The 143,887-nt window shown below is 36.8% G+C and overlaps 11 protein-coding genes and 2 long non-coding RNA genes across 23 annotated transcripts; 5 read left to right on the top strand and 8 right to left on the bottom strand.

Annotated features, from left to right (window-relative positions):
- Positions 1–20,264: 20,264 nt before the first annotated feature.
- LOC116169870 lies at positions 20,265–20,625 on the bottom strand. The gene is made up of 3 exons (XR_004145100.1): positions 20,599–20,625; positions 20,392–20,540; positions 20,265–20,327 (listed from the first exon to the last, which is right to left on the bottom strand). It is a non-coding gene; the product is annotated as an uncharacterized LOC116169870 (long non-coding RNA).
- Positions 20,626–20,628: 3 nt separating this feature from the next.
- On the bottom strand, positions 20,629–21,230 carry LOC116169869. The gene is made up of 3 exons (XR_004145099.1): positions 20,912–21,230; positions 20,754–20,852; positions 20,629–20,693 (listed from the first exon to the last, which is right to left on the bottom strand). It is a non-coding gene; the product is annotated as an uncharacterized LOC116169869 (long non-coding RNA).
- An 8,150-nt stretch (positions 21,231–29,380) lies between these two features.
- On the top strand, positions 29,381–41,929 carry LOC116167557 (troponin I 2-like). Of its 9 annotated transcripts, none has more exons than XM_031482944.1 (14): positions 29,382–29,523; positions 29,848–29,882; positions 30,340–30,357; positions 30,466–30,594; positions 30,645–30,768; positions 32,415–32,515; positions 34,430–34,473; positions 34,528–34,669; positions 35,510–35,548; positions 41,040–41,067; positions 41,120–41,473; positions 41,524–41,556; positions 41,607–41,867; positions 41,916–41,929. In XM_031482944.1, exons 2-14 carry the CDS (start codon positions 29,868–29,870, stop codon positions 41,924–41,926), a joined length of 1,299 nt encoding a protein of 432 aa, XP_031338804.1. In that variant the 5' UTR covers positions 29,382–29,523; positions 29,848–29,867; the 3' UTR covers positions 41,927–41,929. The 9 variants fall into 9 exon arrangements, with proteins under 9 accessions (XP_031338810.1, XP_031338804.1, XP_031338809.1 ...); XM_031482942.1 differs by lacking the exon at positions 32,415–32,515 and adding an exon at positions 32,839–32,939 and having other exon boundaries at positions 29,383–29,523; XM_031482943.1 differs by lacking the exon at positions 32,415–32,515 and adding an exon at positions 31,008–31,108 and having other exon boundaries at positions 29,383–29,523.
- Positions 41,930–41,950: 21 nt separating this feature from the next.
- LOC116169048 (cilia- and flagella-associated protein 44-like) lies at positions 41,951–57,799 on the bottom strand. The gene is made up of 24 exons (XM_031485077.1): positions 57,639–57,799; positions 57,424–57,586; positions 57,231–57,376; positions 56,570–57,185; positions 56,279–56,521; positions 56,121–56,231; positions 52,560–52,757; positions 52,239–52,509; positions 51,965–52,190; positions 51,159–51,920; positions 50,926–51,112; positions 46,192–46,380; positions 45,886–46,140; positions 45,473–45,663; positions 45,002–45,423; positions 44,787–44,952; positions 44,606–44,744; positions 44,352–44,548; positions 44,022–44,304; positions 43,733–43,969; positions 43,472–43,683; positions 43,167–43,419; positions 42,911–43,120; positions 41,951–42,711 (listed from the first exon to the last, which is right to left on the bottom strand). The coding sequence occupies exons 1-24, from the start codon at positions 57,797–57,799 to the stop codon at positions 42,682–42,684; spliced, it is 5,868 nt and encodes a 1,955-aa protein (XP_031340937.1). The 3' UTR covers positions 41,951–42,681.
- Positions 57,800–76,601: 18,802 nt separating this feature from the next.
- On the top strand, positions 76,602–79,481 carry LOC116169812 (4-coumarate--CoA ligase 1-like). 2 transcript variants are annotated; one of them, XM_031485990.1, is made up of 8 exons: positions 76,602–76,821; positions 76,879–77,485; positions 77,540–77,750; positions 77,803–77,933; positions 77,980–78,202; positions 78,252–78,434; positions 78,487–78,950; positions 78,995–79,481. In XM_031485990.1, the coding sequence occupies exons 2-8, from the start codon at positions 77,306–77,308 to the stop codon at positions 79,307–79,309; spliced, it is 1,707 nt and encodes a 568-aa protein (XP_031341850.1). In that variant the 5' UTR covers positions 76,602–76,821; positions 76,879–77,305; the 3' UTR covers positions 79,310–79,481. The 2 variants fall into 2 exon arrangements, with proteins under 2 accessions (XP_031341850.1, XP_031341849.1); XM_031485989.1 differs by having other exon boundaries at positions 76,602–76,841; positions 76,892–77,485.
- A 3,916-nt stretch (positions 79,482–83,397) lies between these two features.
- LOC116168191 (uncharacterized protein K02A2.6-like) lies at positions 83,398–87,843 on the bottom strand. The gene is made up of 2 exons (XM_031483873.1): positions 87,426–87,843; positions 83,398–87,311 (listed from the first exon to the last, which is right to left on the bottom strand). The coding sequence occupies exons 1-2, from the start codon at positions 87,619–87,621 to the stop codon at positions 83,551–83,553; spliced, it is 3,957 nt and encodes a 1,318-aa protein (XP_031339733.1). The 5' UTR covers positions 87,622–87,843; the 3' UTR covers positions 83,398–83,550.
- A 1,171-nt stretch (positions 87,844–89,014) lies between these two features.
- LOC116168367 (breast cancer metastasis-suppressor 1-like protein) lies at positions 89,015–89,869 on the top strand. The gene has a single exon (XM_031484161.1). The coding sequence runs from the start codon at positions 89,107–89,109 to the stop codon at positions 89,812–89,814; it is 708 nt and encodes a 235-aa protein (XP_031340021.1). The 5' UTR covers positions 89,015–89,106; the 3' UTR covers positions 89,815–89,869.
- On the bottom strand, positions 89,861–94,419 carry LOC116168366 (signal recognition particle receptor subunit alpha homolog). The gene is made up of 7 exons (XM_031484160.1): positions 94,213–94,419; positions 93,769–94,165; positions 93,586–93,721; positions 93,392–93,536; positions 91,577–92,317; positions 90,220–90,429; positions 89,861–90,174 (listed from the first exon to the last, which is right to left on the bottom strand). The coding sequence occupies exons 1-7, from the start codon at positions 94,327–94,329 to the stop codon at positions 90,049–90,051; spliced, it is 1,872 nt and encodes a 623-aa protein (XP_031340020.1). The 5' UTR covers positions 94,330–94,419; the 3' UTR covers positions 89,861–90,048.
- Positions 94,420–96,391: 1,972 nt separating this feature from the next.
- LOC116169230 lies at positions 96,392–99,897 on the top strand. The gene is made up of 13 exons (XM_031485262.1): positions 96,392–96,618; positions 96,667–97,080; positions 97,125–97,246; positions 97,295–97,362; positions 97,507–97,745; positions 97,796–97,938; positions 98,445–98,625; positions 98,678–98,763; positions 98,814–99,010; positions 99,082–99,223; positions 99,272–99,357; positions 99,408–99,575; positions 99,624–99,897. The coding sequence occupies exons 1-13, from the start codon at positions 96,469–96,471 to the stop codon at positions 99,719–99,721; spliced, it is 2,094 nt and encodes a 697-aa protein (XP_031341122.1). The 5' UTR covers positions 96,392–96,468; the 3' UTR covers positions 99,722–99,897.
- A 5,323-nt stretch (positions 99,898–105,220) lies between these two features.
- LOC116168458 (acyl-CoA:lysophosphatidylglycerol acyltransferase 1-like) lies at positions 105,221–109,343 on the bottom strand. 2 transcript variants are annotated; one of them, XM_031484305.1, is made up of 6 exons: positions 108,994–109,343; positions 108,814–108,884; positions 108,235–108,443; positions 107,971–108,185; positions 106,299–106,563; positions 105,221–106,251 (listed from the first exon to the last, which is right to left on the bottom strand). In XM_031484305.1, the coding sequence occupies exons 2-6, from the start codon at positions 108,837–108,839 to the stop codon at positions 105,842–105,844; spliced, it is 1,125 nt and encodes a 374-aa protein (XP_031340165.1). In that variant the 5' UTR covers positions 108,840–108,884; positions 108,994–109,343; the 3' UTR covers positions 105,221–105,841. The 2 variants fall into 2 exon arrangements, with proteins under 2 accessions (XP_031340165.1, XP_031340166.1); XM_031484306.1 differs by lacking the exons at positions 108,814–108,884; positions 108,994–109,343 and adding an exon at positions 108,630–108,673.
- A 3,723-nt stretch (positions 109,344–113,066) lies between these two features.
- On the top strand, positions 113,067–114,701 carry LOC116169047. Its single transcript, XM_031485076.1, has one exon. It carries the CDS (start codon positions 113,067–113,069, stop codon positions 114,639–114,641), a length of 1,575 nt encoding a protein of 524 aa, XP_031340936.1. The 3' UTR covers positions 114,642–114,701.
- LOC116169538 lies at positions 114,627–122,282 on the bottom strand. Its single transcript, XM_031485643.1, has 2 exons — positions 122,129–122,282; positions 114,627–116,492 (listed from the first exon to the last, which is right to left on the bottom strand). Exons 1-2 carry the CDS (start codon positions 122,155–122,157, stop codon positions 114,809–114,811), a joined length of 1,713 nt encoding a protein of 570 aa, XP_031341503.1. The 5' UTR covers positions 122,158–122,282; the 3' UTR covers positions 114,627–114,808.
- A 1,123-nt stretch (positions 122,283–123,405) lies between these two features.
- LOC116169046 lies at positions 123,406–125,617 on the bottom strand. The gene has a single exon (XM_031485075.1). It carries the CDS (start codon positions 125,615–125,617, stop codon positions 124,274–124,276), a length of 1,344 nt encoding a protein of 447 aa, XP_031340935.1. The 3' UTR covers positions 123,406–124,273.
- Positions 125,618–143,887: the final 18,270 nt, after the last annotated feature.

Genomic DNA, 143,887 nt, shown 5'->3' with positions numbered 1-143,887 from the left:
CATAACGTGCTAGTTCAGTACGGTTTTTTGGGAATGTAGACACGCAAAGGGTTTGGTAGTAAAAAAAGTTTAGTTTTTATCAAATTCTATACTCTGGAGCATCAATTTTGACAATTACCAATTACTAGCCATCGTATGTTAATTCGTACTATGGCTTCAAATGCAACGCCCCCACACTGGACTAAAATGAATTAAAAAAAATAATAATGTTTCACCTACCTATTTATGTTTTTCAGCCTTCGCCTTTTTGTGGTCATTTTAGCTTCTGGTTGTCATATTGCATTCGATTGTTTAAAATTGCAGGAAAACTTCACACAATGGCTCATTACAATTTTCTAATTTTCTCTACATGAGACACAAATGAATCTCCTTGTTGCGAATTCGTGCACAACCCTCCAACTACTGCGTAGATATTTGGAAATGGAATCCTCCATCCCTTCCCCAATGGTGTAAACTAACACCACCATGTTTTTCTGAGATTATATAGCAAAATTGTATACGTAAAAATGTATCACCTAACTTAATCAATTAAGAAAATTTAGGTTTCCCACCTTAGATGGTTTTTAGTTATAAGCAAACGTTGCAGTTATGTGCCGCTTTTAGGCCTACGCACTTATTTGAAAATTTTCTATACTTAGACGTTATCGTTTCTTTGCATGAAATATCGAAATAAGTTAAATATCATCAACATTTATTTAGAAATTTATTTCTACGTTTACAACAAATAAACGAATGTGCTTTGGGCCTTTCGGGTTTTTGTTTATTTCATGCGGTTTCCCACACAATTTAATCCGGTCGAATTGTATTTTTGCCAAAAAGATTGTGGGATAGTGTTGATGGCTTATGTTGTATATGTTTTTAGAAAGCTGAACACCGAAATTTTCTAATGTAACGTTAAAAAAGGGAAACTCCTCCCAAAAGTCTCATACTGTCACTGTTAGTAACTTGAAAATATATACATACAATTTCCTGAAAATTTCAATATTTTGGTTTTTCTCTGGTGAACGTTCACAGTCAAGCGCTTTCACATTTCAAAATTCATTTCATTCAGTGAGTTGCCTCCAGTTTTAAGTTCAATATCCGTATAGACTCTGCAGTGCCTCATTAGACAAACAAAGGGATTATGTAGGTAGGTATATAGGCTTTAGTATGGGAATATACAAGGAATCGAATCAGTATGCCCAAGTAAAGGTCCTCGTCGATTTCAAAGCAGTGGTAGTACTTTAGGAAACGAACCTCCCTCCTCTTAAATAAATATCTTACAATCTATCGCATAGCATCCCCTTATTGTTGATTTCTCACCACCTCTTTTCGCAAAAAAACAAGCCTCCATACTGACGAAAAACATCCAAAATCTATAAGATATCATTATTCATTAATGATGTAGATGCTGATGTGGAAAGGTGGATTTTTGTGTTTTCAAGACAATGGAAATACACCGTTCGAATCTCAACGATATCAACAAAGAAAACTTTCCTTTTTTTAAGTTTTATATACCGATAATTTTAAGTGAAGGGAGTTTATCAAAGACCACTTCACCAACCCCAATATACATTTCAAAGATCAAAGAAAAGCCCACCAGTCCAACCAAAGGATTGCAATTGAGGATTAGGGTAAAACTAAAAAGCGTACGTAAAATTCAAGTAATTGCGTTAGTGCCATTTTTATGTGGCATAATTGTTGAGATAAACATAAAAGAAAGAATAAAAGTTTGGAATCATTTGGAAACGTTCAAACGTCTCTCAAACGTTTTCTTTTTACTTGAAAAAAATTTAGGGTCCACCCTGTGCTACATAACGCCAATTTTTTTAACATTTATGTGTTACACGCTGTATGCTATGTGTGTATATGTGCGGTATTGCAAATGATCATATAAATATAGCAGATTATGTTATAAAGATCTACACCGTGTCCGAGATAGGGAGGGTCACTATGGGCAGTCTAGAAAGGGCAAGAAATACAAATTTGGTTAAATGGAATTTTTTTTGAAAAATTAAAAAAAATCGGATTTTTGGATTTTACGAACTAATCTTTTCTGGCGCTAATATTTGACCTAGAGCAAAACCAATGACACTTCTGCATAGTAACTTTTAAGACTCTTTAAAGTAGCGCTGTTAATGTTTTAATCCGAAGTTTCGACCATCATTCAATTCATTTTTCGTTAATACGGCCCTGATATTTTCATTTATTCTCGTCTTTCTAATATCTTCTCTATCCATCTCTCTCTTCTCCGCTGCCCTCACTCAATATTTCTCACGTTGCTTCTTCCTGTTGTGTCTACTTCTTTGCTACCTATTATCAGATGATCAATCTCTTCGTCTTTCTTTCCAAATAATTTGCTTCCTGCCTCTTCTCTCCGCTTCCTCTCTCTTCGTTTCTACATTTGAACATTGCATGTATTTTATCGTTTTTCTTTCCCTCTGTTAGATACTTCGGCACCCCCTCCGTTATCAGTTTCCTGTACCTTTCGTTTCCTCTCGAATTCTCATCGCAGCTGAACTCGTATATCTTTGTCTCTTTTTGTAAGTTCCCCTTCCATCCTTTACCCTATTTCTCTCTCTTTTTCGACCTCTGCCCCTCCGTGTCCGTTTCTTTCATAATAGTTTTTCCTTCGTTCCCACCAAATCCTTTTTGTGTTAATCTTCGCCAATTTACTTTCCCTTTCTCTTCTTTCCTCGTATCTTAGTACCCATTTCTAGTACTTACTTCGTATTCATTCTAATTCATCTCGGTACTTCCATTCCCATACCTCTGTTCCGTACATCAGCCCCCCTCCCGCCATTGCTCCAACAAGCTGTTTTATTAATCTGAATACATTTTTGAAATTCCTCATCACCACTTTGCCTTTATATTTATGGGTTTGCCCCTATTACGTTGCATTTGGTATCCCTAAGTAAATAAATTCTTTTACCTCCTCTATCCACTTCCATTCAATTACCCTTTTTCTATCTTCTCTTTCCCCCAATCTCATTATCTTAGGTTTTTCGACATTTAATTCCATTTCTTTTTTTCCCATCGATTCCTTCATCTGTTTTCCTCTGTTACCAATAATACTGCATCGTCTGCGTACGCCAGGAACCATATCTTCGTTCTTCCCATCATGATTCCTCCACTTTGACCCTGTATTAAAATGTTCTCCATATCCCTTATGCAGAAATGAATTAATAAACTGCACCAATATAGACAACGAGCGACTCCTTCCCTCCTATCCTTACCTTCCATATAACTCCTTGATTAGGTTCTTTAAATTGTTGTCTACTTTTCCATACTCCATTCCCATACTGTTTCCATTTGTACTCCGTCAAACACTGCCCTAGAACCATGAAAAACGCTATCCCATTGCCGCCCTTTGTTTCCAATTCCGTTTCGACCACTCTGTGTAATACATATACTCGTATACATCGATCCCCCCTTTTTACAACCCATTTAGGTTTCCTCCAACATCTTCTTCTCTTTCTGATCTTGACCATTGCGTAAATTCGATACGCCATCGTCATTCTCATTTATCTTGATTCCCCTATAATTTCCTTCCTTCCATTCTTCCGGTAGTCCTCCTCCTTTCCATATCTTGTTTATTAGTTTTATCAGCTTCTCCTACTCTTATACATTTTTATTGCGGTTCTCTCCGCCGCCTTCCCTTTCTTCAATCTCTTAATTGTTGGTCCATCTCTTCTCTTGATATCTCGTCTCCTTCCACCTCGTCTCATCTTCCTCTTCCCTACACTCTTTCTCTTGCTTTCCTTGCCATCTCTTGGATCTGATTTTATCTGTTTTTATTTCCCTGATTTGTTCTTCATATTCTTTCTGGTTCTCCTTTTTCTTTTGTCCTTTTTTTGTTCTCTTACGTCTTTCTCCTATATCTCTCCATTTCTTTCTCTCTCCACCATTGTTAACTGTTAACTGTTTCTCTCTTCTGTACACTCTGTCCCACAATTCCTCTCCATTATCCCTCCCTTCCTCTTGCTTTACCACGTCCACGTTTGCTTATTTAATACTCTTCTTCATATTTCTCCACTCCTCCTCTGTACTCTCTCCTGCTTCATATTCTTGCTCGTCTAGTCTTCTTCTACGATCCATCACCGTGTCTATTGTCCATAACTGTATCTCCATTCGTGTTTAAACGTTTCCATTTCCTGTCTTTTTTCTTTCCTTTTAGCTTTATTTCCATATTATTAGCTGTTATACAGTAATCCTAATAATTGTCCAAAAGTAACACCCCAATATCACCAAGGAAAAGGTATGCGTTGGAAAACAAATGAATTTGCTAATGGCGTATTTGAACTGACAGTAGGTAAGGCTGCGTTCAGACGGTGCGATAATCGCGCGATTCTCACGTGGGTCACTAGCGGTTGTGCTTGAATGATATGGAACATTTTCATTAAATAAGTTCCTTGTGAGAATCGCGCGACTATCGCTGTGTCTGAATGTAGCCTAACGTTGATTTTTCCACATATTGGTTTGGTGTTTAATTTATTGTAAAATAATTAGTGTTGTTTTCTATTATTTATGTTTTCTAACGTAGAAAAGTTTGACACGATGGCATGTTTTATTTTAGCCAATCAAATTGTTCTGTTGCGAAACATGTATTTTAAAAAGCCTGTGGTTTCTCGAAGTATGTCTAGCAATAACTAAACCGAGGTGTGAACGTTACAAAATGTTTTGTTGACCGTCACTGAGGGTTGGTTCGTCAGTCCGACGGATTGCACAAAACGTTGATATACCAAAAACACAACACCGTGTGGCGTAGTTCAGTTAAAGCTGGACTGTGGTGCTAAGGGTCCCAGGTTCGAATCCGGGTTCGGGCATGGATAATTGTAAATGTATTGTGGGTTAGGTTGGTAGAGCAGCGTTGGCTGAAACCCCGCCCACTCAAGAATAAAGACAATAAAACAATATTTTTAAAAACAAAAATTACATCCGTGCAAATACCGAATTTGTCAAAAACTTAGGTCAGCTGATTTAGAAAAACGTCGCCCATTTTACTAATGGTACATAAGAAAATGTCAAAAGAAGATAAATTGATGATGAATGGATTCCACAAACACGAAACGTTTGATTTAAAAACTAACCGCCACCTTAAAGAGCATTAAAAGTTGTAGAGCAATTGTGAAAATTTGTATCCAAATTACATTCACGATTTTTCTATCGGCAAAATTTTCTGATTTCCGGGAAATTGTTTTGGTAGGTATTTTTCTACGATTAGAGCGTTGTGTGCGGGTGCACCATCCTGTTCAAACCAACAGTTTCCAATTTTTCTTTTGTGTCCCGTACATCGTTGTATTCGTAATAGAAAGTGCTACTCAATACAGTAAGTATGTACTCTTTTTACGAGCCATATAAAAAAATAAAGTTGATGATGATTAATCCGAAACGAATCGTTGTATTGATAATTTCTTAACGGTGTCTTATTTTTATTTTTTATCTTGGACACAGAGTAAATCAATAGATATGAAAAGGTTTCATCGACGCCAAGGCGCCAATATATTTAGAGCACCTCCGTATAGACCAGAAGTTCCCAAGCGACGTCTTTTGGCCTTGTGAAGATGCCAATCAGCGCCGAGCTCGGGCTACTTTGTATGGCAATTGGCAATTGATACAGCAGTGCCTGTTACGGACATTACAATGAAGATTTCTTAAATAGATGTCCTGTACAATACAGCTGGACAGCATGGGGATTATCCAAAACTTCTGTGACTTATTAAAAAGGCTTTCGGCGAAAAGTCGGCCTAATAATCAATTATTGCGAATGACTACATTTCATTAAATACAAAAAGTTTAAATTTATGACGTCAATTAAAGTACAAGAATACCCGGGAAATATAATTTTCACTTTGTTTGGATGCAGTGACATTTACAAAATGTATCAAAGAAGGGAAACATTTCTGTAACTGCTTACTTATTCTCTGAAGGGCTTTATTATTGTTCCTATATCCTGATATTTCACCCACGTGCGAAAACACGACGTCAAACGTCACAATTAAAACATCTGCGGTTTGAACACCGATCCACTTAACGTCAAGAATTCACAAATTGGGACGTTTTGTTTGATTATCCAAAATAGATATAGTCGAGCTCGTTTTGTGCTCCGCAAACCTGGGATGTTTGTTTTATCTCAACCTGAACAATATAATGCTCAGTGTTAATGAGGGTGACGCACGTATAGCTTCAATTGTCTATTTTTGCACAATGGAAGGCGCGTACATGGTTTCGTAATTCGTACACATTTGAATAACGAGAGAAACTATGACGCACGTCGAAGACCTTAATGGCCGACTGAAACACAAGCCACAATTTCATGACTTAACAAAATTGATTAATCAGAACAGTGCTGGAGAGCCATTATCTGAAAATGCGTACTATACCCTAACATTGCAAACAGGAAAACTTAGGGTATTTTTTATAGACCAGTTTCTATGAATAAATGCGAAAATGATTGTCATTACCACACGTATAAGTTTGTGTCATCTAAATATTGACGTCGATCGTGCCATACTTTGTAATTTTGCAGGGTATTTTAGTTAAGTATATCTTCAGTTTGCTGTACCAGCACCAGTATATACATACCCGTACCTGGATTTAATCTAAGCTTTCATAGTCATAATTGAGCATAGCGAAACGAAAGACATTACGCCTATCATGTTAATGTTTGGTGTCGACGTATAAGAGGTATAATTTGTAAGGTCTAAATACCATAAACTTCTGAATTTGATACACTTTTTGTCTTTAGATTATATTAGCCGATCCGGTTCAGTCCATCGACCGCATTACGATTACCATGGAGCGATGTAAATAAATGACACTACGTTCAGTCTTGGCTATTTAGAGACTTCTCAGGCTGCGCTGTTTGAATGAGCCTGCTTACTAAGCACCTAGGTATACAGGATCTAGTATCGAAGACCCCTCAAATCATAATTCCTTTACCGTAAAAGATATCGAAAAAATCTTGGATGCACAATTGCAGTCGCCGTGTTTCTAAAATACTTCTGATCACCAGTGGCGTACTGTATCCCTGTATATTCGAGGGAACAACGAGACATCTCTAATATAAGGCCGAGATGATTATCTTGATTTTCAAAATGTTTATATGCATCTTTAAAGGAACATTATGATTCCCAAAAGGATTCTCTCTGAAATTTATGTGAATGATTATTCTCGAAGAAAACGTGAAAAATTACACTGCACTTGTTTTACTGAATAAAGGGAAATTTTTTACAAATTTTTTTACAAAAAAAATTTGCGTATTGTCCGTTCTTCTGTCTCCGCGGACCCACTTCTGCAGTTTTAAACTACGTTTAAGGAAATTGCTCTAGAGTCGTGGAATTTTTTGCAATAGGACCTGGAAGTCGGTCAGATGGCTCTCAAATTACGTTGCCTTCATCCGTTCTCCCCCTTACCCCCTGAATTATTTCCCAAGATGCTGTTTCTGTAAGTAAAACGTACCTATTTATGGCGACTTATTTGTCTTAGATTCTGCATATGCGTCACCAGTCGCATCAAGTAAAACTGTTGAATATGGGGAGGGGGCGAGGTGGAAATTTTTACCACCCTTCACTCTTATCTCTTATCCCAATCTGGAGATTTATTTTATTTTATTTTGCCTTTATTTTTGAGTGGGCGGGGTTTCAGTTAAGGCTACTGTACCAACCCAACCCACTATACATTTACAAATATCCATGCCCGAACCCGGATTCGAACCAGGGACCCTTAGCACCACAGTTCAGCTTTAACTGAACTGCGCCACACACACGGGGCGGGGGGGGGGATGGTTTTATACTTTATGGTCGCTTAATAAGAGGTCTGAAGGAATTAATTTCTACCAACCACAGTCCTTCTCTTCCACCTTTTATCATAATCGGTTATAATTACTCATATCTTAAGAACGGAGTTTCGGAGGAGGGTACTCGCAAAGGGCGATTGAAGCAATATATCCATTGGTGTTGTCAAAACTTTCAAATTTCTTCAACAATCAAGATGGCGGGTCCAAAATAGCATCCAAGCAAAGACGATAAGGTTGAAATATTAATTTTATGGTATCAGGGTGGTAACAGCTTAAGAACTGTAAAAACAGCGCCAGTTTGTCGCGTGTTACCTACAGTCTTCAATTCCACGCCGTGATACTAAGTATCTGGTACAGGATCATTAGCTCTTCTAAAGGAAGATATGGGTAATTTTATCAAGAAGCACGTAGGGATAGAGGTAAAAATAAAAGAAGCAAAGAAGCCCGTACATGAGGCACAGAAACATGTCTTAATAGAACTGGATGAACAAGAAGAAACAAGGAAGGTAATGCAAAATAAGGCCACACTGAAGCAACGAAGATTTTCATAAATAACGACACAACAAAAATAGAGAGGTCCAAAGAAATATAAGAAAAACCGCACAAGAAGAGAAAAATAAAGGAAATGTCAAAGTGGGACCAAGGAAAGTTTGGATAAAAAATATGGAATCTTACAGTAATAACAGAGTAAAAAAACTAACGAGAGCAAGAAGATTACGAAGGAACAGGAAATAAAAAAGGACACGAGTTATAACAAGAACACACGAGACGAAAACTATGGAAAAATAAAAAAGGAGTAAGAAAGGGATACCAGAAGGAGCAATTAAAGATAGGAACGTGGAACGTGAGAGCCACATACGGGGAAGGAAAACTGAAATTTCTAATTAGAGAAATAAGTTCCAGTATGACATAATAACCTTGCAAGAAATGAAACAAGAAGGGCAACAAGTATCTACAAGAAAGTGAAAACTTCCTGTTTTAATAGCGGAGGGAAGAATTTTGTATGTTGGGTACAGGATCTATAGTGAAAAAAGATTTCAAAGCAGCAGTTGTAACATTGTAGCCTTAGAATAAAAGGAAAATTTCAAAAATTACGTTCATAAAATATATCCATGCCCCGTCGGAAGAAAAAGATACTGAAATAAAGGAAGCCTTCCACAGTAAACTCAATGGGACAGTCGGTAATGTTCCTAGATACGAAATGAAACTCATAGGCGATGTAAACGCAAAAATAGGGAAAACAGAAACGAGAATGCACAATTTTGGATAGACTTTGTCAAATAAAGAAATATGATGATAAGGAGTACCTACTGTGAAAGGAAAGAAAAACAGAAAGGAACATGGAGAGCACCCGACGGACCAAATGCGGGCTCGGATCTATTTATGGCAGAAATCAAAATGGCACAATTAATCCCAGCAAAAAACAGAAAAGAATAGGAAACACAGAGGCGAACGAAATAATAAGATTAATATCAGAAGAGGAACAAGAAAGATATAAAGAAACAGTTGAATAATTACACCCAGAAGGACAAATAGAAGAAGACCGGGGAAAAAATTAAACAAAGTAGCAAAGGAATGTAACAAGAAAAACATTAAGAACAAGATAGAGGAAATACATGAATTATTAACTCAAAGATATACAATAGAAGTAGCAAAACAAAGAAGTAAGAAACCTTTACAGAAGAATACGAAACGAAAGAAGGGGATACCAGCAAAAGACAATTTTTGTTCGAGAAAAGATGGGAACACCATCAGCGGAGATAAAGAAATTCCATCAAGATGGAAAGAGTACTTCGACGAACTACTCAATAATACAACTACGATAAACCGGATGAATCTAAACGAGGTAAAAACCAGAAAGAAAGCCCAAGATAAAGCAATAGATATACAACCCAGAAGACAAGAAATAGAAGAGATAATAAAAAATCTAAAAAGAAGCAAGAGCGCAGGAAATTACAATATAGCAGGCGAAATGATCAAGTTTGGAGGAAGAGCGTACTAGAAGAACAAATATACCAATTATTAAAAGACATATAGATAACAGAACAACTTCGACCAAATATTCACACTAAGAGAAGTACAACCGGAAAGTTAAGAACACAACATACCAATTGACTTTAAACAGGCTCACGATGGAATTAAAAGGAAAGTTCCTACTCACGGAGTTAGGAGAAAAAGTTAAGGAATATGATATAGAAAACACAGTGAACAGAGTCACAATAAAGCATGAGAGATCCGAAACATTTACAGTAAATGAGGGCATAAGATAGGGTGGCCCACTGTAATCTATGTTGAAAAACGGCAAAGAAAATAGGACTACATAAATGATATGAAAACAAAATAATGGAATGGACAGACGATAATCTCCAAGAAGGAGAAAAATTCAGAGTAGAAGTAGATAGAAGCAAAGTGTACTTATTTCAAAAAGGTGGAGACACTTACTTATAGGAACACGGAATGAGGAAATCCTATGAAGTATAATGGCGAGAAATAGAAGCACATAAGAGACTAATATCAGGAAAAGGAAAAATATACACGATATTAATACAACCATATAGCAGCGAAACATAGACAATGAGTGGCAAGGAACAAAATCGATTGATGATATGAGGAAGAAAAATCTTAAGAAATGTATTTAGAGGAACAACAAACGGCGTTTGGTCAAGAAGGAATGAAGCAGCTAAGCATAGGAGCAATACAGACAAAAAGACTAGGTAAAACACGTGGGAAAAATGCCGAACTCAAGAACTAAAAAAAGAATACTAATACTACAATGAAAGTAAAAATAAGAAAACCCAAGAAGTAGATAGAAGCAAGCAGTTGAACAAGACCATGTGAAACTAATAGTGGATAAGAAGATGGAAAGAAGAAGTGACCAACAAGATCCAATGGAATACACTAATATTCTCTTACCATATTAAGGGAGCCAACCGCAGATCTCGTGAGATTTTTAGCGAATTGTTTAAGAATTAAAAAAAATGTGCTATTGTTTGCGTTTTTTCCGTCCGTCCGTCCGGACCCACTTCTACCGTTTTGAAGTATTTCTAGGGGAATGGTCCTAGAGTCCTAGAATTTTTTGCAGTAGGTAGGTGTGAAAGGAACCGTTTTCTACCAACTACTGCCCTTCTTTCTGTCCTCTTATCAAAGTACGGGGTGGAGGGTTAGGAGGGGGAAGTGGAACTAGTTTTATCCTTCATGATACTTTAATGAAAGGTCTCAACGAAAGGAATTAATTTCTACCAACCATAGCCCTCCTCCTCGACCTCTTATCGTGATCGGGTATATTCCCTTATACCTCAAGAACGGATTGGAGGAAGAGAGTACTCACAAAGGGCGATATAGACGTCTGCAAGAAGTATATACATTGGTGATGTCAAAACAAAAGCTATTTCGGTTTAAAAAAAGAGTTGTACACAATTTATACTTGTTTTTAATAGCTTCTGGAAATTGTTGTGTCGGATCGCATTTTACATCTTCTAAAATATAAACAAATTAAAGGGAGAAAACCGACCTAGATAATTTTGTCGAAGGAAGCATTGCTGTTTGGGCACCATCCCCTACAATACTTCTCCCACGTTCTCATTCAATGCTAGATATGGTAAAGTAGGTTGAAGGGGTGCTATTTGTTGATGTCGATACTGGTAGCATATCGAGTACTTTTCCTCTTTTCTGAAATTCGAAAAACTTCGAGAGCAAATTGATTATTTAAGCAAAATCCATGAAATGTTTCAGTCGGTATCTACGTCTAGTAAACTGCAACTGGCAATACTAGAACTGTTGTGGCCGTTGAAGCAACAATAAAACAAAAATATCACGTTCTTGGTGTTCTTGTTTCTGTTCCACAACTTTGAATTTTTTCCTGTTAGGGACCCAAAATATTCCTTATTCTCTACAAAAAAATCTAAGTGATCAGAAATAGAGGATTGTTTTAATGCACATAATTCGGGAACAGTTGAAAACGTTTTTGTGGGAAAAACATTTTGTCAGTTTTGAAAGGGAAGAGTAAAGGAAAGTACTATATTTGAAAGTTGAGCAAAAAGGACCCAACCTTTTGCGTTTTGACAGTAGTTTGAGAGTCATGGGCACTTTTACTTAATGAAACAAAAACATCTGTATTCACTTGATTGTACCTAAAGGATTACATGGAATATACGTCCAGTAAACTGCCAACAGACGGGTTTCTTTTTCTATTTATGACTGTGGTACAACCACTGGGTTCTTTAAATTTAAATATAAAATATGCATTATTCTGTAGTTCTTAGCTAGCCAATGAAATTTATTAGCGCACAAAATCTCCTTTTAAGTCCAATAATACAAATCTCAAACAGGAAAGGTTTGGAACCTTTGTGCAATTGAATGACTTTTAATACCTTTTAGGCAGATAGAAGCATACTGACCATAACAACTTACTAGAACTAGACTAATTCATGAGCTGCCCAAACTGTTTAACTTGATGCTAGCAACAACATATGCAAGCAGTTAATGTAAGACCATGATGGTATTCAAAAGCCCTTCAGGCAGTACCCTCTTTCAGTCCAGTACAGTGTACGATACAAAGGGTGCTACTGGAGCAAGTGGATGGATAGGTCATCGTAATTTGGGAAGAATGCAATGAAACATCCCCGTTATATTAGACAAACCTTTTTTAGCATACAATGATAGGTTTCTCTCGAATTTTCTTGCGAGCTTTTTTTTACAAAAATCACAATGTTCTTATAGGTGATTTATGGTCACCGCTTCCATAATGGTCCTGTGAAAAAAAAATAGCGCACAATCATGTTCTTTCTACAGGAAATTTGAGGAGAAACTCAACATCCACCTCTTGCAAACTTCCTCAAATTAGCTGTTGATGGGTAAGTGCACTGATAGACCTCATAAGTTCCTACGATATATTTGGTAGTGTATTTAAATCAGATAATTGTAAGACATGCACGAAGCTTGAATGAAAAGTGGATTTGCCCAGAGATTTGCATTTACATCTTGGCAGATCTTTAATGTACATTTCGACATGGATGTGATGCTTAGTAGCAAAAGCCTCATGCCAAAAAGGAACAATTAATAAGAAGCGTGTTAAAAACTTACAAAACTCGATGAAAGTGGTAAACAATTGCGATCACTAAATTTACAATTTAAAAATGAACGCGTGCTGAGAGAACTTCGGTCTAAATTATCCGCGACTGAACCTAGTGGAGAAAACCGCGATACTGAAGTTCAACCCTCCAAGATGAATCTGTATCAGCACCGCGGTTCGTGTGTGTGAATGGATGCTGTTTCTCATTGGTAGTTTTCTCTCTGACGTCATTACATTGATTGTCAAGTCTCACGTGCCACACAGCCTGCAGGATCATAACCTTATCAGAAATATAAGAGCTTTTTCTGTTCAATGTAACATACTTAACATGATCTGAAGGATTTATCTCATTAAATTAATAATTATCCTCCTGCTTAAATTATACTTAAATTTCTAGAAAATATAAGAATTTAAATGTGTGGATTTGTCGACAAGGGTAGTTTAGTCGGCCAATTCGGGGTTACCTACTAGAAATAGGTGAAAAGCGGAATCGTGCCGAATTATACGCCGCTAAAGTTTCCACGGCAATGTAGGCGAAAGGAATGAAACAAAATTTACCATTAAGTACGCGATCCCTCCTTTACCTACTGCTGTGCGAGTACAGCGGTTTTGATTGAAGACGCTGGGGATGTTATAGATTCAATTGATAATTTTTGCAAAGTTGCAACATTAATAGATGCAATAGACGTATATTGAACTAAGGGTCATAGACCTACTGCGTTCACCCCTTGGATGACCCACTTGCCTCCCTCTTTGACACACTTTGCAACAAGTATTGACGCCACCCTACTCCCGTTCATAGTCCGATGACGTCATTAGAGCCCGTGACTAGGGTAAATGCAACCTATATTCAAAAGATAATTTATTTTATTAACAATTTATTCATTAACGCCTCAGATACCATCCGACATTTTCCATTATTCCTCGACAAACATCGCATGTAGCAGCATCCAGGTAGATACTCCATCGGATGTTTACATTTATTAGAAAGAAAGGAAAAAAGAATGGAAAAGCTTAAAGTGGAAAAGAGTCCTAGTAGCCTGAAAACAGAATCAACCCGTGCAGCGTCCTCGAACCTGCTTGCTATCCGGGGCATCGCACCCAGTTTGACCCAGTTCCCCCCTCTAATTTTCACGTATGACATCATGCTGACGTCATTGCAAATGTAGGACAATTTCATTCTAAAATATCAGGATAGCTGGATCTGCAATTAATTTGTTTTATAGCTCTTGTTTTATGCGGATCCATTGTCTACATACCAATCAATACGCAATTAATTTCCAAAAATGTATGCGCGCCGTATGAACCTTTTAAACTAAACTACAATCACTTGATACCTTCCCAAGTCACTTCATTTACAAATCACTTTATCTTACTAAAGCGCCTTTGGGGGCTCTGAACGATCACTTTTGTAAGTACTTTTTATTTATCTTGAACTTATTTCAATCGATTTGTTATTTATGAATGTACATATTTTCTTTACTTGTTTAATCAGTGACGACTTATACACTATCGCCAAATTAATCAAATTTGGTTCTCTTTACTTTCATCCTGAATTTAGGTCTACAGTGATTCCGTGAAGTGGGCGCATAAAAGAAACAAAGGATTTAAAATTATTTGCTGCGGTTGTGCCATTTCGTTCCGCATAATATGTGTAGGAAAACCACTTGTGCAGAAATGTTGACAGAAACCATGCTTTTTCGATTGTGCCGAGTTTGTGGTATTCGACATTTGTTAAAGGAGTACCCAAAATTCTATTGAATTGAACCAACGACAGGACGAGCTGAGTGAATTATCATACACCGTGTGTCCAAGACGAGGTCCAAGATAAGGATGTCTTTCACGGGGATCTCGGAAACCATAGAAGATACAAAGATATTCAAATTAGGGAAAAGTTGCTGAATTAAAGAGTAATTATCATGTAAAGAAAACCAGAAAGTTCCGATTACTTCCGAAGATATATCGGAAAAATCGAAATTTGTACGATGTACTTACGGCACAAAAGAAAACTGTTGGGATTCAACAGGATGGTGAACCCGAGCACAACGCCCTAATCGTGCGAGAATACCTGGCGGAACAATTTCCTGGAAAATGGAAAATATGCCCGATTAGAGCATTGTGCGCGGATGAACATCCTGTTAAAATCAACAGTTCAGTTCTGGTTCCCCATGAGAAACATCCTTACTTTGGAGACAGTGTATAGGTACTAGAAGATCCTGCGAACTTTGTACCGCTAATCGGGAAATGTCCCGATCTCAAATCTCGCACAATTTCACTAAAGGGGGGGTGGGGGTTAAAAATTAATTTTATCTCTCATTGTATTCTAATTAAAGGTCATAACGAAAGGAACCGTTTTCTACCAACTACTGCTTTTCTGTCCTTTTATCAAAGTACGGGATGCAGGGGGGGGAACTAGTTTTATCCTTCATGATACTCTAATGAAAGGTCTCAACGAAAGGAATTCATTTCCACAAACCATAGCCCTCCTCCTCGACCTCTTATCGTGATCGGGTGTATTCCCTTATACTCGTACCTCAAGAACGGATTGTCGGAAGATGGTACTCACAAAGGGCAAGAAATATATCTATTGGTGATGTCAAAACAAAAGCTACTTCGGTTTAAAAAATGCGCTTTATCTGCACAAGAGTTGTGCACAATTTATACTTGTTTTTCTTTGTATTGTGAATCATGAAAGTAATTTTGGGTTTGTTATTGCATTTGAATGAGGGTATGATATTCAAGGAACGTAAAAATAAAGAAAGATTTATTTTAAAACGACGTAATAGAGAAGTCTTATATGGACAAATGCGTTGTGTAAAAACTGTTATCGGACAAATTAATTGACCAATCTCGATAAAACAAAATCAGCATTGATAATCGACACAGATAGGCTACAATTTGTCGACGTAGTTGCTTGTTAGTTTTTCGTCGGTCATTAACGAGGTAAGAAAATTAGAATGGATGTGTCAATCAGTTAAATAAGCGGTGCAAATTAACGACGCGGCTGTTCGGGTAAATTTTGAATGTGTGCGTAACACATCTCAGGAAAAAATGTCTTACGCATATCATCTCAAGAGGAACTACTGGATTTGGTCAGCTTGTCAAGTATTGGCAAGTGATCCTCTATGCGCACCTTCCACATATGGAATTTTTGGATATGTTCAACTTTTTTTTTATTTCTATTTAACCTAGATTGACTGGGCTACGTTACAAGGTTCGATTTTGTAGGTTTATGAAACGGTCATTGCCTCAACCATCGCCCTTAACAATGCATACCCTTCAAAAAGTTTTATTGTTAAATAAAGCTCCGAAGTTTCTAGATTTTTCTTAAACTGTCGTTTGTTTACCTGATGTTTTAATGCTATTTTCACTATTTTCCTTTGCTTGAAAGAATATCGATTTGAATCAAATTTTTCGAAGCTAGTGTAACTAAATCGTGCTAAATCGCTACACGCGAACAGACGTTATTAAGAAATCTACGTAGTTTACTGGTTCAAAGTTCAAAAATCTGACCAATTTGGTAACTCTATGTCCGAAAGATAAATTAATGGTTTTCTTGAAGCGCATTAGGTAAACAAACGAAATTAGGGTTTTTGGTTGGTAGTAGATGTGAAACTATACGAATGACATAAAACTAGAAATACCATTGCGCGACCTCGGTCGGCGAAGCAAATAACTATAGCAATAAGAAATCTATAATAACGAAAAGAAAGATCCAAGGTAATGAGACATCTACTATATATCGTTACGTTCAACTTTGAAGATATTTTTATCAATCAAAGGCATCTTCTCTCCCCTCCTAGCAATCGCACGTTGGGGAGTCTATATTACCAAATTTGAAATAATAGGTAAATTGAAAAGTCCCTGATAGCGTCCCTACTTGACATCTAAATCTTCTATTTCAGGCTCTCTTTAGTATTCGTAATGTGGTTAAATTACTCTCCATTTATTGGAATTTTACACATTCTTCCTATCTATTTTTATAAATTCGGCTAATAGCATTTTACATTATTAGCCAGATAAGTGAGTTTTTACTGGCGATAGGAGAAGTTGACTGGCGAGCCGTCAGGCGAGCCTGTCATCTCCTAGAGCCAGTAAAAACTACTACCTGGCGTATAATGTACAATATTTTATTTGTTACTCATTTGTAAACAATAGTAAACGTAAATAATTAGTTCTTAAATTGATCTTAAAGAAATGTCTAAAATATCATGTTATCCATGTAACAGAGACTTCGCATTAATTCTGGCCAATGAAATTACTAGATTACTAACTTGTAAAATTTTTACAGGTCTGCTGTCAGTTTTACAGGTCTGCTGTCAGTTTTACAAGTCAGTAGCGTTTAAACATGACGTTTACCCGTTTGCGTTTTGTCTTGTTAATCAACGTTTACAACTGAGTAACAAATAAAAGTATTAAATTTATCATTCGTTCTATTAACTTTGAAGACTTCCGCCGTGTTTTCTTTTTTGGGCATATTCATTTTCGGGTATTGTCTCGTTTCTCCAACATTAAACTTTTGCCGTTTTTGACGTGCTAATTCTGTAAATTGTGTACTAATTAAATTTTTCTATTGTAGTTTCGTTAATTTTGTTCCCCAAACTCCAGATACATGAAAAATGGTCGGTTACATTGCCCCTTTGAATATGGTTAGTTTAGTTTTTGTATTAATCCTCTTTCCAATTTGCCTTGTTTAGCCAACTAAATGGATACGAATTCGAACCACCCTGTACAGCATGCAGAAAACAACATCGCAACCGCCACTTTCAGAACATGCTATAACCTGTTACATACTACCATTGTATTTATAAATACTTCTTCGATTAAAAAATTGGTGGTAAGTTTTGATGTGTCGATATCAAAAAATGCAAATATTATGCAGGTTTAAAACTATGTCAAAAGAAGATTGGATGATGTAGAAGACCAAACCTTAAATGAACCAGAGGTCCAAAATCTACAAAAAGCTCTGGGGTGCAGGTTTTGAAGATCGATTTGACATAGGCTTTACTTGATACGAATTAATAACACAAAAGTTAGAAGAAACCGTCCAGGAAAGGAAACTTTACAAACACTAAGACAACAAACATTACAGATTACTCGTACACTAATCATCCTCTCTCCGTTGGTATAAAAACAAAGTATTAAATATTTATATCAGCTTGGTAATTTTAAATTTAGGAACTAAGGTATGTGACCCAAATAACGCCATACTAAGGTTCAACCTACCACAGCTTTGTAAATATTTTCCAAAATATTCTGTATCTTGGTAATTAATACTTGCCAACATATTAGAACAAAATTAATTGTGCAGAATTATTTTTTGAGTTTTTAAACTAAAAAAATTTTATTTTATTCAGCAAGCTGCAGTTGGCGTTATTAAGAACACCAACTGCGATATTTCTTAAAAGAGGACAAAATATATAGGGTAAACATTTATTGAAATTTAACTAACGTTCAAAATCAATACAAACATATGAAAACCCCCCCAAGGGAAGCACCTTGTCGTGGTGGGGGGGCTCAGTAGCCACTGTTGCCAGCAGTGGTGAAGCGAAGCTGTCCCAGGTCGTTTGTATTGTTTTTTTGGTGGTTCTGGTCCCTCTGTCTTTTGTTTCATGTAAAAATCCCAGTAGCGTCTGTTCCATAGTGGGCGGCTGCTGGGTCGGCGTCTGTTCTCCATGTTAGGAGCGGCCGAATTAGTTGCTGGCAGTAGCATAAAAATGCAATCCTTTTTTTGTAAAATGGAAAGACTTTTAAGCCCTTCGGGGCGACCACATTTTACTGCTCAGGGGTTCGGATTGTCCCCAGAGCCGGCAGGGAGCGAGGCGGAGCGGGCAGGCCTCACCCGGTCGATATTAAGCGGCTGCTCGGCGTCGTTGGCAGGCGACCAGGCCTCGACGCATGTAAATGCTCCTGGAAGAGAATACATGGCCAATGAGAAGGTGGATGAAGTGCCCCGGTTCTTGGTCATTAAAAGGAAGGAAGGCGATTTTACATCTGTAAGTCCCTTCCTGATAAGTAAGGTTTTGTATGGCATTGTTGGTCAAGTAAAAGACGTTAAGAAGATGAAAGGAGATCTTTTGGTTGAAACTGTATCACAGAAGCAGTCGAGATTACTTTGTAACTGTACGCGATTTAGCGATTTTGAAGTTGAGGTAGTACCCCATGGGATGCTTAACTCGTCAAAGGGAGTGGTTTTCTGTCGCGATCTTTTGAATTGCTCTATTGAGGAAATAAAAGATAATCTAAGTAGTCAAGGTGTAGTGGACGTTAGGAGGATTAGGACAAGGAGGGATGGAGTGTTTATAGACACTGCAAACCATATACTTACCTTCAATACCCCGAGATTACCACGGACAATCCAAGCGGCGTTTTACCCCTTGCAGGTGCGTCCGTATATACCAAATCCACTTAGATGTTTTAATTGCCAAAGATTCGGACATTCTGCTGTAAATTGTAAGCATGATAAGAGATGCGTATGCGGAAAACCTGTACACGAAGGAACTACCTGCGGAGAACCCATCGAATGTCCAAACTGCAAAGGGCCGCATAAAGCGGTCACTAAAACATGTCCAGTGTTCAAGATGGAAATGAAAATACAGGAGGTGAAGGTGATACAAAAGCTGTCGTACTCGGAAGCAAAAAAGAAAGTTGGGACAGTGAATCCCAGCACATCTTTTGCACAGGCTGCTTCAGTACCAACGTCAGTTCCCGTACAACCTGTCGGTCCTGAAATTAGAAAAATAATTAAGGAAGAAATGGAGGCATTAATGAGAATACTCACCACAAACAGATTAATTGTACAACCTCCCCCAACTGTTGTAGAAGTTCCCATATCAATTCCCGGGAACAGCGTTAATCTTTTCTCGGACCCTACTACGGCGTCAGAGGTAGAGGGTATGGACCCAGAGACGCGGGGGTCTAAACGTAAGACGTCTCCCGCTTTGTCTCGATCTAGGGAATCGAGTGTCACATCCGTAGATGATGATAAAGTTAATGAGGCAAAGCAACAGAGGAAGAGGAAAGGGTGGCCGAAAGGCAAACCCAGGAAACCCCGCAATTCGGGGTCAAGAGGGTCTTGTACCAATTAATTTGTGATACAATCTGTGATATTCTAGTTATCTGTTCGTTTTATTTGTAATTGTTTCAATGCAGGATCAGGCACATTTGACTCCATCGATGTATCAGTATCTTCACCAGGTATACATACTAGCCTGAAATGGGAGGTGGAAGATGATTTACATCATAGTGACCATTTTCCCATTATTATCACAGTCAGGGGTCACAATCTTCCAATAAAAACGATAGCTAAATATAAAATCCAATTAGCAAATTGGGAACTCTTCACACAAGTCCTCGTCCCTCCTAATCAAGACAATCTAAATGTTAAAACCATTACCTCTTCCATCATAAACGCCGCTGACGCCAGCATATCTAAATCTAAACCTGGCAATAGGCGAAAGATGGTCCCGTGGTGGTCACCTGAAATCAAAGAAAAAATAGCATTAAAGAAAAAAGCTCTAAATAAATTTCGTCGAAATCCTACGTTGGAGAATCTTGTAGAGTTCAAAAAACGAAGATCTCAGTGTCGTAGGGGAATACTAGAAGCCCAAAGAATTTCATGGCAACATTATGTAACAACCATGACACCAGAGACTACCAGTAATGATGTCTGGAAGAAAGTCGGAGCTATATCTGGAAAAAACAGCTGCAGTTATCCGGTGTTTTTGCGCAATTCCGATGGAATAATTACCAATAAACTGCAAGACATAACTAACATAGTTGCAGATCAGTTCTATAAAGTCAGTAGCTCGTCAAACTATTCCAACACCTTTCTAGATACCAAACCTGAAAAAGAAGCAGTATTAATTGACTTTAACACAGATGATATACAGAACTGCAACGTACCTTTTACTGTAGAAGAATTGGAGGCAGCAATCCGTAACACCAAGTCATGTTCACCGGGAGAAGACGCTATCCATAACCAGATGCTTCGCCACTGTAGTTCTGAAATGAAAAATACCATCTTAAGATTCTTCAACAACTGCTGGAATGATTCTACTTACCCCTCAGAATGGAAGCAAGCCATCGTAATTCCTATACCGAAACCAGGAAAAGATCCGTTGCAGGCACAAAGTTATCGCCCAATTAGTTTGACATCTTGCTTGGGAAAACTGCTAGAAAAAATGGTTAATGTGCGGCTACAAACATTTCTCGAAAGCAATAACGTATACGTGCCTTACCAAACTGGTTTTCGGAAAGGACGGTCAACGGTAGACCATCTGGTCAAACTGACAGACAGAATTCTGAGGGCATTTGACAGTGGTGAACATCTGGTTGCGGTCTTCTTCGATATAAAAGGTGCTTATGACATGACTTGGAGATATGGAATAATGCAAAATATGTATAAATACAATCTTCGAGGGAATTTACCTAAATTTATAAAATCCTTTTTAGAGGATAGGAAGTTCTGTGTAAGAATCGGCGATATCAACTCCAAAGAGTATGTTTTAGAAAATGGTGTGCCGCAGGGGTCAACACTCAGTTGTTCCCTGTTCGGCATCGCCATAAATGAAATAGCCAAAGGTGTTGAGGAGTCAATTGATAAATGCTTATACGTAGACGATTTAATGGTTTGTTGTTCTGGTAAGACGGTTGGCATAATAACTCGAAACCTACAAACGGCAATTAACATCATTTGTCATAACGCCAATGCTGTCGGGTACGTGCTGTCGGAGGAGAAGACAAAGGTTGTTCACTTTTGTCGACTCCGTAAGCCCCACTATGACCCCGTTTTGTTTATGAACAATCGTATAATCAGTGTTGTCCAAGAAGTCAAGTTCCTCGGACTTACCTTTGATAGGGGATTACGATGGTCAAAGCATTTGGAGAATGTTGCGGCTACATGTAGAAAATCGCTGAACATTATGAGAGTTCTAGCTCATCATAGGTGGGGAGCTCACCCTAAGACCCTCCTAGATATTTATAAGGCCCTCATCCTGTCAAGGATGGATTATAGATGTGCAGCGTACTCTACATGTGGCAGTAATACTTGGCTTGAGAAACTTGACAAGATTCAGAACCTGGCCATTCGCTACTCTTTGGGAGCATATCCAACAAGTCCGGTAACATCGCTCCACGTCGAGGCAAATATTCCCCCTCTAGCTCTACGCCGGATTGTTGCAAACTATTATATAAAAGTAAGGATAGATGATAAACATCCAAATTTTATATCACTTACTGATGCAACTACAATTGCTCGGCTAAATAGATGTAGATCGTTAGGTGTTAGAGCTAGAGAGGTATTAAACTATCTCCAACTGGATAACGTTGACTTTACGAATATGTCATCTATTGCACGACGTGAACTTGTGAAGACGAAAATTTATGAGCGGTGGAGTGAACAGTGGTCGGAGACTGATACGGCTTTGAAGAGGATCAAACAGAGCCTGGATCCGCTATTTTATATCGACGTTGGGCGTTTGAACTTGATCAGGCTGTACAGACTCCGGCTGGGGCATACTGCCCTCACTCATGGATATTTGTTGGCGGGCGAAGAACGGCCACTATGCGAGCAATGTGGTGTTATTTTAACACCACATCATATTATTTCTGTCTGTCCGCAGTACACAGATGTACGTGTGCTCTTTAATATCGACCCTGCATGGGAAAATAACTTTAAAAACAAAGAGCAATGTAAAAATACTCTTGCCTTCATCCAAAGAATTGGTATAGCAAATGATCTGTGATAGTTTGGTTTTGTATGTTAATAAATGTAACTAGATCCGTTTCTGTCCCATTGTACTTATATAGTCATCTTTTTCTGTGTAAAAGTATGTATAAAGGCGAATGGCCCTAGAAGCCGAAGCCTCAGGTGGGGTTTTAGTGGGTGAGAGTCCCACACTACTCCGGACTTTTCCATCCGGAGTGTGCATAATGCATTTCCCCACCTGACAAAAAAAAAAAAAAAAAAAAAAACATGAAAATTTGTCTTTTTTGGGTAATCCTACACATTCCTCGTGTACTTAACGGTTCCAAAAGACACAAAGGCGCATATCGCAGATCCGTTCTTTTTGGCAAACAAAACAATACCAAACTCTCCTTAGCTGCAGGTTTTCTCTTTTTCTTCCGATTTACTTGGTTGGAAGACCAAGAACACACTTTAATTGCAGATTGGCTCCTAATCACGCCAGTAGAAGATTGTTGGTGTTATTAGGCGCACTTAACCTAAAATCTGCATTACTGATTTTACAAAAATGTTTTTGTTTTAATTGGAACTATTAACTAGATATAACATAAACTTACTAAACACCACGCGGGTATAAACAAATCTAATTATCAGAGGGTTTGAACATCAAATATCTTGCATCAAAGATGCAATGACGAATGGTGGTTATTGCCGTCAAAATCATGCATCTCATGTGGTGACACTTGTTTCATCTATAAAGAAGATTTTAATGGCTGACAGTCTTCTTGGGTATGAACCTACAATGCCACACTGGCAATTTTTTGTATTGCTTACGTGGTTTTCCAAAAGAGGACGTCTGGCGTTATTAGGAACATGGCGTTATTTGGCTAACATACCTTATATCGAATTGCAATTTACATTCAGTAAATATCCAGAGGCGGGAGAGAGCACCCTTATTGACTATATATTCCTGGGGAATTTTCTGGGAGGAGGTGCTTCGAAGGAGAATTTTGCAAGATGAACCTTCCGGAAGAAGGAAGGAGTGTGATGGTAACATATGGTACGCCTTGATAGATCCAGTGGTTATATCTACTTTTTTCAGAAAAAAACTTTTTGATTATTTATATTAAACATCAGCAAAGTCTCGTAATTTTGCACTGCGTATTATCTTTTTCCGCAGTGTTTGTACGATAATTACGTGTACGTACGTATTTCGTATGTTAGAAACTTAGTAGCAGTATTTATAAAATTTACTACGTGGTGTAAGCGAACCTTTTCCAAGCCTAGCATATACCTATGCTCTCGTTTCCAAATGATACATATATAGGTAATCAAATGGAGCACAAACATCATATTATGTATTAATATAGTAAGCCAAAGTAAAATAGCGATTATTAAATATCTACTCTCGTAACCAAACACCTAAAACGTTCATATCTGGAAATAGTGTTTTTCGTTTAATTATTTCTTTTCATTCAATTTGAGACTACAGCCATTTGTATACGATGTCTAAAATTAAACTTTCTATAAATCAGTCGAGGCGGTATTGAAAGGCAGCTATTAACATAACTTAACGTGAAGCCTTTCAGTCAGACTCCTTTAAATTATGTACCGATCTCCCACATAACCGAAAATTGCAGCTTTTGTGGGCCTTTCGCGAAAGTTTAAAAACGTTTACGTTGACGTCATATCGTAAGCTTTTTAGCTGAAGCGATTGTAGTTTGCAAAGTCTTTATTCCAGTTGAATGAAGTTGTTAAAACATTATTTGCAGCACCTTTGTCTTTGGTGAAGGTACTGTACGAGGCAAAGATGTCAATTCAAACACACTACCCTTAAAACCTGTTGGCATGACAACGGTAATGACGTCATAGCCTAGTCACGGGCCTCGGGATATATAGGTCAGCTATTTGTGGATATCTGCACTCCTAAATATGCCTGAAAATCTTCAATGGATCTAATTTAGCCCGATTATTTATAAACCCTAAACATTTGCAATTTTATGATCATTTGAAGGATTTGCGCTGACGAATCCTTAAAAAATTACTACCGCTCAAGAAAAAGCTCATCATGCTAAAAGTGATAGTACTATAATTAACGTGTTACAAACTTAATTGATATGTAAATAGCTAAATATTTAATTTAAAACTGGAGTCGAATTACTGCTATTCAAAATTCGTGTTACATGCTCATATTCCGACTGCATAATTTATATTACTAACAAAATATCGTATTTTGACTTTCTCATTTCAATTTTAAATTTGGCTTTATTCAATATTATATCCGATTGCAGCGAAATCTGGTGTGGCTTCTTCTAAAGTGATTTCTGCGATTACTACAATCAATTCACGAAAATTTTTGTTCATAACATGAACAGCGGCATCTTCCGCATCTATACGAAATACTTTTGCGTTCAAGTCCGACAAACGCAAGGTAAATTTCTGTTTCCAAATCTAGCGAATATATAGAAAAGTGCGCCCATTGCTTTTTTTGGAAGCATTACAGTGCGATATCGAACACAAAAATTCAGTAACGGGCGATCAAAAATGAGATGCTGTCAAGTCGCCTTTGGAAGTTCAAGTTAAAGTTAAACACGATTTCCCATGTAAACAAAAATTCCAAGGGTGACTCGACAGCAACTCATTTTTGATCGCATTGTATTTGTTATAGTTGCAGTTAGGGAAGGTGGGACAAAATAATCCCCATAAGACAAAAAAACAAATGTGTGCTATTAGATACAATTACCCGTACAAATGAAATTGCCATTACATTGCTTTAAAATGCTACAACATTAGCATAGTAATGAAAAGGATGTATAATTATCATTTTGCCCCATGAGGTCGTACAAAATGATACGTTGATACCTAATGTGAGGGTAAGCGAGGTAAAATGTTCACAGAAAAGCAGTTGAAATATATAGGTGGTGCTGTTTTGATACACAAGTGGTATAGTATATGCATTTATATGTAAAATTAGGTAATAGCATTGAATATAATTCAATGGCAATAGTTATTTACCCAAAATCTTCATGAAACCTTCGTTTGCATGCCTACTTTTTATGTCATTTGAGCCTTTTTTTGGACGAGGTGATGCCGCAGTGTGCTATTGGGAACATTGACGTTTTGGTATCCAGTCAAATGCAGTCAATCAACAAGAACAAGACACAAGAAGCACCATAAAAGCATTATGCGGGTCACTCTGTAATTAGGCGTAAGCCTGTTGAGGGTCTAGAACAAGAGGGACAATAAATAAATAAATAAATAGATGTGTAAATGATTCATTTTTTTGTTATTAGTACATGCGTTGCCATTGAACTTGTACACCACTAGATGGCCCGTCAATTTAATTACGTGATTTATTTATATACAATTAATTTATAACAATGAATTTATAACAGCTAAATTATCTATTACTTACATATACACAATTTATAACAACGCCAACTATTTATTACTTCGGCATTGAAAATGGAATTCCTGAATCATATCATATATTTGTAAGAGAAATTGCAATAACAATTATTTACACGTTAATAATAAAAAAAGATATAGATATAACACACACAAGTAATTACAAAGAAGACGAATGTATAGCAATAGCAAATCGCAATTCGATTTGCTTATATAGCAAACTCGAGTGTTCTCGAGAGGCCGATTTATAAACTTTTCGCCCGCGTTCGCGCTGGCAGTTCGTAGTTCACCGAAGATATTGACCAATGGAAGAAGAGTACCTATTTGGCGCGCAAATTAGTGTCAAAGTCAAACTGTCAAAGTTGCTCGTTTTGGCGTGTCAAGTGTATTAATATCCTTTATGAGTCTTTTATATATTATGCTCATTCATCACCTTTATCGTGCACAACAGACAGACAGACAGCAATATAAAATAACAAACTATCTCGAGGATTGTTAATAATTTAGCAAACAGCATTCTATCTCGATATTCCCTCTCAACATGCGCGATGGCCCAGACGACTTTTTAACAATATAATTTGTTTTCAAAATGTTTGTGAATACAAATTAATTCTTAATTTATACATTGCACTTCTTTTTGGTAATTTAAGAATTGAGAATTTTTAGTTGATAATTGTTTAAATAATTAATAAATTGTTTAAACAATAAAAATCTTACTTGGGTTAGAAATTAGTCTTTAATTAGTCCTAAATTATTCGGGCAAAGTGGAGATGCCAACATTACCGACCCCTATATCGAAGGCGTGGCATAAGCGCAATCGACGTTACGTAGCAGCAGATTTTTTTTATGTAGAAAAATTAAAGTGAAATTTTGCGCCGTAATAAATGCATGTAAATTTATTGGAAAAATTGGATAGTGCCCTACAACTTCGCGTAACTGTGTATAATTCCATTTTAAACAAATTTGTTTGTTTAGCATTATGTGTTGTTTATGAAATAATTATATGCGGTCCAATAAACCGCATAATTAGCGCATAATTTTTGAATAAGGAAAAATTAATTTATAAAAAACTATGCGGGTACAAATTCTAGTATCGTGGGTACAAATCATTGAATTACTCGTAAATTAAAGACATACATTTATTTGATTTGGGTAAAGTTGGGGTGCCAACTACTGTTTTTAACCTTCGAAATACCCCATTGTTTATTACTAGTACTATTTTATCTGTGGTATTGGGTATTTTATCTGTGGTAGTACTTAATTTCTGCATAAAAAGAAATTCACTTCTGAAACAGTCCCGGCTAATGGTACTTGAAATAGTCTGTTTTCTATTACAGCGCAAACTGCTTTTCTAGTGAATTCATAATTAGCCCTTAATTTTTGCATAAGAAAAAAATTTTTTATAAAAAAACAGCGTCTACGAGAAGTTGGCCGACGTTAATGGGTTTTCAAATGTGTAATTTTGTGTTACTTTGCAAAATTTTATATTAACGGCGCAAAAGACGCATTATTAGCGCATAATTTTCCTATAAAGAAAAAGTTCATATTTGAACAATTCTGCGGATACCCAAAGTTGACCTGGATAAGCGTTTTGGGAATAAGTTTCATTCCAGCGGTGCAACAGGGCACATACATAACCAGTGGCAGCGTAAGGGGGGAGGGCTGCAACGGCGGCCCGCAATTTAAGTTAATAAAAACGTATGTGCGCTCATAGCAGCTTAAACAGTCTTAGAATGTTAGTCACAGAAAAAGATCAATTATGTGATGTAGTAGACCAAATTTAGTGAAATAATGGACGTCGTCGTGTGTATAGGGTGCTCCAAATTGCGTGTTTTTGATGTGTTTGACGGATATTTAGAACAAGCTTTGGTGCTGTATCTTAAAAACCAAGCAGGTTATGGAAAACATAAAAAATACCCCTTTGCTAAGAGACTATTTTTACATAACGTTTATTTTTGATACCTATTTGGCATTCCTGAAAATAACTGAGTGAATTACTTCAGTCAATCACTTAAGTAAAAACTGTTTATTGCATTTTTGAACATTTGCGCTTTGAAATGTAACTACGAGAAGTGCAAACCGCATCACTCTCTCTCTCTTTTACCGCTCAAAATATCGCCGAAATAAATCTAAACAAGCAATTTAGAACACCCTGTACATATCTGTTTTCACTGTACCCACCTAGCTGGTTAATTTGGAGACGAATGGGTGGGGGGGGGGGATGATTGAGAGCGCAATTTGACCGGCCCGGGTACTGGCGGTAGCTACTCCGCCACTATAAATATAAATATAAAGAAGTCCGAGGCTACGTGAAGTTGGCCGCGCAGCCTAATTATATATTAAAATGACTTATTTTTTGTAAGGGCGTTATGTGCCATAACTAGTTGGGCAATTATAAGTTTCCTAAATGGTTTTCACGTCATGTAAAAGAACTTCTTGTGCAGAAAAAGGTTGCTCATAAAAAATATAAACAAACGCGCCTGTCTGGTGATTATTTAATATTTAGTGGTTTACGAACTAAATGCAATAAACTCATAAACGAGTGCTACAGTGACTATATTAATGTTACCGAAAATAATATTCACACAGACCCTAAATATTTCTGGACATTTGTACATGACTCTAAACGAAGCCATTCCTTACCTAACAGTATGTGTTACAATGGTAGTGTTACAGATGATCCGTGCGAAATTGCAAATTTCTTTGCCAATTTCTTTGCTTCGGTGTATCCAAATGTGCGTGATACTTGTGTACCTGATTTTCAATATGTTAAGACTGTACATTTAAATACTTTAACTGTCTCTGCAAATGATGTTTTCACAAAACTTGAACAATTGAATACTAAAAAAGGTGTCGGCCCAGATGGAGTACCACCACTAATCTTAAAGGAGTGCCGTTTTACTTTGGCAAAACCATTGCTGTTCCTTTATTCGCTATCACTTAAATCTGGATACTTTCCTATACAATGGAAAGAAAGTTTTTTAATACCATTACACAAAGCGGGAGATAGGGATTTAGTGCAAAATTACAGGCCAATATCAAGAATTTCACAAATACCAAAGATTTTTGAAAAAATCGTTTCTGATAAAGTTACACCCATTTTNTACATAAAATTGTAGACAAGGAATTTGGCATGATCCGTTGGCATTGAGCAATTTAATTTCTTACCGCTATGTTTTTATAGGTATACATCGTTGTAATTCAATTTAACACAAAACATTATTTCTCGTATTACCACCTCGATATTAGGCTTGCTTGAAAATCTCAAAAGGCTCGTGCAGATTTAAAAATTTACCAGGCGTTTTAATCAGCGCAATTTCTTTTTCTAAATATTGAAAATTGATCTATTTATATGAAATATGGAGAACATTTAAAATGGGTATAGGATCTAGCCAATTTCTATTTTAGAAACGAGGTGTCTCTATGCCTATATGGCTGGTCGAAAGACGTAAGGGACGCTTCCTGAAGTAGAGGGAGAACGAGAAGTAGAAAATTTTAGAACTCACTTTCAGTTTTCAGTTTCTTCACAGTCAGCAGTAACAACTTTTGTTGACTGGCCATATTATTATATTAGTGTTACAGGTAATAACTGATATTTGCGCAATTACCTACCTCAGTTTTCAATCAAACCCATTTTACTAATTTCATTAGGCTCAATCTTTTATAGTGAATTGTGGATAATTTCATTTTTCAACTTGGTGAAAGTGCGGCGCGATAAATTCAACGGGTTTCAATTTTCACGCGTTTATTTTCACTAAATTTGGAAACGCCGAATCAACGTAATTCGAGAATGTATTGTGAGTCCCCCCAAATTAGGATACGACACACTTATTTTGGAACTGTGCCAAGTTCTAAAAATAAATTTAAGGCAACTCTTACAATTGATTAACGTTCTTAATTTTCCAGAAAAACACCTAAGGAACAAGATGGCGGACGATGAGGTTAGGTACGTATCCATATTTTATACAATTTTGGACCATCCTAATTTGAGGTATTTTGTTTCATGTTCTTTCCTTCACCCGACTACCCCAATCGGAACGCATCCATTATAGTATTACGAATCTTCTTGCTCTAAAATGCAAAGGTAAATGTCTTGCATGTCGCTACATTATACGCTTCAATAGAATTGACTTTCATCCCTGAGACAGATGGGAAAGAACCAATAAAATAGTTGCGATGTTATAGTAAACAGACTCTTCCTTACCAAATGCGTCAAAAAAGACGATGCTATGCTTTAATAGTGTTATAGATGTTGTTGAAGTAGAAAATGAAACGGATTCTACTGTAAGTGTTTTCGCTTCTTTTAGACTTTCGCCATACCTAACCATCTATAGTGTGGCTTTACTAGCACCTTTCCTCAACTTTTAGATCGAAACTAATGTTCTTGTCCATTTTCAGAGGAAGCGTCTCGAGGAGGCACGTAAATCCAAAACTTGATTTAGAAAAGTTTCTCGCTGAGGAATTTTTCTGGATCAAGTTTCACGTAAGTATAATTTATCTAAAAAAAATCGCCACCGATAACAGGAAAAGAAGAAGAAGCAGGCGGAAATTGAGAGGAAGAGGGCCGAAGTTAGGGCCCGTATGGAAGAGGCCTCCAAGGCTAAAAAGGCCAAGAAAGGTTTCATGACCCCTGAGAGAAAGAAGAAACTCCGGGTATGCTAATGTTTTTCAAATGCCAGTAACTAATCGTTGCGTTTTTGTAGCTATTGTTAAGAAAGAAAGCTGCTGAGGAATTGAAAAAGGAACAAGAACGTAAATCGGCGGAACGTAGACGTATCATTGAAGAACGCTGTGGAAAGCCCAAACCCGTAGACGATGCAAATGAAGGTAAGGTGTCGATTTGCTAGTAAGGGATGAATATGTTTAGAAAACGCATCCTTTCCTAATTACTGTTGACGGTGTAATTAGAAAGGGATGTGTATGTTATGATAACGCGGGGTACTTACGCAAGAAGAATGCCTCCCGGTTTTTGAATTTTTTTTAAATCCAAGAAGAAGATCATCGTTTTCCTTTACATGCCATATCCTGTATTAGATGCACACTTAAACATTTGTCATTTACCACAGACAATATTAGGAAGCTTCTCTTGTCATACCACCAAAATATCGTCAGATTGGAAACGCAGAAGTACGACGTGGAGCAAGTAGTAAAAATCAAAGAGTTAGAGGTTAGAATAACAGCGACTCATTGCACGATGCAATTTTTGTATCGTCCAAAGCTTTTTTATATATCCATGTGTAACATCTATGCGAAGCAGCTTCAAACGAATCTATTTTCGAATTTCCTGTAACTTTCTTCAAAGTGATTAACACTTCCTTATTTTTCTTGCCACGTACCCGTAACAATTAGTTCTTAAATCTTTGTAACTACTTTGTCGTTTACCACAGAACTCATTAAAACTATGCTAAGGAATTACAATGATAAAATCGCCAAGTTGGAAGAGCATAAGTATGATCTGGAACAACAAGTTACCTTGAAAGATTATGAGGTTAGATAACGTCGTAACGACCGTTGCACGACAAAAGCGCTTTTGTTTATTTTTGGTACGGTGCACGTTATGCCTAAATTAACAAAAAACTTCCTTAATGCGAGGTTTTCACAATTTGGAAAAATGTGCGGATTTTTGAATGGATGCTCAGAGCTCCAAATGGAGATGTGAAAGTTTGGTTTGATGAACTTTTACAACGAAACTTGGGTTCCAAAGCATCAATCCCGCTTTTTAGGTGTATCGTTTTTTTTTTGCTATGAAATTGGCTTTTTATAGGTGAACTAATACAGTGCATGTGAAATATACTTGCATTGCTATTTCGTACGCGCGTTTACATCATAAAATTGAGTGCAAAGGCGTGGAATTCTCATAGGAGCAAATTTAGACGATCTATTTTGGTACCCAAGTAAATTTAGCCATGCACGTATTGGGTTTCACGAGTACTGCGAATATTTAAATATAAAAAAAGCGCTCGTCAATTTATTGGAGGACACTCGTTAGGGATATAAAAAAAATTGCACTCGCTAATTAAAAAACTCAAGTACCTATGAATTTTTACACTCTTTTAGCCAGCGTAAAATCGCTCTGCGAATCGTATCACAAACGCATTAGTGACCTGGAACATAAGAAATACGATATTGAGAAGGAGGTCGAATTCAGAGATCTTCAGGTAGAATTAATTGATGATCATCACAGTCGCATGCAAGTTCTACGCACGCCATTGATTTCCACACCAGCGCATCGCGAGCTTTAGCACTAGCCTTTGCCCACTGATAGCCAAGAAAAGATGTAGATTTATCACAAGACTATTCCGTTTCATTCACAAACAACTACATTTCACCTACTATTTTCAGCTTTTAGCTTGTGCTTGTCTCTCCTTACTCCCTTATCACGCCCCTCGTCGGTTCTACGTTTTGCAGTTGTATCTGTACCGTAAAAAATTCCCACCTTCCTTTTTTTGTGTTAACTGTCTTATTTCTTCTAGCCGAGCTGCAAACGGTATGTCAAACGTATTGGCAAAGAATACATCAACTCGAAGGAGATAAATTTGATCTCGAATGGGCTGAAAAGCTAAAAGCTTATGAGGTATACGAAACGACGATACCCAATCCAAGTAGATATTTAGCCAACATCTTTCGGATTTTTTCTGGATGTTTTAAAAATTCGACGGTTTTTTTTTGCCCTTGCGATATTTTTTTGAATCTCCATTTGAGACTTTGGAGAAGTGTTGACGGTACCCCTAATTAGATCTGAACTAAGAGATGTATTTTTCAGTTGTAAATATGCGTTAAGATACTTCTTTTGGCGAACATTCTACACGATGCCGAAAGACGTATTTTACAGTACAGGTTATTTTATCTATTGCTGTGTGTCATTTTGTTGACTGGTGGTTCCATTTCCGATTATAGCTACATTAAAGAGGATTCTTAAGGATTATTACGATCGCATGTATATTTGTGAGGAACAGAAGTGGGATTTGGAACGTGAGGTCCGAAAGCGAGATTGGGAGGTACAACAGCTGAGTGACACACTGTTTTTTGTGCTTACCATGGGTGTTATAAATACCGAGATTAATCTCTAGCGCTTGCGAGATTGTAGCCGATCTCGGTATTTATAAATTTCAAGTTCAGTCCTGAGGTTCGTCAAAATACCTCTGTTTTGTAACCGTTGTAATACGAACAAAACAAACATGAAGTGTTACACCAAACCATCCACCCGTACCCTGCATTTTAACAACCTCCAGTATTTTATTTTAAAAACCCAGGGCTGCAAACATTTGTAAATATCACCATTTTAACTGTTAAGTTTATTATTTTTTTATACTAGGAATGTATTTACTAAATACGTCCAAAATTGATTCTGATTATTCCTTTGTATTAAACCCACCCGCATGTTTTTATTTATGTTTTATTTCGAGGACATTCATTTAAGTTGCTCTGATTCGCTTTACCCACAGCTTCAATTATCAAATGCTTTCTCCACACACGCTTTTCTTTTCTTAACAGCTGTCCCTAGCTGAAGTGTCCCCATCCTTTTGGTATGGCACTTCATGCTTACATATACATTAGACAAATCGTTCCAAATCACCATGTCGTATGCCCAATTTTAGCAAGTCGTCAATGGATTCGGAACCGAACAGTTAGAAGTGCCATACCGCTGCCGTCCTTTTTTTTTGTCTACTGAAACTTATGTCTCCCATTTTTCAGGATCGATTTTGTACAAACATGCTGTAGTTGCATTGTAGTTTGTCTGGCATAGAACTGGTGCGCAAATCTTTTTGCACAATTTTCAGTTAGAGACAAATTCGGTTCCTTGCCAGACGAGATTTTTGAGCTTTCAGAAATGATGTAAAGCTGTTCAAAACCAGCGACCTGTAGTAGTGTAGTCGTCATCTCCGCCCAATGTGCCTCGACGAAATTTTGTCGTCACCAATATTTTTACCATATTTTTGTTATAGTATATAGAGCAACTTTTTATGATGTTACATTTTTCTTCCTCGGCGTGTTTTGTGAGAAATACGAAGGATTTTTGAATTTCTCCACGAAAGTGCATTGTTTAATATTTGTAAAATATGTATTTTTGTGTTTCGTTGGTGTTTGAAAACTTGTACCAATATCCCTCTAATTACTTCTTTCTTTGAATATCTGTATCTAAAGCCTTTCTCCTATCTTTAAAGCTATTGCATATAACCACGCTAAATTTCGATTACTTACTAAACTGGTTTCTGCTACTAGACGTTTTTCGAAACGCTACGTATGTGCCAGTGTTACGTGTGTGTTTTGGCTTAAAGTTTGTGTACGTTAATTTTAAGTACCATGACAGATAATAGTTTGTCCATTTACGTGTACTTCTATTATGTGAGTAACCATATGTTGTGTATTGCGTCTCCGTCAAAAGTATTATCTGTCACAAAAGAACTTTATTGACAGTTTGGTGCTCAAAAAAGTTCTATTTAACTCACTACAACCTTCTAAAACCAAACCGTCTCTTTTTATTTAGATCAATGACTTGAACAGCCAAGTGAACGACCTTAGGGGCAAATTGTAAGTTGACAATCACCGCCATCGCCGTTTCCCAAATTCCTAATTTTCTTTCAGTATCAAACCCACTTTAAAGAAGGTCTCCAAATACGAAAACAAGTTCGCCAAACTTCAAAAGAAGGCGGCGGAATTCAACTTCCGTAACCAACTTAAAGTTGTCAAAAAGAAAGAATTCACCCTCGAAGAAGAAGACAAAGAGGTAATTTGAAAAAATTGTCACATCATTATTTGCACTGCTTTGAACAAACAAAGTGTATACCCTGTACTTCGAAATAGGTTTCGGTTCAGTAACTTAAATCAGATACACTTTGTACTGGCCAAAGTACTGCATTCATTTCAATACATTGAGGTATTAGAACGTTGCGTTTGTTTTCCACAGACAAAACAACAGGAAAAGGCCGAGTGGCAGAAGAAATAATTAACATCAAAGTCCGTGTTCTTTTTATGTTACCAATATACTATAATGGCCTTACCACGCAATTTATAATACATTACTTATTATTCAAAAAATAAATTTTTAACAGTACACAAAACACATCATTTGTGTCTTTTTCGACTTTTTCGTATATGCTAACAATTTTTGTAAGCTTTTTGTATGTGTCTACCTTTTTTTTTATGTGGCACACATACACCTCGTTTAGAGACCAAGGTGAGCCTATTGCGTAATCAGTTGTACTGCAAGCACTTTCTTTGCTGTGTCGGTGTTATTGCTTCTCAATTCGCTGGCTGTTGTGTGCCCCTGTGTTACCCTTAATTGTTGTACAATTCCCCAACCTTAGTAGTACCGTTTCTAAAAACCACGTCCGCTTCTCCAGCTTGCTAATAAAGACACACGCATAAAACCACGCACCTATCATTAGATGTACCGAACAGTACAGTACATTCATATTAAATTAGCACCCCGTTTACTACACCCTTATGGAATATACCTACATTTTCTGATTAATCTCACATATCAAGCAAATTTAATTGGCCGACGGCATTAAATTTGCGATAGTTTCGAATTGTGTACTAATTGATTTTTGTTTCAAATTTGCAGAAGAAACCAGACTGGTCGAAAAAGGGCGACGAGAAAAAGGTACACGAAGTGGAAGCATAAACGTCTGAGGATTTTAACCTTTTCCGTTTTTTTAATTAAATACCTAATGTATAATGATATGCCGTTCTAAGTAACTAATTTTAATGACCCTCACTTGAGTGTCTTATCATCTTGTTTAAACAATAAGAAGTTATGAGATATTAATCTTTGTTTTGTCTTGTCCACACCTCTACCCTAAGCATGTTCTTTGTTTACAGGTGAACAATGTCTGTTATTGTTATTAGATTAATGATGTCGGAATATTGGCATGCGTTATTGTAATTTTGTTTGTAAAATTTTTTTCTTCTATTTGTGAATGGGTAAGTATCTCGACATATTAATCAACATAAATGCACACAATTCAAAAAGACTATTCAAATTTACACCGTATTGGTAAATATACTTTAGGTCATCCACATTTCTTTTTGTAATATGATGTTCGGCAGCAATGAAGTGTCAAACCCTCGCATTGAAAGCCTGAAGGTTGACATTGATCCCAAAATGAGCTATACCTGCCTAAGTTAAAATTCGACATTTTTACCTGCCAGATTCAAGAGGAGAAAGTTCATGTGCTTTCCCCAGGACGGTGCACTTATAACCATCATTATCAAAATTGCTCAAAACCTTTATTCTGAAAGCCTTAGGTACCCCAAAAAAACTGAAATGAGTTGGAAATAGATCCGTTTTTGAGACATTTTGATCTGTGGGTACTTTAAGACAAAACTGATTTTTCCTGTATTTTTTTTAAAATATATCGCCCACTAGAAGAAAAAAAGAGCTTCCCACTGATAACCCTGAAATACCGCATAGGAGATATATGGTAACTCTCAATATTTTTAGAATCGGTGTGATAAATAGCAGTATGTTTCGAAATGGTAAAATTCAAATGTGATTACTATCAAAACCCACCCCCAACATTTCTGTGTTTATTAACTCTACTATCAACTATTAAATTTTATATTTTGGTGTTTATCTACGAACATCACATACTAATGTACATAAACATAATTACAAAACATTGATAAACATTTCAAAAATATATTCTCTGTATCTAGTTGGGTCAGTCTTATTTACCATACTCTAAAGAATATTGGCTGGTTCGTTCACGGTTAATTTTTTGATTTTGATTTTTTAAACGTGATTTGAGTCCATACACCCATTTTAAAAATTGTGTTTATAAATACTAATAAATTCACTTTCGACGATCACATTATTAAATTCATTGTCACAAACCATTCAGCTGAGTAAGAATTTCTCTGTCAAGCATCTTTTATTTTTTCCTCGCTCTCGTGAAGGCGTTAGCGAGAAGTTTAGCGGTTCGAAAAATAGCTATTTACGTAACAAGTTGCAAATTGACTGTTTTTGACGCACTATAGACGTGTATTATAGACTGACGACCTTCCAAACGTTCAGGTGAATCTGAAATATTGACGATGATGCGTTAGCACTTTTCGATTTAGTAGTAATTCTTTGGGTAAAAAGAAACCCAATAGGAAACGTATGGTATGGTGTAAAGATTGGTTGAAAAAAATGCACGTTTTTTCCCATGTGATTTTGCTGAATGAATTGAAGTTACCTCCAAGAGATTAGCCTAAGTATCTACGCATGCATGAAGATACTTATGTACAACTTTTGTCATTGGGAGCGACTTTGATAGAAAGAAAAGAGAAGCCCATCTCATGACAGGCTGACGATGATAAATCGCGAAAAACTGTAGTAAACTGTCTGAACTGATAGCGCGACGACGAGGCAGACGACCGTGCCATACACACGTTCCAACTTACCTTTGATTACGTCAGGCCGGCCGAATGAACGAACATACTTTTAATTATTTTCCGACCGCCTGAACAGTCTTAACTGACAGATCGACCGGGGTTGTTATAACTCGTGTATTTTTACCACCCGCACGTTACTAAGAGAGATATCGCGTTAGAGTAAAAAGTGACCCCACACTTTTTTTTACGGAAATATACGTTTTGAAGGACCAGAATCCGAATCAAGCAAGATCTCGATTATGTCGATCGGTATGTCGGTCTGTACTCTCATTTCCGGCTAAACGGCTTGGAACAAAATTTTAGACATGATAGGGCAGAGTCGCACATGCGCAGGTGTGCGGGTGGTATCGGTACTAGCCACAGCCAACTTTTTATTTGACGGTGTTTACTGTATATTAATTTGACTTCTCTATTCTATTCTATTCGGCAAAATGACCGTTTCCCTGAATAATAATTCTTTTATTTTCCTTCATACAATTCCCCCCCCCCCCCGCCTTAACCTCACTTGCCTAATTTTCCTCGAAAAAATGTACACGCTCTCCATCTTTTTCATTAAAATTTAAACCTTCCTTTACTTTTCAAAATGTTCTTTTTTATTTTAGCCCAATTCTTTAATTTAATGTTTTTATCTCCCTTGGTATTTTAAACTACTTTTCAGTTTCTGGTTTCATTTCCTATTTACTTTATTAATTATTAACGAGTTAGACGCCCCTATTTAATTTAAAAATACGTGTACCAGTTTTCAAAGCGATCGTACGTCGTGCACATGATACGTACGCCTTTCTGAAATTAATCCTAGCGATTTTGGAACAGATCCATTTTTGCCCATCCGTTTGTCCGTGTGCATGATAGTTTGTTTAGAAACGTGCGATCGCTTTGAAAATTGGTACACATGGTCTTAAGGATATAAGAAAGGTCCCTATTGTTTTTAAGTTACGTAGACTATCGAATCAAAAAGTTTCACTCCAGGATCGTTCGGTATTCAGTTGTATCGGATTTTTATATTTGATTTTGTGACAATGGAAACTTTCCCTAAACATTTCTAAATTGTTCTCAAATATCAAATCAAATAAATTTTGGTGTAGTCGATATTTGGTAAAAAAAGGAAGGTTTTACACTGCCTTTTTTTGAGGCCCGAAAAAAAATTGTCTCAGATCGACCCGGAAAAAAATTTTCTTATAGAATGGGGGCTGTAGAATCCATAATTTCAAACAGTTCCAAGATTGGGCTACTAGTTCAAAAGTTACAGCCCTTTGAATTTTCTTTCGAAATTGGTTTCTAGTCTATAACTTTTGATTGGGAAGTCTGATCGAAAAAGTACGAATTGTTTTGGATTCTACGCACCAAAATTAATAAGAAAAAGTGTTTTCCCGAGAAATTTTGGTGCAGTCGGTTTTTGGTAAAAAAGGAAGGTATAACACTGCCTTTTTTTGAGGCCCGAAAAAAAAATTGTCTCAGATCGACCCGGAAAAAAAAATTTCTTATAGAATGGGGCCTGTAGAATCCATAATTTCAAACAGTTCCAAGATTGGGCTACTAGTTCAAAAGTTACAGCCCTTTGAATTTTCTTTCGAAATTGGTTTCTAGTCCCATAACTTTTGATTGAGAAGTCTGATCGAAAAAGTACGAATTGTTTTGGATTCTACGCACCAAAATTAATAAGAAAAAGTGTTTTCCCCAGAAATTTTGGTGCAGTCGATTTTTGGTAAAAAAGGAAGGTTGTACACTGCCTTTTTTTGAGCCCCGAAAAAAAAATTGTCTCAGATCGACCCGGAAAAACAATTTTCTTATAGAATGTGGCCTGTAGAATCCATAATTTCAAACAGTTCCAAGATTGGGCTACTAGTTCAAAAGTTACAGCCCTTTGAATTTTCTTTCGAAATTGGTTTCTTTTCTAGTCTATAACTTTTGATTGAGAAGTCTCATCGAAAAAGTACGAATTGTTTTGGATTCTACGCACCAAAATTAATAAGAAAAAGTGTTTTCCCGAGAAATTTTGGAGTAGTCGATTTTTGGTAAAAAAAAAAGGAAGGTTAAGTATTCAAATACTATGCGAAGTATTCGAATACTAAATATTTGTGAAAGTATTTGAGTTACAAATACAAATACTGCTTCCATAAAAGTATTTAATTACAAAGTATTTGAATACTTTAAAGGATTTGAATACTAAAATGTATTTACAAATAATAAAAACTCAATATTTTACTAAATGGTTAAGTGTATTGAAAAAAAAAAATCAACTGAGACTTCCTTTGTTAGTTGATCTACATACAGGGTGTTAATACTAAGTCGATACACTCGAAAACGTCAGTTAGAATTTATTAAAACAAATAACCTTTCTTAGTTCCAATTTTTGATTTGGTGCCCCGGTTCGAAGTTTTAAAAAAATTAAAAATAATTATAAATACAAATGTTTTAGAGAACTGAAAGATAGTTTTAAAAATTTTTGTTTTCAATAGTCCTTAAAATAAGGGAGTTATGACGATTTTTCGAAAAACGCCTACAACTTCGAAGTCGAACCGGGGAACCAAGTCAAAAATTGGATCTAAGCGAAAAGTTGATTGTTTTAATGAGTTGTAACTGTCGTTTTCGGGTGTAACGACTTAGTATTAACACCCTATATACCAAGGTATAGGTAGCGTAGTAAAAAGAGAAGATAATATGTTCCTCAGTGGTCACTTATACACCTAAATTGATCTTGTTTTCATAATAATCTTGACCTAATTATGTTGAAATGTGAATAATCTGCCTTCTCTAATTGCGTGAATACATTGGGAATAAGCTGAAACGCTAATATGACGATAATAAATAATTAAATTAACTCAAAAACTAAAGAACTTTCACCAGTTACATTTTGTTGAAATACACCTAAAAAATTAGGAAACTTAATCCTCTACTTTAAATTGTGTACATATTGCCATAATAACTTACAGTTTTTTTATTGTCCATATTATTGGAAATGTGGTTGGGGTCCAGAGATAGGTAGTAAAAAATTCCCCTAGGGTAAGGTGAGGGTTTTTTTGGTATGTGCAGTTTCTTTACGGGAAATGGAAAAACTGTTACCGCAGTGCCATGCAAAATGGAAACCATCGCACTGATGATTGGTTAAAGCGTATTTTTCAGACGTATTGACCGAACCTCTGATAAACATGTTTAATTGCTTTTATCAGAAGGACATAATATCAATATTGCATGAAAATCACTCCATAAATAATAGTTAGTTTAACAAATACGGAAATCAATGTCATGTCTACTATATTCACTATTATTAGGGTCTGTGGTCAAAAGTTGAATACCACGGTTGGGATGCGCTTGCCTAAAAACGGAAACTTACTCAAGATGTCATTTTCTGTTCGCCCAACATAATACATTCAAAAACCAAGTCCAAGTGCTGAGATCTCAAACCCTCAGAAGGGCGGACGGATGGACGGCATTTTTCATGGAAAATATTGTAAACGTATTGTAAACGCAAACGACGCCTATATATCTTTGCAAGCACGGCGACTAACGACGCTCTCAATTTGCAAATATCGTAAGACTACTAAAAGGCAGATCCCCTACACATATTTTTGGAACCAGCGTAATGCAATAGAAACCTCTTCCAAAATTTTTGTCGTGGTTGTACTTTGAGTATAAGACATTCCTCATTTACATTCACTCTGTGTCTATACGTAATACATGATATCTCTTATATATAACATCGTTTTTCTTTGTAGGAAGAGCCAGAAGCACCGAAACCTCCAGGTACTTGCGTATTTTTAAACAGAATTAATTATACGGACGTATCTAATTATAGAGCCCTCTGCGGAAGAAGCAACACCTGCTACACCTTCCGAAGCACCACCGCCCGCTGAAACGGCACCACCCACTGACAGTGTACCGCAAGTGATTGAAACGCCTCCAACAGAAGGTGCACCACCTGCAGTCGAAGGTGCGGAAGGAGCACCACCAGCGGAGGGCGCAACACCTGCTGACAGTGCTCAAGCGCCTGGAGAGGGCGCAGCACCACCTGCCGAAGGAGCGCCGCCTGTTGAAGGAGCGCCACTCGTTGAAGGCGCACCACCAGTTGAAGGCACACCAGCTGTTGAAGGTACACCAGCAGAAGGAACCACGGCAGCTCCACCAGTTGAAGGTGCCGTATCTGCAGAAGGTAAGCACCTTATCCTTACTTAGCATACGCCTAACTATAATTCCGTTTAGGTACCCCTGCGGAAGGTGCAGCGCCCACTGAAGGTAAAATCAATTAGACATACGCATCATTAGCTGTATACGATGTGTTGCAGCTCCACCTGGAGAAGGTGCACCTGCAACTGCAACAGAAGGTGTCGAAACGGCCCCCGCTGCAGCTCCAGATGCCACACCAGTAGCTGCAACCGAAGCGGCACCCGCACCAGCAGCCGAAGGTGAGGTACCACCCGCTGCGACTGCGTCTACAGAACCAGCCGCTGACCCAGCACCAGTTACTGAAGCGCCCGCGGAACCGGTCGCGACAGAGGTTCCTCAAGCCGAATCGCCAGCTATTGTAACAGCAGCAGTAGTTGAAGGTAAATTGCTAGTAAACCCTTCAAGCATTTACAAATTAATTCTTCCAGCCGCTGCGTAATGCTGAAACAAATCCAACGATGACGTATTTTTTTTTAATTTCATGATAATTAATGAAAATTAATAGACAAAGGTGTCTAATTTTTTATAGCGGTTATGCCAATCAATTTTTAATGTATTTATACACTTCGTGTACAATTAATAATTAATAAATTTTTTGTTGGGGAGGTTTAGAACTTCTTCTTTTAATGGGTAATGCTGCTGCTGAATCACCACGCTCTGTTTATAAATATTTTAAGTACAGAGTGGAACAATTAAGTAGGTAGGTCAGAAAGTATGTAGATGATAGGACAAGTATTTTTTTTAAATAAACTGAAGTTTCAAAAATCTCCAACCTTAGGCCCAGTACAATGGTTTTATCACACATTCCTTTCTGAACGCAACGCGTACCCGTTTTAATGAATAGTAAACCTGCATTTTTGTCACGTGTACGGCAATACACAGAACGGAATGAAAGTTTTAATCCAAAGAGATCGTGGCTACCGCGCTCGCTTTCTGTAATACGTTTCGAGTTATCGCTTTTATTTCTAGGCATACTTTCGTTCACGTTCGCTATGAAGCGGTACATGTGGAAATTGCCCTATGTTGCCTAAAACCCAAAACAAAAATTTTTGAAAACTGCACACACAATTTTTTGACATGCTTAATTGTTACCCCGTATGTTTTGTTCCTTCAGTCTTGCTTAATCATGATGAATATATCTTTTTTTGCAACAGCGCACCCGATGAATGTAGTTTCTAGTTTGCCCTTATTTTTTCAATCCTGCAGTTCAGCTTCGCTCACTTCCTATCAAAATAATTGTTGAATTCTACTTTCTTTCATCTTATAAAGCATGCTGTTACAAATATACAATAAATATGTATGATTAGTGATCGATAAAATAAATATAATCAATTCCAGTTTGAAGTTCCGCTTCCAGGATTTTATCCACTAGCAACTGCACTTCCGCAGTTTTATCGCTTTTTACCTTAGAAATTTCTCTTACCAGTTCCTCTTTCTCCAATGCCTTCTCTCCGGCCATTGTTTTTACTTTTGAAGTAATGATATGTATACTGGTCGATCGAGTGAGAAAACTAATTGGTAAACGGTTCACCAATTCAAAAATGGCTTTAACCAAAATTTGTGTGTAACTTCCGCCAGATTCAATTGCCAAATCTAGCATTTCGTGCAAAATGGCACTCTCAGATTTTGATACCTGAAGATACGAATAAGAAGAATAATCAAACTTAGTAGCTACCTGCCTCGGGTTGTTGTAATACAAGAATTTGTTCAGCAACAGTTTCGATAATACCATGATCTTCACCTGTGGGCTCTTCTGGTAATAATGCGGTTAGATTTTCCACGAGTTCCTCACGATCGGGACGTTCCAGGAGATCGATCACAGTTTCCTCGACGAGTATCTCCGTTGCTGATTTAGATAACGCGGCTGTGCTTTTAACCTGTCCAAGCATGTCAACGATCAATGATTTTATTCTCTGCGAAATTGTCGAAAATCTAAAAATATTGGGCAAATGAGTCAATTAATATAAAATTGATGTTTCCGCACAAAGAGCTCTGGGTCTTTATGGACATATCTCGAACATTTGATGGTATCTTTCGTTTTTCTCTGGTGGTTTCCATTGCCAAGTAGTACATGAAACTGTCATCGTCATTAATATCGTCCTCTTCTACCTGCAGTGGTTCCTTTGGAGTCCGATCAGTTTTTTGACTTACCACACCATCTTTTGATCTCAACCGACTAATTTCCAAGGTTATCAGCTAAAAGAATCTTTTTCAACAAACGATGGAAGATTGTGAGTAAATCAACCCTAATATCTAATGCTTGTTGATGCACAACTTTCATTAACTTGTTAATATCGTCTTGGCACCTTCCTATAAACTCAGCATCGGCCTCTAATTTCTTACTGTCACGTTGTACAGCTTCCTTATGAACCTCTAAAGCAAGCTGGGCCTTTTCCTTGTTGAGCAGCGCTATCAGATCCAACTTAGAGGTATGCTGCCTAATTTTCTCGATTAAATCCAGCTGTTTCCTTTCGTAAGCGTTCTAAAACGACAAACACATGAAAGTATTTTTACAAAAAGCTAAAAATTCGCACGTTCCACAACGCCATTTCGTCTTGGAACAATTTTTGCACGTCCTCGTGGGACAAACGATAGTCGAAAACCATTTTCTTCATGGTGCACTCCTCCAATTCATCCAAAGATAGATTTTTCCCAAACGACACGGTCTTCACGTTTGATTCGATGACTTCGTTCAAATCTATTTCCCCTCCAAATTTTTTAATCATCAATTCCTTAATTTGCGCCTTTAATTCGGACATTTTCCTTCTCATAAACTTAGAGTCAGTTTGCATCCTGGTCATGTGGGTAATATTTCCCCTAAAGGCACAGTTCAAGTGATCTAGGGTAGCGATACAAATTCGTACTTGTGTTTCGATTTTTGGGCAACGGTTTCGTTGTGCAACTCACCAACTCTCCTATACAGTTGTGAAACCGCATACTTCGATAGTATTAAAGCGTCGCCTACTTTGCTGGCGTTGTTAATTGAGACCAAATGCTGCAGCTGATTCAGCTTGAGAACTACGGTTGTTAAAACCAAATTTAGCTTCTTCTGCTTCTCTCGCTGAAATAGAGGGGGGAGGGTACATATTTTGAGCTTTTGGATCATCTTCAAACGCACCTGGTAAGCCTCCAGTTCCTTTTGGCATTCTTTTACGAAATTATCTATTATCTTCATCTTCTTATTTTTTGCTACCAGGTCCTTGGATAGCGTGTCTATGTTGGCCTTTTGGTCCCTTATGGCCAACTCCACAGAATGCCTAGAAAGTGGGTCAATATAGGCATCCCACTACGAAGTGTACCTTTTCGCACGCATCTCAAATGTTCTCTCGTACAGTGCTGCATCACATCCTTTAGGACAAACATTTTCATCGAGTTTGACTATAGCAAAATCTCGAGAATCTTCGCTACCAGCATCGCCCGTCTCCGATTCGGAACTTGACGAACTTGACGATGACGAGGAAGACTCTACAAGATTCCGATTAAAAGCAAAGAAGTTGCAATAACAGGGACGTACCATCTGGATTGTACACTTTTGGTGGCTTATACCTTCTCTTAAAAATTCTTCGTAAGAAATCGTAAAACTTGTTGTCCACAGCTGCCAAATAGAATTGTTGTTGAATAGACTTCTCTTCTTCTTGCAAACGTTCTATTTCCATCTTGTAGTTTAAAATAGTATTATTTATAACTGTTATAGTATCCTCCATGTCCAACTTTTCCAGAATTCGCTCATTTAACCTCTCTTGCAGTTGATCTTCGACGGACTCGAACGCGCTGAGTATCGTCAACTCCTGGTTTAATGTAACAATGTACAGATCTATCAGGTATGCATCACGGGTAAGCTTTATTTTGCTCTGTGCCACTCTTTCCAGCTCTGCGTCAAATTTTTCTATCGCTACTTTCATTTTGGATATTATCCGATCTTGCTCAAATATATAACTACGCAGATGAAAAAATTGAATTACGGACAGGTGCGCCTTTTACTTACCGGGAATATCGATAACTACGAACTTCTGCCTCCCATGGTGTATCTTCGTCGTTGCAGAGGGCGGCGATTTCTGGATCAACTGCTCGAACCTTCGTTGGTTTTCCCTTTTCTGGAGGTGGAGGTGGGTATAAGGTAGTTGTAGGTTTATTGGTGAGCAACACTTCTTTTTCCAGTGCGTCCCCTTTACGACACTATAATTTTCGATAAGAAAGAAATTATCTCCTACAACATTGCACTGCTTATACAAATAATAATAAACGAAAACGTCCACTAATGCTACCTTCCCAGTGTAAATCAATTCAATTTTAACAAAACTGAGCAAGAATTTTACTCACCCAATTCTAGGAAATACAGCAATAAGTTGGGACTATCTATGGCAACCTGAAATAATATTTTCGGTGGGAAATATCTACCTGGACAGTTGGTATCGTTATTAGTCTCCCAGTTTGCGACTGCGACATTTTCACAACAACATCTACGTTTTGTTCGGGAAAATCGTCGAGTTCAACCTTCGGAATTTCGGGAAATTGTCTCTGCTGGCTCGGACAAATTTCTTCCTGTATTTCTAGCAATCGCCCCTTTAGCTTGTTCAGGTAGTCAATGAGGGAGCACTTTTGATTTCGTAATCTTAGAACCGCCAAGTTAAAGTCGTGCCTTATATAATATTGCTGAAAGGGTTTTAAATGATATCTGCAGGGATAACACCGCGTGCAACTCACCCTGTGTCTTGCAAGGAGCAGCTGTTTGTATTTCTTTACTGTTGATTCCCGCAAGTGCATAGGCACTTTGTAATCTAGAGCAGTTTTTAATTTCAAATCGCCGATGGTTTCTTTTGCCTTTTCCAAGAGATTTTCCTCCTCTGGGTCGTTAACACCTTCTTGGGGCTTTTTTGAATTAAAAACAATCCACTGAAAAACAATTACGAAACTAGGTCCTGATTCTTGATTTTTAAAGATAAAGCAACACTCATCCGCACCGCAGAAGAATTATAACATAGATTTAATAATCGCTTCAATTGCCAAATTGTGATGTCTTTACCAAGTGGGAAGTGTTTGTTAACTGGGAACAAGGTACAGCAGGTAAATTCAATTTAGACTTGCTGAAGTTCTTAAAATGTAAAGTCGCGTAATTGCATTTACATGTATCAACTTTAAAAGTAAATGATTCGCTTTATAATAACTTTGACTGTATTATATGGAAACCTTAATAACCTTACTCCAAATGCGTTATTACATTGGTACCTAAACTTAAATAGGAATAAGTTCATAAACTGAAACGCTCTAACATGACAATAAATAATCCAATTATATACAAAATGATAGCAAAATACAAAAACTTTTCAGTCCGTATTATTTGTAAATGTCGAGATCCAAAGATTCTTGCACGGTGCAAAATTCGCCTAGGGCAAAGTCAGCGTTCTTTGGTATGTGCAGTTTCTTTACGGGAAATGAAAAAACACAACACTCAAATCAGCATTCAATCGGATCAAAGATATTAATGGACAAGTTGGCACTTGCTACGTATGTTGATGAACTTTCATAAATGTGCATGGTAGTTCGAAGGGCTTATCTTATTTACACTGCTATTTTAACGTTTTATAGCGCAATTTCCTATATTAATTCGTTTATTCCGAAAACCGCCTCAACTTACTTGGAGTTTATTTTTCGCAGCGTACGGAGGACATAACGCCGTTGAAAGGGGGGGAGGGGGAGGCTGCCATATGACCAGATGAGCGTAGAAAGCCTTGTTTTATAGAGATTGCTAGAAAACTAGACTTTATGTCAATGCTTTTTGAAAAAATGCGAAGACACGTTTTTTGAGTGCAGAACCCTAGGCGGAACCATCCGCAAGGATAATTGGTAAGGAGGTGTAATTCTTTCTCGTACATCGCCAACGAGAAACGAGAACAATTGCGTGAATACAACTCCAAAAATGTATATTTCCATATAGCTTGTGTCTGAACCTTTAATGTTCTGTTTTTGTAAATGGTCGATTTTTCTTTTGATAGAATATTATTTTTTACGGACGCAGTGGTGTAGTGATTACAGTAGTAGGATGGAGAGACCTAGATTCGACTTTCGATCCCGTTACATTATCTTTGGCGTTTTCGTGTATGTGTAGTTTATCTCTGGGGTAATAATAGAAATTTGTTCCAGATACGACGTTGCTAAATATAGTAGTCCTAGTATACTTAATCACATCAATTACAGACCAAAAGGCGGAAATGTTACTACCTATTATACTGCTTCTTACAAAAAATTTTCCACATCACTATTATCTATTCACCCAACACATGAAGTTAAGCCATTCGCACTAAATTTTGGCTAATGTGTAACGGGCTTCGTTACATTTACAAGAGTCGAGGGTCTCCCTTGCGTAAAATAAAATGAAACCCTCTACGGCACTGGCAAAAATGGTAATATGACCATTTTTAATTTGCCCACGGCTAACTTAGTAATAAATAACTATTATACCCCTTACATTGCGGCCTCTTAAAACCCAATACTCTGGTTCGGATTAAATTCAATGAATACACATATGAACATTCCATTTTTCTTCACACAATGGGATGCCTATTCCGTGATCATGCTAAATTTGACCTTTATCTAAATATTTTATGTTTACTCCATACACATCTGAATGCTAAACAAAATTTTAATCCAACCAAAGGAATGGTATCACTGAAATTAAATGCAATTTGTTTGGATTTGGTTCTTATCAATAAATGCAATGCAAAATCTGTTTCATGCAAATTCTTCTCATAGGTCGATTTCTTCAAGAATATCAAAATTAGTTCAAACAAAATTAATATGCTAATACCTAAAAATAACTGGAAAATCTCTGAATGAAATTTCCTATTTAGAAACAAAACCACGTATTGAAATGAGGCTTGATAAAATATCATCTCGAAATACATTTTATATTGGCGATGAAGAAGATACACTAATACATCACTTACTAACTATGAAATAGTTCTGTTTTTACAACTACATACCTACAGGTACTTATAAATAAATCATTATAATGTAAAAAAATTAAAATAACTTACATTAATTGATGTGGATGAGATTCCTTTCGGGTTACAATTGATCTTATCTCTCCCTGGAAAGTACCGCCTTCTTTAGAAGTATGGAAACATATCGTTTATGGTACAGCTGACTCCGTGATGAATACAAAACGAAAATGTCCCTGCGTATTGTGAATCCGGTCACACCGACTTTAAATGCAAGAAAGTAATACTCGAGATCGTGATCACTTATGCACATCAGAAATACCAAACTTTCTACTGTATTGCTAATAATTCTGCCTCATCTATAACTGGGTATTGCCGCGGTCAAATGGACTGATTAATAGTCTTTAAGTTTCCTTTGTGTACAAACAGTTATTTATCGCACAAGAACGCGCTGTCGTCACTCAAACTCTGACAAACTTGTTTTTAACCGGCCGCTACTGTTAACCATACCAAATAAATCGCTGTCGAAAACCAGGTTAGAATTACCGAATTATCACTCTCCCACATCTCTCGCTAATTAAATCTCGTCCGGTAGAAATGCCGAAAAGGGATTTATTTTCTCGTGTAGCATTAATAACAAATAGTAACCTGCATTCTGGTGGCGTACTCTGCTTTTCACAAGACGGAATGAAACGTTTAGGCTCGAAAAGATCGTAGCAACCGCGTTCACTTTCCGCAATATATATCGTGTTAGCGCTAGACATATCTTCGTTCATGTTCGCTATGAAGCGGTACATGCGTAAATTTTTCTATGCTGGACAAAATAAAAATTCGAAAAAAATGCATCTTTAACCTTAGAACGACTACCCGTTACAAATATAAGAAGACCCCAGTTTCACGTCCACAAAATTATAAAGACTAAAAAATTTAAAAATCGCATGCCGCATTGACATGACTAAATCACTAAGCGTCATGTTCTTAATATTGACCAAAATGCAGTGACATGTTAGGGGTTAGGCATGTGAATTCAAATACGACAATTACAATTAAAAGCAAGCGGTTGTTACGGGTTTCAAAAATTTGACCAATAAAAAATAAATGTGGCGAAAATTTTTCGGGAGAAACTTAACCATTTCCGTTGATATAAATAGAATATGAACATATTGCTGTGCAGCACCTGTCTAGCTAGCTTAACTAAATGCACGTACTTTTATACGAAATGATTAATTTTTCCAGGGCAGAAAACTGAGCAGCCTTGATCAACACGACTACTCCAAAGAACTATATTACAAATTTGTATTTAAACACCTGGCATAAATAACCCTGTGTAACAACAGAAAAATTTATCTTATCTAAGTCGTAATTTGGATTCGAGATCATTAACAGATGAAACAAATTTATTAGACAAAATCAATCAAATAAGGCTGAAATAAAAATAGGGACTCAGGGCCAGAATATATACACATAAAATATCGGGTCGTAACTGCGATTTTTATCAAACAGAAAACGCAAATACAAACAAAAAACCAAGTGATGTTGCATTATTTTGGAACTTCACTTCTTTACTGCATTTGTTCAATTTAGACGCACTGGGTCCGTTGTAATTACTGATGTAAAATTGACGGTGGAAAAACTGCCGGGTAGGTACATTAAAGAAAGGCTTCACATAAGAAAAAATACATTCACTTTAAACGGCGTAATAGAAATCTCTTAGAGCACTCGAATAACGTTCTTCTAGAAAACTGTACAACTGGCAAAACAGCTGTCTTGTAACAAAATACCCTCAACTACCGCTGACGGCGATACAACAAAAACCTCTACCACCAAAAAACAACGATTCACGTCGGGTTCGGTTATTTAAAACCTTCCGTTTCCGTTTTCTTTTCTTCCTCCTCCCCTAATTTTCTGTGCGTCTTCGAGTAAATTAAACAAATGTGTTTACGTCGACGAAAAACATCTGCTAATCTAACTTAAACGGCTTAACGTATCCATAAGCAACTCTAATCGCAACGAGCGGAGATAAACTAAGTACAATGCAATTATTGATAAATGATTAAACTTAATCTTTTTACACGTAATTGCTTTACAATTGAATAAATAAAATACAAGCGATTATTTATACTTTCATTACCTATACGTCCACACATAAGAATAAGTTTGCTTTTTTGGCATTTCTAGGCGATTAATTAATTGACGTTTGTCTTAAATCGTGTCTCATCGTACAACTTCGAACAGATTCGTTTACCCTGAAACTTGCAAACCCAAGCGATATCCTTGGACATACTTTATTTAAAATAGCAGTCCATGTACTGTATGGTCTAAGGTTCAATCTCAAATTAACGACCAATTTCTACGCTTAAAAATAAATGAAATTCAACAAATAAATGAAATTCAACAACGTACTAGATTACAAAGTGTAGGTGTCTTCCACCAAGGTTTAGGATCAATGATACTTTCCGGTCAAAAGTAGTTTCGGAAAAGAGAAAAAACATTACAATACCTGTTTCCTGCGTTCGTCCTCCCTGTTCTTTCGATCTCTGTACTTGCCCAAACACCTAGCAAGCTTAGGCTCCAAGCCTTTTGCGATCGTAGAAGGAGTCAAACCCACCAAAAAGTGTTCGAGCTTTTCCTTCTTTACCTCTTGCGCCTTAGCGACTACTTGAACCGGCGGAGGCCGTTCCGGTGGCCTAAAAAAACGAAATACTCCGACTCAATCATAAAGAGCGTTAAAACCTGTTCTTCAACTCCGCTTCCAATATCTTTCGGTCGACAATTTGAAGCATGTCAAAGAATCTGGTTGAAAGGGTGGTTTGCCTTTCAGTTGCAACGGTGATATTCTTTCGCACACCTCGTACAATAATCGGGAAGACATCCAAGCTATCGACAAAGCGAGATTTCAGTTTGTCCATTCCGACTTTAGATTTCTCAACGTTGTATTCCAATTTTTGTTTCACCAGCGCCAAGTTTGTCGTCAATTTGTCGTTCAAATTTTCGGTTATACGTGGGTCGATATCGAACTCTGGTCTTGGAATAATTTGAGTGGGTAACAGCTTCGCGTTTCGTTTTAATACCAAATCAAATCTCTGTCTCAGTATAATAATTCGTTCCAAAGTGGCCACTTTAGCTTCATTAGCGATTCGATCTATCCGATCCTTTTCGGCCTTTTGCAAGGTCTCGTCTAAACTCAGGCTAGTGTACCCATCAACATCCAGCAGCTCTACGGTGGGTATCGCAATTTGAACGAGTTGTGGTGGAACGACACTTTCCGTCTTTACTTCGGAGTTATACCTGTAGGAAAACAGGTTGCCATCGTATCCAGCCGAAAAGAAGTAATTATCATCGTAACTGAAGCACATCTTACTAATGTAACTATTGTAGTTGTCGTGCATTGGTAACTGCCAGTAGTCGGATAAATCTGTCCAATCCTCTGGGTTTCGTTTTATAACCCTTAGACTTCCGTTCTCCAAAGCGAGGATTAAGTACTCCCCATCGTTACTAGGGTAGATTGGTACAAATGTAAAGTGCTTCATATGCCTTACCTGTATATGTAATTATTAATCATCATATCCACTCCATCGTAGATTAGCTGAAACCTCTTGGGAACTTCGCTGGTTTGATCAATGTCGTACTCGTAAATATATCCGGCATCGTAACCTGCCACCGAAAGCCAAATGGTGTCATCGTCAGTCACTTGGAGCCACAAAATGTTATTGGGAACCTCCGGTATAAACAACGACTCCAGGATCTCCTCGGTTGAGGAGTCCTCTAAAGATTATACATTTAATATAAGCGGTTGCCACCACTCGCTGCTACCGAGAAATAGCTCCTCGTCAATATCCATGCCTGGATTGTCAGTTTTTAACTGCGCCAATTCCACCTTCTTCCTTTCGACTTTTTTGGCTTTCTGCGCCGCGATTTCGGCCAACAGGATGTCGCGCAGTATTTGCGACTTGTATGTGATAAACCGTTTCTGTGTAGGAACTTCTTTCAACTTGTAAGTAACAGTTGTGTACTTTTGCGGACTGTTGGGCACTTCAACTTGGAAATAGTGACCATGTGCGCAGCCCCCGAGAAGTGTTGCGCTCTATTGTGGAGGTAGTACAAATTTTGGAATGTCGGCGTGTTTAAACTTACCAGCTTTGGATGCCACAGTAAACATGTGATTATGTCGGGAACGGGTATGAATCCAATTGGAACTAGGGTAGTGTAACTATTTCTAGAAGGTACCAGTTTGTATATGAAAATTGTTGCATCTTCAGATCCGGTGACCAAAAGAAGCTCCTTAGAATTCAAACTTGATCTAGTAATCGGCTTGGTATGGGGCTTCGTCAACTATTAAAGTGAAACATAAACACATTTGCTTTCTCTGTTAAAAAAAATGTTAATAAGTAATTATGCCTTGGGCAATTGGTTTATATATAACCGTTATAAATCTAGCGTGGTTTTCGCATCAATGTTTAAACATACCTCTAATGATTATACTTTTTTTTACCAAACTGAATTACATATATTTAAATAAAAATCAAACCATAAGGTAATGATTAAATTGGTAAAAACATTCTAAAAACTTTTATTTTAATCAAGCTGGCAGATAAAACATTATGCTTAATTTTGACGGTGCAATTAGTTTAAGTGTAGCTTAATATCAATGGTAACGATTATTGTGACAATGGTTGCCAATGATTTTAAGCTAGACTTAAGCTAAGCTCAGCTTAAATTTTTTGGGTGCATACGACCATAAATAAACCACTTTCTAAACATATTTGCCAATTCCTTAAGTAAAAAACACTAAAAACTTTAAGCGCCAAATTTAAACTGTCTGCAGTTATTTTGAATCAGCCGTTACCACCGTTACAGTGCGTAAGTATAGTAGTCCACGCGATGGAACGCGCGCAGCAAAATTCGTCGCGCGGTATAAAACGCATGCCCAGCCCGCATGTAAAGCTTTTGTTGTTCGCTATTGAAATGCCGTATTTTATGAAGCAGTGGCATTCAAATCAAAGATATCCACATTCCCGTAGTTGTGGAAACTTGAACCGATTACTTGCACCTAACACGTCACGATTTACCAGCTGATCAAGATGCGTTTGCATTCTATGAGCAATAGTTTACATCATTGCTCGTAAGCCTGGAGGAAATTATAATTCAATTTATTATTAGAATATTCGTTCAATTTGTGAATTGATTTCGATTTAGATTATATTTTTTCATTTAGGAATCACATTGAATTGTTTATACTGTTTAGATTGTAACTTATAACGTTTGCATCATAAATAAAGTATTACCTGCATTTGACAGTAATTATTGATTTGAAGGTATAATTCAGGTAACGTATCGATTTTGATTTTGCTGGGATATTCAAAATATGCGCTTTATTTGAGCACAATGTTACCAAATTTTCTTGTCATAAATCTACCAAAATTTAGTTTTGTATGTGCCAATACCACATTCCATCTTACTACAAAAAATACTACAAAATACATAGCTTAAGCTTTCACTACATCATAAAACATTGGTACATAGTTTTCTTGCGATTTCACTTTGAAATTGGCGAATAAGTACCGATTTCACTGCAATTCGTAAAATTTAAACATCTTCTATCCTCCGCCGCGGGGGTAAAGGCCAAATAATGGCATGTTAAAAAACAAAAAATTCTCTCTTCCCCCTCCTCAATACGGTGCCATATAGGTGGGGAGATTGTTTCACGTGTCCCCAATAAAAAATCCTCCAATTGTGTAGAGTAGGTACAAAAATTCTTCGTTTACCGTCAACCTAACCGTCACACTACAACCACTTCCTACATTGACACGGTTACAACAATCCCGTTTCTAGTCGGATCCCGGTTTCCCGTACTTACACGGGTAAAATTTTGAACCAAAACAATTATACTAAATGAATTAAGACCAGAAACTCCACAACAATAAAAATAATAAAAATAATTAGACCCAACACGCAAAACTCTCGGTTCCGCAGCGGACTCCCGTTACACATTTAAATTTAAATTATAGACACCCTTTAAAACGCCATCTTATCGTTAAAATTAGACATAAATCATTCACAGATTGGCCCTTCTCTGCGATGGATGGTTGTTCTATTTCCTGAACGGAAAAGGCAGCTTCGATATCACGTTTCTTTCATAACATTTGTCCTTCATGGTTCCTTACAAAAAAAATAGTACAGCGGAGTCAAATTCTGTGACGTTTGAAGGCATTGGCTGTGTGGCAAGGTGCGCCGTCCTGTTGAAACCAAATGCAGTCACTCATTGTGGATGTATTGGCTTCTCCATGGCGATGTGTATTCACCGAACCCGAAATCATGCTTTAAATAAAGTATTTAAACAATACCCAAATGCAACAATTCTGCTTATTCAAATAGCCGTCGAGATAAAAATGTGGTTGTAACCGCCAATTAGTTTAATGACCTTCTAAAATACCTACTAACACATTTATACAATTAAATGGGAAGGTCCTCGTAAAGACTTTCCACCTGTCATATTGTAACGAAACTGACTAATTCAAAAACATTCGCTCTTCCCTGTTAAATCATACTACAATGCACCAAAAATAAAATCCTTGTTGACTAATGTAAAATATGCAAGTGGCCGTAATATCATAAGGAATCTTTATTTTAAAATTAAACTGTTTAAAATTTTAAATTAATAAATTAAAATCAAAATGGGCTGTTCAACGTCAACTTAAATTAATATGTTACCCTTAAGATATTAAATTCCCGGAGGTTGAAATAATTAGAGTAACCAATTTTTTACGGTACCTACGTCTAATTAATCTTCTCCTAAAATTGCATAGATTCCCTCAGAAATTATTTGGATTTAGTATTCCCCTAGGTCTACGTTCACATTCATGGTATATGAAGTTTGATAATGGAATTCGAGTAGGCTTACGTTCCTTCCAGTTTGAAAAGATTTCCTTCATGGATTGATACGCCTTCAAGATGCGTTTAGGCTCATAATCGCGAAAATTCTGCAGAGTTCAAAGTTCTTCGACTTATGCGCGGTTTGAAATACGTATTTCCCTCGTAAATTACTTTAATTCAGTCAAATACACTTTTCTATTTTTAGTTTGTAAAGAAACGAATTTGGCGTCGCCCCAAGACTACTATAGACAACCATGCAATGCCGCTAGTACGAAACCATGCAATATCTCGAATACGGTGTCAGGTATTTTCTAATGGGAACTAAACCATGGCTTGTTTTATTTCTTCGTCACGCGTCCGAATTTTATTTGCATTATAATATCGGGTCCATACGTAAAAGAGACCTTTAAACTTTTCTAGTAACTTCACGATCTAATTTTCGTAACCGCACTCTTAGCCGAGGACCTACATACTATTGCAACTCCTTAATCCCTATCATCTCCCCATTTTAGTTTTTACTTCGCTGTTGCCGCGTAGCCAATCTTATATGGACTCAACGAAACAACAAGACTCGTCTCCGCCCGCAGAGTTTGGTAGCTTCCGAAGTGCATTTCAACCCACCACGAACTTCTACTTTTATCAAATCTGTAGCCCCATAGAAAAACCGAAACAGAACTAATGCAATTCTCGCGATCAGTTTGGAGTATCGCAGAGCTCATATAACGTTTTTGGCCACATAAATTTGAGTTACACGTTGGAAATCAGTTTTCAATATTTTAAAAACAGTGCGAATTATTAAAAAGTGTTCAAGCGTTGAAATACCTGTATGATTTTGTGTTTAACCTCCTCAGTATCCTCATCAATTCTTGCAACAACCACTCTTATAATTCCATCATCGAAACCCATAATTAGTTGATCCCCAGAAGGTTGAATCTGCCTCATAAACCGATTTAAATCTTAAATTCGTCTCTCATACTCACTTCTAGGGGTAACCAGATTAACGTGGCGCCCTTAGCAGGAAATTTCCATCTGAAGAATAGCCTCCTTTCTTTATAGTTATAAAATTGAAGTCTACCATCTGATCCTACGCTTGCCAAGTAATTACCCCAAGGACACGCAGCAATATCCATTATTTCCCCGCCGTGACAGGCAAACAATTGCACAGGCGATTTGGGCTCGGCATAAGTGTTCAGGTCGATGCGCCATAACCCCCCATTTCCATCCTAACCGTACGTTACTGTTACATGAAAACTTGGCGGAGAAATTCCTACCTGAGCGTAAAACTGAAAATCCCTCCATTTGTTGTTTAACTTTCGAATGCACATCAGCTTGGAATCGGGAACGTAAAACGTAAACAACGGATCTACTTCAACAAAACGGTCATGATCAGGAGGATCAAATTGGTCGATGGTGTCATAAAACCACACCCGTACGCACCCATCCATACCGACAGTCCACAAATCGCCGTTGTCATAATGGAATTGCACAATAGGTGCGGTGTGGCACTTTTTCCTTCCTACCTGGCATACCTCAACCTTAATCAACCCTTCGTCCCACACTAGCATGTTTCCCCATGCACAGCCAGAAACAACCTTCTCATCGGCCATCTGATATATTCCCAAAATATCGCAGTACTCGGTTTTCCCGAACCTTCCCAGTTCGCCTTGCAATTTAAGGCCAGTAAACGTTTCCGCCATCTTCCAAAACTTGATGTGCGTCAGTCCGCAAGTTGTCAGTTGGCCTGGCACGTCCGTCGAGAACATAACTCGATAGACTTCGTTTACGTTTGATTTAATTCTCTGCAAAATTCTACACTTGGACCAGTTAAATATAGTGATGAGAAAGTCCGGCTCTCCGCTTTGGGATGCGAGTAACACACCATCGGGACTGCAGGGTAATCTAAGAGATGAGCTCATGATCGTGATTACGTACCTGTAATTTAAATGAGCGAAACACCTCGAGGCACCCCCTTTCAGCACGGTTATGATTTCTAGTGAGGGCCATTCGTAAATAATAATTGGGGGATTTATTCCATTCTCGCCCACGGCGATGTGGGGATATTCATCTTGTGGATTTCTCTGAAGAAGGCTTTATATTGTCTGATTCAAAATGACCCTAACTTAACAGTTATATGTCCAATTCCTCCCCCGAAAGCGCTACGTCTAAATGTAAACTGCTGTGTTCGGGCATTGAAGAAGTGGATTATATTTCCTGATCCAAATATCAACGTGTTTTCGTCTGGAACCGTTAAATTAAAATATTTAAGGCAGTCATATCCGTAGGAAAAGCTAGTAATGTTAAGGAAGATGTTGGTACTATCGACACTATTCATAAGGATACTCAAATTCCAATATATCTTTCGTAAATGTACTTCGGTCGCTTAAAAACGGACCAGATATAAAGTCTTCAGAGTAATAAACCTCTGGTTCATCTTCAGTTACCTCCTCTTCCTCGTTATCGAGCGGTAAACTACTAAGATCGGAATCGGTTTCGACTGACATTGTAAAAAAAATACAAAATAAAAGCGATTACGTTTTGTTTATTTGTATTTATGTAAATATCATGAAACCGGGAGGGACATCAAATGGTTCTATTCCACATACGGTTGAATTTTCCTGGCTTGAATGGGAAATTACACGTTTGATTCCAAAATCAACTATTGGAAGACCTTTTGTTCGAAAGGTTCTGCGCGGGAGGAGATACAGTAGCCGTGCCAACTAATTAATTTTTCTAATTCACGACGATAAATATCTCATAAAATCTCATAAGATCATATAGGTAATAAAGATGAAAAAGTGTACAATTAGCATCGACCAAACTCCCATTGAATTGTGTGAACCTTTGAATTTGGTTATCAAAAATAGCATTTGTCGAGGAACTCGATCTCGACTAATATAGGCCTTGCACTTTGTATACATCGCTTTCTTGAAAAAAAATCGTTAATGAGACATTGCGGTTCATACAGTAACAGAATTTTTTAGACTTAAGTGCTTATTCACGACGTAATCATAAGAGAAACGTAGGTAGTGTAAACGTAAACACATAAAGCTGAAGTACCTAATCATAAATCAATACAACCGTTCACAATGCCAGTACATAGTTTTTATGTTTACGAACACGCTACGCGCATAGGAACGTAAAAGTAGGTGAAATCGCTATTCTGATTCTCTCTATTTTTAAGCGAAGGCCGACTAAGCATGTAAATGGAATCTATTTGCCTATGGAAAACAAAAGAGTTGTTGTGTTAGTTGTCAGTCTTAATCCATGGTAAATTTGTAAGAACAGTTAGTAATCGTACATCAGCAAAAATGGGTGGCATATCGAACATTTACGTTAGCCACTGGTGGACACAAGAATTCCCATTATTTAAGAAATCCATTTCATTTCTCATCCTGTTGTTAACTTAGTTTGTTAAAAATATATAATAATCTGAAATATATCCCTTACTTTATAATAACCTTGTATAACAAATTAATAGGTTGAAATGCGATTCGTAGTGACACTCATACGAGACAACATTACGCATTACGTTTATTGTTAAGCGACATTTGACAGTTTACGTATCCATTACGCGTTATGTAATTCTTATGCTTACGGTCATTGTGAATAAGCACTTTTTCGTAAATGCGAATATTTCTACAATGGAATGTCGGAATCGGATCTCGCAAAGTATCACTTCGACCGCATTTTCTAGATCAGACCATTATTCACTGTGAAGTACTCATTATGGTTTACCATTACTTACTATATTCGGCTTTACGTTTTATTACAAATTCCAGGAAAACCCCCAATGTTGAAAACTATTCCATGGAACTATTTGATCCTTGCTAAAAACCCAATGAAATTAATAAAGTCAGTTCTGATCGATCACTCTTTTGCCACACAACATCTAAGTACGCACTTTCAAAAAATTTACGGCTTTCGGAATTGTTGACTTGTTTATAATCTACAGGGTGGAATTTGTTGGAAGTTTAGCGTTGGAATTGGAAGCTCGGAGAACGGAGACTAATGGTAACAGAAAGAAGGTGATGGGGATCATGTATTGCCGCATTACGACTACAATGCAATGTGCTGTTGCTGTATTTTTCGAAAAATGTCATTTTTAGCGCATTTCCACGAAAATAAAAAAATGCGCTATTGTGGCCACTCTGTCCGTCTGTCCGTCCGGGCATTCGTTGGGACGTTACTAGTTCTTTATCTTAAGAGCTATTGTTCTACATTTTTCGCTATTTGGTTTGTTATGGTGTCGAGGCTTGCGCCAAGGAAGGAATTTTTTCTGCGTTTATTACTAAAAAAAGTTATTGTAAATAAACCAACAAACCGTTTTTTACATGTTCCATAATTTTACACTTTGGCGTTTATTAACGATCCTAGAGATCGTTTATAATTTTGTATTGCTCTCTGTCGTCCGTCTGTTGATCTGTCCGTCTGTTCCTTTGCCTGTCTGTGCCTCTATACGTCCGTGTGAACGATAACTTTGTTTAGATGTCCGATCGCTTTGACATCTCGTTTGTTGAATTGCATGAAATTCAATATGGGCATAGCTTTAGCCATATAATACGCAATGCCAAAAGTTGAGTCGAATCGATTCAAAATTCACAGTGCCCTTTTCGCATCTCGACCATTTATAAACCGAATTGCAAACTTCTTTATTTATATAAGTATTTAAATGAAATTTGATACATAGGCACTTGGAATAAAGGAAAATCTAACGTTAGTTTCAAAATTTAAGTTTGCGCATGCGGAGTATCAACTTTTTTATTTATGAAAGCATTGAAATGCAATTTTTCTTATAAAACTGAAATTGAAGTAGGACGTCAAAAATTGATTGTACCTACGCAACGCTATCTTTCATATTTGTGGCCGGATTTTTACGATTAGTTGCATCCACAGAATACGGCCTTCTTATTCTTATTCTGTGGTTGCATCTTACAAATGGAAAATGAATGGAAGTGGAAATGCGCTTTTTGTAAATCGTTTATCATTACTTTTTTAACGTATTTCTATTTCGTTTAGTGTCGATGAAAAATGTGCATGTAATTAAGTCCATAACTTACAGTGTAGCCATTTTTCAATCTATTATGTATGCTTGTGTAAAATAAATGCCCTTTCATTGACTTTACCTTCTATATGTAAATAATAAAATTGTTATTACTCTTTTACAAATTCTTTTCATTTGATTTTGAAATTACCTTTATGTGAAATATGCAAATTGTATCGTAACAATAAAATTCGAGTACACTAATAGCTATCTACAGCATATTTCCAACTTTCAAAAACATTAAAAACTAAATACCTATAAAAAACTTGTAAAAATAAGTTTTTTGAACCGAAACTTCCTGTATTTACAATAATAAGTGCAAAAAATAAGAATATTCTGTATACCTAATATCACCTTTTCTAAAAATTTGCAATTTGCGAAATATTGGCTATTTAATATTTTTTCGATTTAACAATTTTTGTTAGTTAGTCATAATTGGTCGTCAGGGCGGCGAAACAAAAGACACTCGAGCAATAAAGAAAAAAATTTCAGTTTTTGTTACCTACCTACTAATACTAGTACTCAATAGAATTTTTACACATTTTTAGCTTCCTAGCATGTGCTAGGTAGCTATTGCGATAGCCGTTTTTTGAACATTTCAAAATTTCATCAAATGTCGACGTTTTAGACCATTTTAAGCAACTTTTAAAGAATAAAATTTTTTTCCGTCTACGTACGTATGTATGTGCGTACGTACGTTTGTTGGCAATTTTCTGTGAAAACGGCTCGACGGATTTTGTTGAAATTTGGATATATGTTTTAGGCATACCGAACAGAAAACTAACGGGCCGGATTTTTGAAAAGAAATTTTGGAGCGCCGTAACGGCATCGAACTTTTTTTTCAAATAGCAACCTAAAATTTTTATTCTATTATTTGGAAGACCTTATTTTCCTGTGTACAACCTACAAAAAATTGGGCCGGGTTATATTATCCAAAAACGGAGAAAAAAATTGTCAAAGTCAAAAAATTGTGTTGCATATGTGCAAAACGCAACGATCTTGTTTCTGAAGCAATTTAAACGAAATTTCTATGGTAAGTCCCTTTAATAGCAAACAAAATTCATGCGCAAAAATTGTGTTGCGCATGCGCAGAAATGCAATTTTCTTATTTATGGAACAATTAAAAACGAAATTTGGATGGTAGGTCCTCCTAATAAAAGAAAACAAAATGCATGCGCAAAAAATCGAGTTGCGCATGTGCAACATCCAACTTTCTTATTTATGGAGCAATTTTAACGAAAATTGGATGGTAAGTCCCTTTAATAAAAGCAAACAAAATCCATGCGCAAAAATTGTGTTGCGCATGCGCAGAAATGCAATTTTCTTATTTATGGAACAATTAAAACGAAATTTGGATGGTAGGTCCTCCTAATAAAAGAAAACAAAATGCATGCGCAAAAAATCGAGTGGCGCATGTGCAACATCCAACTTTCTTATTTATGGAGCAATTTTAACGAAAATTGGATGGTAGGTCCCTCTAATAAAAGCAAACAAAATGCATGCGCAAAAATCGTGTTGCGTATGCGCAGAAATGCAACTTTCTTATTTATGGAACAATTTTAACGAAATTTAGATGGTAGGTCCTTTTAATAAAAGCTAACAAAATGCATGCGCAAAAAATTGAGTTGCGCATGTGCAACATCCAACTTTCTTATTTATGGAGCAATTTTAACGAAAATTGGATGGTAGGTCCCTTTAATAAAAGCAAACAAAATGCATGCGCAAAAGTCGTGTTTCGCATGCGAAGAAATGCAACTTTCTTATTTATGGAACAATTTTAACGAAATTTAGATGATAGATCCTTTTAATAAAAGCTAACAAAATGCATGCGCAAAAAATAGTGTTGCGCATGTGCAACATCCAACTTTCTTATTTATGGAGCAATTTTAACGAAATTTGGATAATAGGTCCCTCTAATAAAAGCAAACAAAATGCATGCGTAAAAAATGCACCTTTCTTATTAGCTTCCTAGCATGTGCTAGGTAGCTATTGCGATAGCCGTTTTTTGAACATTTCAAAATTTCATCAAATGTCGACGTTTTAGACCATTTTAAGCAACTTTGAAAGAATAAAATTTTTTTCCGTCTGTATGTACGTACGTACGTACGTTTGTTGGCAATTTTCTGAGAAAACGGCTCGACGGATTTTGTTGAAATTTTGTATATATGTTTTAGGCATACCGAACAGAAAAATAACGGGCCGGATTTTTGAAAAAAAATTTGGAAGCGCCGTAACGGCATCGAACTTTTTTTTTCAAATAGCAACCTAAAATTTTTATTCTATTATTTGGAAGACCTTATTTTCCTGTGTACACAACCTACAAAAAATTGGGCCGGGTTATATTATCAAAAAACGGAGAAAAAAATTGTCAAAGTCAAAAAATTGTGTTGCATATGTTCAAAACGCAGCGATCTTGTTTCTGAAGCAATTTAAACGAAATTTCTATGGTAAGTCCCTTTAATAAAAGCAAACAAAATTCATGCGCAAAAATCGTGTTGCGCATGCGCAGAAATGCAATTTTCTTATTTATGGAACAATTTTAACGAAATTTAGATGGTAGGTCCTTTTAATAAAAGCTAACAAAATGCATGCTCAAAAAATAGTGTTGCGCATGTGCAACATCCAACTTTCTTATTTATGGAGCAATTTTAACGAAATTTGGATGGTAGGTCCCTCTAATAAAAGCAAACAAAATGCATGCGTAAAAAATGCACCTTTCTTATTTTTTCCGTGTGTATGTACGTACGTACGTTTGTTGGCAATTTTCTGAGAAAACGGCTCGACGGATTTTGTTCAAATTTCGGATATGTATATTAGGCATACCGAACAGAAAAATAACGGACTGGATTTTTGAAAAAAAATTTTGGAGCGCCGCAATGGCATCAAACTTTTTTTTCCAAATAGTAACCTGAAATTTTTATTGAGTTATTTGGAAGATCTTATCTTCCTGTGTACAACCTACAAAAATTGTGTCGGGTTTTATTACCAAAAAATGTTTCAAAACCCACTCGTGGGTATTGCCGCGTAACACATTGTAAATGATGAGTAATGGGGAAATATAGGCCATAGCAGCTATCAATTAGCGAAAATCTAAAGTCTCTTGGTGACCCAGGGGCCGAGATCTCGATGGAACAGACGGACGGACATAGACAGACAGACGAAAACACAAGCACATAAGCGTTACCTCAACATCGTTGTGATACACTAAAAAGTTGGCATTGCGCAGTTTGCGCGCATATGCACACTTGATTTTTACGATTTGCGATATGTTGCCATTACTAGAAGCATCTGTGGTTAAAATTTCAAAGAAATATCTCCACAAATAAGAAAGTTGGCAAATATGGAGTTCAGTAAAACTGTGGGAAATGGGTAAGTGCGTACATATGTTGGCAATTTTTGGTTTCAGCTAGGAAGCTATTCTGTCAAGAATTTGACACCTGGTTTTACAATACATATACAATGCAATCAAAATGCCAACATAGTAACGTAAAGTGCGGAACCTCTTCTAATTCTAATAAGAAACCAGACCTAATTAATTAACAACTGTCATATAGAAAAATTGTGAATTTTGATTTGGGTTGCAAACGTCAAAAATTAAAATATGTGAAAAACGGCAAATTTCGGTATAGGATATTATGTACATAGCGATCAAAAATGAGTGACCGTTGAGTCACCTTTGGAATTTTTGTTTACATGGGAAATCGTACTTAACTCGAACTTCCAAAGGCGACTCGAAAGTCACTCATTTTTGATCGCCCGATATAAAATGTACGCAGGGTGTAGTGTAGAAACGGTTTACGCATACCATAGGGATTTCAATGCTATAATTTCTTTATATCGAAACATTTTCTCCCCTAATTAATTTAGAGCAAAGTTGTCAATAGGTGCAGAATTTTACAAAAAAATCATTTACTCATTTGTTAACAGGATCGAAAAACCGAAGCGAAGCTTCGGTTTTTCGATCCTTAAATAAGGAACTCAACCGTTTACTCAATTTTCATTTTTATTAACAGGATCGAAAAACCGAAGCTTCGCTTCGGTTTTTCGATCCTTAAATAAGGAACTCAACCGTTTACTCAATTTTCATTTTTAATTTAATTAAAAATGATTCGATTTTGATGAAAATTTTATCACACCTTTTTGAGACGATTTCGCATCGATTCTGAGAGTTTGGGACCTGGGAAATTCTCCTGAGCGGCTGGGGAGCGTCGTCGTCGAGGTGCGCGGGCTCGGATAAAAATTCGCCTTGGCTATACGGTCGGGGTTAGGGAGTCGAGGCGCCGGTTCGGGGAGTTTAGATAGTTGGCGCGACTTTCGGTGGGGTTAAGAAAATTCTGGGGGCACCCGTCGGGGTAGCTGCCATAAGAAGCGAAAAAATCGAAAATTTTAGAAAAAAATTCGTAACTCGAAAACTTCGCCGGAACTTTTTTTCGCGCTTTCTGAGCCGTCGGGCGACGCGGAGGAGCGTATTTGTGCCGGGGTGCGATTCCATTCTATAGCCCCGTTCGGGAACCGCGCGACCCGGAGGGTCGCTCTCGAAAAGGTGGTTTTTCGCATTTTCCAACTTTGACGCCTTCTACAGGCCGAACCGTTCGAGTTAGAGCAAAACGTACAATTGCGCGATTGTAGATCTCGACGAGATCTACGAGACGAGGGGTCGCGGGTCGCCCTACCACCCCCCGGAGGGGGGTGAGAGGTGAAAAACCGGAGATTTTGAATAGCGCGTTCCGGCGAAGAGATACGGGCGTCGAAATCGGCTTCGATACCTGCGGGCAAGTTTTCTCTTTCTTTTTCCGTTTACCTCGAGGAGGTAACTCGGACGACGGCGCCGTGGTAAATTTTCCCCCGAAGGTCTGCAAGTCACGTGACCGCTTCGTTTTGTTTTTCACCTACATTAAGCGCCGAAGATTGCCGAACGCGCGCTAACCGCTTTTTAATTAATTGCGAGCTTAATTTTGGACGGAGAATTTCGGTAGAGGTCTCAAAAATTCGAGAAAACTACGAGGAACGTGTTAACATCGGTTTCGGAACGGTGCGTGATCGATTTGTGTTCGAAATTAAGTGATAAAGTTTACGTGTCGGTTAACTGTCAAACGGATTCCGTCAAGTTTTAAAAGTGTTTTTTAAAGGAAATTAACGTATTAAAATGATCGGTAAGTGTTTGAAATTGATTATTATAAAGTTTAAAAGTGCTTCGAATAAGTGTGGAGTAAATAAAGTGTGTTTAAATAATTTGCTAATTTACGTATTCTCGTCGTACTTATAGTGGTTTAAAAGAAGTGATTAATGTAAGTCCCGGTAGCTTAGCGGTAAGCAGTTAGGACTTTGAATTTGAAGATCGCGCGTTCGAACCCGAGCGCGCGCGCGGTTTTTTTTTCTTTTTTTGACAAATTTTTTGTATTAATTATAATTATAATGTTACAATGGGAAAGTTACTGCTGAAGATTTAATTTATATGTAGCGAATTGCATTTTGGGCATATCTTGAAATTTGAAGCCGCTAGAGAAGTTTTTAAGTTAAGGCTGTCGTATAGACGCGTAAGTTTTTCGGTTATAATTTTTTTAACAGACTTGCCAGACGGGTACGTTCAATGGGAAATATTTAGCTCGAATTATTAGCTATCATATGCACCACTCCCCGTCCGAATCGATCGAAAAATAAAGGCTCTGGAAATTTTTTTGTAAAAAAACGTTTATATCACGTGTTTGCCAAGTTTATTTTATAATTTTTGAACGTTGCTTTGTAGGTCTGTACTTACAATGGGAAAAAGTTAGCCTATTTACTTCTCTATTGGAGACGCCCGATCGGAAGGGGCTCGGGATTGGAACTAATCCCTTGACGAGGGGTTGTTTTGATATACGATAATGGGGAAATCGCAATTATTATTATAATTGTTATACCTGGGGACGAAATTTTTTGAAAATTTGTAAATACGATCGGTACGTTGCGGTGAAGAAGATACGCGAAAATGAAGGAAATCCCGCGAGGGGTTTTCTCCCACGCGGAACTCCCGTATTTGTGATTTCACCCTCCGGAAGTAAAAATTAAAAAAAAAACACTTATTCGAACCTGGAGGCGAAGTTACTTGACGTTGGTACTTCCGAAATTCGTAACCGTTAGGGGTTAGGGGTGCGCGAATTTTTTCGTCGGTACGGCGCGACCCCCCGCGGGGGTATGAGTAAGACGCAAGGTGCACTAGGCAGATCGTTTTTAGGTAAAATTGCAAGTTTTAAAGAATTCGTATAGGGCAAAGGAAGGAAGAGACGAAAACCCAAAGAAATATTCTTCACGAATTAAAAAAAAATTGTCAATTCAGTCTGCTCAATATAATTTTCTTACATTGCCAAAACTTAAACTGAGAAATTGTCTTTGTAGAACAGTGAACAGTGCGAGGCGAGGCGGCTAAGCCGCCGGAGCCGAGCGTATTTGTTATCAAACCCAAAAAGTGATAACAACATTTAAAAAATCTTATGTGCAGATTTGGATTGAACAAGTTGAATAGAAATTTTCAAAAAAAGGCACTTATTATAGGTGATGTTTCCAAAAAACAAAAATATTCTTCAAAAATTCAAAAAAAATTGTCAATTCAGTCTGCTCATATAATTTTCTTACATTACCAAAACTGAAACTGAGAAATTGTCTTTGTAGAACAGTGAACTGTGCGAGGCGAAGCCGAGCTATGGACCGTTACAAATTAGAGCGAGGCGTGGCGGCGAAGCCGCCGGAACCGAGCGTATTTGTCATCAAAACCAAAAAGTGATATATTTAAAATCTTATATGCACGCGCCTCGTATACCAATGCCGAGCGAGCCGAAAACGAGTTCGGCATAACTCTGGTCTTCTATCTAACCTAACCTAATGGCAATCTGACCTAATTGTGGGGGGAGGGGGGGGGCGAGGAGAGGGGGGTTGATTATTTGCGCAAAACTACCTTCGATTGCCCGTTGTTAAAAAAATATACGCGATTTTTTACAAATATCGACGTTCGAGTGCCCAAAAAAGTCACTCGGGGACCGCGTATCCTCGCGAAACTTTACCGCTCACCTAATCTCGTAGTGTAAAGTCGATTTTGGTCAAAAACAAAAATAATTCATTTTTCGTCAAATTTTTTTCGAAAATCGCCGTTTTCATATCGATTTCGATTTAACGCACTTGCGATCGTATCGTAGGGACCGCGGGGCAAATTTATAGAAGGTCGCCTCCAAAGTGATCGTTTAGTATCGAAAAGTCCCCGGAATTCCACCGGCGAGTGCCCATTTTGCGCCCATTTTCGTGAGTATTTTCATTTTTTCTTCGACGTCCTCTCCCGGAGACGCCTTCGATTTTTTGGGGGAGGTGAAGGTGTCGTAGGATGGCCCCGTCCTTCCACTTTTGATCGCCGGGTCGACCTCTCGAATACCTCGAGTATTGGCTAAATTACGATTTTTTTTGTAAAGGCGCGCACAATTCGAAAAACAAAGGGCGCCCTCTACCGCCGAAACCGTAAATCTTTTATTAGATTTTTTTTTCGTTTTTGCAATCTCCGCACCAAAACGCATAAGATGACGTCGAAAAAGCGACGATTTTTGACAATTTTTTTTTCGATTTTTTCGAAGAAAGGGGATAGTATGGAAATTTTTTCGTTTTTAATTTTTCCGCTTAACTTTCGAAGTAGGGCTCGTATTTCGACGAAACCTTTTGTAACGTGTCCTTTGAGGTAAAATGCAACGTCCGACGTGTCGATCGCTCGAATCGGGGACGTTTTTGAATTTTCGACTTGCGCACTCGGGAATGTCGATTAAGCGATAAATTTTTGGAAAATTTCGATTCAAAAGGTCGTCTCCGTACTCGGGCACGCAGGAACTCGATATTTTACGTCGATCAGAGCCGTCGACGCGTCGCCGGGCTTCGTCTGGCACATCGAGATGCGAAATAAAAGACGTCGCTCGGCTTCGGCGGCTGCGCTAATTTTTAAACGTTGCTTTGTAGGTCTGTACTTACGATGGGAAAAAGTTAGCCTATTTACTTCTCTATTGGAGACGCCCGATCGGAAGGCGATCGGGATTGGAACTAACCCCTTGACGAGGGGTTGTTTTGATATACGATAATGGGGAAATCGCAATTATTATAATTGTTATACCTGGGGACGAAATTTTTTGAAAATTTATAAATACGATCGGTACGTTGCGGCGAAGAAGATATGCGAAAATGAAGGAAATCTCGCGAGAGGTTTTCTCCCACGCGGAACTCCCGTAGTTGTGATTTCTCGCTCCGGAAGTTAAACTGTAAGCGCTTCGAGGATGCCGGCACGATAGCAAGAATGAGTGGTAAGAGTTGTAAAAAATCAAGAAAAAACACTTCTTCGAACCTGGAGGCGAAGTTATTCGACGTTGGTACTTCCGAAATTCGTAACCGTTAGGGGTTAGGGGTGCGCGAATTTTTTCGTCGGTACGGCGCGACCCCCCGCAGGGGTAAGAGTAAGACGCAAGGTGCACTAGGCAGATCGTTTTTAGGTAAAATTGCAAGTTTTAAAGAATTCGTATAGGGCAAAGGAAGGAAGAGACGAAAAACCCAAAAAAATATTCTTCACGAATTTAAAAAAAAATTGTCAATTCAGTCTGCTCAATATAATTTTCTTACATTACCAAAACTGAAACTGAGAAATTGTCTGTGTAGAACAGTGAACAGTGCGAGGCGAAGCCGAGCTATGGACCGTTACAAATTAGAGCGAGGCGTGGCGGCAAAGTCGCCGCGGCCGAGCGTATTTGTAATCAAAACCAAAAAGTGATATATTTAAAATCTTATGTGCACGCGCCTCGTATACCAATGCCTTTAGACATTATAAATGAAGCTAAATCGAATGTGACACCAAGCAGCGGTGGACATTAGGTTATTTGCCGACCTGCGTAGCTCAGAAGAGCTTACGTTAGAAGCTCTAACTTTGGCTACAAGGGTCCTGGGCTCGAATCCCAGGTAAGGCATGGCTGTTTGTGATTGTATAGTGGGTTGAGTGGGAAGAGTAGCAAATTGCTAACACTCCGCCCACTATAAAATAAAGGCAATAAAAAAAAAATTGTTAAATTAAGAAATTTTTTTTAACTTTTTAAAAGACAAATTTAAACAAAAATTATAAATGAAGCTAAATCGAATGTGACACCAAGCAGCGGTGGGTATTAGGTTATTTGTAGATTAAAAAATTTTTTTTTACTTTTTAAAAGACAAATTCAAACAAAAATTATAAATGAAGCTAAATCGAATGTGGCACCAAGCAGCGGTGGACATTAGGTTATTTGCCGACCTGCGTAGCTCAGAAGAGCTTACGTTAGAAGCTCTAACTTTGACTACAAGGGTCCTGGGCTCGAATCCCAGGTAAGGGCCTTACGGCATGGCTGTTTGTGATTGTATAGTGGGTTGAGTGGGAAGAGTAGCAAATTGCTAACACTCCGCCCACTATAAAATAAAGGCAATAAAAAAAAATTGTAGAATTAAGAAATGTTTTTTTAACTTTTTAAAAGACAAATTTAAACAAAAATTATAAATGAAGCTAAATCGAATGTGACACCAAGCAGCGGTGTATATTAGGTTATTTGTAGATTTTTAAATTTCTTTTTAACTTTTAAAAGACAAATTCAAACAAAAATTATAAATGAAGCTAAATCGAATGTGACACCAAGCAGCGCTGGACATGGGTTACGTGTAGATTTAAGCTATTTTTTTTAACTTTTTTCGAAATACAAATTCAAATAAAAATTCTTTTTACCCGTTTCCCCAACCAAGTAAAATAACCAAAGACTTTCGATTCTTAATACACGCGTCTTGTACACCAATGCCGAGCGAGCCGAAGGCGAGTTCGGCATAACTCCGGCCCTCCCTTAGACTCGTCTCTCTACGTCCACAGTGGCAAACGACATTTACCAATGCCCAATACACTTTTTTACACATTACACTTTTTTTCACACCAATTCCGGAGCCGAACGGATATCTCCTCAAAACCAATAAGTATTACCATTTGTGTTCTATATGCATTTATGTTAGGAATTGGAGTCAACAAGTTGAATCGAAATTTTCCAAAAACTTTGCATAGCGATGTTTCCAAAAAACAAAAATATTTCTCATAAATTCAAAAAAAAAAGTCCAATCAGTCTGATCAATATCATTTTCTTACCACACCAACACTGAAACTGAGTAATTGTCTTTGTAGAACAGTGAACAGTGCGAGGCGAAGCCGAGCTATGGACGGTTACAAATCAGAGCGAGGCGAGGCGGCCGGAGCCGAGCGTATTTGTCATCAAATCCAAAAAATGATAATAAAATTTAAAAAATCTTATGTGCAAATTTGGATTGAACAAGCTGAATAGAAATTTTCAAAAAAAGGCATTTAATATAGGTGATGTTTCCAAAAAACAAAAATATTCTTCACAAATTCAAAAAAATTGTCAATTCAGTCTGCTCAATATTATGTTCTTAGATTACCAAAATTGAAACGAAGAAATTGTCTTTGTGGAATAGTGATCAGTGCGAGGCGAAGCCGAGCTATGGACCGCGACAAATAAGAGTGAGGCGAGGCGGCGAAGCCGCCGGAGCCGAGCGTATGTCTCATCAAAACTTTGTATAGGTGATGTTTTCATAAACAATATTCCTCGCAAATTCAAAAAAATGTCCAATCAGTCTGATCAATATCATTTTCTTACCACACCAACACTGAAACTGAGAAATTGTCTTTGTTGAACAGCGAACAGTGCGAGGCGAAGCCGAGCTATGGACCGTAACAAATCGAAGCGAGACGAGTATGTCTCATCATACCCAAAAATTGTTCCCAAAATTAGAAAATCTTTATGTGCAATTATGCGCTGATCTGGAATCGAAATTTAAAAAAAAACAACTTTGTATATATATGTGATGTATCCAAAAAACAAATTTAAAAGAAATGTTAATTCAGTCTGCTCAATATCATTTTCTTACCGCATCAAAACTGAAACTGAGAAATTGTCTTTGTTCAAACCTAATAGTGCGTGTTGACATTTGACAAACGAAAAACATAAATCATTTTAGACTATTTCTTGCAGTAGTGCGGTAAAATGAAAAGTGCGCGGCGAAGCCGAGCTATGAATCGTTATGAATCTAAGCGAGGCGAGGCGGCATTCGCGCCCGAGCCGAGCGTACGTCTCCTCAAAACCAAAAAGTGTTATCAAAATTAAAGATTTAACAAGTTGAATCGAAATTAAAAAAAAATGACTATAGGTGATGTTCCAAAAAACAAAAACATTCTTCACAAATTTAAAAAAATTGTCAATTGCTCCGCCAGAAGTCGTATTGGGCATGCGCAATGATGTGGGGTAATTTGATCGAAATTTTTATGGTAAGTTCATCTAATTAAATTGTGCAAAAATATATATTGCGCCGAACATAGATTACACCTCCAAAAATTAATACACAAACGTATAATATCCCATTTTCGGCGATATTTGTGCAAAATATACTCACTCTAGCGCAGTCTTAAAATGCGAAGCATTTTTACCAACCTATGTAATGAGATTGACCATTGACATATCGATGCTTTTTTGAACCGAATCAAATTTCTTTTCCCGTTTTAGAAAATTGTAACAACCATTAAGCAAAAAAAATAACAAAAAAAAATAAAAAATAAAAAAAAAAATTAAAAAAAATTGACAAACGGTAAACCACATAAAGAAACAAAAAAATAATAAAATAATTTTAAAAAAATATAAAAAAATTTAAAAAAAAATTTAAAAAAAATTCCATACGGTAAACAACAAAAAAAGGCGTACGTTAATTAAACGGCGCCGATAGGTCCGTAAGGACCTATCTAGTTGTAAAATAAAGAAATTAGCATTGAAATCCCTATGATGCGTAAACCGTTTCTAAACCCTGTATATAGAATTTTAGGTACAATCTACCTAAAAATGAAATAAATGTGTAAACAAAAATATAGCAAACGAGCCCCTGGGTATGGCTATTGGCTACAGCATGCGCAAAACCAAATTTTGAACCTGGTATTAGATTTGCTTTTATGCGAAGTGCCTATGTATCAAAATTTAATTTAAATGCCTTCATAAATTAAAAAAAGGATGCAATTCCGTTTATAAATGGCAGAGATGGAAAATTACCTTAGACCAGTTTCGAGCATTCTGCCGGCTACTCCGAATTAGGTTTTCCTGCAGTTTTCCTATTCGTAAGGTAAATACCGGAGTAGTATAGAACAACTTAAGACCTTCTGCAGAGGCACCTCTAAAAAGCAGTATGCGGGTCACTCTGTAATTGGGCGCAAGCCTGTTGAGGGCCCAGAACAAGGAAGGGATAATAAATAAATAAAGATGCGAATGAATCGGTTAGACTCAACTTTTGGTATTACGCAGTATACGGCTAATGCTAAGCCCATATTGAATTTCATGAAATTGGGTTCATAACTAACGGAAATGTCAAAAGGACCTTGGCCTACCTGCATGCTTTAGTTATTACTGAAGACCCTTCTCCCAATGTCTTGGAAGAGTATGAAAGCTATGTCGTGGTGGATGATGATGAACAGATTGGTGCCGGATTTAGTTCATGGGCCGCCGGGGGCTAAGTCATACTATACTGCCAGTAGGTAGGAAAAAAAGCTGAATATTGGTTTTTTTTGTAATATTTCATTTAATTTTTGTTGTTTTTCTAACTTTTATCGTTTCCAAAATGCACCTTTTTCTTGTCCGCTCATTTCTTAGAAGCTTCACGAAAACACTCCACTAATAAGTGAGTAAAATTTTCTGCGCTAACGCATAATGACGTAACGGGATTGACGACACAGCATGTCAGAGTCCCCAAGAGGTCATTGGATTTAACCCATTTTCAATAGGTTATTACTTGTGGTATATAGGTCAACTGTGCAAAGTTTGAACGAAATCGATCCAAGCGTTTGACAGTTATCGTGTTCACGGACACCATCGACTCCCCTTGCATCATCGCTTTTCTCTGCCGCTTAATAAATCCCTAAAGTGATTTCCCGAAAAAATGAATTGTTTTTGGTAGGATTTTTGTGCGGCAGCGACCTGCACTATGGTCGACAGCCCGAACCCAGCATCGATCTTATAGCTGAAGAGACCAAGTTTTATTACCATGCCATTTCAGAAACTGAACTCCATAAGTTCTATCGATATTTAGAATTAAAACGTGATGATGGGAGCGACGGACGTGCCGCCTCTCAAAATTTACCACTGGGGGCTAATAGTCCCATGGCTCCCCCCCCCCCTAAATCCGGCACTGACAGATTCGGATGCGGTCGAGCTAAAATCATATGAATTTCAATTATCGGCCTTTGAGCCTAAACTAAACCAATGAATTTGGCATTCGGAAGTTAGACGAGCTTATAAAAAAGTTTAAAGCAGTGGCAAGGCGACTGTTAGTGTCCATATTTTAACCAGTTGGTTTTTTGGAAGATCATCATTTGCCCAGTGAAAATTTAGCGTGGTCATAGGGTCCAAATTTCATTGTTGGAGCATTATAAACATTTGCTGTGGTTAGCACAGGTACCATCCGCACACCTGCTCTTTCATGTCTAAGAATATGTGTACCAAATTTGGTCCCAATCGGTTCAGCTGGTTAGCCGGAAATGAGAGTACAGACGGACCGACAGACAGACCGTCAGACTGACACACCGACATCATCAAAATTTTGTTTGATTCGGATTCCTGGTACTTCAAAACTTGTATTTCCGTCAAAAAAGTGGGAGAGGGGGCATTTTGTTACCCCAATTCAACACCTCCCTTACTAACGTGCGGGTGGTAAAAAGTGAATATTAGTTCCGCGGCAATTAGTAAATTGCGTGCATAAATCGTGACCAGATCACAAGGAATTCAGTGGTATAAGGGATATTTACGCATTCCAGTGCGGGAGTTGAGAACTCGTAATCGTGTCGAGTTCAGTTCGAAAAGAATACAGCCCGCCCTTGTAAATCAACGCGTTCATCCAACACATTCCTGAGAAAACTTGACCGCGTATAGACGGCGTACAATAAAGTACAAGGGAATTTGATTTAATTCATGTCCAACCCGAAATTACAACAAAGAAAACTGTTAGTAAATCCAGATAATATTCAAGTTCATTATTCGTGCCGCTAAGGAAAAGGTAATCAGTACAAAAGATTTCCTACACTTCAACTCGTTCAATTACAAACCCTTAAAATTGAGTGTGTATGCTTATTCAGCCACCAAAATTGTACTGGCCAACAGGAGAGTTAGCATCCGGAAACAACCTGTATTTCACCATCGATCCAATCCAAAGCGTCATTGTTTAGTATTTCAAGTTGGCGGGTTTCTAAATTTGTATCCCAGGTGAAAACACCTACTAACTACCCTCTCTTGAGGATTCAACAAGATTAGTTGTAAGTATTCCAGCAGAGTTGGACTGGGTCACTGGGTCACTGGGTCAACTGGGTCACCTGGGTCACTAAATTAAACTGGGTCACTGGGTCGCTGGGTCACGTCATACTCTTTTCAGTTAGACCCAGTGACCCAGTTGACCCAGTGACCCAGTGACCCAACTTGACCCAGTTTGACCCAGTTTGACCCAGTGACCCAGTTTTGACCCAGTGACCCAGTTTGACCCAGCGACGCAATTTCACCCGGGGACCCAATTCGACCCAGTCACCTAGTTTGATTGAATAACGCAGTTAAGTCAGTGCCCTCGGTTCAAGTGTACAGATTATGCAATAAATGAAATGCTGGTTTGTTGAAAATAATACTCGATTGCTTGACAACTGCCATTTCTGTGATGTTTGCTTTAATACTGCCGTAAAAAACTTTCCATGTCCCGAATTGTATTAGAATAAGTTATTTCTTTGCTTCAGGGCTTTCCAGTTTGCTTACAGGTGTTCATTCACATTTAATTTTTTTCTACTAGTTAGCTTAATCCAAATAAATCTTTTCTCTAAATACTTTCATTGACTACTTGACTACAAACTATAAACAAATGCATTTGATTTTTTTAGGTATTAGTTCTCTTGAATGAAATTGGGCTACGTGCTTGTTGCCGAATATTATTGAGGAAGTTTTTTTTAAATTAAAAGTTACTTGAAATTGTTTTGGATGATAACTAACAATAATTTAATTACTGGGCTACCGGGTCAGGACGGGTCACTGAGTAAAGCTGGGTCAGGATGGGTCACTGGGTCAAGCTGGGTCACCGGGTCAAGCTGGGTCACCGGGTCAAACTGGGTCAAGCTGGGTCACCGGGTCAAGCTGGGTCACTGGGTCAAGCTGGGTCAAGCTGGGTCACCGGGTCAAACTGGGTCAAGCTGGGTCACTGGGTCAAACTGGGTCAAGCAGGGTCACCGGGTCAAGCTCGGTCACCGGGTCAAACTGGGTCACCGGGTCAACTGGGTCACCGGGTCACTGGGTCACCGGGTCACTGGGTCAGTAAACTAACTGGGTCACCGGGTCACTGGGTCACTCTATGCTTGACCCAGTCCAACTCTGTATTCCATACCTTCTACATAAGGAGGTTAGTTGTATTTTTGTAATATTTTGTCAATTTCAATCGGAAGTTTTAGGATCCGTTGTAAAGTGGTCGAGAATAATGTAAAATATTGTCTTTTCTATGTGTATTGTTATCAAACGGACCTCCTGAATTTGTTGTCCATTCTTTTCTCTTTCGGAATCAAAACGGATTCCATTAAATTTTACTGCGAATGAAACCAAATTCAGAGGTCATCTGTAATTTAGTCGCTCAACCTAAAACAACAAAAACTAAGTTGCGTTCGAAGTGTAAAGGTGTTTCTGTAAAATATTAGCCATTCAATTTCAAATCATTGATCTGTTTATAGCTAGATGGCCACCTCGAAGTAGATTTTAACTATTCCAAAATCGTGACCGGTAGACGTTTAGTAAATAGAATATTAGATAGGAAGTTCAATGTAAGGAGATGCATCTTAACCCCCTTAATATTTTTCTGATTTTTAGTCAATATAATTATTGCCACTGCTGCGGTGTTATTATTTTTCTGGACAGTACAAAGTCAAAGAACCCTGTTTGTACCAAGATTTTCAGATAAAGGATAAGAGATTGTGTAAACCAGGAGGGTAAAGACGTAACGACAACCGCAAAAGCTAGTCGGCGGCACAAGCATATTTATCCATTAAGTAGAAATTTTAAAGCCGAATTTCGTCGACGAATTACCAAATCGCAATATAGTTGTACGAATTAAAGAAGATCAGCGTAGTGATCAAAGTGCGTGAGGATATACTGACGTGGTCTTGAAACGTAAGGAGCGAATAAATTTATTTTGAATTCGTATAGCATTGTATAGCATGGTATGCGGTTAAATTATTGTGCATAACGCAAAACGTGGCAATGACGGCATACTTGCGTGTACGTTCGAAAATCGATAGTTAAATCCAAAGATCACACTTTGCTCAATCGAACTTGTTCTGTGTTGAATAGGTCTTTCTAAAGGCCATACCAATATACATAACCAGAGGATGTTAAACGTAAACTGTTTATGGTACAAAAGGTTGTATTGAAACGTTCCAGGTAAACTTTTTCATTTTATTTTCAACACTTATTTTAGGGCTTGATTTTAGAGAAAGCAAATCTATCGTGTTTATTACACATTCATATGTGTTCGAAAATGTTCAAAACAGATGTTGAAAATAAATTACCTAAACCCAAATTGAACGGTACAAAGAACTGCTTAAAAAATTAAACATTAAATCATAATGACAATACTGAGAACGATGGCACCTTCAATAGCATGACAAGCAGGGCAAATTAAATAAAAAAATAAGTAGCTACTTTTCGTTTTTGGGAAAGTACTATAAAATGTAAATATTTGTAAGTGCCCTAACAACCAATAGTCGTGAGAGTGAGTTCGCTGGGAATGTTTTATGGATCAAAAGTGTAAAAAATTTGCATACTAGTTTATCGAAGCGTAACTGAAATTTAAATGAGCAGTATAAAAGTGCGAAAAGTTGACTTTATCGTTCTCTTTCTTCAATATGACACCATCAAAGATTAGGTGTTTAAGAAGTTTGTTACCCTTGACAGCGAAAGCGGGAGTAAGAAGTTTATGTAATAAAATAATTTGTTCCAAAGCAACTAATGCAGACGTCCAGAAATTGGCACTCAGCGATTACGTTTGGAAAGACTTGGATAAATGGTCGGACAAGACTGCATTGGTACGAAAAGAACCTTATTCGAATTACCTGAGTTAAAATAAACCAATTTTTAAGGAATGCGCAGAAACTGGACGAAACTATTCGTACGAAGACGTTTACAAGAAATCGAACAAAGTAGCGAACTTTTTGGCAAATTTGAAAGGACTAAACAAGGAAGATGTAATCGCAACGATTCTTCCTAATGTTCCCGAATACGCGATTATTGTACTTGGTGCAGCACAAGCGGGGTTGAAAATAACTCCCCTAAATCCCGAATATACAAAAGGTAAGTTGGAGACTGCTTTGAACAAAATAACTCACCTGTTCTCGAAATCCAGAAGAAATAAATCACTGCCTCGCGATTTCAAAACCGAGGATAATTTTTACGTTAACAGACTTATGGCCGAACGTGTCCAGCGCTGTCAGTGCATTTCCCAAAGTACCAATTGTTGTTATGAATCACCGAAATGTATGTGACACTATGAAAAGTTACATCTTCGTAAAAATATTTTTAGGAGGTAATGGATATTCCTTCCGGGGCTATTAAACTAAGTGAAGTTCTTCAAAACACATATCCAGCAAAAAGGCAAACACACGGCTGGAATGATGTAATTTATCTACCATATTCCAGTGGAACAACTGGATTATTTAAGTGCATAGAATTAACCAATGAAAATATGGTTTCAAGTATACACCATCATACTGTTCCAGAATTTAAAATGCAAACACCTACCAATGGTATGTTTAACGTTCATCTGCTAAAGTTTTCTTATGCAAATTTGTACAGCGACCAACCAAGACGTTTTCCCTGCAATCCTACCGATGTACCACATTTATGGCATTCACACCATTCTTCTAAACATGTCATTGGGATGCAAAGCAATTACAGTGCCCAAGTTTACAACGAAAACGTTTATAGGCATTTTAGAAAACACCAGACCGACACACTGCTATCTGGTGCCTCCTTTAGGTTAGGGTTTTCTTACGCCCTCATTCCCATTACTCCCATCTTACACTTTCAGTACAACTGTTGGTAAAGGAACCACGTATAAAACCTGAATACTTAACACGAATGAGGTCAATTCAAGTAGGTGCCGCTCCATTGGGCATTAACGACGTACGAAGTTTGAACGAAAAAACCAAAGGTAAAGTTCACATCCTTCAAGGGTACGGCTTGACGGAGACAACAGGCGCAACACATTGGCAAACACCACACATCGCAGGCGGTGTGAAAATGGGAGGTTGTGGCCTAAGCTACCCCACCATGGAGTGCAAAATTAAAAACGAGCAAGGCGAAATGCTTGGTAGTAATGAAAAGGGTACCGTTTTTCTTCGTGGTTCGCAGGTCTTTAAAGGTTACCTTAATAATCCCGAAGCCACCCAGTCGGCATTAAGCTCAGCAGGCTGGCTAAATACGGGCGATATAGGCTATCACGACGAAGATGGCCATTTATTCATTACTGATAGATCAAAGGAGATGATAAAGGTAAGCACGTTGGGCTGCACTTCATTATAGATACTTGGGTTTAGGTTAAAGGGCTTCAAGTGGCCCCGGCCGAGATCGAAGACATATTGCGAAGTCATCCCGATGTTGATGAGGCTGCAGTTGTAGGGTTACCGCATGACCGGTTTGGGGAAGTTCCAATAGCGTTCATTGTGACTAGGTCTACGAAACGCATCGATCTAAAAAGTATTGACGAGTTCGTCGCCAGTAAAGTTGCGAAGCATAAACGCTTACTAGGAGGCATTGTCGTCACTGACTATATACCAAAGACCGCTTCTGGGAAAATTTTGCGAAGATATCTCAAGCGATTACCTTCGGAAAGAAAATATGAAACGATCTGAAGACCATTGGCTTCCAAAACTTCGAGACCAATCGATCATTCGCCAAATACTTCGATGAAATTTAAACAATCTGGTAAATGAGCAATGCTAAGCAATCAAAGCATCTAAGAGATATTTTTCAATTGATGTAATTTACATCTTTTTTTAACAAATTATAATTATAAGTAAAATATTAAATTTTTTTTATTTCCAAAAAATATGTGCTATGCCTAGTGAATTTAACGTTACACACGTTTCATTATGACGTTCATAAACGAACTCGTATCATTAATAACTATTAAATCATTCGTTAAATAAGTAAATGTATCTGTAATTGATCTTAACATTTAAATTAATTAAGAGCGCTTTTTTTGAGACCACTCATCTCATTTAATGAGCTACCGCTAATTACACTTACTTAATTTGCCGGATAATATTTCTAAATTCATAATTCTAATTAACACCTATCGTCTCTCAGGTCGGATGAAGGTCTTGTATCAAACTGGTACCGGCGTACACCTGCATGGCCTTCCAAGTTTAATGCTCGTTTTAAATTAAAAATTAACCTATAAACCTAAAATCATGATAATTACTGAACGGAGCTGAAATTCTAAAATATTAATTCCTCGTCGTCTTCGCTAATTGAAATATCTTGACCGGAACGGTTGCAAACGGTGAATTAATTACAGCTTTTGTTTACGCGGTAACGACGACTGTAGAAATTAAATCAATTACCTTTACCGTCTCTTTTCAACTAGAACCAGCATAAATACTTTCGGCACGACACTTTTCGTAACGAAGTGTCCGACTTAAAATGCTTCTAGATACCGAGTGTTCGTCTACAGAGTGATCACTAAAACTGGTAACTTCAAGTCGGAAAACGGATGCTTCGTTACAAAATTGTCGGTACCTGTTTGTCGATTTCTAAGTGTTTAAAACTATACGTAATAAAAACCGCTAGAAAAAGTATTACATAAGAAAATATTCAGATTTAATTCTTCACGGAAGGAAACGTCCTGAACGATGTGTATGTTGATTGAAAGAAAGTCAATGGAAAAACGATGCTGCATGGAAGTCGCTAGAAAAGCGAGACTCTTTACAATGCAGCAAGTGATCCTGACAATTGGATATTGTAGAAACGGAGAATTTGATGTTGCAGCTTTATCATGAAAGAAAAGGGACGCCAAGACAAAAGGCACGTGTGAGAGATGCCTCAGAGAGAATTGGATATCACCTTGAAGTTGGGAGTAACTCATGAGGTCGCTGCTCGGTATTTTAAAACAGCGCATCGTTTAGCTTTTGGCACTAGAGCAAACGCAACAGGACCTAGAGAACCTTTTGTAGGTAGATTTCTTTCTGCCATTTTGTTCCAATATGGCGGGAAGATGTCTGGATCCGACACTTGAATACACCGTCGTATAAAAAGTTACCAATTAAGGCAGGCCGCAGTTGTTAAATTGAAAATTGTATGTCTTTCCCCAGATACCTTCCCACCCAGTTGTATTGCATTCCAATGTTATCACTGGGCTGGTCCTTCGCGAGTTAAGGAACACATGTTCATTTTACGGAGATGGATTTCATAATATTCCTTTCTCATTCCGACCTTTATTTCAATAAATACGTATTACCGCAGATCTACCATCTTTGCGTGCTAAAAATAATTCCATCAAAATTCAGAAGTTTTAAATATTTAATTTAAATTACCTACGTATGTATATACCCAACTAGCAAAATTTATTTTATAAAGGTTATGAGAAATGCTATACAGCATATCTTATAGAAAGCCGAAAATTGTATACGGCGGGTAAATAATACTATACAACGGTTACACAACCAAAAAGGGCCCTAGTTTATAAAACAGTTTAGTAATTTAGGGAGTTCTTCTAGTAAACTACAAAACTCTTACACAATAGCCTTATGTAATGTTTATAAAATTGTCGTATAAGTATATCTTCAAGAATACTTATACAACATATTACATGAGTACCTACTATGGGACTGCTATAAAAAGGCATTGTATAAGTAGTGTTTCTATACTGCGGTTTAAGTGTATTTTACGAACATTAAAAAGGATTTTATAAGTTTGTTATAACGCAGACGGCATCGCTTATGCAATCAATTAGTATTGTACTGTTGAAATTTGAAATAGGTATAAATAAATAATAATGGAAATTTCTTATGTTCGTGTTAGTTAACGGTACAAACAAAATATAAGTGACTCCATTATTTTCGAGTTCCGCCATGCGTTAGAGTGATTAAGTGCAGCATCATTTGAAAATATTCATTTCTGATATACGTCAATTAAGACAAAATATTCTAGCGCAGCAAATTTTTCTGACAATATACGTATATATTATTGATGAAAAATTAATGCGCCTCAGTTTAGTAGACTATTATGTGAATCATGAATACACGAAAAAAAAAATGTTTCCCTTTTAAATGTATTTTCAATTTAAACAAAAAATGTGTTCGTTTCATTTGTGAAATTCTACGTCTATATTTCTATTAAATGCATTCTTTATTGCTATTTTTACGTTTTCATGCGAATTTTGCATAATGGCGGCGATATATGAACGGTGATTTGCTTAATAAATATGGCGCGATTGTAATACAATGACTTTGTCTAATTAGAAACGTTATACAATGATTCTGCTTTGTTCCGAGCAGTATACAATATTCAAGTCCTATAATGTTGAGTTACAACGACGCCATAGAATGGTTTTTAAAATCGGACAAGAAGCTGATCGTTGATAAATTCTGGAAGTTGCCAGATTCATACTATGTTCCGATATCATTTTAATTTTACATGCATAAACCAGTTGAGATGTATCTGAAACCGCTAATTAAGCAAAAATATTGAAATATATCATAGTTAAAGCACAGTCTAGATACAAGACTGTAGTTAAAGCTTCTAAAGAGAATTGTTCACAATACATAATAAATTGCTTTGTATTAATTTTTTGTATGATGGCAACTATGTGTATTCAATGGCCATATTACATTAAAGCGCGTTGGAAAACTCTTTAATAGAACAGATGTATCGCTTAGCGTATGTGTTGTGCTGCACTAAACAACTATTCAGTTATATTATGTTTCAATTATCTGCAGTATAAAATTCCATCCATGTGATTGGCCAAAATTCGCACTTTGAACTTTTATATATGGGAAGCCCGTCAATGTTCACTTTTAGGGAAATGGATTCTATATGAGAATAGTTTTCCAAACAAATTATTAAATTTGGCGTAAGACCATTGTGCCAGTAAGTTTCATTTTCAAGTGTTACCAGATTATCTACTTTTATGGGAGTATTTAGAAATGTCCTTGGATCCTTAGGAAGAAGGTTAGGAATAGCTTGGTTCCATATTTTAAAAAGCTCTCTTAATGCAGAATGAGTAATGTTGAAAGACGTTGCCCATATTTTAAGTTTTTCCTTTATTTTAATCTTCTTGTCAATTTCAGAAAGCGAAGGTAAGAAATTTTCCTCATCGGTATCCATCATGTATTCATTGATTTCGTTAGCACTATTAAGGTCGCATTCCTTTTCTGTACCTTGTTGGATTTCAGTTTGCGATTCAATATTACTGCAGGAGGAAGTTGTAGGTACTACCGATAAACCTTCTACTTCTAAGTTAGCCTCGGAAAGGTAACTGCAATGCTGTAGAATTCTGTGGTATTTCTTTTTGGCTAATCTTTTAAAGTGCCCACTCTTTTTAATTTTTTTCCACTTAGACACAGCCGATTCCATTTTCTAAAAGTTACTAAGATAATAGTTCCATAGAAATGTTGTGTTATATGGCAGAGTTTTCGATAACTACATTTTCATTGTAGAAGTTCTGCATAAGGGAGTAAACTGTTGTAGTTATATGCTAACTATGAAATAGTTTTGTGTATATTGTATAATGTTTTTCAGTCTACAGTTGTATTATTTAGCATAAAGACCTTCAATATAACTTCTTATACAACTTCTATTACATTACAACTATATTATAACGCAGAAATGAAAAGTATTAGAATAGCTATACAACTGCATTATAATGTTTATACAATTCTTTTAAAATGTAGTTATTGTTAATTATAGGGCGACAATTATAAATAAGGATGACACAGGATTTACTTAAGTAAGTATATTGTAAGTGACGGCTTGCTTACATGTCATGACAATTGTATGTGTAGGTCATTAGTCAACTAGCGCTAACTAATGTATCGTCAATTGTGGCTACAGCCACGTCTAATACTAATTCCGTAACATCTCCCTTTGGAAGTTACAAGTCTAATTTATTAGGTACCTTAATTTGTCTGCCTGAGCGAGTAGTTACATTAAGGTTCGGAGTCGAACCATTGTCATTAGCAGGTTCATTATTAACATTATCAAAATTACTATAAATACAGTAATTATTACAATCATTGCAATTATTATCTATATTATAATCGGTATTAAGATCTAAATGTGTGTTATTCGATTTACCATATTCTGGATTACAATTGGATTTGTAAAATTTCTTTATGTGAACCCTATTTCGTCTATAATGCATCCCATCCCTAGATTGAATGATGTAGCTTTTTGGCTCAGGACCAACCTGCGTTATTTTTCCTTGTATCCATTTCTTATCTGATGGAATCTTCTTAAACAATACATCGTCTTCAGTCATTAATTCTGGTAGTTTGGTTGCTCCTCGATTGTAAACGTCTTTCATCCTCTTGTTTCTATCTTCGACCCAATTTTCATAACGATTTACATCTATTGGTTTCGGTAGAAGCAAATCTGCATGAACTGGCAGGGAACATCTAAGACGGCGAGACATCAGGAGTTGAGCAGGACTGTTCTTGCTGTCGTTTGGTGTATTCCTATACTGTAATAATGTTAGATAGGGATCTCCATTAGACTCGATAGTTTTCATTAGCATTCTCTTGATAGTTCCGATTGCTCGTTCGACTTGACCGTTGGACTGTGAGTGATACGGGCTTGTCGTGATGTGTTGAATGTCCCACTCTTTGATAAAATTGGCAAATTCTACGGCGTTAAAAGGAGGTCCATTGTCTGAAATTAGTGTGACAGGTATTCCTTGTCGACTAAATATGGATTTCAGCTCATTGATGACTATTTTTGCGTTTGTGCCATTCCTAAGTACTGATAATTCAATAAATTTAGAGAAATAATCTATACAAATAAGATATTTATTTCCCTTTAATTCCATGAAGTCAACACCTACTTTGTTCCATGGTATTGCTTTAATTTCGTGTGGCAATAAAGGTTCCTTTGAGTTGTTATTACTGTATTCCTGACACGCTACACATGTCGTTACAATATTTCGCACGTCATTTGACATATTAGGCCAGAATAATGCATTCTTAGCATAATCAAGGCATTTACGTACACCAAAATGACCCGTATGAATTTTAGTTAGCATTTTTGACCTAAGAGCTTTTGGAACCACTAAGTTATTTCCTTTGAACACTAGCCCATCAAGTACATTAATTTCCTTTTGAAATTTGTAATATGGTTTAGTCTCTGGGGGAAGATTACTCTTGGCTAGGGGCCAACCTGTTTGACAAAGTTTTACGATGGTTTGCAATTCCTTATCATTTTGAGTTTCCTTTCGAAAGGACTCTAATGTTTCAGGTGACACTTCTAAACATGACTTGAGCATATTTATGTGTAACGTGATATCTTCTTGTAAATCTACAATGGAGTCTGACAAAGGCGATCTGGATAATGTGTCCGAAATATACATTTCTTTACCAGGTTTGTACATGACATTGAGATCATAGCACTGAATTTTGAGCATAAACCTTTGTAGTCTTTGTGGCACTTTGTGTAATGCTTTTATGAATAAAGGCACTAATGGTTTATGATCCGTATGGACCGTGATTTTGTGACCAAAGATAAATTGGTGGAACTTTAGACAACCGTGAACAATCGCTAGCAGCTCCTTTTCAATTTGAGCATAATTAGTTTGAGCTTCGGTAAGACAGGCTGACGAGTAGGCAATTGGATTTGATCCATGTAGTATAACGGCTCCTACTGCACTTTGTGAAGCGTCACATGACAAAATTAATTCTTTAGTCTGGTCAAAGTAAGTTAGAACTGGGGCTTTTGTAATTAAGGTTTTTAATTTGTTAAATGTAGCTGTATGATTTGTGTCCCAATTCCATATTACATTCTTTTTTAGAAGAATTCTCAACTGCTGTGTTTCTTCAGAAAAATTTTTGATGTATGCTGACAAATATGTAAGCATTCCCAAGAATCTTTGTAGTTCTTGTGAATTTTTTGGTTGACTCATGTCTACAATAGCTTTAATTTTATTCGGATCTGGTGTCATGCCTTCCTTTGAGAACACATGACCCATGTACGTGACTTTATTAAGACAAAACTGAGACTTATTTAAATTAAATTTTAAATTTATTTCCTTAGCGCGCTTAAGCACCTGCTCCAATATCTCATGATGTTTTTCTTTAGTTGGTGCGTGAATTAGCAGATCATCAAAGTAGACTACTGTGTTAGGGATGTCTGCGAACAATTCAGTCATTGTAGAGTGAAAAATCTCTGGCGCTGCTGAAATTCCAAATGGAAGACGTTTAAAACGAAATCTACCGAATGGTGTGATGAACGTACATAATTTTGAAGACTCCTCATCCAAAGCAATGGTCCAGAACCCCCAATTAGCGTCTAGGGTTGAGAAATAATTAGATCCGTTTAACTGAGATCTAATGACATCGATGCTTGGGAAGGGATAGTGCGCACGAAGGATTGCTTTGTTTAAGTTGCGCGGATCTAGGCACACACGAATGCTGCCATTTTTCTTAGATGTGAGGACGATACTGTTAACCCATTGGGTTGGTTCCGAAACGGGACTGATGACATCTAATTCTTGCATTCTGATTAATTCCGTTTTCAGAGACTCGTATAGTTTAAATGGTATTTTACGCAACGGTTCCCTTATAGGTGTCACATTCTTGTTTATTTGTAGACGACACTGACTTTTTATTAGACCTAGACCTTTGAAGACTTCATTATACTGAGTAATTATAGACTGAGTGGACTGGACTTCATATTTGTTAAAAGTTACTTGGTTCACTCTTTTAAGAAGTTTGAGATCGATACATGTTTGTAATCCAAGAATAGGTTTACATCCGACTTTTATGACATGAAATTTAATTATGTGATCACTACTCTGAATATGACAAGTTAAATCGACTTCGCCTGCTAATTCAAGCCTTTCTCCACTTACGGTTCTAACGCTATTATGACTTACATTAATTAAGCCTTTTTTTAAATTAAGGCGACTAAAGTCTGTCAAACTCATGACGTTTGTTTCTGCCCCTGTGTCTAATTGACATAATAGAATAGTACCATTAATAGACACAGGTACTTCCCATTGCGACTTTTTAACAGAACACACATACGAAATTGACCCTATAAATAATTCATCACCTGTATCTACAGTTAGCGACTTGACATTCTTATTTCTAAGACACATTTTAGCATAATGACCAATTTTAAAACAATAGCTACACTTTACCCCATCTGCTGGGCACCTGAATCGATGATGCTGACCACACCTTTGACAGATATTCTTTCGATCTCGGCTTACCGGACTGGGAGACGTTGTTCGTCTAATGGATGGTGTCGTTCGTCTAGTGGATGGACTCGTTGACCTTTGGTGTGCACGATTTTTCCACCTGCGCTGACCCATTTCATTGTGACTTGTGTTGTAATGAACTGCTCCTACGACACTACAGCTAGCGGCTTCGATTTTGGACAATGTGTACGTCTTAGCCAATTCAACAGCCTTGTCGAGTGTGATTGCACCTTCAGATATAATTTTCTGTTTAACTTCTGCGAATCCGGAGTTAAGACCACAAGTAAAGATGTCTTTAACTAGACTTTCGCGCAGCTCCGTAAAATCACACGTTAGACTTAAGTTTGATAATGCTGTAACGAACTCTTCTAACGACTCACCCTCAAGTTGACGTCTCGTGAAAAATTTGTGCCTCTCGATGGAAATGTTTGTTTTTGGAGTGAAGTGTTTCTCGAATTTACTGATTAAGTTGTCATAGGTTACACTATCGATGTTGACATCGAAACTATTGAAGATTTCTAATGCTTCGGGGCCCATGTGGTGCAACAATAAAGCCACCTTGCGACCATTCTCTTCCCGTTCAAGACTTGTCGCTCTCAAATATATCTTGAATTGGGTGAACCACCTCTTCCATTCATAAGACAGATTCTTGCTGGCGATGTTAAGATGTTGGATGGAACATGTAGATCCAGCTACCTTGTTTCTAGGAGTGGTAGCAGCGACGGTAGCAGTTTCGACTACTTGATTTGGCATGACGACGTTTAACGACTACAACTTAAGACAAAGACACTTCTGACACCATGTTAATTATAGGGCGACAATTATAAATAAGGATGACACAGGATTTACTTAAGTAAGTATATTGTAAGTGACGGCTTGCTTACATGTCATGACAATTGTATGTGAAGGTCATTAGTCAACTAGCGCTAACTAATGTATCGTCAATTGTGGCTACAGCCACGTCTAATACTAATTCCGTAACAGTTATAACGGATTGTATAAAACGTTAAACAACTGTTACAGAATGTGTGCATTTGCAATCATTATTTGTTCTGTAACATGAATTGTAAGAATATCTACACAACAGCTTTAAAGAAATTTGTCTTTTTTATGACAAAACTATCGTATCATCATGCCTTAAAACAATAAACGATTCTCTAAGTAGCCCTAGACGATAGTTATGAAATAATTCCGTTCTCTTGGGGGTTCTTTATTGTTAGTTGGGTAGGTAGGTAATCCTTATAATTTATAAATACTTAACTGAACCTACCATAAGTGAATGTTATTTGTAAATGCATAAAAGATGTGCTCTAAAACGCAAATCTCATGCGTTTTTCTATCGCACTGGAAGGGCCTCAGGCAAAGTTGACGAGATATATATCAGTACGTAGTATTTAATTATAAGATGGGTACCATAAACAAAGGCCTAATATTATTCCTATATTATGTGTATATTGTTTCTTGCAAAACTACGAAAACACGTTCTTTGGTCTGCCAAGCCGAAAATTACCTAAGTTGGATATCCCTGATGGGCGATTATGTACTATATCTGGGAAATGTCTCACTAGATAGCAAACATTAAAAAAATATCCAACAGCGCCATTGCCATTTGTCGAATGCTTAAAGCATTGTATGTAATATTACAGGGTGATGTATTGGTTTACGCACCATACGTGTATTTCAATGCTAATTTCTTCGTATTGAAATATTTTCCCCCCTAATTATTTTACAGCAGCAAAATTGTAAATAATTTTTTTCTGCGTCTATTCGTGTGTCAATTTCTTGTTGTGGGAAATCCGAGAAATTAAAGAAATTATAAATTGTAATTGTAAAGCTAATATTTGTTTCCATGATTTTACGGCACGCGTTAGTAAAAATCACTCGTGCCGTGAAATTGAAAAATTAGGTTTTTACCCAAATACTAAATTCTAATTTATTTATTTTTTCCGGTTGCCAGAATTGAAAAATTCAGCAGACGCAGATTTTTAAAGCTACAAGAAACCTACTTACAACTTTGCTCTAAATTAATTAGGAGAGAAAATATTTCGGTTTAAAGAAAATAGTTTTTAAATCCTTTCTACACCCTGTATATGGCAACTTCAGACCACAGCGTAAATTTAGCCACCGGTTTTTTTACGAGTTGAATCACAACCAAACTAACATAACCTTAACATTTTGTTGTAAACATTTGCAAGTATAAATTATTTTCTTTGATTAAGACCTAAATAAAGCTAAGAAATGTCTCCAATGAAACTTCAACCTACCACTACAGTCACCGCAGATGATAGTGAGGGCGACTTATCTGCAGCCGAATCGGAGCATACAAATTCAAGTCGAGAAAATGATCCCGCCCATGACACCAGTGAAGGAGATGAAGCAGATTCGGACGATAGTTCCGAAATGGACGAAGACGAATGCGAGACACGTAGAAATGAATGCATGCAAAATCTATCGGACTTGGAACACCAATTTACATTTCTGCGTGAACAGTTATATCGTGAACGAATAGCTCAGGTCGAACACCAGCTGGCTGAAGTAAAAGGCGGTCGTTCCCAAGAATATCTTGGCCCGTTACAAGAACTTCAAGAGAATATGAGGATACGAACAGAGGTCGCCGGTGTTTTAAGACAATTACGCCTTGCGAACATACGAAATAAGTTTGATGCAGAGGAACAGGCCGCTAAACAAAACTTTGAGAGCGAGAAAAGTTTGGCATGGGATTACTTTTATGAAGATTTAATGAATACGATTAGGCACTTGGAAGAAGACAGACACAATAGTGAATTGACATGGGGCGAAGGAGGCGAATGGGGATCACGATCGCGGTCTCGTTCGCGTCGCAAAGCTGTTACTGTTACCGGGCCATACATTGTTTACTTGCTTAAACCTCAAGACATTATGGAAGATTGGACAATTATTAGAAAAGCGTTAAAAAGATCTCCGTAGATTATATTAGTTTGTAAGTTGTAAATGTGCGAAATAAAACAAATTATTAACAGTACTAATATTTTGTAAAAATATAACATAATTTATATAAAATATAAACACATGCGTAAACTTGAAGGTATAAAGACTTACGCTTAATTACCGATTTTAAAGAATTTAAAAACGAAAGTAAAAAATCCAACACCAACATTAAAATATTATTTTAACAAGTGAAAATGGAAAAAAGGAATTTTTTTATTTCATAAGAGCATGAACGACTGCTTTAGCGTTAAGTGATTTTAAATCTGTATAAGTTTGTCCAGTTCCTACAAATACAATGGGTTGTCCCGTGATATATGTCATTGAAATTGCCGCTCCGACCTGAAAGAATGGGGTCAATGGATGTTTGCACCTGCAGGAACGTACCTTATCATCAATGGTATCAAATTTTGTTAGTACCATTCCATCGATAATATGAGGATTGGAGCTGGAAGAGAAATCGGCAAGAGCTTGATTAAACTTAACTAACTGATCCACAGCCTCGTTTCCAACTAGTGCTTCTCCCACGAACAAAACCAAGTCAGGCTCGTTCACTTTGATCAGTTTTGATAATGCGCGCATCAGTGGTTCGTTGTCCTACACAAAATATAGAAGGTACTTATTGACAATCAATTCACTCAATTAATTATTAAAGTTCAGATTTCCAAGATAAAAAGATTGTGCCAGAATCTCTATGGCTAGCGATTTTTTTCTTAACTCGTCAAATTGTAGATTCGTTGAAATAATTGCTACCTACAGGTTATAAATTAAATTCAGTTGCAATAAAAATCGAACTGCTTCATTCTTATTTGATTTTGACTATAGAAAATAAAAATCAACAAAATTTCAGTGGTGCTAGATGGCGCTCGTGTTCACCTCTTTTGCGTTGTCCATAATAAAATTAGTGGTTCATAAGAGCACAATATGTCCAAATTTTGCTAAAAAACATAACATAGTGTTACAGAACATACACTGACATAGATGACGCTAGCGCTGGTAACAATGACCTTAGACTCATTGAACTATACCCTTGAACGTAGACCGACGTAGACGCCGTGCAACAGAATGATGTGATGGTATAACTATTTCAATTTCCGTCACTCTCATCGCGCACAATTTGTATATTGACACACAGAAAATATCATGATATAAAGAAAAGATCTGCTATAAATAGATTCTCAAATTCGTTGAGTCCGCGCCTGACGTCACGCAGAACTTAAAATTTGAATTTAAAATGAGATTTGATTCTTAATTCTACTGCAAATACTAAAATTTCTTAATTGTAATGATTTAGGGGAAAAATAAAGTTCAATTTATAAAACCTAAATGAAAAATATGAAGAACTCATTAAAGGTGACCTTTAAAAAATGCTATAAGCCATAATATTAATTCAAAGTTCTGACCATAACCTGACCGATAATGTAATAAACTGGGCGCGATGAGAGTGAGTGAAATAGTTATACCACCACCTCATTCTGTCGCACGGCTTCAATGATACGCATGTCGCTTATACCGGTTTCCCTTCCAATTACATTCTTTATAGTTCAGTGTTTATTGTACAGCTATTAATTACCTACACCTTACGCTCTCCTTACCTACTCCTGAAACGGAAAATCAAACGCACCTATGTTTATAATGGTTTTACAAAACTCTATCTATAGAGATTCTAGCACAATCTTTCTTTTGTCAAAATCCAAATGTGGAACTACTACGTTAACATAGCCCAATCAATTAGTAGTCTTACCTGCATACGACCCGCGGTGTCGATAAGCACAACGTCAATCTTTATATCTTTCGCATAACGAATTGCTTCCATTGCAATACCCGCGGCGTCCTTTCCGTAACCCTTTTCGTACAACTGAACCATCTGCTGTCCATTGTGGCGTTCCGGCGGATGTAAAGCATTCAAGTGCCTCATATGCGTACGCAATTGCTCAACAGCGCCCGCTCTAAACGTATCGCATGCCGCAATCAGCACTCGCATGTTATTCTCGATCAACCAAAAACAAATTTTCGCCAGGTTCGTCGATTTACCCACACCGTTGACGCCGCAAAACGCCATAACGTAAGGCCTTCCGTGTTTCTGCGCCTCCATGCAATCTCTCAAAATGTCGACGCGCCTTTCCGGATTTAAAATTTGCACCAAAGACTCCGTTAACGTGTTCTTAACCGTACTGGCAATACTTTCGAACGTACCCAAAACCTTCCCCTCCAATTTGGTGGCGACCGAATCACAGAGCTTGATCGCTATGTCGGCGGCAACGTTCTTCATGATTAGATGGTCCTTCATCTTCTCCAAAACGGGCTTCATGTCATCCATGGTGAGACTTTTTGAACCGACCAAACTTTTAAATAACGAAAACATACCACCCTTGGAAGGACTTTTTTTTGTTTTCTGCTCCTGTACTTCTTCTTCTTCATCTTCTTCTTCACTTGATGAGTCAATCTCAATATCCTTTATACTCCCTTTCATTTGCCCTACAAACTACAACAATAGCATTTTAGTCCACGTCCACTATAGTACGAAGTAAGGAGTAATAAATTATTTTGACAGACTCCTACAACAGGACTAACAAGTGTCCTCCTAGTTTACATCATCAATGAATAATGAATATGAATAGAAGGCTAAGGAGATGAGAGAAAATAGTAACATATTTCTAATATTTAAAAAAGGTCGACAATGAAAGTACAGGGTGCCCCATTTTCGACGCATTTACTGGGTAACATAGTCAAATTTAAAATGGTAACGTCAAAGTTTGAAAATATTGGCTCGCTTAAGAGATGCAAGAGAAATTTTAAAAAATCGTCAATTCCAGAATGACCCTATATTTTCTTATTTAAAATAGATACCAAAAAAAATGTTTATTTCTTTATAATGTTTGTTGAATGATCTGTCGTTATCAAAATAAAGATACAGGGTCCGGTAAAAAAGTTATCAAACCTAACCTCATTTTTTTAATGAACACTTTACTTTAATCTAAAAAGATAGCATATTAAATTATTTATTCAAAAATATAGCACTCCAAAAATTCAAAAAAATTCTATATTGTTTCAAAAATTCAAGGTTTTAAAAATTTGTTTTAAACTCAAAAATTTTTTTTTGGTTTTTTTTTAAATCACTTCAACCTTTTTTAGGTTCTTTTTTAACCTTTCTAAAACCATCTTTAAATTTTTTAATATAATCCCTGCCATGTTACATTATTCACTGATTATTGCATAGAGAATTGAATATGCTACTTATGTCTTAGATTAAAATATACAGTTCATGTTCCATTTAAAAAAAAAGGGTCCAATAACGTTTTTACCTGCCCGTACTTATTCTGTAGATTATTCAAAAATCAATATAACGAAACTTTTGTAAGAATTTTGGCCAACCTTTGATTCATGTTTAATTAGCAAACGTTTGTTCTAGAGAGCAACCTGTCAAATACTCTAGTAACCTGGACCTTTGAAAAAGCATTGCATTGTGCATATATTCAAGATTCTTATTCAATGCGGATATATCAGTTGTCTGCTTTTATAGATTTATTACTCCTTCCTATTCTAGGATGAACTATACCTCTTCATCAGCAGTGTAGTGGCTCTGCATGTCTTCGGGTTTGTCTACAGTCCGTTCTAAAGATTGCACATCTTGCGTCGAACCGCTCAGCTCCCAAACTCGCGGTTTCTTTCCAGCTTTCTCCTTTTCGGGTTTGGGGCTCTTTCTGTCAACAAATTCCTTTACTCGAAACCAACTGAAAAGGGCATACTCACTTTGTGTCAGATTTTTTCTTACCACCCATTTTCATGGCAAATTTTAGTCTATTATTAGCAATAGTATCTTCATCAATACTACCGTTTTGTACATTGTTTTCAGGTGAAATTGGTTTTGAGTTCTCTACACCGGCATCTGAAAATTCGAAATAATAATGAAGTTACGGCAACAGTCAAGTTCACCTGGTGCGAAATTAACTAGCTTCTTTTTATTGGTCTTATTCTTATCTTCACCTTTTCGTTCGATCATCGAGGCGACAGTTTTCTTAGACTTAATTGACTCTTCATACGATTTCATTTGCTTAGGCACCTTGGCCTGCGATTTTGACCAACGCTCGACAGCCTGTAAGGTCTCGTTGAAGGTAGACATGAAATCGAATTCTCGAAAACATGTGGTGTTTGTGAGGTCATTTTTATACTTGTCACGGAACTCTAAATGAATGTCGTTCAAAAATTTGTCGACATACGACAGTTGTAAGATCTTTTGGTATGCGACAACGAAGACTAAATCGAATTCATTGTCCAACTTATACTGCAAGGTTAATCCATCACGATCAAATGAATTGCTTCCAGTACGTTCCTAGAATGTTGCATATGTTATAGGAAAAGTTAAGTTTATCATTTTACCTGTAGGATAACAGTTTTTATTAAAGCGTTTATCGATGGCGTAAATATTTGACTAGTACTTTGAAAGCACCATAACACAATGCCTCCCTTACTAAATATTGTGAATAAATCTAACATGTTTTATATTAAAAAGGCAAGGGTTAGCAAAAAAAAACATATGCAATTTGCGATGACGACTGACACTGACAGCGGTGAGGTTAAAACTAAACGGAAGTGCCTCCCTCTCTTGCGTTTTTGTACAATTTTGTTTTGCCAAATCAGCAAAACCTTGTACGTGCTAACATAAATTTGGCAACACCGCCAATAGTTTGATTTTGACGAGGACCGGTGCTATTTTTCTTGCATGAATCGTGCAATTCTAGGGATAAATCTAGTTGTTTTTGTGTCACCAACCTAGTAAAATACAGCGGCGGCAACTATGATGCTGAGAGACGCACTCATTACTTGTTTTTATTAATCTTATTTATTCTTGTAATTTTTCACGTTTCTTCAAGCAATCAAAATTTAATTTTCATTTGAGGTTAACTACTTTGTTGACAAATCCATATGTTTCTTCTGTTGGCAGACATGTGGCAATTGAAATAGAATTGCACCATGTCAAATACCATGCAATGCTTATTGCATGCAAGGATTTGACCTTGCAATTTCTTTCTGCAAGTTCTTGCGCGTTGTATTGCTCCATGTCAAGCGGCCTTTATACCATTGAATTTATAACTATCATAAATTCAATGGTTATACAACGTTGAGATAAAAGGGCTAAACTCCGTACAATCTGCGCATGCGAAAGAAACGTCAATGTTGCAATGTTATTAATTAAAATGTAGGTTAGATTATTGTTTTCAATGTTTTCATCACAGGCCGTTATAATGAATAAACATATTCGTAAATCGTAATGTACATTTAAACTCGCACTTTTGAGGTTGTATACCAAGAGCCATGTTTCCCTGCAGCAGTATAAATTCCGAAAAGAACAGTATAAGCCCCATGTTCACAAATCGTAACCCAAGACATTTCAAATACCTACGAATCGCTCATAAACCGGACGGCTACTACTGTGATAAAACTGGAACGCTCCTACTGGCATAAATATACAAATTTGCTTTCCTACCGCCTCCAATAAGATAGCCCGATTGTAGATGGCAATCGACACAAACAGGCCGTCACGTAACTTCATTGTTCGTGCATTACTTCAACGGACCCGACACTCACCGCTAGCACGAAGGAATGGGCCATCAAAACCAGGCTGTATAAGACCATGCACCAAGTCATTGGCGTACGTGAACGTCACATGGTCATGTCCCTGCATTCAATTTAATGTTTGCTACTTGTAGGTTTCAGTTCTTCGTACAAAGATGCCTTGCTAGCGGTCCGACAGAGTTTATATACGATTGCAAACCCCAACACAACGGCAATAAGGTCGCAAAGTTTCTAACGTGCTCCAAGATTTCAATTTCAAGGGCAATGCTGCGCGTTGAAGCCTGGGGCGGCCATATTTTCGGAGCCAAAATTTGTTTAATTTTTCATTTTCGTGATTATGCGATCTTTAAGTCTCGAAATGTGCGATTAAAAACGTTATTGGACAATGGTACAGGTATAAACTTGAGGTTAGTTTTCGGTGGAATAACAAACAAATGTGGGCTTCACTTTACGATCATTATTATCACTCCTCACTCTTTCCTTCTCTACGGTTATATCATTGTATATTGTTATATCGTGGAAATACAATGAATAGGTATTCTTTATTCATTGTGGAAATACGTGGATTTTGACGTTCTGAAAAACCAGATCATTCAAATACAAATACATTTTTGAAAATTAACAGATAAAATCGTTTCATCTGAAATATTTTCAGTTTTTATGCCACTTCCGGTGGCCCACGCTTGGTTCAGTATGCCGAGTCTTTAAATCTTTAAAAGTTTTGAAAAACCTCCAAAAATAGTTCATAAAGTAAAACTGTGAAGATATCACAGAAATAAATTTTGTAGGTCGTTAAAGCATAAATAAAAACCATTCTCTGGCCATTGAATTTGTAACTAATTCAATGCTCTGGCGTTATAACTTATAAGCAGCAAAATTTGAAATATGCATGTGTAGGTCACATGATCCAGTAGAGCTGTCCTATCTACGTAGTCCAAATGTACTTAGTAATATTTAGAATATCTACGTCTGGGTGCATTGTGACTACCAAAAACCCTTTAACCTTAACCTAAAAAAATGTTACCTTGTTTTTAGTTTCCCTTTTTAAATTTTATTGAAATGAGCAAACGTAATGGAAAGTTTAATGGGTTTAAATCCGAAAGTGGAAAGAAACAAAAAATGGACAATGTTGATGATTTATGGGGCGACGATCTGGACATTAAGGATGTGGAAGATTGCTTTATGTTAGCCTCGCAAGTTTGTGAACAGGTAAATTTGTTTAAAACAATCTAAAGATTGTTGCAAGTTTGTTTTAAGCCCAACATACCACGGACTCAATTAAATAATGTATCAATTTTACCTTCGTATGAAGGGTTTCAACAGAACATCTTCACTTCTACACAAATAAATCACGAAATGACGATAAATAAACCTTTAGCAGATAAATGCAGACCGATAACAAAACAAAGTGGGAGTACATCAACCACATTGAAACGTACAGCCTCCTTCAGCCAAACTACAAATAAAGAAATTGACATAGATGTGAAAATTAAGAAACTCGAAGAAGACTACGAGAGTAAAGCTGGAGAGGTTGGTATATTACGTAGCAATTTGAGAGACGTTAAGGCTCAACATGAAGCAGAACACAAGAAAATACAAAAGGAGTGGAGTGAGAAATTGTTCACCACAACGAAACAGTTACAAGGTGTCGAGAGCCAGTTGCAGTTCAAGGTAGTTCCCTTTGAAAGTACACATTTATTAATTCTCCACTTTAGAATTTGGAGATTGTAAATTTGACTCAAAAATTGAAAGAGGCGACTAAAATCAATAACGGCGATGCTTCACACTCAAACACTGTTAGCAGTCCATTTTTTAAACGCCACAGTCATGTGCAACGGTAAGTATTCTCTAGACCATTGTTTTCCTAACTTGAAGTGGATTTTAGATCGGCGCCGTGTAATGCGGGTCCTCCTGTACACACTGAATTTAAGGTTCATAAATCTGTTGAAACACGTAAGTACATCCAAACAGGTTGGAGAAAAGTAGCCATTGTTTTGTCAACTAGAGCACACTAAGTAGCAAAATATATGGTTATTTTTTCTTATCCTGTAGCATCCCCCTACATGGAAAATCATTGCTAATATCAGCAATTTATAGGTTACCCTTTAAACAGTATCATTGATCTAAATGTTTTTCGAGTCCCTGTTGCGGAAATGTGTTTCAAAGATATAGATTGCATGTTTATGTGTCCGACTGTGCAAAATTACGTTGTCAAATTGCAACCACCTGTTAAGGTAGCAGAAACTTGCAGATTTGATAACATTTATGATTCCATGAAAAAGTTAAAAGAATGTAACCAATTACAGTTGCTTCAAAATAAAATCGACATTGACAAGGTAAGAGGTGAACGATAGATGTGATAGTATATAAGCATGGCTTCTTACAGCTTTGGGACGTTGCTGAGCATTTGGTCAAAAATGTTTTTGTGTTCCTACAAAGTCTAGGTATTGATACCAAAATAGCTAATGATGAGTATGTGTTAAACTTGCAGAGGCTTTTGGAAGATGATACATGTAATTTAGATGAAAGGTAATTGAAAATACTGTACATGTGTGAAACAATGACTTCTTTTTTCTCATTCCTAAGGTATCCATATTAATCCTTTGTCCCTCTATGCTTATATAGGTTCATTTTGAAATTATGATTTATGTGCACAGTTTAATGATTATCAAAGAATTATTTCCACTGTAGTATGAGGACTGCTTGACAGTCACCTTTCTAAATTTCACCAGCCAAATCTCCCACACATTTCAATATTAAACGTGTGGGGAACGCATCAGAACAATGATTTCTAAAGTCAGTTGAGTTTAATTCTTGCACTATTTGGATCTTGTAGGGATGAAACCTCAAATCTATCGTTAAAATTTTATGTAAAAATGATTTACGCATTCCCACATTTTCCATATGTGACTGTATGACCCTTGGAGAAGCTTTCATAGTCTAAGGTATGACCAGAAGAATACTGAGGTTAACACAATTTTCCAAATTATTTTGTTTTACCAAATTTAACTACCTGAAATGATTTATCATTTTAGAAAACCATCGGAAGATGAAATGGGAATATACACAGCACAAACTATTAGATGCATAACGGAAATTGTACCGTACAACACAACTGTAAATGAACACATCAGTCATAATGATCCACTGCTGCAAAGTATGGGCTCTTTTTATTTCACAAAGATATTAACTTTGGTGACCCTAATCAGAAAATTAGTAAGTAAACTCCATATGACCCAAATGTTATTGACCGTCGAAGGTTTTTTAGAAATTGTTTCATAATTTTAAGGAATTTTTAAAAGCGCTTATAAAGTTTTTGGATAAAATCTGTACAAATTTTACTATACGTTCCCTGTAAGTTATTTCTGTTGACGCTTGGACTCAATTAATCGATCTTATTGTAGAGATTTTGGTAGTAGCATCTTCGATGTAACTAGAGAAATTATTTTATGTGTTCCCAGCGGTGTTGTGATGTCGCACTTCATCGAATATTTAAGTAATCTCGTTCTACAAAGTAATTGTCTGACAAGGCTGTGTACAAAGTGTGATGACAAAGAATTAAAAATCGATCAAAAAACATACATCGTAGTTTACGAAAAAAGTAAGTATTCACAAAGATTCTAACTGAACTGGTAGTTGCTCTTGTACTGAATCCTTGTTATTATTTTGCAGCTACCTGTATTCTTCATATCCTGTTTATGCTACTGGATGAGATGATGAAAAGAAATACAAAATATGATGTAAATGTCATGCAGTTTATTGCAAGTTGCCTGAGATGTAACGGGGAATGGTTCTCAAACAAGGAAAGTAAACGGTACGTAATAGCTAGTGAATCACAATTTTGATCACCTTTGCTTTTCAGTTGCTTCTGTGTTTCGAAGGCAGTAAGGATGTATGTTGATCTTATGTACAAGACTGTACAAAGGGCGAATGTTAGTTGCAGTGCGGGTAAGACATTGTAAAATCATTAATTCATTAAATTGACAATTGATTTGCAGGTGATGCCGATTACGAATGTCTAAGGGGTAGTGTAGATACCCTCATCTTTTTAAGTGCCACGTTATTCGATGTGGTAGTTAAGTATGCTGTGACTTTTTCTCGGTATACAGTTATTATTGCGTCACTACTCCATCTTCAAGACAGTTTGAATTTAAGCGAGTTGGAAAGTGTGTATCAATCGTAATTTTTGCTTACTATCATTTTTTTTATTGCAGTTCAGGTTTTGGATAGTTTGGGAAAAAATGAAGAGGTCCAAAAAGTTGACGAAGAAAAGTTCAAGAATATTTCCCCCTTGCTCGAACTGAAATTGTAGCATAGTGGGGAATTTGTATGTTTTTAGCTAAACAATGAAGCAAGTGATAGATTGCAACTGGCATATTATGCACAGATTTTTAAAGTAACAGGACCATATTGTAAATATAAATGTTGGTTTATTAAAAAGATTTGTTGATATATTGGAGTTATAATAAACGAATGTCGTAAAAATTGTGCATATGGTTTATTATTCTTTATTAGAGATAGGTATCAGAAATACACTACCTATATCTCTATTCGCTCAAAATCTCCACAAGTCTGTTTCAACAAGCAACAGAGTAGTAATAATTGGTTCAGTTGCAACTGGGTGTTCGTGTTTGTTGCTGCAATATTCTTGATGCTTGACTATATGCAAAAGAAACAGGAACCTTTAAAAAAACTATATGTATTGAATTTAATAAAAAATCCAGCAACCACCACCTGTTTTTTTCAGTGACAATTACATACACATGGATGCTATGTAATATACAGCAACCTTGGGACATACCAGCTTCATTTTTCATTTGTGATTAAATTAAATTAAATTTCCCTTTATTGCCCAACAGAAAAACAAACATTCCAATTACAGGACAATATGACGTTACAAATAATAAAGTGTGCAAAAGTGAAATATTAGCTTAAATCTTAATATAATAATACCTTATTGTTCTACATAACAAAACAACCAAAAACAAAACAAAAGAAAATTAATAAAATGAAAAACTATGAATGCATTGTATGGTATTGAACAATCAACAATTGCTTTAACTCCCTAAGGGTGTGAAAATTTATATCACCTAACCGAGAAATTTTGTTGAATGTACTGCACATGTGAAACATCGGCGACTTTAACATTAAATTAGTATGGGCGCTCTTACAATAAAAGGTAACAACATTCCGAGTGGCATGAAGTGGAACCGAAAATGTGATCAAAGACATCAACTCAATGCAATCCACCTTATTCGACACTATATTGTATAGAAAGGTCAGTCCAAGAACTAACCTCCGAACTTCCAAAGAAAGAAGTTCAAACCGTGCGTTGAGTAGCGCGTTCTCATACCCTTGAGGAGGGTAAACTCCATCGCACTTAAATGCGAGATATTTCAATAGTCTTCTTTGCACAGATTCAATTTCATGTTTCATATTTTTATAGTGCGGACACCAAACTATAGCACAATACTCTAGCTTAGATCTAACAAAACTGATATAAAGTAATTTTATTAACGAGATGTCCTTAAAGCTTTTTGTATTGCGAATTATAAAACCTATCATCTTCATCGCCGAGCTGGTGATATTTCGAATATGAGTGGTAAAAGATAACTGATTATCAAATGTAACACCCAAATCCACAGCAGCAATATCACGATTAAGAACAGTATCTCCACATCTGTACAAGTAAGTAATGGGTTGCAATTTTCTTGTATATGTGACCACCTTGCATTTCGATGTATTTAAATGAAGACAGTTAGCATCACACCAATCTTGAATGATCCGTAATTGGCTTTGTAAATATTCACAGTCACTAATCCCATTAATACCATAAAAAATTTTCAAATCATCGGCATAAAAGTGATGTGTACACGGTATTTGAGTTGATAGGTCATTTATAAAGAGGACGAACAGTAGTGGCCCAAGGTTAGACCCCTGGGGCACACCTGAGGATGCAGAAAACAGTTCAGAATTATAGTTGTTGAATGCTACATATTGCACTCTGTTAAGCAGGTAAGAAGTACAAAGTACTAAAGAATATATTACTCTTTGAAAGATCATTAAAAATTAAAAGACCCATGCATCCTCAACTTTTATTTGTGAGTAAAATAAACCCAAAATATTGAAAAGGTGTGTTTTTAGTATGAATTTGAAACGTTTCAGTCTAAACAAGTCACAAACCTACAACCAATCACGTAGAAGTGTGCGAGGCCCAAACTCACCACTGACCGCTATTTAAATTTAGATTAGTGAAACCTTAGAATCGAAACGGCTGGGCGCAAAAATTCGTCAACGCGCGTTCGGCTTGATTCGTTACGGCTCTTCACTGGTCGACGCTGTATAGCGGTTTTTTCACTTATTCGTTTTCTAATCAATTACCACATCCGTTTCCATATGAATAGTTGGACATTTGTTAATAATTGATTCGTTTCGTGAATTTCTTGTTCGTTAAATTGTCCTGCCGAATTACACTCAAGGTTTGTATTTAAACCGACTAAAATTTTTGTTGTTGAAATTCAAATCTGTTTCCTTTAGCAATTTGACTCAAAAAACAAAAAATGCTCCACCTAATTGCTAGGCAACATTACCTAAACAACCCAAATGTACTCTGTCAAATGTCGATTCGTTGAGGTGATGAAGATAATTGTATAATAAACTCGTAAAAACAATTGACCTACAAAATGGGTCTTCTGAATAGAGCGTCCTACATTTCGAATCAAAATAACGAGATCATAAAAACCTCAGAGGAATAAATTATTCCTCTGAGATAAAAACCAGTTTTTTGTATGCAGCTTAGTAAATGTTTGCATAATAAAATAGTCACATGTACAGTGTGGGAAGCGATGGGGTATACGTACAAGAGGGAATTTTTTTTAATATTGATTTATCAAAAAAATTTATTCTTCATGATATTTTTTGCTTGCTTTGAAAGTACCAATAACGTTTCGATAATCTAAAATTTAGTTATAGAAATCTGGAAAAATAATAAAATTAATTTTTTTATTGAAAGTTATCATTCTACATTATAATCAAGATAGCGTATTGCTATCAAACCATAAACAATCGAAACGTTATTGGTACTTTCAAAGCAAGCAAAAAATATGAAGAATAAATTTTTTTCATAAATCAATATTTTAAAAAAATTCCCTCTTGTATACACCATCGCTTTACACACTGTATATTATAGTCCTACAAATTAAGTAACATCTTTTCCCAGTCTTGCGCTTGGAAGTTGCACAGACATATATACGAGCATAATTATTATGCGATCAAAAATGAGTTGCTGTCGAGTTACCTTTGGAATTTTTGTTTACATGGGAAATCGTATTTAACACTAACTTACATAGGCGACTCGACGGCAACTCATTTTTGATCGCCCGTTATATGTCTGGAAAGTTGTCGTTTCCATGATAACGCTTTTCCATTAGAAACCGCAGGACAAAAGAACACATATAATTAACACAATTTTTATCTTCCAGCACCTTTCATAAAGAAGGCTATGTTTAATAAATGTTAAGAGCCATTCTTAGGATCATGCCTTTTCAAATGCAAACGGTTTATAGTCGCCCATTGAGCAGTGATCTAGTTAGTCAGAATCAGGGGCTCTTGCCCTTGTTGGGCGAAAAAGCAAGGGCAGTGCAATTACCAGTATACTAGGACATCAGGGTATCACGGGCGAAGAATACACATATTATAAAACATTTGTGCGTGGTTAGAACCATTTATAAATTCAATGGTTAGAACTCGGACGCGCGCCCATGTTGACTACGAAATAACGTGTCTCATTGGAATATAAAGTTGTGTTCAAGGTTTCGAAATTCATTCCATAACAGATACCCTCATTTGAATAAACAGCCTGTATATTAATCTTCAACCTCCCGCTAACAAATAATAGAATCAACCCTGTATAGTCTAACATATTAGCTAGCATAAAGAAAATTCCCCAAAGATTGCAGCATAGCTTAGATCATATACAGGGTGTTTACGGTCTTCTCTGTATCCTAATAAAGGGCGGCAGTACAGCTCAAAAGGAGTCGACGAACCCCAAAACACCTTAGTAAACTAAAAAGTAATTTAAGTGGACAATGCTAATTAAGTAGCAGATCGCTAAATTTGTACACAGATTAATCGTTTAAAATAAAACAAATATTATCTCGCTTATTAATAACTTTTACCAAAGAGTACCCAGTACTCTTTGCTTTTACTAAGGTGTTTTGGGGTTTGTCGACTCCTTTTGAGCTGTACGGCCGCCTCTTAAAAGGATACAGAGAAGACCGTAAACACCCTGTATGTTGACAATATATGATCTAACCAGCATACCTAGTTTATCATATTTATTTATAAACGCACCTAATTCAATTTGCATGATCAACAAAATTGCAACGTGCTGAGAAAGCATTCCGTATGCACCAGCTATAGCAAATGAACCTAGCTACACCATCAGCACTACCCCTAGTTACCTGCTATAACTCAGTTACAAATATGCGTAATTTTAGGCAAAGGCCCTACCAATTCAAATATATGTTAACAAGAATCTATTAAATCAACAGCAAATATATAATAGCCAGTATCGGCCCGCGCGTCTTGTGCGTGATGAGATGGGATACAGGAGCGCGTCAATGAGTCAACCAGCCTGGACTGCTAGCGCAACTGTTTCAAGGTACAGCGTCAGCATGAGGCGTCGAAGCCTTTCCAAGCAGAGGTGCAGAACGAGATGTGATTCAATCCTCGCGCCACAGGGAATTCTGGGAGCCAGGCATTCTTGATCTTATTCATCAGTGGGATAAATGCTATAGAAATGGAGGTGACCATTAACTTTGTAAGTGTAATAATAAAGGAGAATTTACCGCCGATCCGGTTTCATACGACTGCGCCTAGTATTTTCAAGATTCAATTAGTCAATCTTACTGGAGACAACATACAATCATGGGTTAATTATAATGCAAATATTATTTGAATAATCTGCTAAATAGCTGCATGAGTATCATTTGCAGACGCTTGAGCTTGCTAATACTCGGTAACTATGTATAGAAGAAAGTACATAATTATTGTAGATTTTATATAAATCAAGGTTCAGTGGAAGTACAATCTAGGGTACCTTATATTGAAAGATAATAAAGACCTAAAATATACGAAAATCTGCAGCATTATTAAGGATGCTTTTTTCTTGCTCTCTTTAGGTAACTGTCCAATTGTGATGTAATCTATAAGAAAAATCTCCAACCAAAATTCAAATTGCAATCAATCTGTGACAAATACCTTCTACTTCTACTTTACTATAATCTGTTCACTCAATAGATGCAGTTAAGCCACTTCGCGGGGCCTCGCACTTTAATTTCCGAGTCAGGTAATGACATTTTATGACGTTTGTATTAAATTTTACCCGAAATCGTCTTAATCTGTCAGTGATGAGGAGTCATTATAGACACTTGGAAATGTCACAAATGCGGCCGGCAAAGTGACAAGCCGCAGGAAACGTAGTCTGCTCTGCCTCTGTCATGGAAACTAAAATTTCCTGACAGAAAGTAGGCATGAAACTGAAGGTTTCAGGACGATTTTGGGTAAATTAAATTAAGGGCAAGTTGAGGCAAGACAAATACAAAACCCATTGACAGGTTTGATCTTACGGATGTCAATTCAGATACGCCAATTAAGTGGAAGCAAATAGTTCCACATTACAGGTTTTGAAAATTCGGCCAATTAAAAACGCTCATTTAAATTTGCCGGGAATTTTTCGAGAGGATCTTAACTGCATCTGTTGATGAAAAGATAATAGCAACATGCACAAAGTAATTATTTCAAGAGAAAATATGGTCACATTGTTTATTTTAAAATTTTAATAACATAAGAACAAAGAATTGCATTTCCATTAAAGAATTACGTTTTAATAACAAAAGTGTGGTGTGGGCATTAAAAAATGGTAATAGAAAAAGCTAATCTTACGACTATTAATAGTGCATCACGAAATTTAAAAGATTTCTTCCAACAACGACTTTCATCAGAGTGCACACAAATTATACAACAAACATAAAATTTCACATATCTTATAAGGACAATAACATCGTATTTTAAGCAATTGTAGTCATACCTATCTCATATTTACACATAATAATTATAATTGCAAGTTAATAAAATAATGACTTTGAAAAGTTATTAAAATAAACTATTCATGGTTACTGTACAATCACAGACAACCACCTACTTTAATAAAAACATGCAAACGAAATTTATATTGGTCTAAAAGTAGAGTATTTTACATTCACGGATTAAATAAATACTGTTTTTATATTACAGAAGGGGAGAAAACACAACCATCGGCACTAATTAATATTAAGGCAAAATGCTCCATTATTACTGTTAGTCTCGCATGTTGGTCTCGTCCTCATAAGTAAAATCTTACTAGGTAGACCAAGTATGCGAGGGCACTACGCTAGTACATTAAGTAATTACAATAATTATAAGCAGCCATGAAGATTTGAAAGTGCAGGTAGGAAGAGGTAATAAAAAAGATGTGTAATATAATGAATCGCAAACAGTCCTGAGCAACAACATGAGGATGGATGGGATTAGTACTATACTGACTAACAGGGATGCTACCCGTTTTATAAAAAGTGTCTAACATATTCTCCTTTTCTTCGAAACGATTGTAGAGCCACTGCGTCAAAGCGTCCGTACCTGCAGGTAGTTCCTCACAATTATATAATCTATAAAACACAATCGTTTTGCACGGTTCTTTGTGACCGAAAACGATCGACAGTAGATCTAGCGGTTCTCCTTTTGGGTACGCGATCGTTATATCCAAAACCCAAGCCAACTTATCTACTTTATTTATGTTATTGGCTAAAATGTTACAGATTACGTTACGAATTGACGGCTAGAGTATTTACCATTAATTGATTTTGAATTATTATTTGCCACTCTCTGTGGTCCAATTGTCTGCATAATAGCTTGTAAGGCACCTACTCTGGGCAAGGATACGTTATTTAATATGGGGAGGTTATTTTGTGCGGCATATTTTTGGGACACAGCTTTACGTTTGCGAAGAAATCCGCCTTCTGGAAACAGCACCGCCCATTTTCTACTTCTTGGAATGTAAGACGTTATTAAATGCACGATCAGCTCTTTAATGGATTTTTCTCTTGATGCTTTACCCTGAAAGAAGTATTTATTAATCTCATTTAAACAATTACAATAAAACTTCTAACTGTTCGCTAATTTAGTATCTTTATTAGTTAGAACCAAGAGAACCTGCAATTTAAAAATATTGCAATGACAGCATTTAGATTTGGATTGAATTATTGAATGTTTCCCGCAGAAATAGGTTAATTAGAATTTTTGAGCTGTAAAAGATGTCAATAATAATAATAATAGTTTAATGTCCAACAGATTTACATCCAATTACAGGACACGAAAATAGCTATTGTGCAATTTATCTTGGAAAACAAAACAAAATGATAACTAAAATAAAAGTAGGTATACTCCTGGAAACGTTATCATGTTATCAAGATTAATATAACATTCGCACATTATCTAATAATTCAGACAATTCGCAGTTATGTACATCTGTTCTTGAATTTAGATTATGAAAAATCTGTAACTGTTTATTAACAGGGATTTAAACAATATGTTTCTATTAGGTTGCGGGTAATAAAAGCTATTATTGTTACGAGAGAAATATGCTGGCACTCTAAAATATGTAATTCAGAATTTCTATGTATACAATTTTGTATAGGCTTTCTTTGTTTTGCGCATGCGCAGTATCAAAAACCACTGAAAAGATATTTGATATTGCTGAATTTCAATAATAAAAATTTGCTACAAAAAAAGCCTAAAAGGACACTGTATTTATTCCAATTTTAAATGATTCCTTATTGCACTTGTCTGAATACTAACAAAAAAACCACCTTTTGTTTTCACAATTAGAACTAGAATTACTACACGAAACAAAGGAATAAACGTGGGGGGTTTCAGTTCCTCATACGTTATTCTAAAGCTGCTTTTACATGAACAATAAATTTATCAATTTCTTGTTCCAAGTCACTTTGACAAGAAAACTTGCCGAGTGTAAGCACAGAATTGGATGTAATAACTTGATCAATTTCTTGTCGGATTAGCGCAAGTTCTATTTTTCTGAAAATGTTTACGCCAATTCAGTAGTACCAACTGCCATCAACCAACATAAATAATACAGTCAAGATGTTTTCATCATTTTTATGAGCTATTCTTATAGCTAATATAGCGATCTTTCTTTTTCTATTCCGTAATCTTGTATTCAAGAGAGAGAGAAACATTTCACTTTTCTCTTTTTTTTGTACACAATTAACAAAAATGACAACCTAACCTTAAAATAATTAAAGGTTGGTGCAATTGTACAATAACAACAAGAAATTGACCAAGTTAACAGCAAAGAACTTGAGCAAGAAACTGTTCAATAAATTGTCAAATAACTTCATGAAATAATTGATGAAGAAATTGTTGATATCACACTAGCTTTATCCCACTCAGTTGCAATGAAACTGACACATATTACGTAAACCACTTCAAATACAGAATACGTACAGCTGTAATAAAGAAATCCTGATGTAAAACGCTTACGATCCCAAAGTTAGTATACTTGAAATGTTTATCCATAATCCACATGATATTCGGTAGCACTTGTTTTCGAGTGTTAAAAACCGCCATCAACAACGGAACGTCCGCCGTAGACTGATGGTTCGCTATAACCAACGTCTTTTCGTCCAAGCAACTGGTGATGTCGTCTCCCATTTCCACAACTACAAATAGTAAATATAGTCGTTCTATTGTCACGCTTGGGAATAGTACCGTCGTATCCGGCAGACCAGCTCCACATTGAAACCATCGCTAACAGCCAATGAAAGAAATACCCTTCTATTTTCCAATATGTTTCCGGATGCAATTTACGTAACGGTGTAAGTAAGAGCATCCAAATTACATACGTGGGGATGCAATACGCATTGTTTATTAAGATAAAGCACAGCCGTAATATTGCCTTAGGTATAATATACCAATTTCTGAAAAAGAACATTTTTTAGAAGCAATCCGTGTAGGTCACATTTTTTTTATGAATAAAAAATAGTTACTGATAACATTGAAAGCTAAACAAACATTAATATCACTAATGTAGATTATCATGAAGTGGCTACAGACATGAATAAGCAACTTTTCAGTAATAAAACAGAAACAATAACAAAACATACTTTTTCAAAATGGTCATAATCCTGCTTGTATAACTCTGATTATGATGTACCTACCTATCATTAGTAAATTGTGTGTTAATTACCTACCAGTAAAAAATTATAATTTCTAACAACGATTAGATAAATGTTTAAAAACTACTCATTCTGGTGGCCTTGTATTTAATAAATTCATGTGAATACTTACTCCAAATAAAATAGTAAATTATCCATTACTCTTGTTCACAATTAAGTTAACTCCATAAAATTAGCGATAAACTACAAAATCAAACAGTTTGTAATTTCACACAATTTTAAATTATAAAGTACTAGCGATGAACTGTATCTAGAATTTTAGTTAATCACAGTATCATACTTTCATCCTTACATAAAAGCTAGCGATATTATATTCCGTTGCAGAGAAGGAACGTTGAAACAATGCAGTTTGGCTTCTCCAAAAATGCATTTAAAGTAATTTTTTGCGAAAAATATTTTCAAAATCTGCAATCAATCACACTCGGTCGAAGTGTCTGTTTAGGTTAGGTCGGTTTATCAAAATGTTTCTTGCAGTGTCCATATTTTTTTGAAGTTGGTTAAATGTGGAAAATTTACGTTTCGGTTTCCCTTTTTTTCAATTTAAAAACGATGCCGTTTCGGCACCAGAAAACAATAACTTCTTTCAGCTGCAACCATTACAAATAAACGCCAGGTTGCCAATTTTTGACAGGCAAATTTAAAATGACGTTTACTGGAAACATTGTTGCCAAATGCTTAATTATCTTCCACGCACCATTACTTTTTACAACTATGATTCATCTTGGTATTGTATAATATAAACAACGATATCATGAACGTTTTAATAGGCGAGTGACATAACAAGATAAGGATTCAATAAATGACTAACGATAACTGTGTTTTTGTAGTTGCCTAACGGTTTCCTCAAATGTTGTTTTTAAAGGGATTTTACTTAAGCTTTGATGAAGTACCCTGTGCACACCGAGTAGATAAGATCTCGTACCCTCTTTTTTAAAATAATCTATTCATTGAGGAGTTGACCCACAGGTAGTTATTTAAAATGTAATTTATTTTTCTCAATGTGCCCTATATTTGAAAATGACGCGCCTAAAACCATATTTGAATTTTTCCGAAATTTTCAACTCCTTTATAAAATAAATTATCGTTTACAGTGCAAGCGGCAATTATTTCTTTCTTGACTGAACCCGCACTAGTGTGTGGAGCGCTTAATATGTCATTAATTTTCCTTTGTATACCTATCTGTCTGTTTGACTGTCTGTATGCTCAATGAAACTTTGCTCCTGGACCACGTAATCGGCTTCGCATTTGTTCTGTAGTGTGACTTATGCTTTTTAGTTGTGCAGAGTACGATAGTTTTCCAAGATTTAAAGAGAAGCGTGATGAAAAAGCGCCTGTCGATCCGCATACGAGAACAAAAAATTGCGAGAAGCCGTACACCGAGTATGTATATTCAAATTTTGTGCGTCAGTGCCTTATAGTTGGCAGCCATTCAGGGTCGGAGAAGCATACTGCAAAGGGAAGTTGGGGGGTTTAGGGACGTGATATTACTGATATTATTTGTCGGTGAGGCCAAAGCTTCAAATACAAATATCTTGAACACGGGATGGCGGAAGAAGATCCAGACAAATGAACAGTGGAGGATAGTGACGCGGCGTATCCGTCGGTAGGTATCCTCGATTAGAAGCATTATTATTGTTCAATATATATTTACTTGAAAGATCCTCGTATAACTTTCGGGAAGCAGTTTAATAGATGGCTCCATCTATTGTTGGAATTTTAACCACGTAATTTTACCGCGCAGCGACTGTCGATTATCATACATTTTTCCTTCCTTTCTGTCGAGAACCGTATTGGTTTACACTTTATTCACCAACAACTGAGGCGTTAGTTGAGAACGCATGGAATTTGAATTGCCATCATCCATATGTAGTAATCTCTGGCGATTGAATTCATTAATTTGGAGATTCCGGAAATATTGTTAGTGAAAGGAAAATGTGTATATAGGTTGCTCAAGAATTCATATGATGCTTCAAAATGCGAAGTTTTACTTTTAAATAGAAACTTCGTTTTTCTGTCCAGTACTTAATAGATTGACATTTCAAGCGAAGGGTGGTTTCCAATTACCCCTGCACCTAAAATAGACAAATCTTGTAGAAAAACAATCAAAAAGGTTGCAGTCGTCAGATTTTTAATTTTTAGTCGACATTTCTCTATAAAAAAACAATTGCTATTGTGTTAGAAATAAAAATACAAGCAAAAATCAAAGTATTAACAACATCCACATGCGGATGCTGTAGGTGCGCCCAGCTGATTCAGCCAATATGAAAACTTATTTTATTATACGCATCCAGTGCTATTTACGGCAAAAATACGAAGTGCGTAATGGTCTACTTATATTTGTATTATACAGAGTGGCAATTTGAAAACCTACCACCCCCCTTGTCTTAGTAAATAAACCGAGATATTTAAAAAAATCAAAATCCGTTTCGGTAATTCGGAGGGGGAATCACATTGACATAGTTGGCGACACACCCCCTCCAACCATCTGCACCCCAGCCACCCCAACTTTTAAATCTTAAATAGTGACACCCCATGTGTGATACGTCGTTGGAAAGCTCTGAAAAAATGCTTTCTAACCCACCGGCGAACATAGACGAACTAAAACAGGGAATAATTCAAGAATGTCGAAATATTGCAAAACCAACATTTGAAAAGGTTCGACAAGAGTTTGACAATAGATAATACTACTGTCTTACCAATAACGGAAACCATTTTGAACATATTGAATTAAAAGCCAACTTTAGAAAATGTATCATATTAGTTTATTTTTTGATTTGCATGATAATTGCTAACCTAAATGTAATGCTATATTTGGAATGGTTGGAAAGCATTTTTAGAGCTTTTCAACGACGACCCAATTTGGTCGAAATCAGAATTTTTTTCGCACCCCTAAATAGGAGTGCGCCTTTTCGTGGTAGGAATTTTGAAAAAAAAATTTAAAATCGGATAAGGCATACCCGAAACCCTATTCAAAGACGTGCTACCCATCTTTGTAACTCTTATGGTTGCTGAGAAAAAAATTAAAGAAGAAATTCTTATTGATCTAAGGGCCAAACAATGCACAGATACCTAAGCTATTTCAAATCGCATTATTTTTTATTAATCCTGTTTATTGGATTAATAAAATATACATTATACCGTGTCAGTGGAAGCGGACACTTATTTTTTAAACATACCCTTGCATATAAACTCGAGATTTTGAGCTTGATAGTTCATCCTAAAAAACCCATAAAGAGCGTATAAAAAAGCGGCAGAGCACCTCGGTGTGACCCCACGGAGTCATTGGACTTGATCCATTTTCAATAGGCTTGTCACTTGTGACATACAGCCATAGGTCAACTGTGCAAGTTTGAACCAAATCGGTCCAAGCGTTTGACAGTTATCGTGTTCACGGACAGATGGACAGACGGGCACCTTCGAGTCGCCTATACATAAAGCTTGCATCGCTTTACTCTGCCGCTTAATAAATAACACGTAGGTAAGTATAATTTTAATACGTTTTTGTCGTTTTGCTTTTTTTTTAGAGAGAAACATGTCAACAAGATCTAATTACAGATGTCCGCTCGGGTGCGAAATTGCCTTTTTGGAACAAGTGGGTTACCTCCGGATCTGTATCATTTTGTTTACGCTTTTTCTGATATTCAATACAAATAAAGTGAAATCGCGGATTTTTTAGCAGTAACAAAAACGGTAATTTCAAGTTGGCGTGATAATCATTGAGCATTAAAGTAAAAGTGCCTTTAGGATACCTTACTTTTAACAATTTTTAAATTACTATTTTCTCTTTCACAACTTAAATGCCTCCATTTATTTCTACGGTATATTTAATTTTTACAAAATGTTCATTATTCTTGGTGACACTGATAGCTATAAACCATGAACTTGTCAATCACATCAACACGTGCGCCTAACTAAAGAAAAAGTGATGCGATTAGACGATTTTTACAAACGTTTGCAATAATCTACACGAAGATCGATTAGGTAAAGCGAGTGTACTTTCAATTCGCAACTTCTTCGATCTACAAACGCATGGTCTATTTAATTTCTTTCAAATCACTACCGTGAAAATTCTACTTTTGTATTTTCTTGCTTAAATATGCAGATTATCTCGCCAATTTACAAAATTCTATTAGAAAGTACTCAAGTTTGAAAAATTGCATGGCCTTTATTAACTGAAAATTAAGGAACGACTTGGAGAAAGGCTTTGCGGAGTGGGCATAATTTCCTTGTCGCATCCTTAGCGAGGAGCTGAGGCTTCTTTCAGGATTTGATGGTATGGAAGTGGGTGGGAATATAAAAATGTGTAACATATATTTATGAGGTTTAGAGTACGAACGGTTCAGTAAAAGATTACAATTCCGCAACATGCATTATAGTGTACTGTTACTCGTTTTTGTGACAAATACGGTTTCTGCCTATTACAATAATCACGCGACAACTAAAAGTTACGAATTGGAAGTGCCAGGTTCAAACCCTATTAGAATAATCGAAACCGACCCCTTATGGAATCGACACAGCAGCGAAAGATATGTGCAGACATTTCCTGAACCTTGGACAGACGTAGAGCATCGGTCGGTAAAAACACATAAGCGCCCTAGTCAATTAAAAAATGAAGATCTGATGGGTGAAGATTTATCAAAGGAAACGTCTAAGGAGTTAAATCAGTTTTTAAAAAACTACGCGGAGAAACTAAAACGTACACGACCTATACCGAGTGCTGAACAGAACTTTGTGAGTGATGAACGTTTAGATAAAATTGAACTTGTGACGAAACCGGAAGAAATACCTACCAGTCGACTTGCGAATCTTCTGCTTGTTGATAAGAACGAAAACGTCAGTGAAGTAAAACCCTTTAGTCCCGCTCGTGATAAAAAACACCGTCCAACCGACGAGAAAAAAGGATGGGTGTCCTTAGATGTTGTGCCCTGGTCTGTGTCCAAAGTTGCAAAGTGGCACAGTTCTGTTATGATGCAGGAAGATGCACCTCAAATAACTACTCAACCCAACTGGCATCATCTCCTAAATAAACAAACCGTGTCCTATAATCAACCGTTGTCAATCTATAAAGCCAAGCCATTCGTGTACGACTCCGATCTGACGTCACACTCCAAACCCGACCCCCAAGACGTCATGCCTTCGGAATACCAAATGAGTCCGGAAGGTGCACTGGTTTCCCCAATGGCTGTTGACGAAAAGTTCTACCTTAAGGATTACATTGATAGCATCAAGCCACCATGGAAAAATAAGTACCATATCACCTACGGACATCACGGTAATAAAGATCACGACTGCGAGCATGGACAATCTCCCATTATAACAGACGGCTTACCCCCCAACTTCCCGACGTACACCACCAATGTGAATCGACGAAAAGGAATAGCTGTCGATGACGAACACCCACTTACCCACCCCTTCAACGGCGCGGGCGAATGGGTTCTAGTGACCACAACGAAAGGATACAAACCATCCCACGACAGACAACGATCTTTAGACATCGAAGCTATTCCAGAGCACGAAGGCGAATCCATCAATACGCACAAGTCGGTGAGATTAACAGTGCTTCCGCCTTTAAACAATTCGCGAATAAACATGACCACCTCACATGGCGGTCTACTTCAAGTCGAATCGACTTTCGAAACAGTTGACGAAGCTCAACGGATGGCGGCAAAGAAAGAAAACATCAAAAAGGGCCAGATTAAGAAGAAACCACTTAGGAAACCACCACGTCTCGACGTCATCCCCAGCGTTAACGTCGTTTCTACTCCTCCACCCGCAGTAGTAAACAAGCCGAAAGTACCTTCCCCATCATCAGTCTTAGCGGCAGTCGGGGCGGGAATGATCCCCGCAACAATGGCCATGCTAGTGCCGATGGCGATAGGACGCAGACGAAAACGAGACGTTCTCTTCCAAAGAAAACACATTCCATTACACTATTTATGAATACTTTATTTATATACAGTCTTAGGCACAAATTAAAAATAATAAATTATTAAATAACCATTACAACCTTCCCTAAGCTTTACAACGTACGCCAAAGAATACGCCAATGTCCTCATTTGTTTATTCTCTGGAGTACATTTGCTATTTCGGTGTTAGAATTCCACAAGCTACTGAGCCCTTGGCTGCTCCTTACTCTTCTCATTAAATCGACTGTGAACATCGGAAAAGTATTTTGCAACCGCCTGCGAGGTTTTTTGCAAAAATTCCAAGCCGAGTTTTATTTGTGCTTCGAATAAAAGTCTTAAAGTGTGCAAGAAGTTTTGGGGTTTACTGGGAACCGTGGTCGCAAACGTTGTGGATTCGGGTCTTCCACGTCTGATATCTTCATCGTGGTCAAAAATTTCGTTATCAAAGTCACTGTTTCTCCGTTTTCGAGAGTGAACCCTCCCCTCGATGTCACTTGCCGTTGTCGACTTGGGTAAGTGTCGAGGTCCGTGTTCGGGTACGACGACCGGTGTCACTTCCGAGTGCGATTTAGTCTTCTCCGTGACAAAGTCTTTATGCATGAATTGTGAGTTGTACACGTCGGGTTCGTTTCTACGATTGGCGAAATAAAGCTGTTCGTCGTATTTTTTCGAAGGTGTCAAGTAAATGGCCTCGACCGATGCCTCAGACTGTCCGCGCCGAAGGCCGAAATCGTTCGATTTGCGATTCGTGGTTTGCTGTCCACCTTTGAAGGTGTTTCGATAGTTTTGCGATTCGTAGGTTGTTGGCATTCCGGCTATCACCTTACCGATAGCTTCTTCTTCGGTGATACCTCCAGGAGTATACTCGTCGTTGTAGTAATACGAACCCTTATTGTCTTTTCGGTCAACTTGGTACGATCTCCTCACCGGGGTGAATGGGTAAAGGAAGTAACTGGCGAGTCCTGCTGTCACCATTAGACCAACAAGGCCAACTCCAACAGTTGGCATAATTTCTCTGGACAGGTAATTGTAGATTTGCGTGCCAATTGGTTTGTCTTTTGGTGCTAGCTTTGTGCTGTTGGAGAGTGATAATTTCTCTGCGGCTGCAGGACGACGGCGTCTCGTTTTGTTCTTCTTCTTCTTGGTAGTATTTGAGGGTCTTCTATTTTTCTTAGAGGGAGGTGTTAGAAGGAGTTCAACCTCGTCGTCTTTTGGTTCAAGAGAAAACAACGAATTGTCGCTTGGCGTTGTACTTGGTGTTGGTAACTTGGTCGTTGATAACGAAGAGTTCTCATTCTCCTGCACTTTTTTGTTAATGGTCTTATTTTTATTATTTATTGCTTCATTTAAGATAGACGCTTTGATTTTAGTAATCTTTTGTTCCGTGGTTGATGTGGTTGCCGGCGTGGTTACCGTTGTTGGTTTTTTCGTTGTTGATGGTGCGGGTCGTTTTTTGAACAAGGGCTTTGTTATCTTGTTAAAAATCTCTGTTCTAGTTAAATTTTTGTTGTCTTCAAATTTTTGCTTTACAGTAGGTTTTGGTGTAGACTTTGGTGTGGATGTAATCGATGGGGAGACGGTTTGGCTGTTCAACAAGACCCATGTAGACAAACCGTGTTCGGTAGTGGGTTTGTTTTCAATTTTGTAGAAATTTAATTTCTTTGTATTTTCCTCCCACGTTGAATCTATATTTGAAACGGGCTCGACAACTCCTGGATGAGAATGCTCGGTGACCGCCGATTCCTTTTTCGGGGGTTTCTTAATCTGCTGTTTTATTTTTGGCGGAGTTCTGGTATCGTAAGTTAATTCGGACGAGGTGTGATTTATGAGTACTAGCTGATCTGCCAATTGTTTAATGGTCTCTCCGATTTGAGCATTTGATGGCCTAAAACAAATTAAGCAAGTTAGACCACGTAGGTACTGTTCATATTGTATTTTGTTTTATTAATTGGTATATTCTGACCCTGTCTCTTCACTTACTAACATCTGACCTTTCCGGGTAAACATAACATTGTTGATGCAATAGTCTTTTAGATTCTTATCCGTCGAATATAGGTACTTATCGGAATATGAAAAGACCGACCTTTGAGTTATGGGTTTTGAGAATACATTATAATTTTTTTGCATATATTTTACAAAGTGGTTGTTGTAAAAATTTTGTTTACCGGCTCAGCTACTCGTACCTGAATCTTTTACTGGTTCTCCACTATAATTACTCCACTGTAATTAGGTGACTAAAGGTGACACCAATTAGAGTGCAATTAAAATGTATCGTTATACATTACTCTCGTCTCGATGAAGTATTTGTTAATATTACAGATAAAAAATGATCTGTGCTAATATGTAAATTAATTGTCCGCAAAGATTATGCAGATGAACCATACCTTTGAAATCAAGACAGAGTCAGGTTGCTTCATCGATCTAGTTAATTATGAATGAATGATGACTGGAACTATTAATAGCTAATCGCATTATTACTCTACTGGTCTAAATGACTGGTATAGGCAGTTGTAGTAGGTGACCTACTGAACAAACTAGTTTTTATAAGCAAAAATGTCATGAGAGGTCAGTATTGAACTCCCAACTAATCGTATAGGTGAAAGAGTCGATAGGTAATTGAAATTTATTGTCCCAATAAATAACGGAACGAAGATTCCATCATAAAGGTATTCTGCTTAGCCAGAAGACATAAAACAGCGTAAACTGTAATAAAAATGAAAGTTATCAGATCACCTTTAGTGAAAAGGTCTGTGCTACAAAACAGGGCCCAAGGCTATAACGACTACAATTATGATTTAATCATTACCAAATCCTATGAGTATTAAATGGTGCAGTGTATTAGCTACATGGCGAAAAACAATTTTTCTGAACACCTTCAATTACATGTTATGACGCTACTGACATTTTTTTTTAAATTGCTTGATAATTTTTTTGCGGATTCTTGTAGAGAATTTTATGTATTTTTCATCGGTCAAAATTTTTAATAGGGTTACATTACGAAATTTTTGTAAAAATGTAAAAAATATGTTTTCCAGCAAGATGGTGCCCCTGCCCATAACGCCAATATTATGTAGTACAAATTGTTTGAAAAAAATGTTTGAGCAGATGGATAGGTACAAATGGTCCAAGTAAATGGTGTCCTCGTTCTCCAGATTTAAGTCCGTTCAACTGCTTCCTGTGGAGTGAATTCAAAGGGATTGCCTCAAACTCAAACAGTAGGTAAGCTAAAATACCGAATTAGCAAAGCTATTGCAGAGATTCGCGAAAATATGCTGATTCGAGTAGAAACAATAAATACTCATAATCGAGCAACCTTAAAAATACTCAGAGGAATTTGCATTATTAACTAACTAGTACCACAACAATAACAAAGATAGAAGAAATAACTGGTATCGTCGTCGCATACTATTTATTAATTGAATCGATACATATTCGTAAACGTCTACCATACCTTCTTTAATATTTGGTTTCTTAGCTGATCTGCGGTTTGATGCAATGTTGAAAAAACCTTGTCTTTTAATTCACTACCTACAGGAAGAAGTCGAGCGGAGTTAAACCCGCAGAACAAGGGCACTACTTTATTACGACCTACGTTCACACACAAAAATATTTTGTTTTACATTTTTACTCGCACAATTATTGCTGTTTTTTTAAATTATTTGAAAAATGCGTTTTTCAAAAGATGCGTTTGGTGAATATGATTTACTACTTAATTACTTTAAATTATTTATTACAGAACTGACTGAATATTTCGATGGAGCCGCTTCACATTGTCTGTCTGTCTATCTTTCTGTTTTATAACTTATTTAGTGTATTTTATCGTAATAAATTAATTTTTGTGTATACATCGACCTTGTTTTAACAAAGGATAATAAGCCTACAGCAAACATTTTTGGTTCTTTCGAAAACCATTTAACAGGAATGGGACATACTATTAATAATTAATAACTTTCATTTAAAATATTTAAAAAATATAGGGTGGTTGACTTACAGTACAGCTGAACGTGTGGAAATAATATTCATTTATGGCTCCGAATACGATCATCTTTTAGAACAGCTAGAAAGTGTTATGAGAGATATCCCGGGAGAAATGTAAGCCATGCCTATATGTTCAAGATTTGGTCAGTAGCTTTCCAACGATGTGTCACAAGCATGGAGTTGCCATTTAGGATTTTTGAAGAAGGGGGCTGGGGGGGTGGGGGGTTGTCACTCATAACGTCATTCTGGTTCCCCCTCGATACCCCCGAAACGGTTTTGCGCGATTTTCAATATCTTCTTTAGTTTGGAAAATATGGCCGACTGCAAGTTTTAAAATTGACACCCCGTATACTCTTTGGTCCAACTTATCCCCATCAAATTGAGCATAGCCACAGGCCACAGCTGCATCACTAGTACCACATCTCTTCAATATACCTACGTGTTCAAGTTCAGGTAATAGAAATTCCAGTGCCATGCCTTTATAGCAGTTACTACTATAACAGTTAAGACATTTGCCGTCGAATTTTTATAACAGTTGAGGAGGACCAAACGATGCCAACCACACAGAATATTTTAATTAATGTAGATAACAAAATACCTTGCTGTGATACCACGTATAATTTTATTATGAGTAATTCTTTTATATTTATCAGAAAGATAGTGCTATAGATGGTTAGTCTTCGATTTAATAGTTATTTATGTATGAAGGGCATAATAGTGATGTTTATATTCTCGAGGGCGACGAGTTAGTTTTTAGTCGCCCGAGAGTATCAACATCAGTTTATGCCCGTGGTACATACACAATTGTATGTCTTACAAATAGTTTTCTTCGTCAAAGTAAATATTCGTTTACAAAATAATTCGTTATGTTTGATCAAGTATGTGTAGTTCGAATTTGTTAATGTGATTGAAACCATCCAAACGTCAAACGTAATTTTAAATAATTCAATTTATCCTGAATGAGGAAGAAGTTTCAGAAACTATTCGAAATACGGCAAATTTTGTGAGTTAATAAGTATTGACATTTAATAATTGACGTTTATAATTTTCAATTACCTGCAAATATTTGTTTGTTTTGTCATTAAGTATAAATGAGTTACTATGGTGATCCTTAATGCCCTAGGGCATAAAGTGGTACTTTATGCCCGCGTATCACAGATATAAAATATGCTATGATATGTTAGTAAGACATAAAATGAATTTCTGTCATTAATAGACGAATATGCGAAATTATCGCTCTTGTTTAAATTGATAAGACATTCCAATATGATAAAGGTGATGGTGTTTTTTTTTAATAGAATTTTTGTATCTCTAGAAATTATTTGTTAGGTTTTATTTTCGTGTTTTTTAAGTAAATGGGTTTAGATAAGAAAATAATCTTTGTTTATGTGAAGTGTCTGTACTGAAATTTGCATCGTTAAAAAATGCACTACTTAAACAATCGCACGTAGGGATGCAGGAATCGATTTTAATTGGTAAATTAGCACACCATTTTGAAAAGAAAATAAGGTTGAAAGTAATTAAAGAGGATATTGTTAGAATTTGAACTTGTTGATTAACCTTTGAAAATAACTGAGATATCACCGAAAAACTGAAAACGTCAAATAGCATTTTCCTTAGCTTAAACGTTCGGAAATGGACGGTTCCCGTTAGCACCTTTTATGGGCATTTTTTTTCGGAGAATCTGAGTCTGTTATCAGCAATTGGACGTTATTTCGGCGTAAGTGAGGAGCGCAACTTAGAAGCTGATGTTGATTGTGAGTGGCGGTTGATTTAAAAGATTTTTAAAAGAAAATTATCTTATGGTGGAAGTGGTGATTCTTTAAATACCGGAATCAACAAGAGATCTATCTATCTCTCAGTTTAAAGAGCGTGTAAATTTGTTTACGTTAAATTTCTGGCATTCAGCCGTAGTTGTTTTGTTGAAGTCGGTTTCGAAAGAAAGTGTGCAGAATGAATGATTTAAGTTATCGTCTAGTGAAGCAGCGAAAGTTTGTAGCAAATTTTAAAAACTGTTTTTTCCGTCTTTAGAAAACGTTACTAAGCGTGGAAGTCCCTTAGAAGTTACTACCGGCGGGCAGCAACCGAAAATTTTTTTCATCTTAACTTATCAAGCTAGTTCGAGTCATTGATTTCAGGTTATTAAAGAAGAAGTGAGGCTGCCAGCGAGTGTCTGTGTGTTTGATAAGTGCACTTGAATATCGCAAACCTTTCACGACCAGATTATTTAGATTCTTAAAAAAACTGTATGTACCTACGTTAAGATTTTTTTAAATTTTTAATTATTGACTGCCTGCGTGCGAGGTATTATGCAGGAAATAAACAACTCAATTCCTCAAAACCTTCCCCATGGATATTTAATTGTTGACGAACAATTAAATATCCATGGGGAAGGTTTTGAGGAATTGAGTTGTTTATTTCCTGTATGGTTCATCGCCCCATTTAGAGTATGGATCAAACGCGAGTTTTTCGGGGTATTATATCCAAACAAGCTTTGTAAGCTGCTCATTCTTTCGGGGATTTTGTTTTAATTATTGTCTCATGTGTTTCGAAATGTGTTTAATGAATCCCTTGTGCGACCCGGATAGAGTTTTCATGTCAGTATTTTCTATTTGTGCCCAGGATTTATTTCAAGCGTTACTCAGTTGCGTAATAGATTTCTTAGAATTTTTGGAGGTTAATCGAGACCATCAAGTCTCTCTACTTTTAAATTTAAATTTTAAGTCAATAATATTAGGATTGTTTCTTCTAGCCGATGTCGGATGTGTATGAGAAGAGATTAGACAATTTTAAGTTTGGGGGACCAATTTAGTGTGTGGATGGATCATTTGAGATAACAAACATTCCTTCATTCTGAAAATGTCAAAGTCAATTTTGGCATTTGTTTATTTTTTACGGCCTACTATAGCCACTTACCAAATTAGTAAAAAAATACGAAATTAAAAGAAAACTACCAAGGATAGATACCGATAACTTTATATCGTTCGAAAGCTGATGAAATTGCGCATTAAACAAAAAGTGCGGGATTGCATTTGAAAAAAGTTATCTATTAATGAAATTTTCGCAATTGACAAATCGAATTTTCAAAATGTAAAAAGAATACCACTCTGCCCTCCCGTCCTACATTGGTACATTTTATGGTAAGTCATTCCACAAAGTCACAATGTTTGACAACCACTGCGATATTCAATTCATTTTTTTCAGACACACGCTTTTTTTTTAAATATCAATTTGCGGCTAAACCGTTCGGTTTAGATAGGAAATGTGACACCTAGAATTACCCGAAGAATCCATATGTATAATAATATACAAGGGGTTTCATTAAATAAATGTAACTGTCATATGACTCACCTTTTATATGAATTTCGATCGAAGTGAAAACATTTTAGGTTTCTAGCCTTAATGGTTCCACACCATTTCCAAGCAGCGAACTTTAAAAATGTAGGTACGTTAATAAACTCACAAAGATCCGTCCACACACTACGACAACCCCGTATATGTATAGAGTAGTCAATCAAAGGGTGCTAAACAAATGGTACCTACTCAGTAACCCAGCCGAGCAAATTTTCCATATCCACACCATTTACTTGCTGTTTAAATAGCCGGTTAAAATGAAAAGAAACACAAAATCACAAGTCCTGTGATTTTGTTAGAGCTTTTCATTGAAAGTGGTAGCACTTGATCACATTTTTGGCAGATAGATACCTTACTGAATGTAGGCACCCAACGGGAATAATTGAAGGGCGACCACGACCATGGCAAACAATTCACAAATCACACGTGGCGTCAGCTGTAGGTATGGCGCGTAGCACCATCCTGGTGGAGTCATTCTCTCCAATACATTATTGTTCCCATGTTTTGGTCCGAGAGATTCGAGTAACTTGCAATAACGGTTACGGTCTTAGAGATGGATCTTTGATAATCTACAGTGGTATTTATTAAGAAGTAGACATAGGGATTTGCGTGTTATGTCTACTTTTAAATTAAATGACAAAATTTCTTCTGAAGAAGCCTAATTTTATGCATAACTTCTTAAAACAAATTCAGATCTGGCTGACATATTAAGTATTTTGAATATTATTGTTGGTTGCGCTTCTATACTTTTATTTTCGTTCATGTGCGATGTATTCAACTAAAGGTCAATTGGTATAGCGCCGGAAGAGATTTATTTTCTGTGAAGCCAAAGCAACAATATTCCAATTAATAATACGAAAGCGAGATCTTTATTTGGGACGCATAAAATTAAAGATTTATCGTTTCAAACTAGACAGGGAAAAACAATACGTGTAAATCACTATGTTTACTTCTTAATAAATATCACTGTATATAGATGGAAAAAATTACCTACCACTCGTAACACAAACAACACATTCGTAAAACAAAACTATTATAGGCAATAAACAATAAACGTCCTGATGGAATGACCCTTGTGCCTTGGACCAAAGGACAAATGCTAGTTTGGGATGCCACATGCACTGACACTCTAGCACCATCCCATGTTAATTTATCAAGTAAAACGGGTGGTGCAGTAGCTGAATCTGCGGCAGGTATAAAAATAAGGAAATATTGTTCAATTATAGAACAGAACCATATTTTTATACCTTTCGCAGTAGAGACTTTGGGACCTTGGTGCAGAGAGGCTCGTAATTTTGTGGAGTGTTTAGGAAAACGTATTGCCAGTATTACTGGAGAACCTCGAGCTACTAGTTATTTAAGACAAAAAATCAGTATTGCTATACAACGTAGCAATGCGGCAAGTGTAATGGGGACGCTTCCAACTGCGATCCCCATGGAAGAAATTTATTATTTGTTATGAATATTTAAAAATTTTTAACTTTGTAATTAAAATAACAAAGTAAAAATTTAGGTACCTACAAAGTAGAAAAACCAACTGGTAGAACACCAAAGTTCTAGAAAAAATTCGTACTTTTATAATAGAATCATGTTGAGTGTGGTGATCAAGAATATCGGTACATTTTTTACATATTACAAAACGAACAATAGTACATCCAACGTAACTAAGTAAACAACATGTAAAATATCATTTTTATTTATTTCATAAATACAAGTGTGTACAACTATATACAGCTTACATATAAATAAATACCTAAAATACTCTATACATTACAATAGCAATTTATAAAGCAGTCATTGTTTAAACTAGTTGTTCCATGAGATTTCGGATGCAAATTTGCAAAACATGAACACGGTCTACTGTGTAAAGTACCAGCCTATATTGCTATTGAAATGTATTTTAGATTTGCACCAAAAAGAAATTTAATATGTAAAGTGAACTTTTCAATGTGGGGCGAGGTTGTTTTATTGTATCTTTCTTCTACATACACAAAAAAGGAATGAGCCGCTTTTGGGTGAAGGATTCGCATCACCACTCAATCCGCAAACCTTTGGATTACCTACCCTTCACTTAGTCTGCAAGGGAACGTCAATGACAAATTATGACAGTTATTATTGTGGCAGTATAAAAGGACGACCTGAAATTAAAACGCTTGATGCCATCGAGCAGTTTTGACAACTATGAGAGATGACAAGATTTATCACACTTCGCGTCTCGTTTCATTCGTTCTGTTGATACACTTTGGAAAGGTTCGAACAAGCAAGACCCTTGGCACAAAAGCAACAGTTCTTGGTCGCTCTGATTTTTTTCAAAGGTCATCATCATAGTACCTACTACGTGAAAAGGTTAAAATCCAAATCGGAACGCGCATACGCACGCTGTTCAACATTCACCCACGTCTGCGTCCCCGAATTCCAAAACCACCCATCGTGATGGTGAATAGGCTTATGAACGTGTTTATGGTAAACGATTTCGGTTTTTGGACGTGATGGCTCTTTACTTTTACCAAAAAGAAACAGAAGTGGTAGCCACCAAGGATACAAGGGAAGAATACTAATGAAGCCAATTATAAAACTTACAAGTGGAACAATGTAAACAAGCGGACTTAGCGCCTTTAAAACTTCCCTCAGGAAGCCTAGACCTGGTCCTAAAAATTTTAAAAATTCCAAAATTTGCTTCAAATCTGGGAGCTTGGGCAATTTGGGCAATTCAGGTAAACTGGGCAAGCCGCCGCTCAACGGGCCGCCACCACCGCTACTGCCGGCGCTACCTCCGCCAACCGCCGATCCGATAGGATCAGCCGCGGCAGCTTCCAAGGGCGCGGCCGCTGCCAATGTCGGCGGAGGCACAACGGCATTCGGTGTACCACCGGAGCTAGCTGTTTCGAGTATTTCGTCTGATGGCGATGATGGTAACCTTTGGGGTATTTGATTTTGATGAATATGCGTATTTATTGCGATGTTTAAATCGGAACAGCCCTGTTTACTTTCTGGTCCAAGGACGGAATTCGTTAAATGAACGGTGGGACAATTGCTGTCGTACTTTTCCCCGGCGCCGTTTCCATTAACGTTAAATACGGATTGAGTGAGCATATTTCCCGGATCACTCGGAAGAATAACTATAGAATCGTCTTCATCAAAAGAAGGAATCGTTCCTACGGGGTATTCGGGTGAGTAACTCGATACTACGGGATTTGGGTTTGGTATTGGAATATTGTGAACACTCCAATCCTCTTTGGAATGATTCTCCGACAATTTACTGGCACTTATTTTAAAAACTGACGGCTGTTTTCTATTAAACTGCGAAGTAGTTTGATTGCGTCGTGAGTTACCAATCTTCTTATTTTTTTCGATAACTAGTTTTACGGGTTGTTTATTTTTTTGGGATATTTTTGGTTTAGTTGTGACCTTCTTTATTTTAAGGGTCTTATTTGGAAATCTTAAATCCTCTACATTGTTTTTAATAAATGAATGAATTAATTCCGTGTCATTTTTGGTTTTCTTTGACTTGATATTAAAGTTTTGGGGGACAAGGGAGGTTTTTTGGCCAGTAGTGTTAAATTTAGGGCTGCCGAGTATAGTGTAAGTTTTATTGTAGCCGTTGTAGGAGTTGTACCTGCGAGTTGTTAGTTCCGGTGTTGGAATTGGAGTCGCACAGCTGGTTGATAATAAAAACATTGTCCACACTGCAATGAAATCCATCACTAGCACCTGTAACAAAAAAAAACTTTTTAAGTTCCTCTAGTAAGTATCGTAAATTGTTGTTGATCGTGTTCCAAATTGTTACTCAAAGATTATAGACGACCTTATTTGAATCTTTACGTGTAAATGTTCACATTCAATTCAAAATAAAGTTCATCTGTAATATAATTGCATTGTGATATTTTAAAGTTTATCGCCGCTCATTGCGATCAGAGTTTTTTTTATCGCTATTTAAAGTTAATTAAGTTTGAAGATACGCAGAAGTGGAGGCGGAAGGAGTAGAATGAAAAAGTTGTTAAATAGAAGAGACGGACGTGGAACGGAGATTCTTGTTTTGGTGGTGGACGTTAATCGTTTCCTTTTGTGGCGCTTTTAATGTATGGCAGTATGCTGTAATCGAGTTTGATTTTGAAAGACAGTCAGTCTTGTTTAATTGAAAAGTTGAAGTAGAGTGCTTTAAGAAATTTTATTAATGCGCCGTTATAAAAGTGAATGTTAATTCGAGTAGAGTCTGAAAAGTTTGTTTACGTTTAGTCGGAGTGTGTGTCTATCGTGCGTTTATCGCTTATGTACAGCGTTTCTTTAAGGTTTCCCTGTATTCGTTAAAGAGAGTTTTGCCACCATCAAAAAGCCAATATTACATCTGTAGTTCAAAAATCAAAGTCAGCGTCGTCGAAATTGATATTCAAGTGCAATCAAAGAAGTGAAGTTCCGAAGTATTACAGTTCAGTGTTCGTGTGTTTGTACGTATGCTTAAACAAAATAGCAGTCATGGCTGGATTTATCAACATTTTAAGGTAATTAAGATTTCTCTTAATTCATTTTTTCAATTGATCGCATGTGCGTGGTATTTGTCCTTTTGACTCTGAGCGCCATTCTTTATTTTAGCTTTGTTATTGATTGATTTATGTCGAATAAATTTGTTTCATCTGTAAATGATTAGATATTGTGTTTAATCGAACCCAGTTTACGACCTAGATAAAAGTTCTCATACCAAATTCTCTGTTGGTACCCATAGTTATGCCAGTTGTTTGAATAATCATTTTCAATTCATCTCTTTGGCTACCGATGTCTCAAATTAATTAATAATTAAGGTCATTATAGACCGATGTGTCTAATAACGGCCGCGACTGAATCTTGTAGACCGAGGTGTAGCTTAGATGTTAAATTTATTTCTGATTTGTGTGTGGTTCAATTGCGGTTGAAGGGTCTTTTAAACCAAAGCCAACCATAATTAAAAATGTATGTAACTAGTTTAAATTGACCTTATTTAGAGGTAAGGGGGAGGAGGGGGGCTAATTTAGCTCAGATTTGAAGAAAATAACTAACAACTATGCATTCTATAGATTAAAAAATCGGATGTTGTATAAAACCGAAAACATTTTAGCTAAACATTGAGTGCCTCTCACAGCTATTGGATCGGTCCTCACAGGGTATTTCCAATCCTGCTAGAAGTTCTCATGAACCATTTGTGACAATTATCTAGAAAAGTAAGGGGAAGAATACAAAGAGACATCTTCCGTTAGGGATGTGGAATACGCAAGAATGGATAAACAAAAGTACAGAAATAATGCACTTAGACAGTCTAGCGAAATCAAGGGAAATTGTGTGGAACAAGTTGTGAACAACATTTACATGTGGAGTGGCAAAGGGCAAAATTAGAAATTGGCATGCTTAGGCACATTTAAAGAAAAAAGTCTAAGAGTGCCTTCAAACCATGGGAATCGCCAATAAACGAGAGAATCCTATAAGCAAAGTTGGCGTTGATGCAAAAGCACAATATCTAAATACTTTACAAGATAAAATTGGGAAAACAAACCCTGGAGAAGAACTAATAGCCGAAGATCTTAACGGAAGAACAGGGAAAAGAGAAAACAATAAAAACCTTCCTCCGATACTCCATTCTTGAGATAAACCTCTCGCCAGGAAAGATTGCCGGTCACAGAACACTTGATCCCGGTCTACAATCTATGTTTTTCTATAAAGATGTGAGCGACTTCCGGGATAGTATCATGTCAATGTTGAACAAAAAGACTTTTCGTTTAACATTGGCACGATCCTATTCCGGAAGTCGCTCGCATCTTAAGAAAAACTTCGATTGTAGATTGACACAAGGTGTGCTGTGACCGGTAATCTTTCCTGGCGAGAGTTATATTTACTATTAAGTTTTCACATCCACAGCAGTGTGTCTCGTGTAGACGATGTTTCCGCCGTTTGAGATTACCCTCCTCCGACATTCCATTCTGCAAATATTTTCACTGAAAGTTTTGAGATCGCCAGTGAATATGTCTCGTCCTGACGTTACACTTGCTCTTTACGAATACCTTCTTCCGACACTTCGTTTTCAAGATATTCGCTTCGACTTCACCAATAGATATGTCTCGTCCAGACGATTTATTTTGCCTTTGTGAATACCGTTTTCAAGATACTCGCTGTTAGAATTTTGGCATCACCAGTGGATATATTTGTTGCAGACGTCCCTATCCCACCCTCCTCCAATGAGACTAATCTGAGAAATAAAGCTAATTTCTCATCGGGAGGAATGGATTTCCGCGTAACCGTATCTTTTTTTCGAAGAAAATTTCCACTCTGCAGCGTTTCAAAAACGCATCGTGAGAGGGAGCAATCTTACATAATATAAAATACAAATGAAAGTGGTGCACAAATCGAAAAATCAAAGCATGGGTCCGCCAGTGACGTCACTACACGCGGCGAAAAAATTCAGTGATCGAGCAATCCTGTATTATATAGCATCCTTTTTTAAAATTTAGATTTACTAAATTTTGGAATGATCCATCCTATAATGGAGACACCCTGTACGTAAAATTACGCCATCCTAGATCCTAAATAAATGCAACTTTAAATACATCATTCAAATTGAAAAAGAACTTGCTTTTCAAACCTTCAACTTGCATCATCTAATGGAGGAAAAACGGCTACAATACCGTGATAACATTTCTCTAGTATTGTAAAAAAAAAACTATGCCTATGAACGCCACCTCCATCCATACCCAGCAAAGAGTCGCTGGCCTTGAATAGGGCCTCTGCACGATCATGTAAAAGGTTTGAAAACAAGAATTTGGGGGTGAAACTGCACATTCCTTATTATGCAAGTCTTTGGGTCAGGCGTTCTTTACAACCCTACGTCGTTTATAAATCCGTACATTTGTATCCCATATGAGTGGAAGTGAAACCGATGTCAGGTGGTTCGATGCCTCTGCTTCCCCATTTTAAAAAATTGCCTGGCGCTGTAGTGCATCAAAAAAAGGGACTTTTCGGGACACTCGCATAAAATTAGCGCTGAAGAAAATACTCGAAAGGAAAATTTGTTTCCGGGTCAATTTTTCTTTTTACTCTCTCCAAAACTCTCCTCTAGATTGATCCCTATCTATATTTTTGAATTACAAAACATCCACAAAATTGGCACCGAGCAATTAGATTATTCATAATTGATCACGAATTAATCCCATTCGTTTCTACCCCATGAATTACCAGGGTCTTACGTTTAATTTTGCAAGTTCGCATTTTCTAGGCTTGCCGTGAAATCACGCCTACGTAACTCTACATCCACAAGTTCGGTTACGGAAAAAATTATCGCCAATATTTTCAAGAACCTACGAATTTTTAAAATTTAGATTTACTAAATTTTGGAATGATCCATCCTATAATGGAGACACCCTGTACGTAAAATTACGTCATCCTAGATCCTAAATAAATGCAACTTTAAATACATCATTCAAATTGAAAAAGAACTTGCTTTTCAAACCTTCAACTTGCATCATCTAATGGAGGAAAAACGGCTACAATACCGTGATAACATTTCTCTAGTATTGTAAAAAAAAAACTATGCCTATGAACGCCACCTCCATCCATACCCAGCAAAGAGTCGCTGGCCTTGAATAGGGGTAGCAACCTCTCCATCGTAGCACTGACTCTCGAGAAGCGAGACGGTCTGAAGGACCAGTAAAAATCAATATAGTGCTTTCGTTCTAGCATTGCCGGTATGTAATTAGGAATTCCCACTTGTAAACTGTATGGTTCAAGATTTCGTAAAAGTAAGCGGTTCTCAAACTTTGGGTATGTCGCAATTGAATTAGACATCAATCATTCTATGTACATATCATGTATCACAACATTGGCAAATAAAATGTTGATAACCACTGATCTTTAAACTTGTAACAAAAGAAAATCTCATTATATCTCAATGGTTAATGGCCTTGTTTACCTGATAATTGCCCGGGGCGTTCAGAAATGCCCAACATTTAAGGTGAGAATGATTTACATAAGTTAGAAAAGGACAAGATCAATGTAGGGATGAGTATTCAAACATACAGCGCTAACGACATACCGGCAATGCTAGAACGAAAATACTATAGTTTATCCTACGCCCAAATTTCCAAACACTACCGCTAATAGTTTACGGTAGGAGGATCCTCGCCATTCCTAGCGGTAAATTCAAACACAACAAAACAAAAATCTTAAATATGGCGCGACCTAAGGATCCTTACGGAACACGGTTCCAAAGGACAGAAAGATGAAGAACTACAACGTGGCGTATTGATTTGTTTGGGGCCATACCAAAATACGTAGAAAACACGGATTTTACTCCAAAGAAGATATTAAGGGGGATCAGGCGTAGCGGGGTGGCCCTTTGGTTAGTCTACTCGTACGACACGCAGTACCTCTGAGGTAGGGTTCCCCTACAGGGGGGAACATAGAATAAACTAACCAACAAAATATTCCTAAAAATACTACTGAAAAAATCTTTGAATTAAAAGAAACTCTTCCTGATAGTAGGCTCCCGTTACAAATTCTAAGCAATACAATTGGTGTAGAAAAACCTTGCAATGCTCTAACGTGTTCATAAGAATTAAAAATTGTCTGCCCAATAAAAAAATTATCCCTGGTGCACCTCTTGTTAAATGTTTAGGTTGGATTAAAGGGGAAATGTATATCAAAAAAATTCATTCCTATAATTTTCGATTAACGAATAAATTTAAGCAAAGTCATCTCCTGGGAAAAAAATCGTTCAAATCGACATATTAACCAAAGGGTCGTGTATAGTTGCCCCACATAATATTTATGGGGAGATTTTACCAGAATAATCGTGAGTACCAATACCCTTCTGTTTTAATGTTTTCAAATGGGCAATGAAGTTTTCCAAAAATGAAATGAAAGGCAAGAAGTCCAGAAGGCAAATCACACATCGCGTAAGAAATCTGTTTAATCAGTCGATTGTAGCATTCAGAAAACGTATTTCATGACTTAAGAACCTCTAGCGCCCTTTTAATTATCTACACAGATTGCCAGGGATGCTACCCATGCCACTTAAGGACTTAAGGTAACAACAAATAAGCACCTGAATACTCAAAGTCCATGGGACTTCGAAATGGTCGCATTCAAAAGAAGTTTGTAAACTGTGTCGCAGAAGGGTGCATAGTTGTTCACCCCATACGCGTGTACGGGAAATCAACGAATGCAGATATGTGATAGAAACCCAATTCTTTGCGAATTCTATTTTATCCTCAAGAACTAAAACACCCCGAAGAAGATTAACGGTACATTTAAAAACCTTTATACAATTTAAACTCACATCGCGAGAATCTGTGGAAAAGGAGTGCAAGAAAATAACTGTGCCATCGAAAGTGCTATACTTACATAACTTTTGGTAAATAGAGAAATGTTAATGAACTACACATTTTAAATACTGAAGAAACTATTAATATTCGTTTAATAAGAAATGTGGGGAGTTGCTTCGATGGACGATGACCACCAAAGCAAAGGACGCCGGTGACCAAAAACTGCCAGCGCAAGGACACTGAAAACTTGGTCACTTGGTCAACGTGCCTACTTTATGCCTTCCTTATAATACGCAACATATAGGTATTAACCAAAGCTTTACATAGTCGGCGGAATTTCCATCCAGCGAAAGATTATTCACCACTAATTAACTATTCATTAAATTAATGAGAGGACACGGTTGGTAAATTAATCAGATCTCAGAACGAATTGCAAATCCTTGATAAACCCAAATGTGAATGCCCTATCGACCACTGCCCACAAGAATTCTGCATAATTAATAATACAGTTATTAATGCACCTCCCAATTGATATTCAAAACGCCACTCAAAAATCGAACAGTAAACTGTCATTAGCGGTAAGTTCAGTCACAGAATTTACCATTTAATAAATAAATTAACGGTAAAAATATTAGAATTATGTAAGTGTTAACTCTTATAATTGAAACAAGATAACTTACACATCAACAATAGTGTACAATTAATGTTTATTATTATTATAAAAAATATCATGTACCGTTCTGAGTTCATTGACTTTCTCTGTTTTGTACAATTTTCAAGGGTAAACTGGGTCAGCATTGCACATCTAAATCAAACCGGACGATAGAACAAAAATATTGGGGCAATTGGTCGAAATTGGTAATTCAGAAAGGACACGCTGAGAGTATTAGCGTAATTAATGGACGATTATAGAGATGTCAAGCTAGGCTTATCCGGTTTTTGGATTTATTTTTACATTTACGGAGAGTGATACCTACTGTTGCCGTACAGGTGTACATAGTAATTTATTACATAAAAGTTTTGCACTTACCGATTATTTTATGTATTCGTGATTGAGTATGACACACACTGTAGAACAACCGAAGAACTACTGCTTCATGCAGCGTTCTTAAAACGGTTCCGGTATTCGGTGTAGCGGTACCCATTGCTGGTACCTAAAAAAATAACAAGAATTCCCATTAGTCCATCGGCAATTAACATTCTTTCATTTTTTAACTTATGGCGTATGGGCTTTCATCCATTTAATATTATATAAACGCTTTTGGTCATGAGTTAGCGTAACAACTAACAATACTTAATTTATACTCTTGGACTTTATGCAAAATTAATTCACTTTTATATACGCTGCCAGAACTTCATTGTGTTCTGAAAGTGCGTGATGGGGAGTAAGTTATTCAAAAGTTAGTTGTACTCATTTACGAAACTTTAATTGTTCTGCTTCGAAGAGGTCAAGACAGTTCCAAAACATTGAAAGTGTAGTAACTTGTGCCATTGCTTGCGATTTTTTTTCCATATATCGATAGTTATCCAATAGCTATCAATATATCTAATAACAATAGATAGGTTAAAAATCTATAGTTACCATAACTATCGATTGCGATATAGTTCAATAGTTATCAAAAATAATGGAAGACCTATCAGATGTGCAAATTTATTGAATACTCATCCAGACTTGCTTTCCAAAATAAGCCAAACGCGGGACTGCCCTTTTCGTAAAATTGAAGGATTTGCCCTACCGTAGGAAATTTCTCCCGTAGGTAATCGCTTTATTTTGGGAAAAATAATGTGCGTAGCAACATATACCATTGGGACCCAATGTCAGTATATATTACTTTCGCGACATGTCGACATGTAGTCTTGTACAACGTAAAGGAGGGAGAAAAACAAACATGAGGAACCACTGAGTCAAAGGTGCGTCAAATTCTCCATAAATCCTCGACACGGAAGTTGACGACAATACCACAGGGCCTACAGTCGTTAAATTAAGGTCAAAGATATTATAATAAATTGAAAAACACACCGTTCTTTTATTTCTCAGGAACTTCTAAATCTGTGCTGTATAACAAGACTTCCGTATGTACAGACATTCTATAGCATACTACAAATGCATAATCTAATAGTTATTTACGTTATAAGTCCGGTAGGTTACTTGTAACAGTACGAGTTAGACATTATGGACGAGGCGACGTCAGGAGCCGAGTCAAGAATGTCTTAAACGAGTAAAAATCGCATTACCTTGTTTCTGTGGCAACGGCCGTTGCTATAGTTTGTAGTTTGTTGACAATTGAATTTTTTTCACTGAAAAATTGACGTTATAAACGTTGTGGGATGTTCCACTGTTCCCGATACAATCCTGTCGAAATCTCATGAAGCAACCGAAAAGTTGGTTCCTAAGAAGTCGGCCGCAAGGTATGAAAAAGAGTACTACAGCAGAAGGAATCGAACATTACTAACTCGACATCCAGTAATAACCCAGGCGTAGTCTTGAGGGCAATACAAATTGTTTCATTACAATCAATGTTAATATTTGAAATAAAGAATTACAGCCAAATTTATGTTGGGGTTTTTAATTAATTGTGTGAAGATGTCAAATTTGATGTATACAAATAACAGTCCGGTAAGTGTTGCTTAGCGACACTTACCGGCTCTGATGCTGTAATAACTCACCTACCGGACTCAAAATGATAGTGTAATCGAACATCTACCGGACAGTATGAAATAAATATAATTTTATGTGTGCGAATTTGTGTTTTAGGATTGTAAGGAAATTAATTGTTTCATTTCATTCACCCAATTTGGTATTTTATTTAACCGTAAAAGGAAGCTAAAAGCAATCTAAACTAACAATCGCGGTTAAAAGTGGAATTTTATTTCAGATGTAAATAGAGTAAATTAATATTTATACCGAAGTACGTGTGTATATTCGGGATGATGTAAATTAAGCGGGTCATTGTAACGGCGAGAAGAGCGAGTTAAATACGTCTGTTGTTACCGAACGTTAAATGACAAAAAGCTTGTAATACGATATTTATATCATTGAAGTAAGAGAAAGGGCTTATTGCTAGGCTAAATTGTGTCAAATTTCACAAGGGCGATCTATAAATATGAGTGTAAGTAGTGGGAAAGGGGTGTTTGCTAAGCGGCGTTTCACAGTGCCTGGTTATTTTTACACCGAGTCAATCCCCCGCCTGAGAAAAGGCCCGCGCGGTCAATTGCTTACTGGTTAAATTTTCCCGTGACAAAATCCCTCTGTTATTTGCTCGCCGCTGTGCATAAAATGCGTATGTTCGGTCGGACCGACAACCAAGAATGGATCTCAGGTTAGATTGTTATGAAAACACACAAAGATGTTAAAAATCATCTACTTTTTCACTGAACAGCAAATGTGATATAAACACACACATCGAACCCGTTTTGCGTGGAAGTATGCCTTGTTTTGTGCCAAAATAACATTGCAGTAGATATATGAAAAATATATATTTAAATATTATAGTCTATTATCATTAAAAGCTCTACAAAAATTGGCAGATAAAGAAAAGTCATATAGGCTTATCTTCTTACATTACAGCCCACATTTTGACTTTTTAAAGATTCTAATGTTGTCCTTTCTTTTTTTCGGATTTTTATCACTTAAATCCCGAACGATTTCGGTGCCGGCGAGGAGAGAGAAAGGAGTTGAAACTACAATTTTGCGGTTTAGCAGATAAATTTATTGGTAACAAAGGTTATTTATTTAATGAGACTTCTTGCAAAATGAATTTAAATGAATAATTAATTATTAATAGAATCATGTATTTTAATAAGATTGAGTATGATTAAGTAAGTAGGTATACCATATCGACAATATCCGCGACTTTTCCTTCACCTTACCGATAACGGTCGAGTATCTACGGTACAATATTGTCACTTGATGCGACACCGTTGTATTTTATGCTTGAACGAAACTCGTAACTTTATACCCATATACCTACGAAACCATAAACATTTCCAATGTTAAAATTACAAAATCGGTGATACCAACTACTTAGTATTTTATTTAGGAATTAATCTTTAATTTTTGCTTTGAAGAACAAACGAATGAATTTGGTTTCAATCACAATCAGCCATGGAATTATGCAAAACCGTACCAACAACCTCCTCCCCTCCCGCCGGCGGCATAGAAATCGCTCGATACACAACCATCAGGGGACCTTCCCCACACATTTCCGAAAAAAAATGGAACTACAGGAATTATAGTTTTTCTATTTGCCGTTTTTTGGCATAGAATGACTGGATTATGAAATTTAGAACGTTTTGTGGTATACACTGATGACCTACCCCCCTCCCCCCCTTCCTGTCGATTTTTCACCACTTCCATTATTAACAAGCTACTAGCGAGTTTATAATTTTGCGATGTATGACCGTATGTCCTTTAGCACGATATCTTGAAAACAAATGGACCGATTACGATGAAATTCTGCAGGTGGATTATCAAATTCGTAAGTCGGAGTTCGTGAATTAGCAATTTAGGCCAAAAAATAAGGAACGTCCTTTTGACATCGCCGTTAGTTATGAACCGAATTGCATGAAATTCAAAATGAGCATAGCTTTAGCCATATAATACGCAATGCCAAGCTCTAGCCATGCCCAGGAGCTGGTTTGCCACATTTCTGTACCTATCTATTATGTTTCTTATTTCACCACTGAAAAGTTTCCCCAAAAAGAACTTTGAGTAGTCGGTCTTTTGCGAAGCAGAATATTCATTGTGTTATTTGTTTGTGTAACTGCTTACTTTTTCTTCTAACATGAGTTCTGAAATCATTATTTGTCATTTATAATTAATAGGAGTCGTAAGCATGCAAGTAGTTAGATTTAATTACAAAAAAATGTTTCAATGTTTCCAATGTTCCTCTTCAATTAACGTTCATCTACAGCGAAAGAAATATTTAAAGATATGATGTCACCGTGCTTAAACATTGGAAAATCTGTAATTCCAAACGCACCCTTATATAGCATCAAAGATGAAAATTTTTTAAAAGATTTTCAAAAATCTGTCGCTAGTGAAGTGCTGGTGTCCGATTTGATCGGTCGAAAGGATTCTCATTGTGTAGCGACTTAAATAGTATTTTTCTAATTAAGGATTTATGGCGCAAAACGGCATAAGGCACTAAAAAGATATGCATTCATAAACTTAGGTGCACTCATAAAATTAGGTAGTGTACGTCTCAAACTATTACAATCAGCTACTTTTATAATGGGATGTGCATAAAATTCGTATCACGCTTGATGATTTTATGTAGTACCTATTCTGTTTAATTTAACATGTAAATTAATGTATATCCTATTACCACAGATTACCGAATACTTACTAGTATAGGGTAATTTGTGCTATTACTTATTTTTTAAAGAAATTGTGAAAACATTGACAAACTTTAATTGCCCAAAAACGTAGCAGTGGTCCGTACATTGAAGAGCTGATGACAATATAGTGCCGTCGAGAGAAGTGCGATATTTATACTTTCCTCAAAAACATGAGGAAACTTTCCATATAGGATGAGTAGAAATTGTAAACTGAAATGGTGAATAGATTTTTGCCTGTTTACGAATGAGAAACAAGAAAATAATGCCATTAATTCCAATTGGAAAAGGTAAAAAATCAACGTATTTCACTCCTAACCACAAGGACAACGGAAATTTAAGCATATCGATAAAGTTTAGGAGTGGATTGGAATAAATGGAGTAAGGGTGCCGGAGAGTAGGGAGGGATTTGCCTTCGTAAGTTATACAATGCTTAGTATTATGGGTAAGCTACGCGGGTCTGAGGAAAACGGCTGAGCCAACCTCGGAGTAGGCATGAAAACAAAAGACTAGAGCAACATCAAAATTTTATTTTTCAATATAGTTCCCCTGTCTTTGAATTTCAATAATAACATCATTAATCCCATTTCAAAATTTTAATTTGGTTTTTCCTGCAAAATGGCTCTCAACAGCCGCTATAATCGTCATTGTCCGTAAATGTTGTCCCCTTTAGTGTTTTTTTGAGATTCGTCGGGAACAAAAAATAGTTACTGGGTGTTCAATTTCTTCGAAGCCACAATCGGCAACAGCAGCTTTTGAAAGTTTGGACTGTCGTAGAGCAACAAGACACTTTGCGTCAGTTTTCCCCGTCTCTTCACAATAATGGCATTTCTAAGGCGATGCAACAGGTTTACAAAATACTCCCCCGTTACCGTACCACCCTTCATATACAGGGTTGTGACTTGCGTAACGCATCATAGGGATTTCAATGTAAAATTCATAACATGCGATTATTGGATCCCCAAATTATTTTAGAGCAAAAACGTACTAACAAATTTTTTTTACATCAATCAACCGTATTAGTTTTCAATTTTTTTCATAATAAAGACGGAAAATTGGAAAAATAAAACCCCCATCTTTTTCAATAATCTGTGATGCCATGGAATTTTGTAATACAAAAACTACGCCAATATCCGTCATGCCATGGAATGTCTGCTATAAAACAAATCAAATTCTATCAAAAAGTATTATATTTAGAACAGCGAATTCAACATAAAGAAAGACCAAATTACCAAAAACGGTTTCCTAATATAACAATATACAATAAATGTTCGAATAAGTCACCATTAACTGCAAGACAGTAACCAAGTCGACCATAACGTTGGACTAGCGCACAAAGGTGCCAAGTGAAAAATAGGCTATTTGCATACTTACAAAAATAAATAAAACTGGTGTATCAATTAAAATAAGTTTTGTTTTTGAACGAATTATTTATTATTTTTTTGTAAACTGTACACAACTTTTTGATAATACAATTGAAAAAAATTGAATAAATCCTTAACTTCTTCATTACCTAATGTATTTGACTCATGTTGCAAAAAATATCACTTAACACCTGTGTGCGCTAGACCAACGATAAAATCCATTTCGAACTGCTGCTAATTGATAACTGGATATCCTTTTGTTTTAGAACATTCCATGGCATCGCAGATTATTGAAAAAGATGCGGATTTTATTTGTCCAATTTTCCGTCTTTATTATGCAAAAAATTGAAAACTAACACGGTTGAATGACGTACAAAAATTTTTTCTACAAAAAACTTTAATACATTTTTGCTCTAAAATAATTTGGGGAGCTAATAATCGCATGTTATGAATTTTACATTGAAATCCCTATGATGCGTTGTGCAAGTCACCAACCTGTATAGGTAATCAATCAGCCAAATTCGCTGAGATCCCCAAAAAATTGTTGCCATTCTTTTTCCTGCAGAAGCTGGGTGACTTTAAAATTCTTAGGAGTCGATACTTAAATCTGGTTCATCTCCACAGCGCGTCAAAAATTGTTCACAGGTCTCTACGCGCAGACGCATTTGGAAAGGTGAAAGCATTCGCGGAATCCATCTGGCACTAATTTTTGTCATCCCAACCGTGGTTTTTGAAACTCCTAGTGAACCTGCTAATTGTCGCTTCTTTAGTCTTGCATCCTCTCCCCCTAGACGGAGATTATCATCCAGTGATTCTCGATGATGTTTAAACAATTGTGACCCAAACGATGATTAAGGTTAATAAATGGTTAAAAATATTGAATGTTACCCCCTTTGATTATCAGGTAAGATATTACTCATTCTAATATTTTTAATCAATGATTAACTTTAATCATCGTTTGTAAACCCGGGCATTAGAAGGTCAATCATCACCGTATACAGCCAACATGTCTTCAAGAATAACTTTTGGAGGTTTTCCTAGTTTTGTAAGGAACTTACTAACTTACTAACCGACCCCGGATTCGATGTTATTTATTTCAATACATATACAACGCGCGACCACACAAACTGACATACGAGTCATAAAATTAATAATGTTGCAATTGTTTTGTAAATTACTACACCAAGTTGCCAAGGCGTATTTTGTGATTAAAAAAAGCATAATGAAAAATTTAAAAACAGCCCAGTCCGGGAATATAAAAACGACCCCTCGTAACTACGAGACAGTATACTCTTTGTTCTAGGAAATCTGATTCCATTGATTCCAATCGATCTCTCTTATCACATGAAGTCACTACTCAATCTGGTCGATAAATAAAGACTCAAGATTTGATCACATGACTGACTAGGTATATTGAATTTAAAAAATTAAAATCGCTTCTTTTGTTGTTCTACATATTCTTTACACGTCACCGTAATAATTTACGCTTTTTTGAGTGATGACAAAATATCACAATATCTTTTAATCCATATTATTGGGCATTGTCGTCGAGATCCAAAGATTCCTGGGTAGTGGAAAATTCCCCTAGGGCAAAGCCATCGTTGTTTGATATGTGCAGTTTCTTTACGGGTAATGGAAAAACTCCAACACAGGTGGACAATCGGATGCTCAGTTCGTTCCAGACCAAATAGTTTTCAACCCGTGCTTCAATAATCTCAGTATTCAACGGGGTCAAAGATATTAATGGACAAGTTCGCACTTGTGATGTCGATGAACTTTCATAAGCGTTCTTTGGTATTTGTAGCTTCTTTATTCGAGAAATATAAATACGCTAATATGTGCTGGCATATTGTAAACGCAATTCGTTCTTAAATGGCTATGGAAAGTGGTGGTAGCTGGGGAAGCGAGGGTGAATGCTATAACTAAGATAAACATTCCATTACACTCCCCCCTAGCTATCTAAATAGACGTGGTTTTGCAGACAAACCTACCACTACAAATAATGTACATTGGGCAGTAGAGCCTCTGGAGGTAATACGTTTAATCAGTAGGTACACAAAAGGAACGAAATCCTTAGGCTTGTAATTAGCTTGTTAGTTTTACAGCATGAACTTGCACTCTAAGAGTACGCGGTCATGGTCGCGATTAGTGATTTACATATTAATTTTTTTCGATTTTGCAGTTTCCAGTTCAAAACCAGCACACATCTCAACTGGGTCTTTCATTTGATTTATCTTCAGGAACTGGAACTCTACGGTCATCAAAACGCTTAGAGACCGATTTTAATATAAAAACCTGAGTGTTTAACGTTATATTATAAGTACTTAGGTAATAATCTCTGTTTGGTTTGGTTCGTTGTCTGCAGTAATAGTTTGCTGAACACCTTCAATGGACAATGATTACATCAATTAGGTTTTTGTCCGCTAACTTGTGACTTAATTTATTAGGAATGTAACACATTCACGTTTTCATGCATTTTAGGTTAATGGTGAACAAGTTCTCTTAGTAAATGTCCGAACTTGCACATGTATATAATACTATCATTAACGGTACCTAAATTTAAATTATTGCAGTGACACAAAATTAACAAATTACCATAGATTAAATAGGTACACACATAGTTAAATAAGCCACATATCAAGTGTCAGATACGTTCAAATTCTAAACATGACTAAAATTATTAAGGAGATCTGGAGCATGCCACGAATTAGCTATTCTTTACATGTCGCAATTGTATACATTCATCATAGAAAGCAAAAATGCATGAAATGGTTGTCGCGACTCAAAAGCCATCATCGCCTTATGATCACATTAATCGATTTCTTCGTCGTTTTATTCGATCGTAAAGAAGTCTGCGACTTTTTCCATTAAAAAAAACGCACCCATCAGGTCGCATAAAAAACTGGATTTTACAGTCACAATGCTATCTATCTTATCGCAACCTCGTTACCACGAGTATACCATATGTTAAAAAACATTTTTATTGAGAAATTTTTCGCTCCTAATTATTTTTGTGTGTTCAATCGGAACACGAACTTGGTACAGTACCGCTAAATTTTAAGATTCCACACAACTAGTTCATGGATGCAAAAAAAAACGTACCAAACCTTATATAAAAAGCGGATTAAATCAATTTTGCGGCGAAGAGACAAAAAGGGACAACCGCAAATAAGTGAGGGTACGTTGTATGTATAAATTTATATGTATGGACCAAATAAAATGTTTAATACATACCTCATTGCAGAATGCGGTCGTGAGGATCGATTTGCAAATCCAAAAGGCACATCACAACTAACTTAAATTATACAACCGTTAACTTCTTCAAGGGTGGCTTTTCGTTTGAAATTCGGGCACATGTAGATATTTTAACTCCGTTGTTTATCTCTAGATGTTTTCACTCTTGTAACAATCTTGATTGTGAATGTGTGTTACTAAAGCGGAAGTATGGGTATCTTGTACAAGAACGGTCCGTTAGCAGGTTTCGATTGAAAAATTCGAGGTGGAGGGGGCGCAACCCTTAATGGTATCAACAACTTCGATTCGCATACGAATAAAAAGTTAATTAGGTAATCTGTAGATTGTGGCATACTTTTCTAGATAATCGCGTGTATTGGGTCACTTATGGTAGGTGTGCATTCTTCTTCTTTTTAGTAAGAATTTTGCGAGAAATGCGCAGATTACAACTTTACTTGCAATACGGTGTAGTGCAAATAATTAGTTAGAAAATCGTCTAATTAGTGGTTGTTCATTAAATGGTTTGTATTAATTAAACAAAGAGTTGCGAGCTTCATCAAGATAGAAAATAAATTACTTCAACAATCCGTATTCACAGAAAGTAAAGAGTTGTGATACTTAGATAGTAGTTCTAATTTTTGTAATCAAAAATGATTCGCTTTCGTCTTAAATATATCGTTAATATTCTTAAGGTCTTGCGAATGTGTTTCACACGTCTCCGTCAATTTATTATGCCTACTTAGGTATGATCCTAGGACCTAGGGTGCCCCGATTCGACACTGCAATCACAACAGTTTGCAACTCTGGGAAAAAACTACGAATAAAATCATTTTTTGAGTCGAAAAGACGGACGTTTCGCGGCTCGTTTGAATCTCGGTAGCAGTCGGTTAGAACCGGGTGACACGATTAAGTCTTACTGTAACGGGAGCACTAAGTTTTAATACCGGAATTTATTTAACACACCGCTACCTGATTTATATGACCACCCGGTATATATGGACGGATAATTGGCCACTTCGTTGAAAATGGGTCAAATCCAATGACCACGTGGGGTCGCACTGCCCTGTCGGTTTTCTAGATCCGCGTTATACGCGGTTTATTACTTCGGAGAAACAATTTAATGTGTATACTGGGCCAATCTGAAAGTATACCCCACAATTTAAGTGCTGTCTTCAAAAATGTCGAATCGAACTAGGGGAGGGGATTAAAAGTTGAGACAAATTAAAAATAGAGATTGCCCGTAGTCCGGTACACGGCTGGCATGTGTTTTCCGTAGTGACTGCTAGGGAAGAAGAAGAAAAGCGAGGTGTTGTGCCTTTTATGACAGTTGAAGAGGTGCCGATTGAAATTCAACGCAGAATAGCTGGTGTGTATGGTGAGAATAGTGTCAGTTGGATATCATTTCCATGATTTTTGACCCATGAAGAAGCACTTCAAAGATCGCCTTTACATGTCGAATACAGGGGTGCTGGACGAGGTCTGTGATTGGATCGCTTCACTCCCGAGGGAATCCTGGGAGCCAGGCATTCTTGGTCCCGTTCAGCAGTGGGATAAATGCTCTAGGAATGCAGATGCTTATTACCTTTGTAAGTGTAACAGTCGGGCTTCATTTGACTGCGCCAGTAGTAAGTTTATTCCAGAGTTGCCTGTAAAAAGAATATTACAGCGTCGAAAATCAAGAAGATAAACAGAGGCGGGCGCGAGAATCTTTCAAGTGCGTAAACTTAATAAATAAAATTGCGAAGCCATGTTGACTTAATTGGCTGGAAACGTGTTATCAGCGAACCTTCCTCAACAATGAGAATATGATACATAAAGAATTAACGGACATGATATATTTGGTGCCGGATAAAATACCTCTTCTCAAATTTCCTTGCCATTTACAGGCCGTTGACGGATGTATAAAATTAGTGACATAAAAAGCCTCTATGGCAGATTAACAATAAATAAATAAGGGCTTGTATTAAAATTACGAGATGTATTACTGCAATTTGAAGCATTTGAACAGTTTCTAAACGTTTTAGAACAAAACTAATAAATTTATTTTTATTTTCTTTTGCGGGAGGGCTAGGGTGGAACATGACATGCATTTTTTTACATTTTCAAGAAATTCGTTTTTGTATAATTGTCAATGTCATTTCGGCAGCCAATTTTCAGATTTTTTTGGTAACATGGCAAATCAAAAGACATCGTTTGAACACCCAGAGTACACGATTTTTGGAAATTGTTAATTTTATGCTTACTTTCGCTCCGCCCTTGGGGAGAAATTAATATTTTATGGCTGTAGTTCCCTTCATTCATTAATAACCGATTGTAATCCAGAATATTAATTCAAAAACCGGCAAGGTCGCTCGTTCGCGCATAAATAAGAGGCCTTTTGTCTGACTTTAGAAATTGGTGTTAGTCAAAATTATATGAATTTAGAAATTTCATCTCGCCTATTTAAGTAAATCTAAGGGCGTCGACTGAAAAACCGTCGGTTGCTCCATGAAACGACCGAATTTTATTAATGGTAAATCAGAACCCGATGTTTAGAGGGGATCTTTTGGCAATTTTATGTGCTCGCATGCATTAAGAATCTTTTCTTTCGCTCAGTTTAATTTTAAAGGTAACTTTACCTGCAATTGATTTTCCGTACATACCACTAATTAATTTATACTTTGTTGCTTGCGTTCCCATTGGCGGGGTTCATACTGATAGTACAAGATCCCACATAAGGTCAACCTTCGCTC

Source organism: Photinus pyralis, unplaced genomic scaffold (genome assembly GCF_008802855.1).
Source record: "Photinus pyralis isolate 1611_PpyrPB1 unplaced genomic scaffold, Ppyr1.3 Ppyr1.4_LG4, whole genome shotgun sequence".
Lineage (NCBI taxonomy): Eukaryota > Metazoa > Arthropoda > Insecta > Coleoptera > Lampyridae > Photinus > Photinus pyralis.
This window is presented reverse-complemented; position numbering and strand designations above follow the sequence as displayed.

Bases quoted from the DNA above. Each gene is read 5' to 3' on its own strand.
- LOC116168458 (XM_031484305.1), bottom strand. From the start codon at position 108,839: ATGGATAATTTACTATTTTATTTGGA. The intron at 108,186-108,234 runs GTACTATTCCCA...TACTATTTGTAG, and splicing joins CTGGTCTGCCGGATACGACG to TTGTGGAAATGGGAGACGAC. The intron at 106,252-106,298 runs GTAAATACTCTA...GTAACATTTTAG, and splicing joins TAATTCAAAATCAATTAATG to CCAATAACATAAATAAAGTA.
- LOC116169046 (XM_031485075.1), bottom strand. From the start codon at position 125,617: ATGTTTTTATTATCAACCAGCTGTGCGACTCCAATTCCAACACCGGAA.
- LOC116169230 (XM_031485262.1), top strand. From the start codon at position 96,469: ATGAGCAAACGTAATGGAAAGTTTAATGGGTTTAAATCCGAAAGTGGA. The intron at 99,011-99,081 runs GTAAGTATTCAC...ATTATTTTGCAG, and splicing joins CATCGTAGTTTACGAAAAAA to CTACCTGTATTCTTCATATC. The intron at 99,576-99,623 runs GTGTGTATCAAT...TTTTTATTGCAG, and splicing joins GAATTTAAGCGAGTTGGAAA to TTCAGGTTTTGGATAGTTTG.
- LOC116169047 (XM_031485076.1), top strand. From the start codon at position 113,067: ATGCATTATAGTGTACTGTTACTCGTTTTTGTGACAAATACGGTTTCT.
- LOC116168191 (XM_031483873.1), bottom strand. From the start codon at position 87,621: ATGCCAAATCAAGTAGTCGAAACTGCTACCGTCGCTGCTACCACTCCT. The intron at 87,312-87,425 runs TGGCTTTATTGT...TCGAGAAACACT, and splicing joins GGAAGAGAATGGTCGCAAGG to TCACTCCAAAAACAAACATT.
- LOC116169048 (XM_031485077.1), bottom strand. From the start codon at position 57,799: ATGTCAGTCGAAACCGATTCCGATCTTAGTAGTTTACCGCTCGATAAC. The intron at 57,377-57,423 runs GTTAAGTTAGGG...AGCCTTCTTCAG, and splicing joins GAGGAATTGGACATATAACT to AGAAATCCACAAGATGAATA. The intron at 45,664-45,885 runs GTAGATATTTCC...CGAAAATTATAG, and splicing joins TAACGATACCAACTGTCCAG to TGTCGTAAAGGGGACGCACT.
- LOC116168366 (XM_031484160.1), bottom strand. From the start codon at position 94,329: ATGTTAGATTTATTCACAATATTTAGTAAGGGAGGCATTGTGTTATGG. The intron at 94,166-94,212 runs GTAAAATGATAA...GCAACATTCTAG, and splicing joins TAAAAACTGTTATCCTACAG to GAACGTACTGGAAGCAATTC. The intron at 90,430-91,576 runs GTAAGACTACTA...TATTTTGTGTAG, and splicing joins ACACCGCGGGTCGTATGCAG to GACAACGAACCACTGATGCG.
- LOC116168367 (XM_031484161.1), top strand. From the start codon at position 89,107: ATGTCTCCAATGAAACTTCAACCTACCACTACAGTCACCGCAGATGAT.
- LOC116169538 (XM_031485643.1), bottom strand. From the start codon at position 122,157: ATGGAAAATTTGCTCGGCTGGGTTACTGA. The intron at 116,493-122,128 runs GTAGGTACCATT...AATTTGTTTTAG, and splicing joins TTGCTCGGCTGGGTTACTGA to GCCATCAAATGCTCAAATCG.
- LOC116169812 (XM_031485990.1), top strand. From the start codon at position 77,306: ATGACACCATCAAAGATTAGGTGTTTAAGAAGTTTGTTACCCTTGACA. The intron at 77,486-77,539 runs GTACGAAAAGAA...CCAATTTTTAAG, and splicing joins GGTCGGACAAGACTGCATTG to GAATGCGCAGAAACTGGACG. The intron at 78,203-78,251 runs GTATGTTTAACG...AAATTTGTACAG, and splicing joins AATGCAAACACCTACCAATG to CGACCAACCAAGACGTTTTC.
- LOC116167557 (XM_031482944.1), top strand. The intron at 32,516-34,429 runs GTATACGAAACG...CTTTTTATTTAG, and splicing joins AAAAGCTAAAAGCTTATGAG to ATCAATGACTTGAACAGCCA. The intron at 41,474-41,523 runs GTAAGCACCTTA...AATTCCGTTTAG, and splicing joins AGGTGCCGTATCTGCAGAAG to GTACCCCTGCGGAAGGTGCA.